At 43.6% G+C, this 144179-nt stretch overlaps 3 protein-coding genes across 4 annotated transcripts; 2 read left to right on the forward strand and 1 right to left on the reverse strand.

Moving 5' to 3' along the window:
• Positions 1 to 60924: 60924 nt before the first annotated feature.
• LOC126370191 (neuroligin-1-like) lies at positions 60925 to 109814 on the reverse strand. 2 transcript variants are annotated; one of them, XM_050014952.1, is made up of 15 exons: positions 109562 to 109814; positions 75269 to 75395; positions 74257 to 74449; positions 73048 to 73166; positions 71776 to 71928; positions 71319 to 71516; positions 71053 to 71188; positions 70715 to 70963; positions 70059 to 70320; positions 68354 to 68585; positions 67814 to 67951; positions 65794 to 66001; positions 63523 to 63644; positions 61996 to 62066; positions 60925 to 61707 (listed from the first exon to the last, which is right to left on the reverse strand). In XM_050014952.1, the coding sequence occupies exons 2-15, from the start codon at positions 75372 to 75374 to the stop codon at positions 61615 to 61617; spliced, it is 2280 nt and encodes a 759-aa protein (XP_049870909.1). In that variant the 5' UTR covers positions 75375 to 75395; positions 109562 to 109814; the 3' UTR covers positions 60925 to 61614. The 2 variants fall into 2 exon arrangements, with proteins under 2 accessions (XP_049870909.1, XP_049870918.1); XM_050014961.1 differs by having other exon boundaries at positions 60925 to 61712.
• A 6203-nt stretch (positions 109815 to 116017) lies between these two features.
• On the forward strand, positions 116018 to 120060 carry LOC126367564 (uncharacterized). The gene is made up of 7 exons (XM_050011148.1): positions 116018 to 116273; positions 116983 to 117296; positions 117673 to 118035; positions 118170 to 118243; positions 118317 to 118847; positions 119257 to 119407; positions 120046 to 120060. Exons 1-7 carry the CDS (start codon positions 116018 to 116020, stop codon positions 120058 to 120060), a joined length of 1704 nt encoding a protein of 567 aa, XP_049867105.1.
• An 805-nt stretch (positions 120061 to 120865) lies between these two features.
• Positions 120866 to 122770, forward strand: LOC126367572 (basic proline-rich protein-like). The gene is made up of 3 exons (XM_050011160.1): positions 120866 to 121068; positions 121113 to 121335; positions 121421 to 122770. The coding sequence occupies exons 1-3, from the start codon at positions 120866 to 120868 to the stop codon at positions 122768 to 122770; spliced, it is 1776 nt and encodes a 591-aa protein (XP_049867117.1).
• The last annotated feature ends 21409 nt before the right edge of the window (positions 122771 to 144179 follow it).

The raw sequence follows: 144179 nt of genomic DNA on the forward strand, positions 1-144179 counted from the left end.
TTTTCAGTAATTATTATGTTCGATCGCTAGAATCTACCAACAATCCAAATTTTCTGAATTATAAAATAAGAACCGACAAATACTTGTAGGTTTAGAACTTGCGAAGGCTATAATTCATATATATGTATGAAAACTAGCCAAGACAAACCTTAGGCTACAATACATTATCTTATGTTATAAGAAGATATATGATATGTTATACTGTTACTTATAAATAAATTTCAGGACTGACCATTGAACTTGGCACCCATTTAGATCTCACTTCTTTTACATTGTTTTAAGTTTACGCGGTTATTGTCATAATTAAAGCACATAGTAACGGGTTCTTACCGCGTTTAAATGGAGATATGAGGCTCCCGATATTTCGACACTGTTGCAAGTGCCATGATCATGGGATGACTGATGAGATTGGAGTGGAGTAGGTAGATCTATAAATTTCTACGGGCAGATATATCTGTTTACCCTCTTTCTTTGCCGCTTGTTTATGTTTTTGATATCGGAATGTTCGGAACCATCTGAACTCGCACCAAACTCACTACGACAAACCGCACTCACTGTGTCCTCACGTTTTTTCACCACATTAGGCCGTTTCACTTCTTTTGTCGTTGAAGTCAACAACCAAGGCATTTATCATAATATTTAACTTGGCTCTCATTTCACATTTATGTTTTAAGTGCATATGTTAAGTGCATATCTTCGTAACGCCGTGGGTCCTTTTAAAAGGACAATTTCAAAACCAAAAGTAGACTTTATAGCAGATAATTTATGAGTAGGTGCTGATTTTACACTATTGATGTGCGCTAAATATAAAAATAATAATTAATTTTGGTTAATAACGTAGGTACTCTAAGTAATAAATATGAAAACAGACTAAAAGTCTTAATTGTAAATAAGTAATCATACCTAGATACTTACCTACTATAACGGAAATACCTAAGTAGGTAGGTACCTAAATTAATGAAAAGAAAATGGGTGGTAGGTAGGTATTAAACTCGTTTGAGATTCACGTTAAGTTAAAAAATAAATAAAATACCAGTAAAATGGATGAGAGTTTTGTTGTATGGTGAGCGAAAAGCTGACAACCTATCACCGCTAAACATATTATTACGAGTATGTTCCAACTTGCTTACCTACCCTCACAGTACTTGTCGAATGTGGCATTAAGTGGTTGTAAGATCACTTAATGCTCTGGCTCCCCCAATATAGGTGTGATTATATGTAATGTTATGTGTTAAGTTAATCCACATACCTAACACATGAAGACCGGCTGTCATGAGGTTTGATTACTTACTGATTCTTACATCTACAGTTAGGTACAGGCACTAATTAGGAATTTATGTTAAGCGTTCATAATAGAATCTAATTATTTAAAAATTGCCAGCTTTTTATTTATTCCTTTGTATTCATATAATTACCTATCTGTATACCAAATTTTAACTCTCTAGGTCATCTGGAACTGGGTTAAAGTTTTGATCCATAGGTCAGTCAGTCAGTCAATGATAAAAATGAGGATATTTGGACATTAATATCTAAATAACCGTTTGATATAAGCTTATGAAATTTAGAACACATATGTACCTCGCAAGTCTAAATATATGAGCCATATGAGGGGGTCAAAAGTGACTCCAAATGGTTCGTGTAATATTACACACGGTGCGGCTCGCCAGTTCTGTTTCTTGAACTTGGCTTGACACGCTATCGCATGTCTAGATGGAATAGTATGTTTTTATTTGTAAGGCCGTTAGGGTTTGTATAGTTAGTCGGTGTAGAGTCAGAAGCTTGGCTCTAGATGAGATCTGATAACTTCCTGATATCTCGTCTTGACACATTTTACATGAAAATGTTTTTGTTGGGATTTTACTTCTTTTTAGACTAGCCACAGCAACCGCACCTTACCGAGGTTTTTGACCAATAGACGGAGCACATGCTATAGATGTATGTAGATAAATAAATGTCTCTACTTCAAGGAAAAGTACTTCACCATTTTTATTCACTCAGTAAGAAAAGTGGTTTACTAATCAGACAAAGTAAGCGACCCTGCACAAGGGACCACCCCACGTTCACCCTGTATCGCAGTGACTCAATGTGCCCACGATATTTTTATCATTTATAATTAATAATAAATAAATTGAACTTTAAAAAAAACATCATGTAGAACATCTAATATTAATGCCTAGTTGTTCATAAACACGGCCTATATAATATAATGTTCGAACATTATAGGCGATACGGCTCACCACCTATCTTGCGATGTATGTAAGTACCTCTGACTACCCCGTTGAGATATAGTCGTGAGTTTATACTGTGTGTGAAACATAAGACGTAACATAATTAGAAATTAATTCTACTTTACATAAAATAAGACTAACAAAAATATGATCCAATATAAATATATATATATTTTGATATAATATGATGTTTTATGAAATATGTTTCTTGTTTCTTGTTTCTTGATCCAACGTTTAATCAATGTGTAAGAAACACAAAACTAATTAAACGCTGACCTTAAGCTTATTTATTTTTATCATATATCTAATTATGCATTGAGAATGCATTATAATAATTAAGGTATTTGACTATAATTATATGTCCTTCGCGATCATTAATTCGCGACGATTCGCTCATTATTGGTTAAATATGTTCGTCGGCTGATGTTTGCACTATATATCAATTATCATAATTATCGAGTAAGTAAATTAAAAGAGGAAAAGCGCAAGTAATCGCTACTAGATAAACATACTTGAACTGTGCTAATTGGGCTCTATAATATTTAAAACCATCGTCAAAATCAATATTTACTTCATCAGTTTATGTCTTCCAAAGTGTGCCGCATAGTCACGTGATGTCACATAACCTGTACCCAGCGCACAGTCAAAATGCTTCTCTAGTGTCACTATCTACTACTACGGCTAAATTCTGAGAAGTAATTTGAGAGTCATACTTTCGTACGTACATACATAGTCCATACACGCCGGTCAAAAACATAACCCTCATATTTGCTTCGCCGTAGGCAGTTAAAATATGGCAGCTGCTTGACTTTTGACCAATGTGGCCAATTACCAACATAGATAAAGTATGGAGTGTTGAGGGTGGCATAATATGAGACCTCATGCCATGTGCACAGGAACGGGGCATGTGAACTCCGCTTTATACTTCAGTAGGACATCCTAATCATGGCCATCATTATATTTATAATACGCGTTAATATCTCAACACACATTAGTTACAGCAATGTTCACGGTAATGATCCGGGTGGCTGCAGGTGGGGTATATAGAGGGAGCGGCGCGCGGTTCGGTACTCATCTCACAACATGGCTCGCTGTCTGCTCGCCTGCAGCATGCTGGCTGCTCTGCTCGTGCTGGTACCGTTCACCACAGCACTAGTTACCAGCGTATATAAAGAAGGTATTTATAGTACTTAACTTTTAAATTTTACATCGAATTTATTTGTGATAGCATTAATGGATGAAGTGCTCCGAAGGCCGCCATTATACGATCTGGTATTTGCTCACTCTCTTCATGCACTTTGCTACATCAGTCCATACATTAGACAGATTTTGAAGACGGTTCATTATTTTTTTATGAACCACTCTTGTTAATATATATATCAAGAATTTTCCGACAGGAAATTCTACTTCATATCAATTCAGAATCATGGTCTGAATCATCCCCCTCAGTATTTGTTACGGTGTCACTGACAGTCTAAACCCATACTCACTTGTACCTACCTACCTGTACGTACTTTTACGGGGTGTAAGTGACATCGTAACGAATACTGAGAAGGAAGATTCAGACCATGATGCTCAGATAATAACAGTGGAATTTCCCATCGCAAAATTCATGTTTTTTTTCTGTTTACTTATTTTTAATTCTGTACTATTGCGATGAAAATTCCACTTAACTCAGAATAATAAGCTGAATTATCCTCCTCAGTATTCGTTACGTTGTCACTTACACCCCATACAAGTACGTACAGGTACCATACAAGTGCGTATGGGTGTTAGTGACAACTGAGAAAGATGATTCAGACCATGATTCTGTGTGATTAATTATCAAGTGAAATTTTCAGTCGCAAATCTAAAGAACTGAAAATATTTATAAATGCACTAAAACTTTCATCAATATTCTAAGAGGAAAATTCCGTATGATATCAACTCAAAATCATGGCCTGAATCATTCTTCAAAGTTTTAGTTACGATGTCACTAGCATCCTGTATATTGATTACTTATTTTTTTACATTAATGCTAGCGACAGTGACATAGAAATTGTCGAGAATAGCTCGAACATAAAATATATAGCTTAGGACTGACTCTTTATATATAGCTAATTTACATAAATAATGATATATACCTAATAATTGTTTCAGGCAATCAAAATAATAATTATCCTATTTTGAATCATACTCATTACATCAACGCAGGGCAATCAATTGGAGTCCTTCCAGCATATGAAGTAAGCAATTTATCATTCAGATTGTATTATGATAACATAGTAAACGTAGATAACTGAATAGACCTGCTGTGAGTGGGAGGTGCCCGTGGGACGTGAGGATACAGATCGATGCGCCTCTGCTGGTGAGCTGCTGAGCTAGCAGCTGTCATCGTAGCAGGTGGAGCCAGCAGTTGCACGCAATCACCGAAAACGGAACTACGAAAGTACTAGATAAGCTTTAAGTATTTAGGTTTAGTAACTTTTGATTGAAATAGTATTTTTTTGATTATACTTAACAGGTCAACTGCGCTCAGGGAAAACGACTACCGGATTACCTGTACGTCGCGGTGACGGACACCGTAGGAGATGATATTCGCCGCAATAAGCAAGGAGGTATCACCGTCACTCGCAAGGTGGCCGACATAACACCGCCAGTCCTCGTGCTGAAGCAGTGCTACACCAACCCGCCCTAGCCGCGCGGCTCTTTGCGGCACCCTGCGGGCCGCGGGCCTAGACACTCCTCAATAAACGCCAAGTGGCCACATTGAACATAGTCTCCTTATTCCTTCATAACCTGCACGAAATTACCTAAGAATCTACTTAATATCTAGAACACATTAAGTGCCCCCATCAAGGTGAGCAAAGCGAAGCGCAATGGCAGGGCACTACCTACCTTTTCTCTAAACGTTTCGCCGATTTTTTGTACCTTCATAACTTAGGTTTGGATTATACCAGATTATACCAGTAGATTTGTTAAACATAATAGTTAGTTTCACCTGCAAAGCTATTAATTAAAACACACGATAACGGGTTCTTACCGCGTTTAAAATGGGGATATGAGACTCCCGATATTTCGACACTGTTGCAATTGCCATGATAACGGGAAGACTGATGAGATTGGAGTGGAGCACTACTCGCTGACAATACCACATACAAGCAGGTCAATTAATCCCACGGCGAGAGTAACTAATCGAACAAAACGTTTGCTGCAGGAGTGTAAGCCTATCCTTCCTAATGACATATATCAGTGCTTGTCTCGTCCTAGAACAACCCAGCCCCCAAGATTATATGGACTGCCTAAGGTGCACAAAACTGGCGTACCGTTGCGGCTGATCGTGACTCAAATCAACTCACCTACTTATGATCTGGCTAAGCATGTGGCCAGGGTATTGCAGAATCTAGTGGGACATACATACTCGTTCGTAAGGGATTCCCGCCAATTTGTTGACTTTCTTAGTAGGATGAACGTGGGAAAGGAGGAGGTGATGATCAGTTTTGACGTAGTCTCTCTTTACCAATGTATCCGTTCAGGAATGCTTAGAAGTGGTTAAGAAGAAACTGCATGACAACAATATCCCGACGGAGTATGCTAAACTTGTGGAGCACTGTCTATTATCCAGTTATTTTGTATACAGGGAGGAATTCTTTTTGCAGATTGCTATGGGTAGTCCCGTAGCTCCTGTGATTGCCAATTTGTGGATGGAACATTTTGACGAACGTGCTATCTCCACCTTCCCAGTTCCATTGAAGTGTTGGATAGGATACCTAGACGATATCTTCTGTATATACAAAAGGAGGAAAACCACAGACAGATCAATGTTTACAGCATCTGAACGCCATCCACAAAAACATGCGGTTCACAGCAGAAATGGAGATGAATCGAGCTTTGGCCTTTTTGGATGTTAAAGTGTCAGTAAGAGCAGATGGCACTCTGAGTCACTATGTGCACACAAAGCCAACACACACTGATCGTTATCTGCACGCGACCTCTCATCATCACCCTCGCCATTTGAATGCGGTAGTAACATCTTTAACCAACCGAACATATGACATATGCGACAATGAGCACATAGACGCTGAAATTAGCCATGTACAGGAGGTGCTTCGCAACAATGGTTATAGGATAGATGTTGGAGCCTTGCGGCCAAAACCAAAGGTCAAGACGACCGTACCCAGGGTTGAACGTCAGCCAGCATTTCTTCCATATCTGAAGGGAGTTACCGATAAGATAGGAAATATTTTGAGTAAATATTTAATAAAAACTATATTTACCCCTTCAAAGAAAATCGCACAGAGTCTACGATCCCCGAAAGACTGTGTCCGTTTGAAAGCCCCGGCGTATACAAAATAGACTGTAGTTGTGGAAGTTCGTACATCGGACAAACAAAGCGGTCTATTTCTTGCCGGATTAAAGAACATATTAGTGCCATGAAGAAAAACGACGTGCAGAAATCTGCTATAGCTGAGCACGTACTGGAGTCGGGCCCTAACCACTGGATCGAGTTTAACAACCCACAAATATTATCGATAGAACGTCATTGCATCCCGAGACTCGAAAAAAAGGCTATTGAAATCAGAAAACATAAAAAATTCAATAGAGAAGACGGGTTCAAATTATCGAGCATATGGAATCCAGTGGTGAGTGTTGTAAAAAGCTTGAAACGGCCTAATGTGGTGACAAAACGTGAGGACACAGTGAGTGCGGTTTGCCGTAGTGAGTTTGGTGCGAGTTCAGATGTTTCCGAACATTTCGATATCAAAAACATAAACAAGCGGCAAAGAAAGACGGTAGACAGATATATCTGCCCGTAGAAAATTAAGAATAAGAATAAGAATAAAATAAATTTATTGCCAGTAACAATTTATGGATATATCTACCTACTCCACTCCAATCTCATCAGTCATCCCGTGATCATGGCACCTGCAACAGTGTCGAAATATCGGAGTCTCATATCTCCATTTAAACGCGGTAAGAACCCGTATTATGTGTTTTAATTATAATAATAACCGCGTAAACTTAAAACAATGCATAGCTATTATACTTTAGATTTTATTGACATGTAAAAAAGCCCCGATTTTGACACTCACTGACTGACTCACTCACTAACATCACCATCACCATCACCATCTATCTCCCTAGCATTTCCCGTCTTTTACAGGGTCCGCCTACCTAATCTGAAGACTTGACAGGTTCTGTTACTCACTCACTAACTAACAATCATCATAATTATAAGGTACTTCCAGGTGTCTTAGAAAGCTAAAATTTGGGATTGAAGCTGATATTAGAACACAAACAACACGAAAATTCTAAAACTTGGAACTTGTAGCTCCCAAACAATACAAAAAAAACGTCAAGCCACTCGCCGTAAACAGACTCGCCGTAGCGGGAATCGCCGTTCGGAAAGTCGCTGTCAACGCTACAATTCAACAAAAATAAATTGAATAATGTGGTCGAGCCATTGTATTGAACAAAGTGAAATGATAAGTATGTCGCGCCGTAGCTTGGTTGACAGCGCTTCGTTACTAGACGGTGCATTTACGAGCCTTCTTTTGGTGAATTCATGACTTACACGCCCAGGACGTTAAGAGCCTCGCACACGCTTTAGGCGTTTAGAGGGTGCGCAGTCGAACATTTGCGTGCTGGTCGGTCGCGTTTCTAAGATTTTGGGTGGTAGCAGGGAAACCGGCTATTTAGCCTATTTTAGCAGTACTTACTAATTTTGTTACTGAGTGAATATGGATTATGAAACAGTTTCACTTGTGAAACGGTTCATAATAATATTATGCCGGGAGGATTTCTTGCCTCTTCCATTGTTTGACATTACGTATTTGGCACGACATTATTTATCTGCGTAGATAAATGTGCTTCGTCTAGTGGTCAAAACCCTCGATATGTTTCACGCTGCCGCATCTAACAAAAAGAAGTGAAATCCCAACAAAGACATTTTCATGTAAAACAATGCCCAGAAGAGACCTGACCTTTATTCATTAATTATACTTTTTGTCTTGTACATCGTAATCACAACAATATGCCTCAGCACTGCGCACGAGTGCACCAGTCCGTAGCAACGACGACGCAACGGGGCGGCGCTCCTCGTGTGACATCTCGCTTGTACATTTATTATGGGACGTGTCCATTTATTGCCAACTGCGACGAAGCAAATATGAGGGTTACGTGTTTGACCGCTATGTGTGTATGTATGTATGTATATGTGTATGCACATGTTCTGTTCCAACCTAACTTCTTAACAACCTGCCAAAATTTAAGTAATAAAATAGGTGCTACTAGAAACCTCTTGATTATCCACTTGACACTTGACTGAAAATTCACTGATCTAATTTTTTGCAATCACATTATTTTTACCTTAAACACTTAGCTTGGGCTGAATTTTATTGCAAATTATTAGAATATTTTGAAAAATAAATATTTGCAGGCGCTACTTAGGCAATAAGTGTGAGATGAAATATATTCGAATAAGACGAAAGAATGTCGGCGCCCAATTTCAAAATTCGAACATAGTATAAAGTAAACTGATAAAATTCAAGACTAAAGTAGGACCGAGGGGAGGTGAGGTAAACCTAGGTCAGCCGCGGGTGGCATGTTGTCGTTCTATACATTATTCAGTTTTCTTCTCTTTTGTTTTCGCTTATTATTATCCTCTCTAGTTATAAGCAATTCATTTATAAACCTGGTTTATTACCAAATTATTATGATCTATAATAAACAAACTGTATATCAAAGCATTAACGATGCGTATCTTACAGCAATTGATTTGCTCGATTATTGCAGAGTAGATAATAGATGTATGGAGGTGCAAGAAACGTTATGTTAATCGATCTTTCAAACTGAAATAAATGCCAATTAATGAACTATTTTTTTCTGTAGCCTAATTAATGTCCCGCTGATGGACGGCGTCTAGCTCGTCCCTCCATCGTCGTCGAGGTCTGCCTCGACGTAGACGACCTTGTGTGGGCGCCACAAGGTCGATTATTATTATTAATTATATATAGATTATATTATTAATTATTATAGATAATGATTACTTGTGGCTCTGCCCACCCCATTTGGGATTACGGGCGTGAGTTTATGTATGTATGTAGTTATATCTTAGATTTGCAATGTTTGTGGACAGAGGGTTCTGGATCTATAGGCATGTTGAGGATGTTGTACGAGACGTCATGCCGTGTGCTGGCCGATGAGAAGCGCACACGGGGGGAGACGGGCGCATGTGGACTGCGCTTTATACTTCATTAGGACATCCTAATCATGGCCATCATTATAATTATAATACCCGTTAATATCTTAAAACGCATTAGTAACACCAATGTTCACGGTAACGGGTGGCTACAGATGGGATATATAGTGAGCGCGGCGCGAGGCTCGGTACTCATCTCACAACATGGCGCACTGTCTGCTCGCCAGCATGCTCGCTGCTCTGCTCATGCTGCTACCGTTTACCGCAGCAATGTTTACTACCAATTACAGCGAAGGTATATTCAGTATTTAACATTATTTTCGATTTGTGCAAATATGAATGGGTGAGTGTATGGGTGGTATAGGTGGGTATACCATCCTGGTGTTTGCTTAGTCCCTTCATACACCGCTGGCTGGTGATACACAGGTAAGTCATGGGAACAGTCCTCTTCTTCCTCGTAGATTATATAACTTACTTGAGTATTATAGTAAATACTCTGTTTAATTAAAACGGTGACGGACACCACAAAAGATTACATCAATCGCAATAATGTTAACGGTATCAGTATCTATCGTCCGGAGAGCTTTATTCCAGCTCCAGTGCTCGTGTTGAAGCAGTGCATCACCAACCCGCCGTAGCCGCGCGGGCCGCGGGCCGAGGCACTCCTCAATAAACACCAAGTGTCCACACTGAACATAGTCTCCTTATTTCTTCAAAACCTGCACGAAATTGCCCAAGAATCTCCTTTATTATTATACTTGCTGAACATTTCTTAGTGATCACCTACAAAAATAAATTCGATCAAGAGCGAGTTGGACTCGCGCACCAACAGGGCACCGTACCAGTATACTGTGGTTGATTCCAACCAATGTGACGCAGCGCACTGCGCCCTTATACAATATTTAGAAGACACTTCGCCTCATCGCACTGCACTTGACTTTTACTAACATACCTACATACAATGTATTTGTATAATACAAAAAATTCTGTCAATATTTTGGAACAATTAATCTATCTATACTTATAATAAATCTGTAGATTAAATATATTTGTTCTGTACATTAAATATATTTTCAAAATAACTATCAGGGGATGATTAGTGATCGATACTGATGCCAAAAAGCAATCAGTAAAATTTTTGTCTGTCTGTCTGTATGTTCCTTATAGAAACAAAAACTACTGGACGGATTTAAATGAAACTTGGTACAATTATTCTTCATACTCCTGGCAGGTTATAGTATACTTTTCATCACGCTACAATCAATAGGAGCAGAGTAGTGAAGGGAAATTTTGGGAAAACGGGAGAAGTTAATCCATTTTTTAAGCTTCCGTCGCGTGAGCAGCCTTAATGGTTAAAGTTACATAGAAATCATGTATGACGGAAATATCTAAACATATAAAAGGAGAAACTGACTGTATGAATGACTGACATATCAACGCACAGCCTAAACGGCTAAACGTAGGCACTTGAAATTAGGAAGGGACGTAGCTTAGGTACCGTAGAGGTGCACTAAGAAAGGAATTCTCGAAATTCCCACGGGAACAGGAATTAGCGGGAAAACCCTTTTGTATAAAAATTCTAAACCGCTTAAGTTAGACGCTTGAAATTTGGCATGCAGGTACCATAGTTAACTTAAAGCTTAGTTGCAGCTGGATATTGCAAAATTCCCACGGGAACGGGAGTTAGCGGGAAAAAACATGTGTATGATAAAATCTAAACCGCGTAAGATAGATGTTTTCAATCTAGCATGCATGCTACGAATAAAAGCATGCATGCATACCTTAGTAACTATAAATTTAAGTTATGGCTGTATTTTGAAAAATGGGAATTGGCGGGTAAAAAAAAATGTATGAAAAAATCTAAACTGCATAAGTTAGATGCTTGAAATTTGACATGCATATATTATATAAGTACCTACCTTAGTGAATGCAAAGTTAAAAATTTCCCTGGGAACGGGAAGCGAGTTAGAGGCTTGAAATTTATAGCTCGCGGTAGTGGCAACCAAGAAACGTCGCGGCCGCGGCGGCGTTTGTGGGGCGGCGACAGCGGTGGCGAGGCGCGGAGGGGGGGCAGATACCCGAGTGAGCAACCGGAACGCGGCAGACGCGTGAGGGCAGACGTCGTTGATGGTCGTGTCAAGTATTGAATTTTGCGGGCGAACTTTTCACTATTCTTGGATGGTTCAAATCTTTCGTAGGTAGTTTTCTGTTGAATTTTCCAGGCGGACGTTTCACGGCGTATTTCTGTTGTAATTTTTAAATTTTGTTTAAATTTTCGAAACTGATCGTATTTTCCTAAAATATCAAACCAAATCATAAACTAATAATCTAGAAATTAATAAAAATTCATTATTTAACTGAGCTACTTATACTGTAACCTCATTTAAAAATAATAAATTTAAGCATTTTTTAACCTTTCTCCCACACACACAAAGATCTTTCTTTTATAACACGCCACGCGGACGGAGTCGCGGGCAAAAGCTAGTGTACAAATAAGGTATTATTATAAATAACACTCACATAATTACAGGCTTATACAGAACTCTAATATCTGCCCACCCCAATGGGAAATTTAAGCGTGATCCTATATGTAAAGCACAATACTCTAAAACCAGAATAATTCGAACTCTTTCTATAAAATATTTCAAACAAACATCGCTTTACATTATTGCAATTATGCTACGAAAAAAAGTTTTTCTATGATCTTATGCGGCCATTTAATTGTACTACAAATCAAAATCTAGGGCTTCCATTGTACAATATTTCCCGACTTACATTTCCGATTTTTATTATGAGTTCAACCATACGCTCATGTACATTGCATTTTGTTTTATAAAAACAACCCTTAGCCCTTTAATGTTGGGACAGACGGACAGACTGCGTAGGCTTAGTAGAATTTAAAAATCTGTCTAATAAATTATTATTATTATTACCAGCCTTCACCATGCCACTGCAGATTAAAGAACTCTCTCCTTTCCTTCCACTCCTACCGACAGTGTGACGAGTTAAAGCGCAAGATCTATTAAGGTATACATAACATAAACTGCCTATATACGTCCCACTGCTGGGCACAGGCCTCCCCTCAATCAACCGGAGGGGGTATAATCATTTGTAAAAACCACTGTTGGAATCTATGTTCCGAAGACGGCGCAAGTAGAAAGACGTTCGAACAGCATGTTGCACCCTGCAACCACAGTAAGGTATAACTAGGAGGGTTTGCAGGTTGCCAGTTGCGTTGTTTTTGAGTTCCATACTTGAAAAGGAAAAACGGAACAATTATAGGACCATTAACATTATTTTTGTTAATTTTACAACAGTTTGTACGGAACCCTTGCTTAGTATGCGAGTCCGATTCTCTCCTGAACTTTATTAATTATACTTTTTGTCTGTTATGCATCGTAATCACAACAATATGCCTCAGCACTGCGCACGAGTGCGCCAGTCCGTTGCAACGACGACGCAACGGGGCGGCGCTCCTCGTGTGACATCTCGCTTGTACACGGGACGTGTCCATTTACATATTTTACCTGGCAGTGTAAGCAGCGTTATCTAAGTTGTACACAACACGTGCTTATTACATTACCTAATCACAACTGTGACCAATCCATTTGTATGCCCGGTCTATTACCAAATATGATCAATAATAACCAAACTTAAAGCATTAACGATGCTTATTATACGGCCATTGATTTGCTTAATTATTGCAGAGTAAATAATATATGTATGGGTGTGCACGCAGCATGATACAAAGGACAATGCTAAAAGAAACCACAAACATTATGTCAATCGATCAACCTGAAATAATTGTCAATCAAAAAATCATAAAAAATTGTCCTAATAAAACTAATTGAACTCCATGGGCTTTAAACTCGTTATGAGTACTGCCGTGGTCGACGATGATAATTTACTTCTGCCGCACAGGATAGGCAGGGATCTTATCAATCACATACATATGACATGTGTTCACAATCTATCTCTTATGTCTATTTTTCCCGCAATAGGGCCCTACGCTACGCACACTTTCATTCTGTTCCTCTATTACCATACCAGTTCTCGCTTTTATGCCTCTCGCACTTTCATTCATCGTCTTTCATTCTTTTCACACCTAATTCCCATCTCTACTTCTTATTACTAGGAGATGCGGACACTGGACACAGGGGTTTTCTTTATTTATTTTTACCAAATTTTTATTACACGATTCTATTTGTTGATTCGAATGTTTTCTTAATCTATTTCTTACATGCTAAACAGTTGTCACTATGTTTAACCTTAATTGTAATTGCTTATATCTATCTAGTTTAACATTTGACTATTAATGTATAGCACAGTATACAATATAAACAAGTTTACTTTAACTATTTTTCTTTTTAACTAATTTCACAATTTTTGTTACATAGGCGAATGACGAATGATACCGGGTACATATCATAGTCCGGCTTGCGTTTGGTCTTTAGGGCAGCCTCCTTTGCGAGCGAGTCGGCTCTCTCGTTACCCTCCAACCCCGCGTGAGCTTTTATCTAGAACAAGGAGACGCTCTTATTCTGGATGCTACAGCAGCGAATGGCGTCTCTTGTTTTTACGGCATGAGGGTGGAGGGCTCCGGGGTTCACGACTGTAAGGAGGGCTGCCATAGAATCACAGTAGATGGCATAGCTGGTCTCTCTACGCTTCAGGGCTTCCCGAGTGGCTTCGCAGAGAGCGAGAAGCTCAGCCTGGTAGACGGTACAGTAGGATGGTAACGCGAGTTTGCGAGATTTCGTCTCTGCCGCACCGATCCATATGGATAGTGCGGCTCCGACCTTTCCCTCAATCTTGCTGCCATCTGTGAAAATGCGGACAGCGTATTCGCAGTGATCCCGATATTGCTCCTCGTCTACCAGGTGCCTCAGCTGTATCGCTCTCTGTTCCGCCGGGTGCGGCATCTGGAGTGCCGATGCAACACGCTCAATCTCCCCACCCGCCAGCGCTGGATGGCCTACCCCCCTTCGAGCCTCGTACAGCGAGGCAGCCTCCTGTATTCGAAGATCCAAGGGGAGTACCCCAGCCAGCACCAGCGCCGAGTTCAGGGACACCGTGCGATATGCTCGACACATCTTCTGGGCGAAGCCACGTTGAACGCTGTTCAATTTAGCTTGCACTCCCAGTTTGTTGGACGCCGGCACCCACGCGCTCGCTGCGTACAGAACGACAGGCTCTACCACCGCAGTGTATATGATGTGTATTACTTCGGGATGGAGACCCCAGCTGACACTAGCAGTGTGCGTCAAGCTAGCGACCTCAAAAAAAAATGGGCACGAAAAAATAATTTTACCATACCAAAAATTAGTACTCTTATTGAAAAAAATAGTACCTGTACCTGAAGTCCTCTAGAGAGGTGCCAAATATTTTAAAATACGCCTTAAAAATAAGGACCAGACAGTAAGCATAGACCGACTAAAGCCAGCCTATCTACTGTCTGAATATGATACGCAGGCATATACCCCACCTTCTAGTCCACCTAAACTCCACAACCCCCCAGCCGAGACCCGTACGACACAATCGGGAAGAGATGTACGCTTCCCTGATTATTATCGCCCGTAGACACGGTCTCTGGATGGGAGTGATGTAGGTGACTTGTTATAATTTACATTTTAATATATACAATAATACACAGTCACACATAACACACACACCACACTTTCATTCATTCACCGTACAGAAACACAAAACGAAATAATTATAATTTATTTACAAGCAAAGCCGGGCGATATCCGCAGTATAGCAGTGAAGATGCGCGCCGTAGCGCGTAGGTACTCCATACTTATGCGGCGCGCGGGCGCGGAATAATTGCTTTGCTGCTTTGAACTGCTTTGAATCTTCTACTTTCCTCTCTGTGACTCTTGTGCTTTCTCCTTCTGTAACTTTGTGTCTGGTGTGGATTAAAGTGACGTTACAGTGTGTAAACCGGACTTTCTATTTTCTACCTCACAATTTGCCTATTGCTGAAGCCTATCGCCGTTACCACTGGCACTCAACGACAATACCCTCCCAAACCGACCAAATACCTGTTGTAAAAAAATTAGTACTATCACGGTTCTGGATTTATAGCCATGTTTTATTGCACTTGCTAGCTTGACGGTGAGCGAAATTTGGCGAGAGTTAACGACAAGGTCTTTCGCTTTGATTTAAACGCCAAAAATTAGTAAATTAGTAGTGTGTGTTAAACGCTAATGAGTCGTCTATTGTGAGGCCTAATAGCTTAATCTGTTTGGACATGCCAATGTCGATCCCTCCCATGCTCAGGCGTGGGGTGTCATGCTTCAGCTTCCGCGTTACCAGCATCGCGCTGGTCTTATGCGGTGCGTACTTGAGCTTGTTCATGACCCCCCACGTCCGAACACATTCGAGAGCGGCATTGGCTCGCCCTTGTATTTCTTGTGAAGTGTGGCCTTCAAACACCAGAACTACGTCGTCCGCAAAGGCCTGGAAATAGTGCCCGTGTCCCTCCAGTCCCTTTAGCAATGGGTCCAGCAGCAGGTTCCAGAGTATGGGACCACCGATTGACCCCTGAACGCATCCCTTTTCGGTTTGGGTCTTGTGCTCCGCACCCCCGTACCTAACACTCACTGTTCTTTCACTCAGATAGCTTTCAACGACCTTCCTCAAGTTTACCGGACACCTTTCCTCAGCCAGCCGTACTTTGATTTTAGGCCACCATGCACTGTCGAAGACTCCCTCTATATCTAGGGACACGAGGGTTATGATCTTCTTCTCCTCGAGCCCGGCTCTTATGCGCTTTATCAGCGTATAGAGGGAGTCTTCGGTGCTCCTTTGGTGTATAAAGCCGTACTGGCGAGTACTCATTCTGGGCAATAAATGGAACTTGAGTCGGGCCACGATCATCTTTTCAAAGATTTTACAGGCAATAGCCCAATCGGTCTGTAGGATTTGGGAAAATCATACCTTTCTTTCCCGGGTTTGCGAAGCACAATGAATATTGCCTCCTTCCACAAACGCGGGAAATAGTGATGCGTTAGGCATTTATTCAAAAAACACAAGATTAAATCTGGGTCGCTACTGAACAGGTGGTCCCATACGTCCGCTGTCAGTCCATCGGATCCTGGTGCTTTCTTCGGATTAAAGGACTTGACCGCTCTAAGGAGCTCATCGCTCGTAAATGGGGGGTCGCAAGATTCATCTTGTTGCCCCTTATTTGCTCTATCCGCTCTGCCCCTTATTTCTCTATGTGCTTCCAAGTCCCCCTCTTCGCTGTCTTTTGGGCAAGATACCTCGCCGAGCCCTCTGCGTCCAACACCTCGCCGCCCTTCAACATCGGCACGTCTTCCTCCCTCTTTGTCGTCCTTCCAATAACCCTATATATTCCCTCCCACATGCCCTCTCTATCTTGTTTACCGCAGAACTCCTTCCAGCTCCTGACCTGTGCTTTGACCACTTCTAACCCATACTTTTCTTTGTGTTTCAGGTACTCCTCAACAACCTTCGGCTTCCTGATTAGGGCTGCGCACCGGATCCTCCTCTTCATCGTCGCGACTTTCTTTTTCAGGCTGGCTAGTTCCTTGGACCACCACGGCACAATAAGTTTTTCTGCATACTTCTTTTTGGATATAGCGTGTGTGCAAGCTTCTATTGCAGCTAATGTGATCTTTTGGGCTGTGTTTTCGATTTCGCCGGTGCTATTTATTTGTTCTATTTCGTTTGTAGATAGGTTTTGTTCATGTATAATTTGGACCAGCTTCACAGGAAACGGGGTCCAATTAGCTTTCCTAGTATTAAATATTCTTGTTGTCCGGTTCCCGCTTATACCCTTCGACTTGTTCAGATTGATTCGGAACTTTATCCCGTTGTGGTCCGTGCTAGTCAAGTCCTCAACCACTCTCCAGCCATCTACAAGCGCCAGCACATCCGGTGTGCAGGTCGTGATGTCGACGCTACTAGTGTAGCGCGTCCCTCCTTAAAACTTTAAAACTTTTCTTTCTAACTTCTTAAGTTTTTTATTTAGATTTAAAGGTTTTTTTCCGTAGTATTTTTTTGTTCCGGCATTTTTTTACTATCGAAGGGACGGGGCATGTGAACTCCGCTTTATACTTCATTAGGACCTCCTAATCATGGCCATCATTATAATTATAATACGCGTTAATATCTTAACACACATTAGTTACAGCAATGTTCACGGTAATGATCCGGGTGGCTGCAGATGGGGTATATAGAGGGAGCGGCGCGCGGTTCGGTACTCATCTCACAACATGGCTCGCTGTCTGCTCGCCAGCATGCTCGCCGCTCTGCTCGTGCTGGCACCGTTCACCACAGCACTAGTTACTACCGTATATACAGAAGGTATTTATAGTACTTAAATTTTAAACTTTACATCGAATTTATTTGTGATAGTATTAATGGATGAAGTGCTTCGAAGGCCGCCATTATACGATCTGGTATTTGCTCACTCTCTTCATGCACTATGCTACATCAGTCCATACATTAGACAGATTTTGAAGACGGTTCATTATTTTTTTATGAACCACTCTTCTTAATATATATTTATTATAATTCTACTTCATATCAATTCAGAATCATGGTCTGAATCATCCCCCTCAGTATTTGTTACGGTGTCACTGACAGTCTAAACCCATACTCTGAATTTACCGTCGCAAAATTCATGTTTTTTTAATTATTTTTAATACTTTACTATTGCGATGGAAAATTCCACTTAACTCAGAATAATAAGCTGAATAATCCCTCAGTATTCGTTACGTTGTCACTTACGTATGTGTATCGGTGTAAGTGACAAATACTGAAGGAGATGATTCAGAACATGATTCTGTGTGATTATCAAGTGGAAGATAAAGATATCAATTCAGAATCATGGCCTGAATCATTCCTCAAAGTTTTAGTTACGATGTCACACACCCTGTATATTGATAAGGTACTTGTTTTTTTATACATTAATGCTAGCGACAGTCACATAGAAATTGTCGAGAATAGCCCGAACATAAAATATATAGCTTAGGAGTGACTCTTTATATATAGCTATTTTACTTAAATAATGATATACACCTAATAATTGTTTCAGGCAATCAAAATAATAATTATCCTATATTGAATCATACTCATTACATCAATGTGGGACAACGAATTGGATTCCTTTCAGCATTAGAAGTAAGCAATTTATCATTCAGATTGTATTATGATAACATAGCAAACGTAGATAACTGAATAGACCTGCTGTGAGTGGGAGGCGCCCGTGGGACGTGAGGATACAGATCGATGCGCCTCTGCTGGTGAGCTGCTGAGCTAGCAGCTTTCATCGTAGCAGGTGGAGCCAGCAATCACCGAAAATGAAACTACGAAAGTACTACCATAAGCTTTAAGTATTTAGATTTAAAAACTGTTGATTGACATAGTATTTTTTTGATTATACTTAACAGGTCAACTGCGCTCAGGGAACACAGCTGCCGGATTACCTGTACATCGCGGTGACGGACACCTTAGGAGATGAAATTCGCCGCAATGAGCAAGGAGGTATCACCATCACTCGCGCGGTGGCGGACATAACAGCGTCAGTCCTCGTGCTGAAGCAGTGCTACACCAACCCGCCCTAGCCGCGCGGCTCTTTGCGGCACCCTGCGGGCCGCGGGCCTAGACACTCTTCAATAAACGCCAAGTGGCCACATTGTACATAGTCTTCTTATTCCTTCATAACCTGCACGAAATTACCTAAGAATCTACTTTATATCTGGAGCACATTAGTGGCCCCGCCAAGGTGAGCAAAGCGCAGCGCAATGGCAGAGCACTACCTACCTTTTCTCTAAACGTTTCGCCGATTTTTTTGTACCTTCATAACTCAGGTTTGAATTATACCAGATCAGCAGTAGACTTATTAAACATAATACTTAGTTTCAACTGCATAGCTATTATACTGTAGATTTTATTGACATGTAAAAAAGCCCTATTCTGACACTCACTGACTGACTCACTCACTAACATCACCATCACCATCTCCCTAGCATTTCCCGTCTTTTACAGGATCCGCACCTAATTTGAAGACTTGACAGGTCCGGTTACTCACTCACTAACTAACGATCATCATAATTATAAGGTACTTCCAGGTGTCTTAGAAAGCCAAACTTTGATATTTAAGCTGATATTAGAACACAAACAAAACTAAATTAAATAATGGTGGTCGAGTTTCAAACATATTGTAGAGCCATTGAATTGAACAAAGTGAAAAGATAAGTTTGTCGCGCCGTAGCTTGATTGACAGCGCTTCGTTACTAGACGGTGCATTTACGAGCCTCCTTTTGGTGAATTCATGACTTACACGCCCAGGACGATAAGAGGCTCGCACACGCTTTAGGCGTTTAGAGGGTGCGCAGTCGAACATCTGCGTGCCGGCCGCTCGCGTTTCTAAGATTTTGGGTGGTTGCAGGGAAACCGGCTATGTTGTAGCCTATTTTAGCAGTACTTACTAATTTTGTTACTGAGTGAATATGGATTTTGAAATAGTTTCACTTGTGAAACGGTTCATAATAATATATGCCGGGAGGATTTCTTGCCTCTTCCATAGTTTGACATTACGTATTTAGCACGACATTTATCTGCGTAGATAAAATTAAATGTGCTTCGTCTAGTGGTCAAAACCCTTGATATGTTTCACGCTGCCGCATCTAACAAAAAGAAGTGAAATCCCAACAAAGACATTTTCATGTAAAACAATGCCCAGAAGAGACCTGACCTTTATTCATTAATTATACTTTTTGTCTTGTTATACATCGTAATCACAACAATATGCCTCAGCACTGCGCACGAGTGCGCCAGTCCGTTGCAACGACGACGCAACGGGGCGGCGCTCCTCGTGTGACATCTCGCTTGTACACGGGACGTGTCCATTTATTGCCAACTGCGACGAAGCAAATATGAGGGTTACGTGTTTGACCGCTATGTGTGTATGTATGTATGTATATTAGGGTGTCCCAAGATATAAGGGGAAAATTTTTTTTCGCGAAATCAAATACGCATACCCTCTATTTTTTTTTCGATTTGACCTCATTGACTCAAAGAATAAATTTTATTGCGATTGGACAGTGATAACCCGTGCCGACTTGATGTCAAACTTTTGACATGAAAATTTGTACTGACGTACTATAGGACGAATTAAGATCATTTTTTTTATTACTTAATTAATACTCCAATACATCAAATTAGTATTATTATTTACTCATTTATGTTAAAAAGTAATATTATTGTTAATTTTTTTTAAAGTTTGTGTTTTTTTTTTTAATATCAGGAAAGATACTTTTTTCGGTGTTCTTGTACGCAACGAAATAAAAATTGCTTTTGTTCCTCCTCAACTGTGATTAATCCATAAATCTTGCATTAACTTTATTGCTTTCTCGGTTACATCGTTTACTACCTTCAGTGCCGAAGTATTATTTGACCACAAGGTAGGACAATCGTATAGAAAACTATCTTCAATTTTAAGGCGATCAAACAAGGTCTTGCTTTTTATTGAAATGAAGGCAGAAATATGTTTTCCGGAAACCAAATAAGACAAGAGTGTTAAAATAAATACTTTTCCAGGAAACCATGGTAAATACCGTTCAAACTAATTACTTAATGCCAAAATTGACAATGTTCGATAGACTTACCATACAATGAACCGCAAAGTTCTTCTTTCGTTGGGATTTATCTTTCTCCATAAGTTATTTCCTCTTTAGTTGCAGCTTCCGAATACATCCCGCTTAGGGACGGTACTGAAAAGTATCGGCGTCCGAAGGACGCAATATACGATCCCGACGACCTGATTACTCTAGCCATAGAGGCAGCCAATCAGCTCGCGACACCAAACACTTCAGAACCCCGATACAGACCTCGCCAGAGTGGTCGACGATTTCCCTCAATCAGCGCTTATCGCTATCGACTCACTAGTGTCGATTAATTCTTTCAAATATTTTTCCTCTCAGACAACGCCCTGAGCCGAGTCCAACTGGACACCCTCAGGCCTGTTGTCTTAAACGTTGTGCCGGGTGAGAGCCTTCAGCGATCCCCATTTGTCCGGCCAAGTTGTTAATGCCATCTGCGGCAAATCTACAATAAGTCACGTCAAAAAAAATCTGAGTAATCATCTCTGACTATTTCTTTTGTCAGCTAAAACTCTAGCAAATTGTTAATTTTGGAGTCAGATAGGTGCTGCGTAAGTCTTTCTCTATAGTTCTGTATTTTATCAGGATTAATACTTTTCCAGTTTTCTCGGAACTTTTTAAAGAGCGGATTTGTAGTTACTTGTCTGATTTTTGTTTCAAATAATCCTTTTTTAAGACCAATTCATACGCATGATGGCGACTAGCAAAAATAAGCATTTCTCGGTTCAGTTTTTGTTCATGATTTTTTTACAAGTTTACAAGTTTCTTCACACAATTAGGCAAGGATTTTGTAGGAATACGCGCCTTTTCCCAATAGATAATAGACTCGCCAATAGTGAGATTCGCGCTTTCATTGACAGTTAAGTTCATTCACTTCACGAATATTGATAAATAAAACTTGTCCATTAGACGGAAGTTTTGAACCCGGTATTTTATGTTTTACGTCACCTATGAAAAATATACGCTTTTAGCACTGCATAACTTCACTGACATCTTGACTGATTGAAAACAATGCGTATTAAACTATGTAACGAGTAATAACCAGCACATCGACAAGTTAGGTCGCGTCAGCCTTAGGGAAAAAGTACTGACATGTATCGATGTAAGTCGGCACGGGTTACCGTGGTCCTATCATCTTAATTTTTTATATATAATTGTTTTAACTTAAAAGTAAAAAAATAAGAGGGTATGCGTTAGAAAAAAATGACTTTCATTTTTTTGGGACACCCTAATGTATATGTGTATGCACATGTTCTGTTCCAACCTAACTTCTTAACAACCTGCCAAAAAAGTAATAAAATAGGTGCTACTAGAAGCATCTTGATTATCCACTTGACACTTGACTTAAAATTCACTGATCTAATTTTTTGCAATCACATTATTTTATACCGACTTCAAAAAAGGAGGAGGTTCTCAATTCGACCGTATTATTATTTTTATTTTTTTTATGTTTGTTCGGACATAACTTCGTCGTATATGAACCGAATTTGATAATTCTTTTTTTGTTCGAAAGGAGATATACTCAAGATGGTCCCATGTCAAGGAAGTTAGGGTCTGATGATGGCAGATCAGAGAAATCGAGGGGAATTTTCAAAAATCGTAGGGGCGGCTAGTGCCATTGTAAGGTCAAATTAATCGGATTGGTCTCTAGGCTCCGGGAAAACTTCCAGACCTTCGAAAACTGGTCAGCATCAGGGAGACACCCTATGGCCTGGCAAAACTATAAAACCTGGAGCAATTTTTCTTTCACAAATAGTATTTAAATATTGATCAAATCCAATCGCCAGTAAAAAAAAACAAAATGGCGGAAAAGCAAGATGGCCGCCATACAAAATTTTGTTTATATCGGAAGAAGCCCCTTTGGTTAACAATAATGTATGGGGCGCTTGAAAACGTCATGTAGAGTAAGGAAATACTTTCTGGTCACCAAAAACTGCTCCGCATCAGAGAGACACCCTACGGCCTGGCAAAACTTCCGCACGTGAACCAATTTTTCTTTCACGACACCTATTAAAATCTTCGTCAAATTCCATCACGGGTAAAAAAACAAAATGGCGGGAAAACCAGATGGCCGCCCTACAAAATTTTGTTTTGCAGGAAACGTCTCGGGGGTATAAAATATATATCGGGGTTGTGATCGGAATGTCATGTAGAGTATGGAAATACTTCCCGTTTTTCGAAAACTGCTCCGCATCAGGGTGACACCCTACGGCCTGGCGAAACTATCGCACCTGAACCAATTTTTCTTAAACGAAACCTATTTAAATCTTGGTCGAATTTATTAGCCGGTGACAAAAAAAACAAAATGGCGAAAAAACAAGATGGCCGCCATACATTTTTTTTTTTCACGAAAATGTTTTGGGGGTAAAAATGATGTATAGGGGTGTGATCGGAACGTCATCTTTGAAACTGCTCCGCATCAGGGAGATATCCTACGGCCTGGCAAACCTATTGCACCTGGATTATTTTTGTTTCCACGACACCTATTTAAATCTTGGTCAAATTCTGTCGTCGGTGAAAAAAACAAAATGGCGGAAAAACAAGATGGCCGCCATACGAAGAGGGACAGTTTCCAATAAAAATTCTGAAGTCGGTGCCAAGTAAATGCTACAACAACCCTACTACAATATCAAATTACACACAATATTGTTTAATACCTATATCAAAGCAATTACAAAACAATGCCAAACAAAAAATCACAAAACAATCAGTATTTGAAAAATATATGAATCGGTACTTCGTTCTAGCATTTACTTGGCACCGACTTCAGAATTATAAAATTAATTGACTAATTGAAAATACGTACTTATAACTTTGTGCGAAGTAAATTTATTTATTGCATTTTAGTTTTGCGTTTGAAGTTGGTAATTTTTTGTTAAAAAAATTATTTACGTTAAATAAGCTTTGGCTAAATTTTTATAAATAAATGCCAATTAATAAACTATTTTTTTTCTGTAGCCTAATTAATGCCCCGCTGCTGGACGGCGTCTAGCTCGTCCCTCCATCGTCGTCGAGGTCTGCCTCGACGTAGACGACCTTGTGTGGGCGCCACAAGGTCGTCTACGTATCAGGGGGTCAAAAAAGCTACATCGAAGCAATTCATCTAAAAAAGCAATATTGCAATTTGACATTTGCGCATACAAAAGTAAGTGCGCAATGCAAACAAATTTTTGAGATGAATTGCTTCGATTTAGCCTTTTGAACCCCCCAGATGATATTTTAGCCCACTTTTCCGTATGCATACGGCAGACATGTCCCGCCCATTCCCACTTCAGTTTAGCGGATTTTTCACCAACCTAAGTAGTTGAGTTCTGGAGCACAGTGTCGTGTCTCCAACGTGATCGATCAGTTAAACTCTTAGCATGCAGTTCTCCATAGCAAAAAAAAATAGTCTTAGTAAAACTGATTGAATTCCATGTGATTTAAACTCGTTATATATAACTCGTCAATTGGCAGAAGTACTGCCGTGCTCGACAATGATTTGGTTTGGGGTGTTACTTTCACGGATAGAAAAACTCATTATAGCTCATTTGTTTGCATAAAGGTGGTGTCGTCCATACATTTTGGCCCGGCCATCTTTAAATTGAGCAATAACATGCCGGCGATTGTTTATGCGCCTAAAAACTTCCGTGATTCGTGAAGCTATTTTATATTATAGGAAAAAAGAAGGCCCAGTTATGTCTTAGATTTGCAATGTTTGTGGACAGAGGGTTCTGGATTTATAGGCCTGTTGAGGATGTTGTACGACACGTCATGCCGTGTGCTGGCCGATGAGGAGCGCACACGGGGGGGAGACGGGCGCATGTGGACTGCGCTTTATACTTCATTAGGACATCCTAATCATGGCCATCATTATAATTATAATACCCGTTAATATCTTAAAACGCATTAGTAACACCAATGTTCACGGTAACGGGTGGCTACAGATGGGATATATAGTGAGCGCGGCGCGAGGCTCGGTACTCATCTCACAACATGGCGCACTGTCTGCTCGCCAGCATGCTCGCTGCTCTGCTCATGCTGCTACCGTTTACCGCAGCAATGTTTACTACCAATTACAGCGAAGGTATATTCAGTATTTAACATTATTTTCGATTTGTGCAAATATGAATGGGTGAGTGTATGGGTGGTATAGGTGGGTATACCAACCTGGTGTTTGCTTAGTCCCTTCATACACCGCTGGCTGGTGATACACAGGTAAGTCATGGGGACAGTCCTCTTCTTCCTCGTAGATTACATAACTTGAGTTTTATAGTAAATACTCTGTTTAATTCTTTATCCATTTTTTTCCTATTTAAAATACTAACATTGAGTAAAAGCTTTCTCCTCTTTATATATCTTTACTAATATTATAAAGAGGAAAGATTTGTATGTTTGCATGGAATAAACTCAAAACCTGTTGAGTCGTTTTGAAAAATCAATAACTGAGATATAAAAAACTATAAGTTTAAAAACTAAAACCCATTTATGGTAAAATCACGTTCTATAAAGAGTGAATAATAATAGTTTGCTTACCGCGACCGCATACGACCACGGCTATCTTCTAAATATCACCACTCGGAAGAATTTCGGAGAAATAATTATGTTCTTGATATTACTCATAGTATTATCTACCTAGCTGCCCTACTATAGGGAGCGTATCCTACTACCAGTCACTCTAAAATCTCTCACCGCTGGCTCCAAGCAGTTACTGTGCCCGCAACGGCCCAGGTAAACCACGTCGGCTCGTGGGCTAAACCCGGTGAGGGGACTCGACCGCTTCAGAAGACGGTCTTCTTATGCGGATACCTCTTGCACTGCATTAAGTCTAACTCGGCGACGAAGGCAGTCCATGCTGATAAGCATCGGATACTGACGGATCCGGCGCGTTAGCAAGGCAATGTTGATGGCCTAGGGCAGTTGAGATACTGTATCTGAATCCTCCGCCAGTCATATCGGTTGCCGTTCCACTGGACTACGGAGGGTAAAGATGAGAGAGCATCTGCGGTTGCGCACCCGCCTATGCACTAAAAGTATTCCTGGGCAGATATCTGTTTCCGAAGATATGACTCCGAGTTTACTTATAAAGTCCCATGACGATGGGCTGAAGTACAGGGGTCTGGTTTGAGGCAGACCGGGCTTTTTCTGAGGCCTGCACATGGGCGCCTCCGGGGGTGTTCGTAGAACATCGTGGTCGCTTTCGCTCTGCACTATAGGGACGAAAAAGAATCGGCAGCACCTGGAGCGACAGAGCACTGCTCTCCTTGCAAAAGTGCCCTAAAAACTGCTCACCCCGACTTATAGGGCTGGTAGTAGCCGCAGCCGCCTCTGCATCTTCAATTCGTGGTCAGAAGAACAGTAAATATAAAAGAAATAATAATATTAAAACATCGGATTTGACATTCGGCGCATGGAACGTGAGAAACCCTTCTTGATCGTGATGACAACGTTTGCCCCGAACGGAAAACCGCTATTGTAGCTCGGGTACTCTCTCGCTATAATGTAGATATGGCTGCTATCAGTGAAACACTTCAAGCCCACTAAGAAGAGCTGGTGGGACACGGTGGCGGGTACTATTTCTTCTGGAAAGAACTCGCTTCCTCTGAACCGCGACGGTCAGGCGTAGGATAAGCGATCAAGAATCGGCTTGTAAATCTATCTAGTATAAGAGTATCCCATTTACTTCTCGGATCGCGTTACCACTCTGCGTCTTCACCTGGATAACGACAACTACCTCAATGTCATCAATGTCTATGCTCCTACGCTAGACCAATCTGATGACATTAAGGACCAGTTTTATGAGGAACTAACTCGCTGTATCGAGAGTGTACGACCAGAGAGCAGATCCTTCTTCTGGGCAAATGGGCTCTGAAAAGACCCAGTTTGGCTTTCGACCTGATCAAGTTACTTATAAGGCTGTATCTTCTCTACGCCAACTTCAAGAGAAATGCCGAGAACAAGGTTATCGTAAGTATCTCTGCTTTGTCGACCTTGAGAAGGCTTTTGACAGTGTACTTCGGGAAGATACGATGCACGAAGAAGTTTGTGAGACTGATGAGACTCCTGCAAGACGACATGGAGTGCTGTGTCGCTGTTGACAGCGAATAGTCAGAGTTTTTCCCCGTTACCTGTGGGGTGAAACAAGGGTGCGTACTCGCGCCCACATGGTTCGCGTTATACTTCGCGGTAGTAGTTCTGGAAGTCTTACGAGCTACTTCTGAAGGTCTTTGCATCCGTTTCCTCGCTGATGGTAATTAGCGGCTATTCATTTTAGCGAGGTTTAAATCTCGCACCAAAGTATCTTATGCAGTGGTCACTGAGATCTTGTATGCAGATGACTTGTGTATTGTGGCGGAATCCCCAGAGGGCCTGCAACAGCTAATGACCGATTTCAACGGGTCTTGCCGTAAATTCGGCCTAGAGATCAGGGTCAAGAAGACGGAGGTTATGTCTCTGGACATGGACATCACGAGGCGCTGACCATTTAACTTGGCGAAGACGAGCTTAAGCCGGTGAACCAGTTCCGATATGGGTAGCACATTGTCATCTAAGTGCGACCTTGATGCAGAGATTAACATCCTAATTGGTGCTGCATCCGCAGCGTTCGGTAAGTTGAATTCCAAGGTCTTCTGTTCACATGACTTAAGGCTGGCAACCAAGATATCAGTATATTTGGCTGATGTGCTCCCTAACATAACATATTCTGCTGAAAAATGGACCGCGTACCGCCGGCACTTCTGTATGCTAGATTGCTTCCACCTCAAATGTCTGCGGAAAATTCTAAGGATTCGTACGGAATATCGAAGTGTTGCGCAGAGCTAATGTAGGTGGCATTGAGTTGTATCTCATGAGGCGACAACTTCGGTGATGCGGACCCGTGTCAAGAATGACTGAGCAGCGAGTGGCGAAACACGTCTTTTATTGTGAACTCGAGGAAGGCAAGCGCAAGCATGGCGAACAACTCTTTAGGTAAGAAAACATGCTAAAGCGGCACATGAGAAAGTGCAGCATTGAGCCATTTCAGTGGGAAAAGCCACCACTAAACGTCCGGAATGGAGAACTTTGGTTCACACCAAAGTTCGTGACTGAACGTCAACGGCGCTTAGAGCTTGATGCCAAGCGCGATGAATTGTTTTTTATTTATTTCAAAAATTAAGTACAAACAGTGATTATGCTAACTAGCATCGTTAAAACATGGTTTGTGTCGATGCTAGGTATCTACGATGAATTGAAAGCCCAACCACCTGCGGCGATCACTTACACATATTTAAATGGTGTGCTCACATGCCTGCTATGTGCAAGGATCTTTTCGAACAAGACTGGCTTTGTAAACCACATGCGTGCACGTGAACGTCGGAGTTGAAGCAGTCGCCGTAGCCGACATCGGCAAGAACACATTATCAGTTTTTTACACCACAGGTCACGTTATTGGTAATTTAAACACATAATACCGGGTTCTCACCGCGTTAATCAGGTAAACCTCATACAACACATCACTGATGTTTTAGTAAGGATCCTTATTTTTTATGGTAATAAATGTAGCCCATGTTGTAGCATTCTAAAGGTGAAACAATTTTTGCTTCTATAGGTATACTTATATTTTTATACGGAACAGTTTGGGCAGTTATATTATCATCACCAGCCCATTAACGTCCCCACTGCTGGGGCACGGGCCTTCCCTATGGATGGATAGGGAGATCGGGCCTTAAACCACCACGCGGGCCCAGTGCGGATTGATGGTTATTAACGACTGCTAATGTAGCCGGGACCAACGGCTTAACGTGCCTTCCGAAGCACGGAGGAGCTCGAGATGAAAACTTTGTTTTTGTGGTCACCCATCCTATGACCGGCCTTTGTGAAAGTTGCTTAACTTCAACAATCGCAGACCGAGCGCGTTTACCGTTGCGCCACCGAGCTCCTCGTTATATTATTATCAACTCAACGTAATGAGGGAGTTTCCAGACTAAGTTCCCCAAAACGAATATAGATAGATGGCTCTGGCGAGATTTAACGTGATAATTACCTAAATGTTTTCTCGTTACTCGTGTACATAACTATTCAAAAATACAATGTAATGGCAGAAGCTTATATAAAAATAATTATAATATTACGTACGAGTGAGCTATGCTGGTCAGTACAGTCGAGGCTGGATTTCAGCCCGAGTCGTAGGCGGGGGTGCAATGGAGCCGAGAGTGTTATGACCAATGCTCACGCGTTTCATACGACGAAAATATCAATCGATAGTCAAATATTCGGGCGAATTGCGTTCTCTATTGCCTCTGGTTGAATTAGCAGTGCGCGCGCAGATAGAAAGAGAAAAAATGGCGCGGAGCGGCATTCAGCCAAATAAATATATAATTTATTTATTTATTTGTACACAATAAAACAGACACAAGAAACATACAATGAAAACAGATAGTACAGGCAAGCTTATCTCTAAACAAAGAGATTTCTTCCAGCTGACCTACGTGACAAGAGAGACTTTCAATTAATGTTAATTTATTAACAAAAAAAAAATGTTTTCAAGGAGTAAAATGTTTATTTATCGTTATTTAAATAATTACAGGTTATTTATTCATAGAAATATAGATTATTTCTGTAATTTATTTTCTGGATGTAAGAACTGTATGGTAGAATTTAAAATAAATTTTAATCAAAAAGCACTAGTGCGGTAATTTAACAATGTATCTAAAAGCGGTGCAATAGAAGCTACTTTACGAGCAAGTGTGTTGTAAAATAGATAAGTAGGATAAGACTGACTCTTTTCTTAGGTATTATACCTTGGTTATGGTACTTATTAATTTTAAAAAATATTTCAGGGAAAGCGGATCCTAATTATCCTATTATGAATTATACCCATAGCATCCCCCATGGGCCAGCATATACGGATATTTCACGATATGAAGTAAGCAATTTATTTATCATTCAGATTGTATTATGACAATAAAGTAAGCGTAGATAACTGAATAGACCTGCTGTGAGTGGGAGGCGCCTGTGGGACGTGCGTGTGCGCCACGCCGCTGCCGCTGAGCTGCTGAGCCAATGTCACTCTTTGCACGCAATTGCCGGGATATACGCGCAACTAGTGGAAAATTCTATCACTACTTACAACGTATATCTATGTTTTAAGAAGTTAGATTTAATTTCTGATTGAAACATTAACTCTGTAATCATACTTGACAGGTCAACTGCAAAAAGGGAACACGATGGCCGGACTTCCTGTTTGTATCGGTGACGGACACCGCAAAAGATTACATTTACCGCAATAATGTTAACGGTATCAGGGTCTACCGTCCGGAGAGCATGATTGCAATGCCAGTGCTCGTGTTGAAGCAGTGCATCACCAACCCGCCGTAGCCGCGCGGGCCGCGGGCCGAGGCACTCCTCAATAAACACCAAGTGTCCACACTGAACATAGTCTCCTTATTTCTTCAAAACCTGCACGAAATTGCCCAAGAATCTACTTTATTGTTATACTTGTTGAACATTTCTTAGTGATCACCTACAAAAATAAATTCGATCAAGAGCGAGTCGGACTCGCGCACCAACAGGGCACCGTACCAGTATACTGTGGTTGATTCCAACCAATGTGACGCAGCGCACTGCGCCCTTATACAATATTTAGAAGACACTTCGCCTCATCGCACTGCACTTGACTTTAACTAACATACATACATACAATGTATTTGTATAATACAAAAAAAATCTGTCAATATTTTGGAACAATTAATGTACAAATAAAGTATTATTATAAATAACACTCACATAATTACAGGCTTATACAGAACTCTAATGTCTGCCCACCCCAATGCGAAATTTAAGCGTGATCCTATATGTAAAGCACAGTACTCTAAAACCAGAATTCGAACTCTTTCCATAAAAAAATTCAAACAAACATCGCTTTACATTATTGCAATTGTTTGAGCCACTTGTTCTGTCTTTTTATATTTCTGCTAATACGCCCAGCTACTCAAGGGAAACACACCAAAAAGACTTCATAAATTAATTAAAAACTTTTTACTTCGTGTGTGAGAACCCCGACAGTGGTAGTGACGTTTTGTTCCTTGTATTATCGATATTAAAATATTTGCAGAAAAAAACGTATTATAGATAAAGCAAGAAAAAACAAGTTTTTTTCTGCAAATATTTTAATATAATCGTAAATAGAAAGAAAGAAAGAAACATTTATTATTTAGGACACCACAGACACGGCCCGCACCGCATAAATGCACCGCCGCCGCTGATCAATTGTGAATAGACTGCTGTGATTGTATTCTTGTGCTGTCAACAAAAACCAGGCCTGTTAAGAAGAACAGAGAAGCTGACCACGTGAGTGTTTCCCTTTTTCTTTGAGCTGGGCTATTTTCAGGTGTATGGGGACAGCGCAAGTGGTTAGGATTCTTCCTTTCCACCTTTTTCTTTTCCGCATTAATGTGTACCAAATAGCAATTATGCTAAGAAAAACAGTTTTTCTATGATCTTATGCGGCCATTTAATTGTACTACAAATCAAAATCTAGGGCTTCCATTGTACAATGTTTCCCGACTTACATTTCCGATTTTTATTATGAGTTCAACCATACGCTCATGTACATTGCATTTTGTTTTATAAAAACAACCCTTAGCCCTTTAATGTTGGGACAGACGGACAGACTGCGTAGGCTTAGTAGAATTTAAAAATCTGTCTAATAAATTATTATTATTATTACCAGCCTTCACCATGCCACTGCAGATTAAAGAACTCTCTCCTTTCCTTCCACTCCTACCGACGGTGTGACGAGTTAAAGCGCAAGATCTATTAAGGTATACATAACATTAACTGCCTATATACGTCCCACTGCTGGGCACAGGCCTCCCCTCAATCAACCGGAGGGGGTATAATCATTTGTAAAAACCACGTTGGAATCTATGTTCCGAAGACGGCGCAAGTAGAAAGACGTTCGAACAGCATGTTGCACCCTGCAACCACAGTAAGGCATAACTAGGAGGGTTTGCAGGTTGCCAGTTGCGTTGTTTTTGAGTTCCATACTTGAAAAGGAAAAACGGAACAATTATAGGACCATTAACATTATTTTTGTTAATTTTACAACAGTTTGTACGGAGCCCTTGCTTAGTATGCGAGTCCGATTCTCTCCTGAACTTTATTAATTATACTTTTTGTCTGTTATGCATCGTAATCACAACAATATGCCTCAGCACTGCGCACGAGTGCGCCAGTCCGTTGCAACGACGACGCAACGGGGCGGCGCTCCTCGTGTGACATCTCGCTTGTACACGGGACGTGTCCATTTATTTTACCTGGCAGTGTAAGCAGCGTTATCTAAGTTGTACACAACACGTGCTTATTACATTAACTAATCACAACTGTGACCAATCCATTTGTATGCCCGGCCTATTACCAAATATGATCAATAATAACCAAACTTAAAGCATTAACGATGCTTATTATACGGCCATTGATTTGCTTAATGATTGCAGAGTAAATAATATATGTATGGATGTGCACGCAGCATGATACAAAGGACAATGCTAAAAGAAACCAGAAACATTATGTCAATCGATCAACCTGAAATAATTGCCAATCAAAGAATCATAAAAAATTGTCCTAATAAAACTAATTGAACTCCATGGGCTTTAAACTCGTTATGAGTATTGCCGTGGTCGACGATGATTTGGTTTGGATAAGGCGACCATACACTGCGATTATAATTTGTGTTACTCTCACGAATTAAATAACGCATTATAACTAACACACAACACGGTGACGAAGCGCGTGATGAACACGACCCTCCCGTCGACGACGATGATGCACTTGAACATAATGAAAACTTTTCTTTCTAACTTCTTACGTTTTTTATTAAGATTTAAAAGTTTTTTTCCGTAGTATTTTTTTGTTCCGGCATTTTTTTACTATCGCAAGGGACGGGGCATGTGAACTCCGCTTTATACTTCATTAGGACATCCTAATCATGGCCATCATTATAATTATAATACGCGTTAATATCTTAACACACATTAGTTACAGCAATGTTCACGGTAATGATCCGGGTGGCTGCAGATGGGGTATATAGAGGGAGCGGCGCGCGGTTCGGTACTCATCTCACAACATGGCTCGCTGTCTGCTCGCCTGCAGCATGCTGGCTGCTCTGCTCGTGCTGGTACCGTTCACCACAGCACTAGTTACCAGCGTATATACAGAAGGTATTTATAGTACTTAACTTTTAAACTTTACATCGAATTTATTTGTGATAGTATTAATGGATGAAGTGCTTCAAAGGCCGTCATTATACGATCTGGTATTTGCTCACTCTCTTCATGCACTATGCTACATCAGTCCATACATTACACAGATTTTGAAGACGGTTCATTATTTTTTTATGAACCACTCTTCTTAATATATATATCAAGAATTTTCCGACAGGAAATTCTGCTTTATATCAATTCAGAATCATGGTCTGAATCATCCCCCTCAGTATTTGTTACGGTGTCACTGACAGTCTAAACCCATACTCACTTGTATCTACCTACCTGTACGTACTTGTATGGGGGTGTAACTGACATCGTAACGAATACTGAGGGAGTGTACTCCTTACAAGTACGTACAGGTACCATACAAGTGCGTATGGGTGTAAGTGACAAATACTGAGGGAGATGATTCAGACCATGATTCTGTGTGAGTAATTATCAAGTGGAATTTTCAGTCGCAAAACTATACAATTGAAAATAATTAAAAAAGTATATAAAGATATCAATTCAGAATCATGGCCTGAATCATTCTTCAAAGTTTTAGTTACGACGTCACTAACACCCTGTATATTGATAAGGTACTTGTTTTTTTTTACATTAATGCTAGCGACAGTCACATAGAAATTGTCGAGAATAGCCGGAACATAAAATGTATAGCTTAGGAGTGGCTCTTTATATATAGCTACTTTACTTAAATAATGATATAATAATTGTTTCAGGCAAATTCAATGATAATCAGCGTACGTATAATCAAAATTATTCCATCGACGCGGGGCAACCAACTGGAGTACTTTCAGCAATAGAAGTAAGCAATTTATCATTCAGATTGTATTATGATAACATAGTAAACGTAGATAACTGAATAGACCTGCTGTGAGTGGGAGGCGCCTGTAGGACGTGAGGATACAGATCGATGCGCCTCTGCTGGTGAGCTGCTGAGCTAGCAGCTGTCATCGTAGCAGGTGGAGCCAGCAGTTGCACGCCATCACCGAAAATGGAACTACGAAAGTACTAGATAAGCTTTAAGTATTTAGATTTAATAACTGTTGATTGACATAGTATTTTTTTGATTATACTTAACAGGTCAACTGCGCTCAGGGAACACAGCTGCCGGATTACCTGTACGTCGCGGTGACGGACACCGCAAAAGATGATATTCGCCGCAATGAGCAAGGAGGTATCACCATCACTCGCACGGTAGCCGACATAACAGCGCCAGTGCTCGTGCTGAAGCAGTGCTACACCAACCCGCCCTAGCCGCGCGGCTCTTTGCGGCACCCTGCGGGCCGCGGGCCTAGACACCCCTCAATAAACGCCAAGTGGCCACATTGAACATAGTCTCCTTATTCCTTCATAACCTGCACGAAATTACCTAAGAATCTACTTTATATCTGGAGCACATTAGTGCCCCCGCCAAGGTGAGCAAAGCGCAGCGCAATGGCAGGGCACTACCTACCTTTTCTCTAAACGTTTCGCCGATTTTTTGTACCTTCATAACTCAGGTTTAGATTATAGCAGATCAGCAGCAGACTTATTAAACATAATACATAGTTAAAGCACATAATAACGGGTTCTTACCAACAAAAACAACAAAAAAAAAACAAAAACAATGGTTCTTAAAACAATGTATAATACATAGTTTCAACAGCATAGCTATTATACTTTACATTTTATTGACATGTAAAAAGCCCGGATTTTGACACTCACTAACATCACCATCACCATCTCCCTAGCATTTCCCATCTTTTACAGGGTCCGCCTACCTAATCTGAAGACTTGACAGGTCCGGTTACTCACTCACTAACTAACGATCATCATAATTATAAGGTACTTCCAGGTGTCTTAGAAAGCTGAAATTTAGGATTTAAGCTGATATTAGAACACAAACGACAATAAAATTCTAAAACTTGGAACTTTCACCTCCCAAACAAAAATAAATTAAATAATGTGGTCGAGTTTCAAACATATTGTAGAGCCATTGAATTGAACAAAGTGAAAAGATAAGTTTGTCGCGCCGTAGCTTGATTGACAGCGCTTCGTTACTAGACGGTGCATTTACGAGCATTCTTTTGGTGAATTCATGACTTACACGCCCAGGACGTTAAGAGGCTCGCACACGCTTTAGGCGTTTAGAGGGTGCGCAGTCGAACATCTGCGTGCCGGCCGCTCGCGTTTCTAAGATTTTGGGTGGTAGCAGGGAAACCGGCTATGTAGCCTATTTTAGCAGTACTTACTAATTTTGTTACTGAGTGAATATGGATTTTGAAATAGTTTCACTTGTGAAACGGTTCATAATAATATTATGCCGGGAGGATTTCTTGCCTCTTCCATTGTTTGACATTACGTATTTGGCACGACATTTATCTGCGTAGATAAAATTAAATGTGCTTCGTCTAGTGGTCAAAACCCTCGATATGTTTCACGCTGCCGCATCTAACAAAAAGAAGTGAAATCCCAACAAAGACATTTTCATGTAAAACAATGCCCAGAAGAGACCTGACCTTTATTCATTAATTATACTTTTTGTCTGTTATGCATCGTAATCACAACAATATGCCTCAGCACTGCGCACGAGTGCGCCAGTCCATTGCAACGACGACGCAACGGGGCGGCGCTCCTCGTGTGACATCTCGCTTGTACACGGGATGTGTCTATTTATTTTACCTGGCAGTGTAAGCAGCGTTATCTAAGTTGTACACAACACGTGCTTATTACATTAACTAATCACAACTGTGACCAATCCATTTGTATGCCCGGTCTATTACCTAAATAATATAAAATACAACAACAGCATCAGACATGATAACAAAGAGCATTTTAACTTAATTAAATGAATTTGTGGATCAAAATAATTATTTCGATTCTAAAAACTCCTGCAGATTATAATATTTTTTATTAATTAGGTAAGTTTTCAATTTTTGCACGAAGTCATTATATTTACTAATATCCGATATTTCTTTTGGAAGCTTATTATATATTTTTATCGCCATAATAGTGCATTCTTACTGTATAACTTCATATTTACTCTGGGAAGTATCAGTTTATCTGTACGTCGAGTCGTGCGCATGAAGCGATCATTATTGGATGTATGGAATAAGTGTTCGTTTTGCCGGACAAATTTTGAAATTTCTAAAATGTATATACCCGTTAGTGTAAGAATTTTTAGTTTTTGAAAATAGGGTCTGCACGTATCAGTCTGTTTTATACTTATTAAAATTCTAATACATTTCTTTTGCAATATGAATAAGTCTTCCGTATCCGTGCTATTTCCCCAAAGGATGATAGCATACGACAACCAGGAATGTGCATACGCATAATAGGCCTGCAAGGCGGTTTTTAGGTCAGTGGTCCGCTTGAGTTCATAAAGGGCATACGTAAAGCTCGACAATTTACCCGCAATTTTGTTTACATGTTCCTTCCAATTTATACATTCGTCTATTTCTATTCCCAAAAAAGTACAACTATCAAAATTTTTTAATTTAGTGTTATCTATCTACTTTCATCTGACGGTATACCAAACATGGATCGTATGCATTTTTTTTGTCCTCGAAATGTTATCTCTCTATTTTTAGAATTTCTCCAGAATATTATACCGTAGCAAATAAAGGGTGCTACGATACCATGGTACGCCGTCAGTAGAGTATCTAAGTTTGAAATCGGTCTAAGTTTATGAAGTGCATATTATGCTGAGGTACTTAGTTTATTACATAGCCTCTCTACCTATAGTTTCCAATTAAGTTTAGAGTATATAGTTAGCCCAAAATATTGCGTGTTATTAACAAGATTGACACATTTATTTTCGTTACCAACATTTACATTATGTGGTCTTTTCAAGATTTATTTTTAAATTATTATTATTTAACCACTCTATTACTGATCTGAATGCATCCAGAATATCTGCTTCATACGTCGCAACGTTCTTTAAGTCAATTGTAATTTTTGCTATCATCAGCAAAAAGCGATATGTGCTGTTTCGTACTTTTCGGGAGGTCATTTATATAAATAATGAACAGAGGCGGCCCCAGCACACTGCCTTGTGGGACTCCGTAAGTATTCACTCTTGTATTTGATCTGTAGGTATTCATCCATTTTGTGTGTATATCAAGTTTCTTTATTTCTGTGAATTGTTTTCTCTGTTCTAAGTATGATGCAATTAGTCTAAGAATGTTGCCTCTAATGCCGTAAGTATTAAGCTTTTTTAATAAAAGTTGATGATTCACGTGATCAAAAACTTGGGTCATGTCACAGAAGATAGAGCAAAAAAGTAGTTACTTTATTCAACAAATCATAAATAGCCATAGTTATAGTTTTGTTTTCACTAAATCCTTTTTATTCCATTGCCAGTATGTCATATTTATTTATAAAATTGCAGATTTGTTTATGTGTAAACTTTTCAAATATTTTTGATATAATAGGTATTAATGCTATTGGCCTGTAACAATCCATTTGATCTTTACTTCCCTTTTTAAGTCATACGTTTATTTTATTTTCTTGTTTACTTAATTTTTAATTAAAATGTCATTATCTTCCTCTTACTCTTCCACTCATCTCTGCCAGTTGTCATCTCAATAGGTACCTACAGTACCTACCCACTTTTTTTCGCATACGTATCCGCCTTGACCTTTTTCACACAATCCATCACACTTTAAACAGAAACTTTGCAAAAAAGGTTATATAATAAAGTTAGTGATTATTTAGAAGATATGAATGCATGGGACTGTCTGAGAACTGATATTAGGCAGCTAAATTACTCAATTGTATAACAATATTTATTTTTATTTTTTTAAAGAACGTCTAGGGCCCTGTGCCGAGATTTTTCTTGCAGCTTCTTTTGCCCGGCTATACAGGTTGTGAGAAGCTGCAATAGTTTTAGGTCCACTTAAACGAACGTCTCATCCATGAGACGTTCGTTTAGGCCATCTGAGCCAACGCAGTGGCAGTTTATTGATGCCCTTCTTAAAGATCAATAAACAAATGACTACTTTTGGAAAAAGAATTCCATGATTTTATGTTTTTCTGTAATACCATTTTTATTGCGAATAAATGATTATGAATTATTATTAAAATAAAATAGAATTCTTAGCCAAACAAGAATGATTTTGATTTGAAATCGCCAGTACTGCAATTTCAAAGCAAATACCAATTAGAAAGACGGTCGAGCTGCATGCCCACTCGTTACATATAAATGTAAAGTTACCACGGTGGTGCACTTCCAGGGTGTGCAGGTAATGAAGGTTGCGGATTGCGCTGACTTCAGTATTTAGATTTTAACATTGGATTCAACAAAATACACCTCTACTGCAATACTCTAAATACTTATCTTCTTCCTACTCTTCTTTAATACAAAAGATACCGCCTATTCCCCTCTCTATCTGCCCCAATAGGAAATAAGAGGGAGGGATTTTATGTATCTCACTGATTTTAAAGTCGATTTTTTTATTACTCCTTTGCAACTTCACCCTACTTTGACTTTGTATAATTATCATTTTTGGCAATATATGTATAACAATAAATGTAATAACAAAAAATATACAATATATCAAAATTAAAGGCCCGATGCAACTTCGTTTTTTGGTTCTAGAGAGGTTCTCTATTTGTATGTCCAAGCATGGACGATGAGGGGTCTGAGAAGAGGCGCGCGGGCAATACGCAAGTTGATTGACGTCGCCCCCACCAAGGGTCATTCGCCACATTCCATTTGTCTTGGAGACCGCACGTCATACATATTTTTTTGTAAAATTAAAATAATAAAGTATAAGTACATTGAAGCTTAAAAGTATTTTCTTTCCAACACGAAGCCTGAACATGTACTTATAAAATTTTATGTAATAATTTAACATGGCATACTGTTACTTGTCATATTATTAGTTACGCATAGTATTAATTTGTCATAACTTTTTAAGCATAATTTTGAAACTCATAACTACTATAAGCATAATAATTAATGACAATATTGATATATAAGCAAAATTATTATAAGCATAAAAACTATACTCCGAATAAGAAAAGTTTTGGCACAACTTTGAACATTTTCAAAACTTATTTTTTCCTTGGCTGCATTTGGTTCATGATTGTGACTTTTTATATTTTTTGACACTATTTCATGCAGTTGGTCATCATTCAGTATACTTTTCGTGTGTAAGATAAACATGCTGGCGGCGTAGGGGTGGCCCTTGGGCCACCGCCGCCGCACCCTAACCTACTGTTATGCCTTGTAAAAATTATGACAAAACACTATTATTCTAAAAAAAAAATATGGATACCTAAATATATGCGAATCAAATTTATACAAACAAATATTAGTCCAAAAATAAGTTATACCTAACAAACCAGTATTCCTAGATGTTATTATGGGAAAGTACTATTATGCTAAAAAACGTTATGCAAAAAGGATTATGATAATTAAAATTATGACAAAAACATTTATGCATTTTAAGAGAATCCCTTCTAGAGATTATTCGGAACATAAAAAAGACTGACTTATTTTTATATAAATACGTAAGTACCTAAATAAAAAAATAAAAAAAATAAAAATAGTTTATTTTCCAAATCAACATAACAAATTGTGAATAAGTCTTCCCATTAAGTACTAAAAAGACTTGTGTCGGGAATGACTCGCTTGCTTCTATCCTTATTTATATAAATAAATGAATGATTTAGAAATTTACCCTAGTGAACTTCACCAGATGTATTAGACGTAATTTAATATAAAAATAAAAAAAATAGAAATAAAATAAAAACACATTAAGTAATAACGATGGGGTAAATTAGTAGTTACCTACTCAAGGTATTACTAATGTAAACTTATCCGTAGCTATAAACGCAGCAGTACTCAACCTATACTAATATTTAGGAGTAAGTAAACAAATAATTAGACAAGATAGTCACAATAATAGTAGATTTAGACGTGATTTTTACACAAATTACACAGATTTATAAATCTAGGTGGGCCAATCTCAGAGGCCGCAGGTTGAATATAGTACCTATACATAATAGTGACATGACGAATAATAATTGTTTCAGAGTCGAAGAGCATTGATCGTATCATCCCCGCGGGACAAGAGACTGTATATCTTCCGAAATATTATGTAAGCAATATTATAGTTTCATTACGAAAATAAAATTTACACTACACCTGCTCGGAAAATAACTTCTTCCTTAACAACCGTGTTTTTTTAAATAAATATCCATAACCGCCTTACTACTTTTTTGACAACACCGTTTGAACACGCATACATGAACTCACGCCTATTTGCTACCGGGGTAAGAAGAGACTATAAAATGTCATTTGCTTCAATCCTGACATACCTACTTCTCTTATATCGGTTGAAATTTTATTTAAAAATTAAGCAAAATTAAAAATTTTGAAAAAACCCACGACGGTAAAAATCTCATCGGAAAAGAATAAAATAACTCAAAAACCCCCGACTAAACTCAATTATTATGTAACGAAATATTATAATAGACTTAAAAATACTTTCCAAAAAAGAGTTGATATCTCGAGAAATCGGTAATAGATATACTTAAGTACCTAAACAATGAATATGGATGTTTACAGTTTTTTCCTAACGTGTCTGTTTCTCGAAGATATACTTAAATGTAGCGATAATAATTTTATAATTATTTTAGATTTTTTCATACAACATTTTTTCCCCGAAAACTACCATTTTCCAAAATACAGCCATAACTAAACTTTATATTTGCTAAGGTATATGCATGCATGTTAGATTGAAAACATCTACTCGTATCTTACGCGGTTTAGATTTTTTCATACAAATGTTTTTTCCCGGTAACTCCCGTTCCCGTGGGAATTTTGCAATATTGTGTTGCAGCTAAGCTTTAAGTTTACTAAAGCACCTGCATGCCAAATTTCACGCATCTAACTTAAGTGGTTTAGATTTTTCATTCAAAATGATTTTCCCGCTAATTCCCGTTCCCGTGGGAATTTCGAGAATTCCTTTCTTAGTGCACCTCTACGGTACCTAAGCTACGTCCCTTCCAAATTTCAAGTGCCTACGTTTAGCCGTTCAGTCAGTAAGTTAGTCAGTTTCTCCTTTTATATATTTAGAGAGATAAGTAACTATTACTTATATGTTAATTTCAACTTGACAACTCCACGCGTTCTTGAGAAAAATAGGCTTGGCAGACAGACGGACGGAGAACAAAATGATCCTACAAGAGTTCCTTTTGAGGTTCGGGACACTAAAAACAATAAATTTAAATAATTACATACGCGCGCTTCTCATTTGCACTGTTGTAACTATATAACTTTTCAGTATAATAATTGCTTGCCTTCACTGGCCGGCCGGAGTGGACCCCAGCGGGGGCCGCAGGTCTTTCACCTCTGGCTTGCCTTCATTGACCGGCCAGAGTGGGGCGTTAGAGCTATACGCTCGCAGGGTGGACGTGAAAGATTCATAAGTCCCGAGTTGGTGAGGCGGGTAAACCGCCTCGAAGAAAGCAGTGTACACCTCTCGACAACCTAAGCTACTTACAACCTTATTGCTGCCTTGCCGTCCAGTTACGTCGGGTACAAAGGTGGCCCATCCAGCGAGTGGCGGGTCACCACCACCTCATTGTACCTTTGTTATTAACATTGGTCTAGCAGGCTTCACAGTCCCCCATAGCACCAGTATTCAAGTCCACTAACCCCTAACCCAATAGCCCAGTTTCCTTTGGTTCCATAATCTGCAATACAATCAAAAAAGAAACCTGAAAAAATCTGATTGGAATCTGAATTAGGGATTGTCTTTGGTTGCACACCCATAGTGCATACAGGGATATTGGCCGGTTGGTGTCACACTACATTTAGGTTATTTTTTCTTAAGGGGCCTCCACGCGTTGGCTTCGGCCCAACGTATGTCTTCCAAAAGTCCGGGACTCCATAGGCCCGAGATATGAAAATGACATACATATTATACCTACCGCCGCCGCCGGCAGCAGCTGATTGCAGACGGAGCGAACCACACCCCGCGTACACTTATCACACAGCACTACCTACACATCGCCCCTTACCACAGTCAAACCCTAATTCGTAATAATAAAGACGTTAATATCGCACAAACCACGACACGACACACATAAAAATAATATTATGAAAATAATTTGGTATAAGTACAAAAATGATAGCTATTTTCCATGTAGGTGTAGTATAAAGCACTATGTATCACTCGGGGGAAATGACGATCCCTGCGCCCAGGCCTGCACTCTCGTTGGAAATCAGTCACTTCCCTTGGTGAACAATTTATTTATTTTTATTTATTTATTTATTTATTATTAGGGAGATCAACAGCATTCACTTACAGTCTAATCCTTAAATTAGTAACACAAAGCCAATTATAGATCCCCACAAATAGTTGATAGCATAGAAGTAATAGGTGAGACAAAAAAAAATATATATATATAAAACCAAGAAAAAAGAAATACACACGCATCGCTTACAGTGGAAGCCTAATCACTAGAACAACCTAAAAAATTAAAAAAAAAAAAAATAATAACAATAATAAAAAAAATAATAATAATAATAAAAAAAAAAAAAAACAAAAAAAACAAAAAAAAAACAAACTAATTTTACAAATAAAGTTGCACAACATTACTTATGAGACAAAGAATTGTCGGTTTATTAATCTTTTCGCCACTTCACAACCAGTATTAAATAAATCCAAGTCAAGTGTTTGACTAAGAGTATTAAAGCTGTTACTCGCTCGCCACATAAATGAATTTTGCCGGTAATAGGTGGAAGCCGGAGGGAGATGTATTAAGGCGTTATGACGCAAAGTCTTTTTCGGAGGTCTTATACATATTTTGGACAGCAGGCCAGGAGAATCAACAACACCCGATGCAATTTTCAAGAGATAAGTGAGATCAGCTACTTTCCTTCTCTCGACCAAAGGAAGCAAGTGGTGCTTTTTACAGATGCCAAGGTAGTTCCTAGAACTGTATATTTGCTTAATTTTAAAGCACAAATGCCGCACGAATTTGCGCTGGATGCTTTCAATCATATCAATGTACTTAGAATACCTAGGGTTCCATACTTGCGAAGCAAACTCCAGATTACTGCGCACATAGCTACAGTACAAAACTTTTAATGTCTTAGCTTTTACAAAGTCCTTGGAGGTGCGTAGGATAAATCCTAGAGATTTATAAGCCTTAGCAGTAATTATTTCTATGTGCTTATCGAATAGTAATTTCGAGTCATGGTAGACACCCAGATCACGAATTACAGAGTCACGTTGCAGACACTCGCCTTTCAGCATGTAAGGGTAAGTAATCGAAGAGCGTTTACGATGGTAGGATACAACGCTGCACTTTGACGCGTTCAGATCCAGTAGGTTAGCCTGACAATATTCCTCCAAGCGACCCAAGTCACGCTGCAAGGCTTCGGCATCAGCATAGCAAGTTATTCGTGCATATAACTTCATGTCATCTGCAAAACACAGGAGTTGAGAGGACTTAAGACAGAGATTGATGTCATTCACAAAAATAATGAATAATAGGGGGCCCAAAAGCGATCCCTGAGGAACCCCACTAGGTATTGACAGCCACCCGGAAATATAATTATTAACGGCAACGGCCTGTGAGCGATTGTCAATGTAGGACGAAAACCATCTCAAAAGATTACCTCTAATACCAATCATAGAAAGCTTTTGAAGTAATAAATCATGGTGTATTCTATCGAACGCCTTACTATAATCTGTATAAATGACATCAACCTGCGCTCCATCGTCCATGGCTTCTGTAACAGCGTCATTCAACAGAATCAGATTAGACACTGTAGAGCGCCCTTTTAAAAACCCGTGTTGAGAGTGACTTACAGACTGCTTTACAGCGGGGTATACCTGATTATAGACGATTTTCTCAAGGACTTTAGACACAATGCACAGCTTGGAAATAGGGCGATAATTCGCAACGTCAGTCTTTACACCTTTTTTGTGGACAGGAGTTACAAGAGCTCGTTTCCACAATAAAGGCACAACGCCATTATCAAGAGACCACTTGAATAAAATAGACAGAGGCACAGATAAAAGCTTCGCACAACTTATTAGAAATCGAGCAGGTAATTTGTCAGGTCCAGCGGACTTTTTCGGATCCAGGCTTAATAGAAGTTTAGTAACAGTCTCGGCGTCTACAGAAACAGAAGCTATATCTGAAGCAGCGCTCTGTACAAGTGAATCAGCTTCAAGCGAATTAAAGCGATAGCTCGTGAGAGTAGCAGGGTCATTTAAGAAGTTAGATTGAAAATAATCAGAAAAAGCAGTGGATATCTCGTCCCCGTCGCTGTAAGTAAGATCGTTATATGTAACACATTTCGGTACACCATGCCGTGACTTCAACTTAGAGTTCATATACGTCCAAAAATACTTCGGGTTACAAATTATAGAATCCTCAACAAGCCTAATATAATTTTTATAGCAATTAGCCTCAAGAGTGCGAACTCTGTCCCTCTGCGCAAGAAAAGAAAGCTGATCGGCTAGGTTACCGTATTTTTTGTATTTACGAAAATACTTGAACTTTTCTCTAATGGCTTTTATCAAGGCCTTGGTATACCACTTCGGGAAGTTATCACAGCGAGGTGTTTTTTGGGGTATGTATTTATCACGTAAATCTGCACAAATTTTATAGAATTCCGCAACCGCGTCATCCAGTGGCAGTCCCAAAAATAACCTCTCCCATTCGATTTTCGATAGATCTTCGTTAATTGCGTCATAGTTACCAAGGTCATACAAAAATATTGGTGCACACACTTTTTCAAGCGGGATAAAAGATTGAAAATCCAAGGTAAGTAAAAGTGCTCCATGGTTTTTATCAACAGGAACAAGTACGTTATCAGCACAATTAGTTACCTTTACAAAACTATCGCTGGCCAACACTAGGTCTAAAATCCTATTATGCTCATTCTTTATACAATTATATTGCCCTAGGTTAAGAAAATTCAGCATATCCACTAAAAGTCTTTCGTCTGGGAACGGTGACACTCTTAAAAAGATTGGATCACAATATGCATTGTCATTCATAGACCACGCTATTTTAGAAAGGTTAAAATCCCCTACTATAAGAAAACTATCCTCCGGGTTTAAACTAATTAATTTATCAAGATTGTCGAAAAAATTGGATAACTGTAATGAAAATGAATTACCTAGTTTCTGATCACATAAGTATAAAACGCAAATATGAACTGTTACGGGAATCTTACCATAACCTCTGACCTTTAGGCTGACCCACGCATCTTCAGCACTCGATTGAAATGATGGCTGAAATGTAACACTTAATTCTTTACGCACCGCAATCAAAACACCTCCACCAAATTTCTGCTGTGTCATTGCGTAGTCACGATCTCTCCGCAGTACTACGTAACGGTCATTAAATAACTCACTATCTCCAATACTGTCCAATAACCAGGTCTCAGTTAATAGTAAGATATCATAATTACATAGGCAAACATTGCGATAAAAAACTGAAGTTTTAGTTCTTAGACCCCTAGTGTTTTGGTAAAATATAGTTAAATCGTTGAGAGGATACATTATGTTACAATAATTTACTACAACGTAAATAACAGAATATACATAATATGAGTGGGAGGCGTCTATTGCATGTGAGTAGGTACAGAACAACCCGCCGCTGCTGCTGTTGAGCTTCTGAGCCAGTCACTTCTTCACTCGCTACACGCAGTTCCAGGTACATACGGGACTTGTGCCCCTCACGCCTCGCAATGTGTGTACATCCATATGCGTGCGAGCCGAGACGCGTACAACGCACGTATAATAATAACACATAGCGTGCGGCGTGCGGGGCACATGTCTATGTCATGTTTGTATCCGGTAAGTACACCGAAATCATAGGTAGGTTGACATACCAACCACTAGGAACTCTTATAAAGTGCTATCGCTATACATAATACCGTCGTCTATTGGTGCAACCACGGAATAGAAGGCAGAGGTTGGAAAGTTGAAGTAGGAGCAGTTTGAGCTCAGTTGTGGCGCGCGTGCCGCGCGTACTTGACCCTTCCAAACTCTTTCTTCCATTCCGTGGATGGAACCAATGAAAGGTTTCACTTCTTATTTGCCAGGGACAAATCTTTTTATATTATTATAGAGGAAATTTACTATCACGCCAAACGTCGACTGTTGACTTTTATTGGTTTAATTGGATTTAGGTTTTTCTTTATATACGATCGAAATAAAAAACTCACTCAAGATGTTTCTTAATGTATAAAAAAATACCCCTACAAAAGAAAAAGTCATCGGATTTGTCCCTGGGCAATAAGACGTTAGGAAGGTTCTGCTTTATTGACTTAATAGGGGAAAACACGTCAGCATAACAAAACAATCTCACGATTTCTCGATTGGAGTAGTCAGAGGTACATCTATCGCCAGATGAACTAAGTACCCACTCATCACCGATAGGTGCTGTACGCCGTCTGTAGTGCTGAACTGCACTTAGATGAATTCATTACTCATTGGTACAAGGCCGGTACCGGAGTACGTGTTTACGTAATAGTAGGGGAGCCCAAGCGGGGATTTCGTATGTGACTCGAGCTCAGCAGTTTAGTATTAGAAGAGAATCTTTGTGCTATGTTAAGTACTTTTACCAAGTATGGTCCCTAAATATAGTGACGCAGGGCTAGGGCAGTCGATCAGATTAGTAAAAAAAAATCGACCCTCTAAAAAACTTGAGCACATCAGATTTAAACAAAATAAGTTAATTACATACAGAAAACAATACCCCTTTCATAATCTGACGGTTTGAGCGTGACTTAAAAATTTGACGGAATCACTAAGCTGCAAAAAAAACCGTTACCTTGAAATACTCAAGCGCAAATTATTATTATTTTTTTTTCATTTTAAAGGAAATAGTCTAAAATTGATAGAAATCTATCAATCATAATCTGCCGATTTTCATAAGCTTAAGAATGTAAAATTATTAAAAGAGTGTAGTATGTACAATTATTAAGAACTATGTATTTCCCGCTCGATGCCTCTCTTCCCTTCTCACTCTTTCTCCACGTCTTACTCTCTCGCACTGCCCCACACTATTGTCTGCCGTAGTGTTGGGTTTTTACCCGGAAAATTCCCGCGTTTTGGGAAATTTCCCAATTCTGAGGGAAAAAACCCGAAAAATTCCCATTTCAAGGGAAAATATTTTTTATCGCATATATTTGTATTAAAGGTAAGGATGTCCAACAAAGACCATTTAAATATAATGTATGCCTACTTATGCCCAAGTTATTTTCTGTCGTAGTGTCGTATGAACTCTTAAAACTTAAATTCGTAATATCTTTTGAACGGAATGTTCGATTTTAATAAATCCGTGCAAAGATACCTACATAATTATAGGATATATAGGATGTTTTTGACCCGAGAAAATGTCATCTTCGAGGAGGAACTTACTCTGTTGCTTGGACACATGGACAAGAAATTGGAAGGCACGAATACCTACAGATATTATTCACTTGGACTATGAAAAAGCTTTTGATCGAGTTCCTCAAACGATTGATTGCTAAATTAGAGCACTTTGGAATCAGAGGCAATCTCTTGAAGTGGATTGAAGGCTTCCTGTCAAATCGCACCTTCTCTGTGCGCATCGGAGAATCAGACTCTGTTCTCAGAAAAGTCCTCAGCGGTCTGCCGCAGGGAGCGGTGTTAGGACCAATTTTATTCAGTATTTTGAATCGTCAGATTAAAAAAAATCCTTCACAAAATCATCAGATTAAGTATTCACACCCTCTAGAATGTCGAGCTGAACCACCTGTATAATATTCTGACGCGCTCGAGTATTTCGATGTCACGATTTTTTTTTGCATTTGCAAATATCTATATAAACTTTTGGTCACGTCCAAATCGTCAGTCTTTATAATAGTATACTTTTTATAGTGAATTTAACCTCTCTTATGAGTTTCTGACGAATCCGAGAAAAAACATTTTTTCCTTAATTTCTACGTGGTAGTACAGCTACGTGTCACCAGCGATTCGTCAGACTAATATTTTTCTGTAAACAGGAGTTCGTAGACCGTTCACGTTATTGAACACTGACGCGCTTGAAGTTTTTTTTGGAACTGTTTTTTTTTACATTTTTGAAAATTTATACACGCTTCCCCCACCACTAAACAGGTATACATCACATAAACTTTTTTTTCTTTAGCATATAATCTTTGCGATCCAATAGGTCTTCAAAGTGCTCGAGTAAAAACGCATTTAGCCCTCTGGGCTTCCCTACTATAAGCGTTTTTTGAAAATCGCATTCTGATTTGGTTTTCTTTAACAAAATCTCGATTTTTTAGGTAAAAATTGAGACCACAAATTGTTATTTAAACATGGATTTAAAGTAACTTGTCTTTTGCGTCCGAATGTGTTTTTCATAGGCTATTGATAGATTCGTTGAATTCTGAAGTAACAAACATTATCATTTTTTATAACAGATCACCTGCAATGGTCTGCCTCCAATAGACTTGAAGATTACAGTGACGCCGTGAGTACTCACTTACTGAGTAATTTTAACCGTTTTGTGACTTGTAATAAATACATATAAAAATATAAATATGATTGACAGCGGATACTGTGCAGTTGTAGTCCCTCCTATTGGTGATGTGATCATCATACGATATCCCTACGATGTGCCAGCGATACTCCGCATAGACATGAAGTGCCCTTACCATGCACCCCACCAGCGCTCCCCGCAGCTCGCCGCGGCCTAGACGAACCACAATAAACACGAAGTATATTGAACATTGTGTTCTTATTCATTATTTCTTCAAAAACTAGTTTTAGTGAGTCCCAATCATTTTTAATTGCATACAGTTGGATTATTATACGAAATACATACATATATACACAACACATATAAACTCACGCCTATTTCCCACGGGGTAAGCAGAGACTATGGAATTCCATTTGCTACCATCCTGACGCATTTCTCTAGCTTCTTCTACATTTAACAATCGTTTCATACACAAATGCCGGTTCACAATAGATGAAATAACGCCTAGATATTATTTGAGTACAGAAGAAATATAGAACGTTACCATCTGTTTACTGTCGGTGTTGATACCAAGTCCCAACGGATAAGACCTTTTTTTTGACATGACTTATTGTAGATTTGCCGCAGATGGCATTAACTACTTGGCCGGACAAATGGGGAGCACTGAAGGCTCTCACCCGTTACAACGTTTAAGACAACAGGCCTAAGAGTGCCCAGTTCGACGCGAACCTCGGCTTAGGGCGTCGCCAGGAAAAATATTTGAAAGAATTAATTGTCCATAGTGGGTCGATAGCGATAAGCGCTGATTGAGGGAAATCGTCGACCACGCCAGCGGAGTCGATATCGGGGTCCTGAAGTGTTTGGTGTCGCGAGCTGATTGGCTACCTACAGTAATCACTCTAGCCATAGACGACCCGATTGGGTCATCGGGATCGTATATTACGTCCTTCGGACGCCGATACTTTTCAGTACTGTCCCTAAGTAGGATGTATTCGGAAGCCGCAACTACCAGGGGATTTGGGTGGTGCGGAGCAGAATAAAAAAAAACGTTTTGAAGCCATTGGGCAATGGTTGGCAGGCCTAGGTCAATGTGCAGATTTTCATTGCGACGACGGAACCACGGAGCTCCCGTGGCTTTCCGCGTGAAACGATTTTGTATTACCTGTAGACGGGAATTGAGAGGGACTCGCGTGAGCGAAAACTACCCCTGCATAGGTCATTTGATTCCCAAAGGGACAATAGCGAAAACGCTTTGTGAGACTGTCCTTGGATTAGTAAAGATATTGCAGGCCGGAACCGCAAATTCTCTGAAAACGTAAAATAATTCCGTGATTCACAGGCCACGTGATTAGAGCAACGTGGTGGAGTACGCTCCACACTAAGGTTAGTTGGGGGAGGCGTGTGCCCAACAGGCTATTTACATTATGTTTTATAATAAACTATTTCTATTCTATTCTTTTATGTTTTTATGTTGGGCTATTTGTGAAAAAAGAAATATTATGCTGGTGCGCGTTTAGATCGACGAATTGGAAATATTGATGAAAGGGTTTTCAATTAATCTCTAAAATATAATCTAATCTAGCCTACAAGATCCCACTGCTGGGCAAAGGCATCCCCTTGCTCTTTAAATTTCTAAAATAACAAACCTTAAGAAAGTGATATTTAGTACGTCAATATATCGATTAGCGCCTATAAATTCACTGAATATAGACAACTTTGTGGAAGAATCTTACACAGCAATTAAATAAGCCAACGGAACGTGACCCCGCGATGCAACTGTCCGCGCTGCCTGTGACCTGCTTGAATGGCGCAGCTTTGAAACATGTCGCAGGCAGCAGTGCGGCCACGACGCCTACACGGCGCACGCGCCTCCATCTTTCTTATCTCCACCTGCGATATCCCCGCTACCGCTTCGCCCTGATTAATTAAATTCCCAACGAAAATAGAATTCATTAATAAAAAAGTTCCAACAGCGAAAAACCAGGACTGGATGGGAATTCCCGGTGTTATATTAGAATTATCCCGGATTATGCGGGATCGGACTTAATTACGGGATCCGCCAAAATTACAAGCCTCTTTAGTTTCTTTTTTTATCAAAGCTTCTGCGCGGTCGTTGCCGAGCAACCAGCAGGCACCGTCTCGGCTCCGGATGTATTTCTTGTTTATGGTTCACAGTTCTTCCTGTCGCCATGTCGTTCCGTTTGTTTGGCAACTGACGCACAGGATATTAGTCTTCACCTGTATTAATGTAAGTATTTGTTATTTCTGTAATATACCCCCTGGTAAGAGGAAATAACTCTTTTGAAGTTCTCGTTCAATATTGACAGCGCAAAAGATAAAATCCGTTCGTTCGTCATGAATGACGTAATGATATGACACGCTGAAAAGACAAGACGCCACAAGAAGAACATGTAGTCTTAGTTATGATTCGTACAAGGCCTTTGTTGTACAGCAATAAAAACATGGTTCGAGCATATATTACAAATATATAGGGTAAATTTTAAACTTTATAGTAACTCTGTTTAGTTTTTTTATTTATTTATTAAGCTACTTATATGTACTTATTTAAATCTGTTATAAAACACAGTTTGTCAGTTTGTTTGTTTGTTTCCCAAATACACTAAAATAAAATAATGGAACAAGTTCCTGAAATTTCATTCAAGTGTACTGTAAGTAAACTTAATGACTAAATCAACTAAGACACGAGCGCTATTCAGTGTGTAGTAGACGGGGTGTTCGTCAAGACGCGGGCGCGTGTCGCGTCGCGTGTAATGGCGCGCGCCGTGACGCGTCACTGCGCTCTAAACGCTTTTTATGTGCGGAAATAAATGCCACGTATCGGATTGTGCGCATATACTGCCGCCGACAGCCTCTCGCGACACATCTCAATGTTTTCCGATCCAAATATTTTATTATCTTAGTCCTTTCACATTCGTGTTTACTTTGACGTTATGTTTGAAGAAATAAAGGGTTTGAAAACTGGGAAGTGAGAAAACTTTAATATGTTCGCACCGACACTGCTGCCGGGCGGGCAGCCGAGCACGCTCCTCTTAGCTACTTATTTGTATTTCTTTCTTGTATTTGTCGGATAAGAACGACTATGGTGTGAATCAGCCAGGGCTCGAGTGGTCACAGTGGCTGGAACACGGAAGTCGTATATCTATAACCTCTAATATATGTAGTAATATAGTAAGTAATAAAGTACTTACACACGACATGGTATTCATAATTAACGCTCGCGCGATACTACCGACGCCGGCAATGCCCGTGTGCTCGCACAATACCGTGCCAGCGTTTCGGGTTCAAAGCTCTCATATCCGGAGCACCTTGGAGACATGGTGCGTGGCTCCGTGCTCATAGCACGCACCGGACGACCGTGGGTGCAAGGGGCGAGCTTGTTGCATGACGGCGACGTACTCTGTTACGTTTGCGACGTCGACGTACATATAGAAGCATATTATCATACTCAAATAAATATTCAACGTTGAATACGTCAAGTAGGATAGGAAGTTTAAACAACTATTTCAGAGGATGCGATGTATGTGTCTGTTATGACCAGTGGGGTTGGATGACGTGGTGCCCGCTGACTATTGCTCACGGGTACAGGAACAATATTTCATGAACAATATTTTATTGTAGTCAAAATGGCCGTTAAATTGTCTGTCTCTATCGCACTTGCGATATAGGGCGACACACGGTAACAATGTGATTTTTATATGGAGTGTCCTATGTGTGAGGTGAAAGTTCAAGTTTTGAATTGATAGTAATAGGTTTGTACTCAGAACTAGTTATATTAAATACATAGAATGTATACAACTGCTGTACTGTCATGTCTCGCACCACACGCGAGCGGCGCGGCGGAGGCGTCACAAAAACAGTACATATATCGCCACCTGGGTCGACAATGCCTTTGTGCGTCGCACAGCGCAGTGCGCGCGTCGGATCCACGCAACACGCGGCCTGTGGGCGCTGCGACGTCGCCTAACGCCTTTGTTATGTACAACTCACGCAGCATCGACAATACCACCACTAGAGTCACACATAAAACGTAAAACCAACCGGATATTTTAATACATCTGACTAATAAAATAAAATATCATAGTCACAAGCCGCTGGATGAGGGCAGCGCAGGACCGATCGTCGTGGAGATCCTTGGGGAAGGCCTATGCCCAGCAGTGGGCGTCGTACGGCTGTTGATGATGACTAATATCATCACCAATTTAAGAGCCACGTTCTTGTCGATGCAGCATTTTCCATGCTACTTTTTTAGGGAAAAATAGGGCAGTGTTTTCCCTCTTGCCTTCCGCCCCGCAGTACTCTGTCTGACGCAAGTGGAATGGCGCCCTGACTAATATATCAGACATAAAAACACGATTATTATTTTTAATAATTATTATTTTTAATAACAGTTTATTTTGTCCTAATATTTCCTTGATAAAATTGCTATTTAGCTATAAGGCCGCATATTGCACTTCTTCTGCCCTATTTGACACTGTTGTTACTTATTGTGTTTGTTGAATTGATCATTGTATAAATATGTCTCCCGACAAAACGACGAAATCCTATATGACATATCGATTATTAGGCGTCCACGCGGTGTACTGACGATGTGACGACGGTGACGTCACGCGGTGCGCTGTGACGTGTCGCGTACAGGTGATATGGGACGGTGTTTGTTTACCGCAGGAACAATCGACAAGGACAAAGGCTGGAAAGACTGATACATACAACACACTGAAGTGAGCAGAGACGCGTAAAAGAAGACATTTGTGTGATGTCAGCGGATAACACATAAAGTATAATTAAGAATGTTTAATTTCCTTGTGTAAGTGTTTACCAGAAGTGCATTGTAACGAGGAAACCCACAAAAGCTAATTAAAAGTTTAGTTGGTTGTGCGGCGGGCGCGGGCGAGGCCGCGCGGCATCGCTAGCGCACGCGCACGCCGCTGCGGCGTGACGGTCGTATAGCTGGACTGCATAGCCTTGCCTGCATAGTTAGGGATCGAAATTGCCACGATAACGATACCTCTACTTAGATCCGGTTAATTATCTGGAAATTTGTAGGACTGGTAATATGAATTCTCTATTGCACACATTTAAAAAGTTACAAAATATAAAGAAAGGTAGGCTTATTGCTAAACAGTTCTCTTCCAACCAACTCTGTATAGCCGGAGATATTATGACATAAGTAAACGGTCGCGCAGTGTATCTTACACAGAGTATGAACAAGGGAAATAAACTCATGATTGAATGTAATGAAACGTAAATTTTAATGATAATAATCATCAGTAAATTCAGCAGGTCACAGTAATCTGAATCAGTGGTCTTCAACCTTTTTGTGACTTCAAAGTATCCACGACTAGGGATGTTATGATTTTGGTTCGGTAACACCGGTAAACCGACGCACTTAGTGACGGGTTAAGGCTGTTTAGCCTTAACACACACCCACAAGATAAATATGTTGCTTTTAACAGACTGACTGTCTTCTGTTGAGACTGGAAACTTTAAAATTGAGTTAACTTCATAATGACTGTTTTCTAGTGTTGAGTCTAGTTTATTTGTCTGTACGTTCATATAGCAGCAATAGCGGCGGTGGGACACGACAAAGTGAAGGCAGTATAATGCAGCGCGGGGTATTAAGTTGTGGAATCACCTGCGAGTGACGCGGGTGTCTGGCTCGCTGCCAACCCTGCATCGCAGCGCGGCCGCCGCTGTGCTGCTGCGTGCTGGCTATTTATGGCCGGGCGGGGATTTGTGAAGACCGGGGACTGGCGGTGACGACCTAAGTATGAGACCTCACACACACATCACAGCTACTTAGTAACAGGTGTAGTGCAAGTGATCTACTTTCCATAATAGAAAAACTTCATAATATAATATATATTTTTTAAATTATCGTACTCGGAAGTTCTACCAAAAAAATTTCTCGCTTTCTCCCCTCAAAATTTATGCAAATACATAAAACAGCAGCCAAATTAAAATCCACCAAATCTGTGTGAAATAATCGAGCTCTCTTAATCCGGGTAAATCCGGACATTGACTGACAGCCCTGGCTCAGTCGAACCGATGGTGAGAATGGAAAATGGGAATTCCTCAGCAAACGTCTTTGAGGGGCGGAGGGGGGATGTTACATGTTAACGAGACAACCGATCGCCTTTTTCTGCGACCGATTACGATCTAATCTGTTTATCTGTGTTTGTACGATCGGAATGAGAATTTGCTTTTTTTCCGCTTCGCTACACTTTTCCGAGTTTAGTGCGCGTCGTAGCCTGATGCTACGGCGTAGCTTCGCAGCCCACTTTGTGAGATCGGCATAGTTGACATTTTATGAAAGAATAATGATCTTCTCATATTATTTAGTGTGTTATATGAAGACGATAATTAATTTGCGGCAGGTAATTTGTTTCAATTACAAGCTCATGTCGACATAACTTTTGTTCCGAAGTACGAAACTCGAGAGAATACAAAGTTGAGTAATATTTCACAGCAGTTTCAGGTAAATAAACCTCGGTTTTATTCTGAAAACGTAGCTTCAGGTTTCGCGAGTTGGCAGGGCGCCGCGACTAATTATATCGCGGGGGAGTGATATGGGCCGAACAGTGCCGGCAGTGTCTCCAACGCGATCACGAGTAAATTACGCTATTATTAAGTTATAATTATGATTTCATTGGCGCCAATAAGACACTCAATTATTTAAATTCCCGTAGATGACTTCGTTTCTAGAATACAATAAGTAAGTTGTTGAACAACTTGTTGGAGAATGAAGTCAATAAAAGTGAGCAGTGTGGTGCCGGTAAGTGGCTGCTGTTGCATTATTCAGGTGTAGGCGCGGCCCATCGGAGACGACTGGTACTGGTTGAATTACGCAACGTTATATAGTCAATGTAGCTATATGCTTCGCTGCCAACCGAGTTAGTGCAGTGTTAGTCACAAGAGTTCATAATATGAATCACAAATGTGCTTTTAGTGGACGATAGTGCACGACTCGTCATGAGGAATTCCACGTGCGAGAAAAATAATTCAGAGGCTGTGCCTGTACCTGTAAATTGCCTGTATCTCGTTGAGGCCACTAGGTCAGGTGTCACTCGTTCCTGTGAAATCCAATGCCTATCTGTTCCTTTAGGTTGTCTTAAGAGAAGTAACGAGATTTATTCTTTGGGAAATACAGGCAATTTATTATATCGGTTATTGTTTATCGATGTCACCATCAAGCAAACAGAACTGGGCGAGCGACACTCCCAAGGTAAAGTTTGAGCCAAAGTTAATCCGATTACCGACGTATGGAGATATAAGAGAAAAAAACGAACAAAATAGAAGCGACTCAACTTCAAAATAATAAAAACTGTTCGTGAAAAGTGTAAACAAGAAACGGATGAAATATAAATGAGTTACAAATTGAATTTGAAAACAATTGTACTGATCCGCGGGCGGCGGGGTGGCGTGGCGTGGCGTGGCGTGGCGTGGCGGTACAGCGGCGGCAGATGAATAAGACATGAACACCGAGTGGAGTCGCAGATATTATGCTAATTTGTTTTATGAAAATATTGCCAAGTTTATAAATCGAGGTTGACTCGAATAAAATATTATAATGTTCCGCTCCGTCCAGACAAAGCCGCGAAACTCCATTAGTTCGCGCGGCGTGACCCGCGGAGGCTGCGCAGACTAAAGCAAATTGAGATAATGAAGTCCTCTTTATAATACATACATACTTACGCTCGAAAATGATTGGTGGGAACTGAGCCACTATACGTCAAGATACAAACTTGTGGCCTCTTGATGGTAGTTAAGTTCTCAATCTCAATTCTACACGAATTATATCTAATCATCAACGTAGCATAACTCCTCCGGCCCCCCCCCCCCCCCCCCCCCCACCTCGCCCACTCCCCGGCCGCTCAGCGGCAGTTATTCCACCTCAGGATGGGATTACTCCGACCAAGTTTTGACAACTCGATTGATCGTCAATGACTTGGACTCGAGGAAACAATCCAACCGTCGCCTGCGCGACACGTGGATTCTTTACCCTTTCGCTCCAATATACGTTCTCCTGGCAAAGTGAAACTTAAACGCGTCGTTACGTGGTTATTATCTCGACGCTTATAAATGAGGCGACCGTTGAACGTTACAGCGCGGCGGCGGCAACATTATTCTTTCTACTCCTCCGTGTTATCTTTGACGTCAACTTGTACGGAGCACGGAGTGTGTATTTCTCGCTGGAAGCTCCACGGTTTCACCTCCCTTGGAACCCCCCCGGGAAAAATCGCTTGTAACGCATTACATCGCCGAGTTTGTTTAGAGCTATTATAGAAAACACCATTCAAAACGCGTAATGGAACGGTGGTTTGGCTGCCGATAGCTTATAAATTACGTTCAGGGATAAGGAACAACTTCCGCTCAACCTTTTTGACTTAACGCAGAGCTATAGTAGATGTTTATGTTGTTTAAAAAGATTATGGGTTTGTTGGTCAGCTGCAGATATTTAGAGACGATAAAGTCCTTTTCCTTTCCCACAAAATTATTCGCAAACAGCTTAGTCGACCTTTTTGTTCATACGCAAATTCATAAATCTTTTAAGATTTGTGTTAAACACTCGTGAATATTTTAATTCTGACTCTATGAATGATACTATTATAAATGACCTAACTTGAGTATACGTACTAGTTTATTTTATTAAGACTAGTGGGAGTACAACATCAGTGAATGAGAATGAATTAATGTCCCGCAACCGCGGGGGCGCGGGGGCGATTATGTACGCCCTCTGCAGCGAGATGTGTGTCGCTAATAAATTAATACGTCGCTTAATTAGAGGCAATGTATCGCGGCCGCAACGATTATATCCGTCCCGTAGATAATTGATTCATAACCGGTGCCGATTACTGAACGCTCCGGCGAGGATGAACCGGGCCTGTGTTGCTGTGTTATACAAGCGATGCAGTGATATTTCTATCGCCTCACGCTTACTACAAGTATTATGTCTGTCTGTTACCTTTTCACGCTTATACGGCTGAACCGATTTAGATGAAATTCAGTATGGAGATATTTTAAGATCTAGAAAAGGACATAGCATAGCTTTCATCATTGAAATCACCCTTAAAGGGGACAAAAAAGATTACGAGAAAAAAATTACGTTCCGCCAGCGACCACCGAAGTCCACTCGGACGCAGTCGCGGGTGGATTGCTAGTAGATATATGCTCGTTAGTTAATAAAATGACTTATATTTCCCAGTACAGTAAGCAGAGACCTTGACCTATAGTAGGTCCATAATAACTCTGACACCGAGGTTGTTGAAGTCGGTCATTCACCTCACATTCACACAGTACGTGACTCGCGGGTTAAATAAGCTGTAGAGCGATATTTTAACAGAACAAAAAGCAATAGCAGATGTCGCGTGGTGTGGCACGCGGTACTGCGGGTCGCATACATACCGCGGTTAGATAAATAGAAACTGACCAAGTTATTGACGCCGGTTGCTACCCTGAGATGTTATGAACACAGCTGTGCACAAAATCGTTAATCCGTTAACCATTAATCAACGCATTAACTTTAAGTCCGTTAATGAAACACTCTTCTTTCATTAATTATTCAAGTCCTTCCAAAACTTTATAACTCAATTACTAATATAACGACACATTTAAAATGCAATTTCTATCGCGAGTTAACTATTAATGTTAACTTGCTTTAAATCTTCCAAATTGTAACGAAAATACTATTTTTTTATTGTGGATTAGCGTGTTTATTTTATTTACTTATTGAGAACACATACACAACAAATATCTAAATTATAATAGATATTCAGTGTACAGCGGGTTAGCAATTCATCTAAAAACCCATACAAATAAAGTAAGTGCGCAATGCAAAACAAATGTCAAATAGAAATATTGCTTTTTGTAATGGATTGCTTAGATGTGGCCTTTTTAACCGCGCAGATCTAGTCCAACATTTTATTTTATTTATTTACAAAGTACAAGGACAACCTACAAGCTACACTCTGCACATGCAAAGTTACAGACAATAAAAAGAGATTAAGAGCTTACTCAATTACAAGTAGTCCCAGCATGCACAATCAAGTGAACAAGATATAAACTATATTAGAAAATTAATGGAAATAATTCAACAAAAAGTAGCCAGTGCAATGTTTTTATATGCATTTAAGGGCATAGTAATGTCAAGATCATGATATCTGGCCAACACATTATACAATCTACACAACCTGGAAATAGTAGCATTAGTAGCACCCAAATTAGTTCTAGATGGTGGAGTTACAAAGAAGGAGTAGGCTTTTTCCCTACGAAGTCTCAGCGGAGTACTTATTTTAAACTTGACAATAGTGCGCCAATCTTCCTTGTACTCCATTTCGTATGGTTTCCCAAGATAAAGGATCCGCCTAGTTTAGCCTCCGTTCATTTGTTCAATGTATAATGTACCAATATCACTCGTTTGCCTTCTTTTTTGCTTTATTTCTGATAATAAACACATTTTTGATTTCATTTGATATGACATAAATAAATGAGTAACGATTTTAGTGACCGACAACTAATTCAACACTATTATGAAAAATTAACGAATTTAACATTGACTAAGCTAACTATTTGAGGTGCCCACAAGTGTTTATGAGACATTAATGTCGTAGTATGTGTGTGCGTGTGAGTGTGTGCACACATTTTTGAACGGTATTTAATGATAGCTTCCTTGTTGAATTTTTTTAATTCTACCTTTTATTGCTCTCTCCCAGACACGCTTGCCCATCCTACTGAAGTGTTCCTGCGCACAGGCAAGATAGTCACTATTGATTGTACTGTCCATGCGACACTGGCTGCTCTGTTTGTGATAGCGGCCGCTGGTCGGTTTGACTGTCACACGGTACCGATATACGGTCGCGAAACTATGGGAGCATGAACACAATTTAACAATAGCACTGCAAAAAATAAACTATTTGGCTCATCGCTTAATATTAAATTACGAATTTTTGACTCACGCAATGCTTAATATGCATTATCAAGTTCTATCCTATTGCTTCTCTTCTTGGGCAAATAGTACACAGTACTGCAGGCGAGAAAGTATCTGCTGAAAATTTATATGTTATATGAACTTATATGTATGTGAGTTCAATTAAATTAATCCATTGAATATACGTAGTCTGATGACGTGTTACCTAAATATGAAACTCGTAGTACAATGGCGGAAGCTGCAAGCGATCTTCTTACAGATGGCCGCGCCCGCTCGCCGCGCGGCCGCGCTCTGATTGATGATACAACCCCCCCGCGGGTCCCCCTCGCCCGGCCCGCGGGCGCAGGTTCACTATTCATCCGCGGCCATAAATTAACTGCAGTCTCATAATAAAACGCTCGGAAGGAGCGTTCAATGGCGATTGTTCCACGGCGCAGCTTGCCCGCCCCGCACCCCGCGCCGCCGCCGCCACCGGCGCAAGAAACCTCTTAAGCTGGCAAGAATTCTATCGAATTTTCAAAATGATATATGTATCGGTAAATTATTATTTACCTAATTACTTATGAAGGAGTTTGAATCTTGAATATTTTTTTTGTTTGATTATTAAATCGACTATTTACGGCAGCGAAATACATACTAGCTGATACACTTACATTTTCTGTCTTTACTAAGAATAACATACGTTCTTATATAGTTAATTTAAATAAAGTTATAGTACTAATTTCTGACGCACAATAGGAAGCCAATCCCCCACTAAAGAGCATTATCATCTCTAAGAGGATTCCCTCCCGGATCGGTAATGTCAGAATCGCTGAGCAATCGGAACTTTTTGCAATTTTCTTATTAATTTCCGGGGAGGCTGTCCGGCCGTATCATCCATTAAAAGTTCCCGTCTAATTCTGCTTTACAACCTTCCGCAATGATTTATCAAAACCTTAAAGGATACATTTATCTTGAAAACTTCTACTGGGAAAAAAGTTGAAGAATTAAAGATAACAAAGAGGCGCCCGCGGCGAGGCTTTCAAAGTATTTCCTTAAAAATATAGGACAATAAAGATGAGTATAATTTTGTTGGTGAGGCGCGGCGCAGCCGACTAGTCAGCTACGGGTGTTGCGCGCGCCGCCCGCTGCGCCTGGGCCGCCGGCGCCACCTCGCCACGCCAGCTGCACTCTATGTGACCACTTCTAATTTACCCTGGCAGAGATCAGTTAAAGGGTATCGTAATAAGACTACAGCTTCAGGAAAATGGTCTTTATTAAAACCTCTTTTCATCGATGAGAAAACCATCGGAGTCACAGATATCGACGACGACCGCTAATATTTACAGTATTACCTCTAAAACCGTTATATACAGAGTATCCAATCTATACAATAGTATTGATTTCAAAACGTGAGAATGTACATCAAGTATCGTATGATCGATCTATCTATATTATAATATAACTTAATTAACAAATCTCTGGAGTGTCGAAACAATTATTCCAATATAATATGTGGAGTATACTCCGAACGTAACGCGTGAAATTGTTCACTATCACAATACTTTACATCTTGTAAATATACGAACGGAAAGATATTCAACATTATCTATAGTAAATTCGAGAGTGATCAACGTAGATAGACTGAGTACAACAGAAGTGAACAGAACGCGAGTACCGTATTGGTCAGAGCAGACGGCGGTCCCGGCAGGACACGCCACACGCGACACGCGATGACGTAACGCGCGCCACGCGCCCACACGTTACACCGCACCATAGTACACAGTATAGCGCCCCGCAGTGCACCCACTATATGCTAGTTCAGTCTCCGTGATGACTCGCGCCGTATATCTCGCAACACTTCGCACCCGAGCGTCAACTAAACCACTTATATCTCTCCCCGCACTACACGCGTCACGGCACCGCTGACCAACTCGACCGCGCCAGCTCAGAACTCGTCTACACCGAAATCTCTTGGATCTGGACGCGTTTCTTTGGCGGCGCGACGTTGCCCGGCCTCTCCTTTAGTTCTGACTCGCTGCTGCGCTGTGGAAACCGAATACCCTGTTATTTCAGAACTATGTCATTTACACGCCTTTAGTTATATTACGTGATTTCACTACGAAGTAAGAACTTGCCATAGTAAAAAGAGAACAGTGTGTCTTTCAAGCGGTTAACGAACGCTCTTCTCTTTTGAACAGGTAAAATGCTAAAAGTAAAGACTATCTAACACAAGTATACCATTGTCGCATGAAGATACCCAACTTCATCATTGTGTTGTGATTATCACTGTAGTTATTGTGTATAGCAGATGTGAGAAAGACATTACCTTGAGCGTGCTCTTGCGCGGCGAGGCGGCGCCGCACTCGGCCGGCGTCGCGGCGCGCGAGGCTGTGCTGCCTGCAACACGCACCTCCGTCACACGCAATACACAGGGCGTTAGTGACATCGTACCCAATACTGAAGGGGATAATTCAGATCGTGATTCTGACGATGTTACGATGTCACTTACACCATGTCCAAGTACTTACAGGTAGCCATACGAGTACGTATGTGTGTTAGTGACACCGTAACAAACACTTTGGGGGATGATTTAGACTATTTCAGACCATGATTCCGAGTTGATATCAAGCGAATTTTCCGTCGCGAAAGTATAGAACTGAAAATAATTTAAAAAACAACGACATTCTCGCGATTTTTCCGACAGGAGATTTCAGAATCGAGATGTGAATCATTCCTCAAAGTTTTCAGTACGATGTCATTAACACACATACACACAATTTATAATGTTATTACTTTTACATACAAGGAGAGGTCATGCTTGTGTAGACTTTACGAATTCACTTACGATCCTGACACATCACATTTGCGTCATCTATATATCAGTTCCTACTTCCCATATACGCCGTTTATATTAGAGTAGTTTTCACCTAACCTTTCGTTAATGTTACTGTATACGTGTGCCGCGCAGGCACTTATAATATGGCGACGTGTTGTTTGTTCAACTTGCATAAACATGTTCTTGTTTTGTTTTGTTTGCAATGTTCCTATTCAGGTTTCACTTTACAAATTCATTCCAAACCGATGGTACTAGAAAATTGAAGCAATACACAATTCATGCGATACACAATTAACAATTCTCGCCTGTATTCCTAACCGAGCAGACAGGCCCGTAAATTATCAATTAGCGAATCCACAGCCACTCTTGATATTTGTCTTAAGACGGATATGAGGAACCCAATGGTAACAGTCCCTGCAGACAGTACACCACGTCAGACCCTCAGCCGTTTATTGTCCTAAAGACTGTACCACTACTTCAATCAAATATTCGTTGATCGTTCATCAATAGAACAATGTAATGTTTATTCGACGAGCATGTCGCATTAGCATAGAAACGAGGCGCACACGCCGCCGTTGTTTGTAGACCCCCCCGCGGCGGTGGTGGCGTGTTGATGCACATTCTCTCGCTTCCACTATAAATCGTAGTCATTGCGGGAATCTAATTAATAACTGAAGAATTAACATGTAATCGATGGTGTTATAAGGTTTGTGAATCTCGGAATTAAAAGGGACAAACGTTAGAGCAGAGACAGACAATATTCCATTGGTAATCTCTGTGCATTCTGATATCGTAAATTCGTAAGTCAGGAATGTACTTATAAAATTATCTGATTTTATTAGTCCCGTATATCTAATCCATTATAATGGAGTGCATTTATCATTGGTGTCAGTGTACAATAAGTGTATAGCAAACCATTTTCCATAACCGCGCAGCTGTTACTCAATATGCCGGGCACACAAAAAAGTTTAGTATTATACAAGTAACACAAACAGTATGTCGGTGTCATTGTCGTACCGTGCCTGCGCGGGCGGCGCCGCGTGCGCGCGCGCTGCAGGTAGATGCCGGCGAACACGAGCACGTTGAGCGCCAGCAGGAAGCAGCCCGCGCCCACCGTCACGCCCAGCGCCACCGTGTAACTACACACACACACACATATATATACATGGCACGCCATACAAGACACGGCGGGGTCAGCTTCCTAGAGAGGAAGCAAGAAAGACCGATTTACACGGTTTACAGCCTCAGTAACAATCTGCTCGCATATCGCGCACGATTAATGAACCAACTATAAAAGCCTATAACAAGGTAAAGCTCTAACATATATCCTCGCATGCGACAAGCGGGCAGCACGTCGGGAGCTACTGTCAAAAATCTTGTCTCATAAAGTTTATTTTTAGAAATCTCGAGCATGTCGCGTATGTACGTGACGCTATATAGGACGTGTCTTGAAGCAACATTACCGTCGTCGCGTGCATAAGAAATAAGTACTACTTCAAACAAATGTGCGTTGAAATTATAAAATATTATTCTTACGTAAATATCTTGTATAGCTTTTTTATTTTTCTCTTGACGATAAATATTATCCTCGCAGTTATTTATGGTGGTTGAGGATAACAAATTCTCGCGCGGAGCCATCCGTTACCGTGTATCAGCGGCGTGACGCGAGCGTTAGGACGTTATTTGTTTTACGAGACAAAAAGGGACGCAGGTAAACACATTAGTGAAATTACCGGAGTGTCGCCCGCGGGACGTCTTGGGACGTCTCACTAATAGGAATGGGTCTATTTATAGTAACAATTTGGAAATCATGATAATGACGCCACAATAACCATATCTGTGATGCTCTCTGTGTTTAAAATTAATCACCTGTAATACTGATAGATGTAATTCTAGCAATACGTAGCAGAGCGTTACGTAACCGTAGCACGATCGAGCAGCAACGACATTCGGAACCATTTTGGTTCGGTTGTAGTTATTTCTGCTCCACGGAGCGGGTCTAAACGAGCGCGGTCATCCATCTTGTTTATAGACCGCGCGGTGCAAGTGACGCGGGCGAAGCGAGCGAAGCGAGCGAAGCCACTAGATCCTGCGACCAAACGCAGACGGCGGTCGAAATATTTTTATCGGAGTTATTAATTAAGTTAATGCGAATTAAGTTCAAACGAGACGTAGGTATTAATCTTTCGAACGCCGGAACGCGGATCTCGACCAGACACTATGTAAAATCTATTGTGTCTGGTATCTCGGCATATGAGAGGTTAAGACCGACAGTAATATTTACCTACATACATAAAATTTCGTATGGGAATACTTTGTCACTCAGGTATAATACATCGAAGGCTTTTATTCCCAAAATTACCCCGTAAGGAGATAAAAATGGGGGTTGACAAAAAAGTGCCGCGCGCGGTAACTGAAGTCTATTTATACATTTATTTTATTTTTTATAAACTCGAGTTTCCACTAGACCAAATTCACCTTTTATGTAGAGCAAACTGCAACGTAACTAGTTAATGATAATGATGACAACACTTGGATCCGAAGCTAATAATAATAATTGACAGTTGCTGTCTTAACAGATAATCATCACTACCCTAGCATTATCCCGCTTACCTAACTGAAGATTTGACAGGTCCGGTTTTTTACAGAAGCGACTGCCTGACACCAACATAAAGATATTTGTATCCTTAGCTAAAGTTCTATTTAAAGATATAAGTAAACAAAGTGATAAGCGAACATCACTATTCATACCATTAGCTTTCCACGCGCGCGTGACATCGTCCGCGTGGACTTCAGTTACCGCGCGCGGCACTTTTTTGTCAACCCCCATTTTCATCCCCTTACGGGGTAATTTTGGGGATAAAAAGCCTTCGATGTATTATACCTGAGTGACAAAGTATTCCCATATGAAATTTTATCTTTATTTACCGGTTTATGTATGAAAATGTAACACACAGAGAGGTACTTTCGCGTTTATAATATCAGTACGGATGTCTGGGGCCACAGTTGGGGCGCTGTGTGGCTCCGTTGTTTACCTCGCGCGAGCAATACGTCGCCTATTCAGGTCAAGTGCCGCTCGAAGGCAGTTTACTATTTATACGATTACATTTGTCTGGTGACAAATGAAGATAGATCGTTCAATAAGCCAGATAGTTTACTGTACACGTTCAAGCGGAATCACTTCAATATGCATATTACTCGAGTGCCTTGCGAGATAACGGGATTGAATGTTTTTTTTTTTTTTGCTGGGAATGGTTGAAGGCAATTTTCTTTATTGTTGATATTTACCTGTAGTAGTGTGAGTCAAGACTAGCGAGTTCTTCGTCTGAGGGTGTGGGAGTCACAGGTGCGGGGGCGGCGGGCGCGGGGTGCGGCGACGGTGAGCACTCGTCCTCCTCCGCCCCCGCGTCCGCCTCCGCCTCCGCTTCCTCCTCCGCGTCCGCGTCCGGCTCGCCCAGCACCGCCGCCGTCGTGTACAGCTCCGGGAACACCTCGCCTGTACACCACACCACATTATAAACTTGTGGCCACGTTCAGCGACTATTGAGCTATATTCATAAGTAAAGTCTGAAGGGGTGTTGTCTTATGTAAATATGGACGAAGTTTACAAAAGTAGACGAGGCGAGCCAAGACAACTATCGCTAAAGTACTGCTCCGACACGGAGAGTCCGGAATTCCTGAACCCTTATAAACTTCTAAATGGATATAAAAGTTGGATAAAGATAATGAAATAGATTTAGGGGCGATACGGTGACGTGTTTCAGTTCATTTCCGGCGGGCCATTAAACGAGCAAACTGTGACGGAAGGAAGCCGGTAATGAACGCCGAACAAAGAGGCAGCAAACGGGCGGCGCCATTGTTGCCGCGGGTAACAATGCCCGATGGATACACACAAGTTGTATCGAAAAGTTTCCAGTGAGTGTATCGCGACTGGGGTGAACAGATTGCTTCCCGCACGCAGCGAGACGCGCGTGTCGGCTGCATGCTGTCATGAACAACCACCTCCCCCCCCACCCCCCCCAATCACCTGCTCGCACCCCTTCGTTGCGCAGGAAGACAATTAGCGCCAGGAACCACCTCTAAACCGCGCCTACTCTGATTATTATATTTTTCATACCCTCCACCTTTCCTATCAGTTTCATTAATCATTTTCCTTCTCAAATAAACTCGAGCCTTTTTGTCGTACTTTCCCTTGTCGTTTTCCCGGATTTAGTGAGCAGAAGTTGAGGAAAATTAGTAAAATATACTGTGTTTACAGCTAGTATGTCGAGTAACGTATACAAGTACTACAATTAGAGTTGGTGCTCGTGTTACGGGTGATGTTGTTGTTTGGGCCGATAGTTCCAAGCGGGGAGTTCTAATGAGATCCCCGGCCCTAAGACTTTCAGCGCCCGTGCTAATGGCCGCGGTTAACAAGACGCCTGCGACTAGTTCCACTTTGATCCGTGAACCACAAATGTAGTGTAAACACTCGCCCGCCGCGACCCTCCAGATTGTTGCCCTGCAGCTGCTATATTTAACGTCTCGTGTTCTCGTGTTCAAGATAAATTGGATCAAATCGGATCAAATCTGTACTAACGCTACAGTGGGATGTTAACATACAGTAGTGTAAATAGAACAAATCAAACATATCAATGTTGTTAGCAGGTTTAGTAAAGGAAATGTGTGTTTTGAATGTCGACCCGACCCGACCCGAGTTGTTTCTTCTACCCGTTAAAAATAAAATAGTTAACTATGTTTTGGATGAGCGCGTTCACACGTTTCCGAGAAAATGGTCTTGACAGTAAGACGGACGGACAACAAAGTGATCCTATAAGGGTTCCGTTTTTCCTTTTGAGGTTCGGAATTCTAAAAACAACAATCTGTCATTGATGTTTTAAATAATGGAAATTAAAACTCTGCAATCGAAAAATAGAATCGAAGGGAGAACGAACAAAAGAGAGATTATTGTGCTATTCTTTATTATGTCTCTTTACATTTCGTTTTATTTTATCTGTTGTACAGAATTTCTTCTAATCGGCGTTTTGTTACGAGTGTCGCTTGTCGCATTATTTATTTTTTATATTAACAATAGGTTTGCGTTTGACCACAATCTCACCTGATAGTAAGTGATGATGTAGTACATGCTTATTATTCAATCTAGATTAGAAGAGTGAATAAGCAGGTAGAAAGCAGTGGGGCGAGGTACTATGGGGTACTATACTGTCGGTCTAGCAGTATAGCATTGAGTAGGGCACACATGAAATAAAAAGAATACTAGAGAGTAAGAATAGTGAGTGAGTCGCTACGAGTGCGGCGCAGCACGTACCGGCGAACATGTCGGGGTTGAGCTGTCGGAACTGGTGGTGGCGCGGCGCGGCGCCGGGGCGGTGCAGCTGCGGCACCAGGTGCAGCCACAGCGCCAGCTTGTGCCCGCGGTAGTGGCTCTTCACGCGCAGCTTCGTGCCTGCCGGAGGGAATACATGTTGGGCACATAGGTTGGTACTGCAGTATGACTACAGGCTGACCAAACAAACTAAAACTGATAAGACTATTCTGAATAGCCTTTTGTATTTCTGTTATAAGTAAACTATTGATTTAGCTCGTATCTTACACTATAATTACGTCGTCAAAATGTTTGTATGTCATTTTGCATATCGTGTATATATTCAAACCTAAAATCTAAAGCAATATTTTATCAAAATTACTTTCAAAACACTTCAGCCAGGACTCCCCCAGTACTGAGCTGTGTATAAGTAAACAAAGAATTTCGTTATTGACACACGCGTGACGTACATCAATCAATGTGTCAATAGCGAAATTGGCTGCGCACGTCCGCGATCTTGGATGTCACACAGAACAGACGAACCTATACTAAGATACTGCTGCGTGTTGAGGTCGTATCGCGGCCAGGAGTCATGGCGGCCGGGCTCGGGCCGCGCCGGGTCGCCGGTCTTGGCCAGCGCCGCCAGCAGGCCCACGGCGGCGTCGGCCACGGCCGCGTCCGCGCGCGAGTAGTTGCGCGCCCCGGCCGCGCCACCGCCCACCAGCGGCAGCCCCAGGAAGTACGGCAGCGACTCGCCTGTCACGCTGCCTAGACGCTACAACGAGGGATAGGAAAATGAAAGTGAACGACCACCAATGAGGGCGTAGTTTGAGCTCTTAATGCACTCAAGACGGGAATCTCACTTTCTCCCGATAAATCGAGCCCTCTCACTTTCATAGTCACAATGTTGGTCAATCTAGACTCTCAACCGCTCGTAAACTACGATTTGTAATGAGTTGCGTTGATGAGCCGAAACAAAAATACATCCATGGATTATCATTATGACTACTTATAACCTCCGGGTGTACTGGACAAGGGAAATACAATGACATTTTTTTTAATAAATTCCGATTAATAATATCTGCAAAGTAGAGTCTAGGCAATGGAACAAATTAAGCAGAAAGATATTGCAATTTGTTTTAAATCAGTGAACAATGAAATCAGATAAATGGGAACCGGTTTAAACGAACAACTTTTATATTTCCACAAAAGGTCGACAATAACTTTTAAAACACTAAAACATTAGCATGAAAAGTATTTTTTGTTCAACAATGCTTTTGCCTCAAAAAGGAAGTATCATATTTGAGCATTCAGGTGATAAGTAGGTAACTGAAAACAAAAACGGTGATTACTAATACAAAACTATACTGTGCACGTTTTGTTAAGGGTGTCGGTTAAGGGGGTCGCTACATACGTATCGGCGTCAATACATGGAGTAAGTGTAGCCAGACCATTCAGTGATCGAAATTATTATTTTTGTCATAGATAAACTGAGCCAATGAGCTCTACAAATTTTTGCCACTACTTGAGGGTCCAAAGAACCTACAAACAATAAAAAATATTATAAATTCTTCCTATTTTCTTCAGGTTTAGTTTGTGACTCTTCAGTCACAAACTAAACTATTGACAACTTTTGTAACATATTTTTTATTTAACGGAAGAATTATGTATGACATAATTCAATTTACCTATTTTAATGGCTAGGGTCATAACACCCTTAGTACAAAACCCGAAATTACTAATCACGCTACACAATTGTATTCGCCACGACGCCGGAGCATGAAAATTGTGGAACAACTATGATTACCTATAAAATGACTTGTTACTGAGTACATAATATTAAATCATGTACCGGGTGAGAACCCTCAGCGCTTCGGTCAAGTTAATGCCATCTGCGACAAATCTACAATAAGAACAGTTGATATACAGGTACCTAATAGTGTCCGGGCAGCGCACGCGCGCTCGACTAAACGCAATATAATTCATTATATAAGTACGAAAATTTATGTAAGTAGTTGAGGATTCTGATAGCGCATCCTCACATCCTATATTAAGAGGATTATGTTTATTATTAAAGTACTGCGGAGTTTGCATTTATCGGTTACTCCATATTCGTTTCGATCAGTGGACGTAACAAATTCCGGTTACGTAGAACGTTAGTATTATATAATATGTGGCGAAGATAAGGTCTCAGGGCTATTGGTCGAAGCCCGCTATATACTTAGCGTAAACGTGAGACGCTTGTTACCTGGGGATAGTCGGCGTCTCTGGTCTGGTGCGCGAAGTGCGCGACGTATGTGCTGGCGCCGCGGCGCGCGTGTATCTGCGCGACACGCAGCGCGGGCGCGGCGCCGGCCGCGTCCGACAGCGCCTCCAGCGTGGCGTCGCGGATGTTGATGGGGTGCTGGATGGGCTTCTCCCAGTCCGTGTACTCGTTGCGGATCGCCGCAAAGATCTCGTTGCGGTGGTAGCGATACACGTTGCGGACGTACGTGCGCAGGATGCGGTTGCTACGTCACCAATGTTACGACATATCATCTCATCATTAGTGTATATTGTTAATAAGCTAAAGTCATAATTAAATTAGGCTTCACAGGACCCATCGTCGGGAGAGACCGCGTAATTGTACAGTCAATAGACTCCATTGAGAGGTAACAAAGCGGAAGGCGTACAGTCGAACGCCCCAATAATCGTTTGTGCGAGAACCGTGATAATGAACTATCGATAACAACCCTTTACCCTACCCTATCGAGACAGTTGCTGCAACTCAAGAAGGTAGGCGGCTCTTCGTCGGGCTAGACGTGTATCTGTCCGAGCACGAGGGTGACCGCGTGCGAGGCTGGCAAGCCGCGCGTCTCCACAATCGAAGGCCGACTCATTTCGTTAGTTATAAGAGTAACTGACCGGTGTTCCTCTTCGAAGCCGTGCCGTATGTCATCCTCGCTGAAGTAGTGGTAGCTCTCGGTGGTGGTGAGCACGACGGCGAGCGCGCAGTCCAGGAAGGCGTCGGAGGCGTGCAGCGCCCGCGCCGGCGCGGGGTCGGCGCGCGGCGGCCGCGGCGGCGCCGGCGCCCAGCCCGCCAGGAAGCGGGCGCGCGGCGCCTGCAGCGCCCGCAGCGCCGACAGCGGCCGCGACTGCACGCACGCTACCAACCTGCGCACGACCACGTAAATAGCGCTGGCTCCAGCCGGCCAGGACCCGCGCGCGCGACTCTGACACGCATGTACCCTGCAGCTGCTCACCAGTGCTCCTCCCCGGGCGTGTCCCTGTGGCAGCGCAGCGCCTGCGCCGCGTGCTCGCGGGCCAGCGCCGCGTCGGGCGCCAGCGCCGCCGGGGACAGCGCCGACCCGCTCAGCAGCAGCACGCGGGACACCAGCCCTGCACGGTGATATGACGACATAGTCAAATAGGATACGAAACGTCAAATACTTTATAACGTCCCAGTAACTCTTAATGGGATTGTTTTTGATAAGACTGCGCACGCAAAGACAGCAAATATGAAACTTACCCTTGGCAGTGTTCTGCATCAGCAGGGTATTGGCGAGGCTGGCGCCGGCGTTGTGCCCGGCGAGCGTGACGCGGCGCGGGTCCCCGCCGAAGGCCGCGATGTTGCGCCGCAGCCACGCCAGCGCGGCCGCCACGTCCAGCAGCGCCGCGCCGCCCGCGGCCGACGCCGCGTCGCCCGCCTCGCCCGATGTTAAGTAACCTGCCAGCACAATGGCGTCACCTCTACTCCGTGATACTCGAGCGTGAGTCCCGTGCAACGTAACGCAGGTATGTCGTCACTGACGGATAGCTCGATTAGCGTCTAGAGCTAGTAGTACCCTGACTTTTAAAGCTAAGACCAAACCATGCCACATTCAAACAATAATGACCAAAATAATTTTAGAACAACAAATAGTATAGAATACATAATAGTACAATAGTAGTAAGAAATCTATAGTTAAAGCTATGTTATAACGGACCTAATAACCCTAGCCTATAGTTGATGGTGACGACGAGCAGGTGCGCCCGCGCCGCCAGCACGGCGCCGTCCAGCGCGTTGCCGGAGCCCCACTCGTGCGCCGCCGCGCCCAGCCACGCCACCACCGCGTACGGCGCCTCCACGCCGCGCGCGCCTGCACCACAACACCGATATACATAGTAACAACTCTCAGCTACATCGTATATTTTTGATGGTATTTAATATCGACTAGAAGAGGGGTTAAGGTTAAGGAAGCTAAGAAGCTTCAAGAATGTTAGTCAACATGCTTATTAACTTTTAACTAAATGCTTTTTACTAGATAACGTCAGAGACAATATCTTCTTAGAAACACCATCTTGCGTTCAAAGATTCGCATAGCAGACGTAAAAGGCTGAAAAGTTAAAGTGGGACAACTTGATAGGTGGGCAAAGTTATCACGGAGTGGACACCTCTTGGACGCAGAGGCACAGGCAGAGGTAGAGATAGATGATGCGTTTCAGACAGATTGGAGAGGGCAGGGAGAAGCTCAGAGGGGAGGCCTTTGCCTAGCAGGGACACCAGGCTAAAAAAAATTGTAGCCACATTTTGAATAGGTTTATACGGCGAAGATAGTAAAGTTTTACTATTTACTTAAACTTAAATTCCGTTTATGTAAAACCAATGCAATTCTATTCTAACAGAGCAGGCGGCGGTGGAATTGAAATCAGCACTCGCTGAGTAATTGTGGACTCGTGACCAGCGGCCGTCCAGGTGCTGATAATAACACACGTACCAACACACGCACGACTCTATTATGTCTAACATAACATGATGTTATCTATTGTGTACAACACAAAGGATTATTTCATTAGTGAGTTTAGTATGCAGTAACAGTTGCCCCGAACTTAACAGGGGTGAGTTATGTAGTATAATGTACTATAAACAGATATGTTCAGTTTCAATCATTTACATATGTACAATTAAAGGTAATCCAATAGTTTGGTACTGTTTTGAAGTCGCCCAAATTGGATTAAAATATGAATATAGAAACCAAAATAAAACTTGAATTGAATCTTCATTTTGTTACGCATACGCACAGGATGTGCCATGTACCGTGGACGTTTTCTATCAACATATCGAAATTGCATCCCTTAAGGGACGCAACACACACACACACCCTTTAAAGTGTCAAATTAGTTATGTGTTGAGGGTAACTAGTGTAGGTATATCAGCGCAACCGTCACCGCTGCCCCATACAGTCTGCCGTCCTGGTACCGTACAACATGTCACTCACCGCTACCGGGCACGTAGATGTTCAGGTAGAGGCAGTCTTCGCTCTGGTTGGCGAGCAGCGGCGCCGCGGCCACCAGCTCGTGGTACACGCCCAGCGGCATCCGTGTCAGCGCTGCGCTCCTGGTACGACACCATCCGTGACACTACATTCTACGTATATCACACAGGGAGCATACTAAGACTTCAGTTACGTCGGGAGAACCTGTGACTAAACAGACGGCATTGAACACCTTCATATGAAAACAATTCCGCTTTGATATTGCTTGACATAACGCCATTCCTCTATTCAAGTAATTTTATGACTGTTCAAGAGAACACTGTCATAACAAAGAAATTCATTATTTTGAATCACGACGAGGATTTGCAGATGATTCACTAAAACTGTCCTCTTTAGGCCTCCTTAGTCAATCTGCGTAAATAATCCGTGCAGATTGACGATCCTTTTTCCCACAACGGCTAAGTAAATGATCGACACGAAGAAGACTGTAGCGCCTCAGTATCCCCACGGACGAGTTCGCACGCCGAGCACGTCGGACGAGAATTTATAGAGAGATGTAACCTCGGGGGAGAACTTTTCAACGGATATAAAAGTGAGCCAAGTCCAAGCTCGTGACAAATGTATTCGGTGAGTGAACCGTCCGTCAGGTGAGCCCTGGAGCCCTGCAGCCGGATTACACGCGGGCATTCCGTGCCGGGATTAACTAAACCTAAGGTATGACCGTGTATCGTGTCTATACACTGAACAATTTTGAACGAAAGTATCTTACTTACATTTTACGAGCGGTTTTATCACCAATTTAGTTTTTTTATCTGATACGTGAAAGTTTCTTCAATAACTTTATCGATTCATTATCAGTCTCTTCCCTAGCGGAGTTGAATTTTACGTTATGTACGACAATTTTGTATTAATCACAACGTTTTTGAAAGAAGGAGAACCTTTCTTGGAAAGACCTTACCCTGCAATGGATTTGGTGACTCATTATAATAATCCATATTTTAAAGAAGATTTTGATTGAGGATAATGTTCAGAAACCGTGAACATTATCCTAAAACATGAATTCCTTTGCAAGTGATGCATCCCACTGTAACTACTGATGCTCTGGGGATCTGTATTATACCCAGGGAGAATGATCGTTGGACAGGCGATCATCTGTCAATATAGAGTCATAATAAAAGAGGAGGTGGGATGGATATAATATGGTGGTCATACTTGTTGGATATGTCGGGGTGCTGCTGCGGGCAGACGGGCGCGAAGGCGTCGGCGAGGCGCGTGCCGGGCCAGGTGGGCGCAGACGGCGGCGCGCGCAGCCTCGCCGGCGGGCCCGCGTACGGCACGCCCAGGAACGCCTCCACCGGCTCCAGCCGCCGCGACGCTGGCTCCACTATCACGCCGCGGATGGCTCCTGCGCCGTCACACATACACAATAACACATACCGCATTTTGGACACAGGCACGCTTTGGAGCAGAGCGCTTGCTCTCTTGTTTCCCTCTATAGGCAGGCAATAACAAATCTCGATCGGAAGTTATCCAAATAACGTTGAATCATTTCCCTTACAAATGAATTCGGCAAGCAATTGAAGCAATCCTCCAGTAACACAACGGCGCAGACGAACGCTGGAGCTCACTAACGACTCGGTCCAATTTCTTAACCTCGAGCGCAAACAATAATTAATTCGATCCTCGCTGATGGTTCGGAACCTTTATACGAAATGAACGACGTCATTTGTGCGCGATGGTCCGGGATCGCCCGGCTCCGGCAGCTGATTGGATTGTTTAGGTCCCGGCGGATTTAAACCGGACGCGGCCGGCCCGGCGCCGTCGCCGGCGGACGTCGCCGCGCCCGCCTGCTCACCAAGCAAGACCTAAGGATTATGTTGAGTGCGGTTTTGAGGTTTGTATTACATTTCCATACTTATGATGTTGTAATGGAACGGATATTTATGTAAATACGGACTAAAGCTATTTAGGATCCTTCCTGCGGAGTGAGTGGAGGTCGGGAAGACATCTACATAGATACGCACAAATGATGGGGTCAGGGGTTGGAAATCAATAACGAGCTACGGACTTCATAGTCGGCAGAGGTCGGTGGTGAATACATTAAAAACAAAGGGATAGGAGCTCCTATATTATTTGGAAACTGCAACGTGGGTTGTGTGGGTATTGGGAATCCAGTGGGTTTGCGTGTAGCGGTATGGTCCCCGGGTGGGGCGCGGGCACGTGCCTGCATGCGTGTGCACGATGCGCGAGCTGTAGCGCGGGCCGGCCGCCGCGAGCGCCGCCAGCGCCAGCCACGCGCACCAGCACCACGCCCGCCGCGACCACTCCATGCGCCATCACGCGACCGAGGGCTGCAACAACAACACAATAACGAAATTAATTCTGCGTATCTGCAAGAATCACGGCCAGTGGAATTGTGAGATAGACCACGTTTATTTTGTCTGTCTGACCTAACAAATATAGCTATTTTTGATAAACCGACTATCTCGAAAACATTAGTAATACGTGGTTCATCGAGACAAACGCGAATCCGTCTAAAACTTCAGTTCATCATATTACTCTGAGCAAGGATCATAGTTCTGTAATGAATGCAAATTACTTATGCGGAATTTCTCCATCAGGAACTCTCCTCTACCCGACAACTTAATAGGTGACTTTGAGTTAAGAGAGTAACCGCACTATTTGCGGTTGTATTTACATCACAACATCCAGAGGTAGGCAAGATGAAATCATACAAATTAGTTAGTTGCCCACTAAGCTGTTACAATAAGTAGATACACGGGCGGCGGGTCGCACAGTACTTACAAGTTACTTGACAGTTCACAGAGTGCAAATATAGGGAAAGTTTCGGTGGAACGTCAGCTGTGATGAAACCTACACGCGGCGACGCCGTGCGTGGACAGGTTACGTGGAATGAGGGATTTTCCAGGCTACGTCCCCAAAACATAATATAGATGGCGCTGTTCAGATTTACCGCGATTATTATATATTTTCCCATTACTCGGGTACATCATTATTCAAAAAAATAATGTAATGGCAGAAGCATAATACATATAAATTACTGTTGCTTGATATTTGGATCAGCTTATGTAAGAATTATGTTGCTAACTATACTGCTCCTCTTTATTTTGATCAGAATAATAATGGACGTAAGATATGTTGTGCCTGGGTGTAGTAACAACGATGAGATAAAACACGCATATGTCTGTTATCCATGAAACAAAAAGGTTAAACGAAGAAATATTCCACAGCGCCAACTTCGATGTTATTTTGGGGAACGTAGTCTGAAAACTCCCTCATTGCAAACACTTACACGACTTGATATACGAAAAATAATTTCATAACTTTTAAAATTATGGTAATTAATGCATATAAAAAACATTGGCCGTATAACGCTGGCTAAAATAAATGTATCTGAAAAGAAATAAATGTGTAAATCTGTTAGCAGAAGTGGCCGACTGTAGACGAGGCAGATAAGTAAATATTATGGAAATAAATGAACCTCTCCTCAAATCGGATTATGATTGATTGGGAAGTCTAATGGACTGCCTGCTTAACCGAGGATAACGTTTTTCATTGCTTTCACAAATTGAGCGGCGAGATGATCGTAAAATATAAAACTGGATGCCAACACAACGCTAATACTTGTTTTGTGCAACGAAATGCAGCGACGCGACACCGGTTATATCGCTGAGTTAATTGTGTACCATTTATCGCGCTCATTGCGACATACCGGCAGCCGGCGCCGGCGGCCGTCAGCGCGACCGCGAGGGCGTACATTGCTCCGCGGAACACAACCACATAATTAACTTTTGCGCACCTTTCACATACTCTTAATTTGCCTCCACGATTAAAACGTTCCGTTCAGTAAATTGGTTTCGGTTAACTCAAGTTTGATCGACAAAAAGCCAAGTAGTTTTTGTGGTGGCGCAAGACAAATCGTCTCCTTATGTCAGGAGCAGGCCGGCTGAATGGGCTGAGAGGGCCGCCGAGGGCCGCGGGAGGGTCCGCGGCTTGTTACGCGTCCACAACACCACATATCTCCTACCGCGGGCCTCACAACACACCGCTCCCCACATTAAATGCCACTTCAACAATAGCTCTTTGTTAAATATAACAATGATATCATCTGCTACCAACAGCGGCCGATTTACTAGCGCCCGCTCTTCAGATATGAAGTTAGTTTCAACCATTCGATATCCCGACAGCATCTGGAATTACAGTTTGAACTCATCCGCCAGAAGCTATTATACGAGATCGGATCAAAGATTCGTATTAGATCCGCGCCCAACTTGCCGCACCCACTGAGATACGATATACCGCAAATGTATTCTTATAACTTCGACCTCGATAAGCACTAAATTGTTGTGTTGTGATAGTTCGCAGCAATCGACCTAGCATTTGTGTAGTGGGAATGTTACTCAGCAATTAGTCGACTGATTCAAACATATCCGAGTGAGGTTGTGCAGGTGGTGGTGCATACAATGTCGTCCGTGTGGTGGTGGTCGGAGGTGGCCCTCAGCTGGCGGCAAGCTGCCAAGGCACAAAGCAACACGCGGCGCCCTCGCAGCCACAAACGGTGCTATATGTTTATATGCTCACTTCAAACCCGCCTCGCTGTATTAAACCAAGAGCTTATTGGACTTCAAGTGACTTTAGTTCCTCAGATCGTGATCTCGATGGAAAATGATATCATTATTGCTTTTCAACGAGTGCTTACAGTCGATTCACTCAGCTCGCAGACAAGGAGAGCTTCGGGAAATAATATGATGTAGTAAATTAAACCCACAAGATGTTTTAGAAGTGGCATCAATAAAATGTGATACAATAAATGGATTTATACAATACGATGCCGACCTTGGCTGTGTAGGTAGCGATTGGACCGCACCAACGTCGCGCTATGGGCGGCCGTCACACAACGACGTCGCCGCGTCCAGCCATATGACACACGGCGTATTCCACCACACATGTAGCTATTTTCATTAAAAGAAAATCTTTTACTAAATCTTTTGTAGTAAAAGTAATATCAAGATAAAAGAAGGAAAATCAATACTATCCATTTAAGCAGGTATTTCCGAAGAAAGGAGAAAAGTGTAGCGAGGATTGTAAGAAAGTTTGACGTGATAACATCGGAAGATAACAGAAGTAAAAGTGACCAACTCGTGGCGAGTGTGTGAGTGGTATCGCTCGTCCAATCAGTGCGGCCCACAGATAATAAAATGTTATTAGTTTTGCTGGCGATTTGGAGTCACGGCGCGGCTTGCTGCCTCGTTAGGATATTACGTGTGGTATTCCTGTAGCACATTTATATTCTGGTTATTTATTATATTAATAATTACGCAGTGCAGCTCTCAAACAAAAAAATAAAATAAGATGAGGCACTTCAATAACTACATAACAGTTCAGGTCTTTAGTAAAACAAATCCATCCAGAAGCGTTAAAACTCAATTCGCGTTTTAAGCATTCAATGAATGTTGCAGCCATTTGATTCACTGTATCCATACATTATACATGTAAAGCGACAGTTACGCCGCTCGTGCGCCCTGAATTTACATTCACATGCATAGGATGGATGTGTGCGTGTGTGTATGCTGGTGACTACATGCAGACTACTGCATGCGAGCGGGGCCGCGCGCCGGCGGTTGTTTGTTCAGCGGCGGCGCTGATCCTCCTGGTGAACTGCACAGGTTGATTCCGTGCTCCGTGCACTCGCTCATCCGTCGACGACAACTGACATCGGCGCACCATCTCGTCCATCCATTACAACACACCTCTCCAAACTCACGAATCTCAAACTCATAAATTACTAATCGCAATAAGCCCTCAGACACGTCCGCCGTTTGTTATATTATATTACACAACCATATTATTTCAAGATAAATGCCAGAACAACAATAAAACCCGTTTTATTCGTATCGTGGGAGCGGAACTTTTGTTTATTGAAACAAACTTCAAGAGAACACATAAAATGAATTTTAAACTCGCGTATAATTTTACGATTAGACAGCTTGTTGTAGCGAGGCGGCGGCGGCCGCGCCGGGGATGGGCGCCGGAGTCGGGAGATCCGAAACCGGGCGCAGATCATAATGGAACGACTGTTGCTATGTCTTGCCAAGTTTTAGACAATCGGCTAAGCTGGTTAGGTGTGTAGTTTTAGTGTAAGTATATAATAGACTGAGCCCTTTTATAAACTATAGGTCAGAAGCCATGGACGCCAAGCTAGTAGTAAAGGTAGATAAATCTACCAAAACTGGAAAGTGCACTTACAAAAATAATATTTAGATAAAACTTGGCTTAAACCATCTCAAAACTTTTAATTGGCAATATTTCAGGTTTATTTGCATCCATTACAATACAGAAAATATTAGGATAACAAGTCCAAATATTGGGTAACGTTTGAAGCTCGAGTCACGAATACACTCCGCATTGTGAGGACTATTCAAACAACATAAATTGGGGCATTAAATTATGGATAAGCGGAATTCTGCGAGATTTCTCCGCTCTGTGTACACAGAGAGTTGTGTGCACGCTCCCCCCGCCCACACAGACGTGGCCCTCTTAGATGGGAATTTATCACAACAAAAGATATAACGCCAAGAAGGAAATATAACACGAAATCCGCACAGTACTTTTAGTTCCCATATTTTATTGACAGCGAGCGGTTACCTGGCTCTTATTCCATAAAACACCAGTTGTGTCGAGGGCACTTCCGCTGTTTGCACCCCATTTTACTGCACAGCTTCCGCTGCCAACATAAACAAATTAGAACGGAGACTGTCGTGATTCAGACGCCTGCGACGGCGGCCGGCGAGCGTCCAGCCAGCAGCGGGGCCCGGCTCGGTCCGGCGGCGGCTGTGCCCCGCAACACGCGCAGCTGGACCCAACACGCGCGCGTTATCAGGTTTAAACCCTGCACTGCGACAAACTGTAATCCGAGCTGCGTAATGGCCCGTCCGCACGACTAATATTGGCATGTCGCTACACTGGCCTGTTCAAACACGTCACACTTTATGTAGCAAGTAAACTGCCGACGAGAAAAGACAACATGGCGTGGTGCCTCGCTCAATTTGCCGCGCGGCGTGGGCCCGCTGTATCGCAGATTGATAGCGGCTGGTTACGACGCCCGTATGTCTGCCGTGGGCATCTACGAGAGGCCATAAAATGAAATCAGAGACGCGATAGCAATCCTCCAATGTGACGGTAGATAAAGTTCGCTACAAACCGTTTAGTTTGAGTTATGTTCCTCGTTAATCAAAGTGACTTTGTCTTGATCACGAGAGAGAAACACGGGCTCAGCATTCGGCCGGCGCAGCCGACGTCACACGCTCCAGGTAACGTCACACGCCGGGAGCCACTCGCACGCATCAGCGTGTTCCCTCGCACCCCGCCCACGGGCCGGCTAGTCGTGCATAAATCAATTACCGATATGCCTTGACGCACTAAATTCTGTGTACAAATAGGTAAAACAGGAAATATAAATGGAAATTGTAGGTAAATATTTGGTAAAGTAACTTTGTCTCTTGTCGTGTAAGAAAGTTTTTCCATTTCTGTGCGATGGTCAACCATGCGATTTCTGGCAACACACACACACACAAACTATTTCCCTTGTTCATTCCAATCCGCTAAGAAAATAGTGGTGGATTTTTTTTCACTTGAATTTTATTTAAGCGCGTCCTAATCCGCTTTCGTGCCAAAATAGCGAACCCTTAAAAACCTTATTTCCTAAACTACCGAGCGCGGCGAAAGGAAAATGTAGTTTTCCCTTTCCGGCATTACCCTCGGCACCCGCCTTCCACCGGCGACCACATACGCTGCTATTTATAGAGGCTCCACGTTGAAGCTCCGCACGCGCGTGTGCCGTGTCGCGGCGGTTTAGAGAAAACTAACTCTAGCGAGCGCCAGCCTTCACAAGTCAACAACGAAAGCAACAGACGCCTTCATACGAGGTAAAAACCAATTGTAATTGTGAAAAATAAAACCCGTCCGTCACTTATAAGAAGAGTTTGCAGTTTCTACCTTATTCATGGGGCTTTGCAGATATATATATGACAATTTATAAGTATGTAATAAATACTTTACGCTTACTTACAGTTAGGTCTATTTGTAAATAGTACCCAGATAACAAAAACCTAATAGCTAGTGTACCTACCTACTCCTACTCCCCTGGTCTATCATACTACGTCGACGGATTAAGGTATGTAACTCAAGCCAAACTAGTTGCTTGGAAGATATTCATAGCTCTCTACATGGTCCTAACTCGAACGTTGCCAATGAAAACGAGCATCGACCGCCAGAGAACTTCCACTCATGCATTATTTACTCTTCCAATTAGCTTGCATACATTACCGGCGTGGTCGGTGGCGTCATTACACGCAATTACGCATATTGCGTGAACTTGCGTGACTTGTGAGTGACTGCTTTAAACACGCGTCGTGTCGGGTTCAGGCAATTCACATTATACAACATACTATTGACCTTTGTACAGGTTGCGTATGCGTGACAAATGTTATATTTTTAATTATTCCAAATTACAATGTAATGGCAGAATCATATATAAAAATAATTGTTGCTTGATAATTATATTTGGATCACTTTATGTATAGAATTATGTCGCTACCTACATTACTTCTTCTTATTTTGATCAGAATATGGAAAATGTAATTGTGGCTGGGTGTAATAAAAAGGGTCATCATTTATACCCAAAAACAGATAAAAAATGCCTGACTGTTATACATGAAATTACAAGGTTAAACGAAGAACAATCTGTACGGTGCCATCTATAGTGCTTTGGAGGAACGTAGCCTCATTAACTACGCGTTACCATAATCACGCTTGACTGGCAAGTAACAATGGAATATGTTTATTTAGTAAATGTATTTAAAGCAAACGTTTTGTTGTATAATTTGAAATTGCTATGCAATCCGGATATTTTTCATAATATTATATATTATATTCGATTAATTTCAAAGTACTGCTTTCTCGCTCAACTGGGCGTGACCCTACGCCATTATCATGGTGCATACCGTGATCTCCCATCATGCCAGAACTTAATAATTATCGTTTCTTGTAATCACACGACTCCTGATAGTTCTCGTTACAGACCTTCCCGAGCAGATCGCACGTACTGTGTACAACACGAGAGCAAACTAAATACTGAAGCTACTCCACAACCATAAATAATTTCCCCGTAAATATTTAGTTTCACAAAAAGTTGAATGTAAATCGAACTCGTCGTCCCAAAGTACACTTCAGAAAGTTGAAGCTAACTAAAACTTGCAGGCGCGGAGTTGCCAACTCGGCGCTGACAACCCTTGATAAAGGATTCCGTGTTGTTGGTGCTTTCTCCAGCGCGGTGCAGGTGCCTATGAGCCCCAACGTGCCCCGATGTGTCCCGGAACAGATAAAACAGCCGAAGTCGTAAAATCATTGCCGCGTCACATTACTCAGCCGCTGAGCCCCGCGCCTGTGCTGGTGAAATATTAGCGGCGTCGATACCGCGCCGCGGCGTCCGCTCGGTTACACCACGCGTCGCTGCGTGCAAGGATTACGCCAACAATTCAATTATATTTTCCACGGCAGTATAAATAAGTATAAAGACGAACAAGTACAGCCCAATTAGCGTGTATAATGAGATCCGCTCATTAGCAGCGTGGCGCCGGCGGCGGGGGCGGGGGCGGGCCCCCCTGCTGTACACTACAGATACGCACGACGTAAATCATTACTTACATAAATAATAAAAATGCAGTCAAACTCACGTTGTATACTGGAACCCTAATGTGATCGATTTCCCGATGAATCCAGTAAAGTAGTCTAGGTAGCTATTACAAGAGCACGTATCTCCATTACGGAACTAGATTGATGAATATTACTAATACACTATCAAAAATGTTGATCGTTTATTTTTAATGTTGTGTAACTGCGTGAACTCTGTGATGTAGGATGCTTAAAGAACAAAAGGATTGATGTAGTTTATGCTGTAAAGTTATGAATTAGCAATGAAGGCGGAGCGGCGCCGGTGAGCTGTCGGGGCCAGTTATGTTGTCCTCAGCGGTGCGAGGGTCGAGGCTCAAGGGTCGGCCACTAAGTGGGCAGCATACGTATATTTATGAAATTATAAAGTTTGCGGGCCGCACCCGCGGCAGTGCTGCATCGCCCAACCTCGCCCGCGGGCCGCAAGCTCGAACTTGATTCAAGTAGTCAGCTTCTCTCTTTTAATGTTACTCCAACAGTTGTTACCAAACCGAGAATATTAACAAACTTGTTGCAGTAACCTGTAAAATTCTTTGCAGTTGTAGTCTGTTAATTTCATTTCAGTTAAAGATATCACAAACCATTACATTTTTGGTTGGCGTTTGTAACGATGTTTACGTTTTGAAGCAAATGGCAAACGCCGGTGATTCCCCGCGTTATGGAGTGGCCGCGTGACGTCACCTGCGGCGAAGGATCCCAGTGACAAGTGGAAGCAATCAAGGGCCTTTGTATCGGCACAAGCCGACGGTAATTGGGAGCGGCGCGGCGCGAGCGCGGCGTGTTCGCTTAATTGATACAAGGAAACTCGCCGGCCGCCGCTACAACGACGTGGCGCACTGAACCACCAGCCACGCCGCTACCAGCTGCGATGCTCGTTTTTCCACTCTGTACTCCGCTCAGCGTACATACAACTTCTTGTGCTTTTGTTCCGACTCTACACGCATTGTTGGTTGACAGTTCCTCAGAGTAGAGCTTGCCTGTTTTTCTAGTGTTGCGCACATGATTGTATTATTTAAGCAGTAACCTTGTTTCTCTAACAGGAGATTAATAATGTATTAGCCGCGAGCGCAGCGTGAGTTATCAGGCTGTAACGCGACACGGCGCGCTACATTATGCAGGCGACGCCCGCGCCGTGGGCGGGGGGGCGTTGCTTAGGTATACCACTGAGCTGATAATTTTGCTAACTAAGTCACTCGACACGTATTTGTTGACAAAATAGAGATTGCAACTGTCCATTTTATTCTTATTAGCTTGGGTGATAGTTCACAAAAAACCTTTTACCAAATGAAACAAAGTCGTCAGTTGGAAGGGTATGCGAATAAAGTTGAGTGACACATTCGAGCGAAACTGTCAAAAATTTTAGAATGTAAATGTTCAAAAAACTTTTTGGTTTTGGTTTGCGGCGGAGTACCAAGTTTCCTGTTCATGTCGAAGGATGTATACTTAATAAGAAAGTTGGTCTCCTGAACAATTTGTGCGCTTCCCGCGGCTCGACCGCAGCCGCCCGCGCCCGCCGCCCGCCGCCCGCCGGCGACACGCGCCTCGCTTGTTGGCACACTTTTATTACCTTCAAAACAGATTCTACCGAAACACTCAAGTAGCAGTAGACAATCATTATATTTTCTAACAGCACTCCCGCAACTCCAGGTTATAAACTCGATGCAAAACATTATAATTTCCTTTTCTCTCAAAAGTTAATGGGGTTTAAATAAACGAAACATCGTCACGGCGGAAATTCGATGGAAACAAGCACACAGCTGACTGTGAATAAGAATTTAACGAGTTGTTATCAGAGTAACGACGGTGAGACGTCAGAGATAACTGGATCCTGGCGATGGTTCACGGATAATTAAGAGACGGCTTGTTGGATTTAATAGATTAATATTATGTAAATGTGGAGGGAGGGACGTCCCCAAACTCGCGTCACGCGTTCAGAAACATAATAACAAGATTAACAAAACTGACTCAGCGACATTAACTCGTAAAGATATTCACGTTCTCCGTTTTTGGACGAACTTTTTGAACAAATGAGGGAAATGGAAACTAAATATTTAAACGCTTAAATGAAGTTGCTCTTTGGTTATTAAAAATGTATTGTACGAAATTATTATAATTTGCAGAAGCACACAGCACACTTTCGCTGGAGGCCAACTCCGATTTTATAAGATACATTGTACATTGTATACCCGTTTCCGTTATAAAAAGCAAGCATCACTTGTGAATACTCACTGTGACTAGCGTCACGCCTGTGATTCGCCATTAAGTTACTAGTTAGTGATCATTTTGTACCGCGGAGGCGGCGGAGCTTGACAAAATATTCTTATAAGAGGGTATCGGAGGAGGCGCAATTTGACCGCGCGGAGTAATTGCCTAACCTAACCTAGACGCGCAAAGAATACCAACGGACAGGCGATCACCTCACAGACAGACAGCTGTGCGGGAGTTTAATGCACTTTATATTTTGCTAAAAATGACAGTCACAGTTATTTGAGAATATAAGTACAAAATTCACGCCGGCAACATCCATATGGATGTCCGGTGCTTCGTTCGAACTCGTTGGAAAACCAGTACGACGCTCCCTACGTACACTACGCTAACTGAAAAATCGTCACTTTACAGGAGAGCCAGAAAACCGTAAAACAGTCATTACTTTTTTCGTAATCGAGCTACAACCATAAAACTCATACAGTGTATACTTTTAACAATTTCCTGATGAATAGTTAAGTTATATTTTACTAAAATTTATTATTTTTGGATTTTTTGTAGATAGAATATTTTAAGGGACAATAAATTGCGTGTATACCATTCTAACTACCACATAGCATACTATACGTGGATGGTTTTTGTGGCCCTTTTTTACGTAAACTATTCTATCTACCACAAAGAATAGTATTCTTTGAATAATTTTACTATTTTATTAACCAAACTATTCAATGTGACACGTAGACTGATATACATAGGACTGAACAACTCATTTATTTTTACATGATGTGATTAATTAATTGTGACGAAATTGTGAGTTTCTGTGTATTTTTTACTTTTTACTACTAAATATAAATTAGAATGAAATAATTACTCAGATATCTAATATTTTCTGTAAATAGAATGGTATACATTGTAAAAATAAAAATAAGGCTTAAGATGCTAACAATTCTATTTGTATAAAAACGCAGTTGGTGAAGGGGAAATTTTATAAATTAAAACAATTTTAATAATCACGAAGCTTTTGTTATATTTTTTATTCTTAGAAACAGAAGTAACATTGAAAAAAGATACCAACAGTCTTTTTACGAAAGTTATTCTTAAGTATAGAGTATTTTTTTTGACATCACATAATTCTTACCCATCATAACGTTTAAAATAGAGTAAGTAGAAAACATAAACATTATCAAAAATAACATGAAATTACAGGTGTTTATTTTTTTATTTACTTATTTAAGTATAAAGTACTTGAGACAAGAAAAATGTTTACAAATATTTGTCAATTTTTACTTTAAATTTTAATTTGCAATATTAATGTAACATAATTTGTACTTCTCTCTCTTCTTTTGTTAGGTATTTTATAATCAAATCTAACATATTATAGTTATAGGTTGTTAGGATAGACAAAAAACGTAAAAAACGTTTTTTTTCTATTTAACTTATATATGAATTTTGATAAAGTAAAAATAAGTGGTGTGAGTAGATGAGGGGCTCTTAAATTGATGATGATTAATACTAAATATACAATTTATCAATAAAATAATTAAAAAATCTTAGTCCATAAATAACCCGCCCCTGACCGTTCCCGGTGCAAAGGTACCCATAACGCTCGCCGCATTACCGCGCTGAATAGCAATGGCGAACCTTTGCTCCAAGAACGAACCGGAGCGGGAGTCACCCGTTTTTTCCCTGAGCCTGCGCCCTAACTCTGAAATGAGGATTCTGGTGTCTGCTCCCCAGCAGCCAAAGGTCTCCACAGCAACGGGCACAAAATCGTACAGTGGCGCCAGTGCTTCGTATTTTTCTCTTTTCTTCTCAGCGGCGTCCTCAGCTGCTGCTGAAGGAGAGTGGACGGTGCGACTAAGGTGACTGGAAGCGACAGTATTGACGCAGGTAGCATCCCAAACTAGGCACTTGCCATTTTTCCAAGGCACCAAAGTCAGCCCATCCGGCCTTTCCCGTCGGACCTACATAGGTCCGGAGGCTCAAGCCCGCAGGGAACACTCGCTGATACTAAGGATTTCCGCGCAATATCATTGAGTGCATGGTGACGTGAAAACCTCCCCGCGCAACGTCGACAACTCAGTGCGTGATGGCCATCAGCCTCCACCATGGAACCGCAGGTGCATATATATGTGGGGTTCACACACCTTGCAACCCAGGCGGAAAGCGACCGCCACACGCAACGAATCATCGTCTAATAAAGTGCCTAAGTGAGGGGAGGGTAATGCGTGCAACCATGCCCCAGATTCAGGTTGTGAAACCGCCCGGAGTCTAGCCAAATATAGACTAACACTAGCATGTGCCAGGAGCTGACGCTCGATCCGCTTTGCCCCAACATCATCCCACGCACGCTGAATAGGGCAGATAACAGGGGCCGATACACCCGGATTCAGGCCACCCCAAACTGTCAAGGCATCGGACACATAAGGCAAAATTTCCCCGCCGCCATTAGAATAAAGGATAGTAGCGACAAGGTCCGCAACCCCATGCGCCGACGCCAAAAAAAGCCGGCAAACCCACATCCCGTGCACACCGCACTCCTAAACCGCCATAACGAATCGGAAGAGCCTCCTGTACCCATTGATCTCATCAAAGGATACGTTGAGGACGGACTCAACCGCCGTTTTTAGGACTGCATCAAACGAAGATACCTCTACTGGACACTTTAACGTGGGGGAGGTCCTTATTTAAAAACTACAATTTTACCAAGAAATAAATAACATTTTATTAACGACTACAAATTAAGAAAGTCATGAAACCCTAAAAATGTATCCGTCTCAAATAAATGCATTATCTCTCGAAAACTACCCTACGTATTTTGATAGTGCATGTTATTTATCACTTGTTCCGTTACATACACCGTGTTTTGTATGAAGTGCATTGAAACAGATTTGTTTACGGTACTTACCTATAGTACTTACTGAACTGTTTCTACTATGGGACAAATATATACATTTAATTTACTTAACGTAGCAAATATTGTTCAGTACCACGGTCTAAATAGCTAGCTAGCGTTTTTTTGTCCTTCGTTTCAAAGTAACGAATTGTTCAATGCGGTAACCTGAGTATGCAATGAGTCTAATTGAAATACACTTCCTGTATACTAATCCTACTAACCTGGTGTGTACTAATCTATTTGTCACTTAGAATAACTTATGTGGCTCTATAAATATGAACCTATAAGGCACAGAATTCAATTTACTTACCAGAAATAATAATGCTCCTCGCTCGTCTGTGAAATCTCAAAAACGTAAACTATTCGCTCTACCAGATAGAATACTATTTTTTATACATTTACTACAAACATATTATAACACATACTATTCTATCTACCGGATCGAATAGTGTAGTTTGGCAATTAACTTAGACCCAAAAACGCATATTATTCTATCTACCAGGTAGAATAATGTACGTTGTTTTAGTAAAAAATATAACATTAAAAGCAGTTACAGATTACCTAAAGCTAAAATGAATTAAATTTATCTTAATTTGGTACTTACCATTACTTTTATCCTTGTGACGGTTTCTTAAAAAGCGATCTTGCTCTGTTTTCGAAACTTGAGACTTCTTTTTCGAGTCGTCCATAAAGCCTTCTTTTTCCCGCCATTTTTATTCCACGTAGACACTAATCATACGTAAATTTTAACTGAATTTTACACTTTAGCCATAAAAACAACCTATACAAAATATTTTTCTCGTAAGCTAACCTGTAACGACGTGTTCCCGCCAAAAGTGTTCGAAGTGTCAAATGTCGTAGTGTGCGTGTGAGTGAAAGGGATGGCATACGCGGTACTCCATTCTAAGCGGCAATTTGAATACTCTTTAAATTCCTTGATGCACTTAGAATGCACTTAGAATTATTTACGGGCTATTTAAAATCTAAACTATAATGAATTACGAAAAAATAAAAATGCCAGGAGATGTGATTTAATGTGTACATTGTAATGCAGTTGCCAGTGCAGTTCGAATTTTCTTTCACTTTGACTAGTATACGTAGGGAACGTCGAGTAGTCATTCCTAGTGTTAGCCTCATTGCACAGCGGAGTATTTTTTTTTAGTATTGAATTTCGTATTACGTTTATAATTTTCATATAACTTGCGTAGGTCAGGGCCGCCACGTCATGCGACTGATGTGTGGCGTGTGTGGCGTGGGACGTGTGGCGTGTGTGGCGTGGGACGTGTGGCGTGTGTGGCGTGGGACGTGTGGCGGCTGACGGATGACGGTGTTTTTGCTGCGCCGGTACCCCGCGGATTAGCGCCCCCTCATGTACCCGCCGCTCTAACCCGGCGCGGCAAGAAATCACACAAAAACTCCGCCTCTAATGAAAAAGTAAAAAAGGCTTGCGGAAAAGCCACTTTCACGTCGATTCCGACGAGTTACGCAGGAAATTAATAATGAACGAGGCCAACATGCTCAAACACACAAATTAAGTCACGCAATTTACTGCACCTTAGAAATGTTTTTACGTCCTTCAGGTAACGCTCCACAAAATTACTGCCAAGATTTTATTTTATTTCGTAAAAAGAAACATCCTCCATGCGTTAAATGACCCGAATGATACAAACATGACGTAAGTACAGCCTGAAATGTAAATAACATGATAACTGTAAGTCCTCTTCTTTTCAGCTTGAGGGTAATGTTACTTTTATGCTCTATGAACAAAAACCGTAATAAAATGTAAAAGCTTTTATTACAAGCAAGTACAAAAGCTGCTTATCAAGGGAGAGCCGCGTAAATCCCGGGAGATGCCGATGAAACGAGCCAAAGCGCTCGATGACACGACACGACGCGACGCGACACGACGCGACGCGACACTACGCGACGCGACACTACGCGACGCGACATAGGCGTCATAACGACGCGACACGGCGTGCCACCAGTAGCTGCAGGTATTTGTGTGTGACAAGACGAGGGCAATCTCCCTTTGTGAGCCGACCCTAACTAATATTAGTTTGTCATTTCCCAAGGCGACGTATCATTGAATAGCCGAAGGTAAAAGCGGACCTGAATAAGTTGGGAAAAACGGATAGTTATGAGGTCGCAGGTACGTGAACCCCCCCGCCCCGTCCCACCGCGGCCGTCTCGTACTTTGTCCCCTCCGAATACTTTTTCAATTTGATATGACGACCGACAAAAGATTGCCAAAATTCCTGGAGAAGCTCCTTCCAGTTTAGTGGTCGGTCAGCTTCGAAACACTTTCCGCAAAAAGTTGGACATCGGGAACGAAATACTTCCTCGCTTCACTAGGAGATGTTCCCGTGACTGTATCCCGCCCCGCGCCGCCCCGCGCCGCCCCGCGCCGCCCCGCGCCGCCCCGCGGCAACTTTACAGCCGGAACATGTTTCGCTTTGGGTTTTACAGCGCCCCGCTCCAAGCCCGGCCGGTTCGAGTCATGCAATTTTTATTTTACTGCAACTTAATTTTAAAGGATAATTTTATTCGCTTGTAAAGTTTTCGACAAAGAGCTCCAAAACCCACAAATTAATACACAGCTCAATTTCAAATTAGATATGAGAGTACAAACAATGCACGCACATATCTACGGACCTACGGGTAATTTAATTACTGTTTACATTATCATTGTTCAGTATTATGTGTGCGACGTCATTGGGCCTACGTCATTATTTCCATATTGAGACTCGTATTGAAACAATAACATTATTTGTTTGATCATATCATTTACTTTATGCACCTCGACATTGTTACACTCGTGAATATACAAATATTCGTGAATAATTATGTAGATACAAAGCTTGCCAATCAAAAGGGGATCTTCTTCTATCATGTGGATTGTGAGGTGAATAAAATTACCAACCCCATCGACCCTGGTGTCAAGGTTAATAATGAACCGCCATAGGCCCCTGACATAACTCATGTAACGACTACGTACTTACATCAGTAAGTAATAACCGGGACCAACGGCTTAACATGCCTTTCGAAGCACGGATCTTTTTACTTTTTGGACAATCAGGTGATCAGCCTGTAATGTCCTAACCAAACTAGAGATCACAAAGTGATTTTTGTGATTTGTCCCCACCGGGATTCAAACCCGGGACCTCCGGATCGTGAGCACAACGCTTAACCACTGGACCACGGAGGCCGTTAAAAGGGGATAAACATTACTCATGTGATATTTATCTCTGAAAAGAAATGAATGGAGTGATCAGGAACAGGAACAAGATGAAACAACCGCCCCGGTGAAGCGTGAAGTGAGCGGGGCTGGGCGGGGTCGGGGCTTCGCGGGGGGGGGGGGGGGTCTATACGCAGGGAGCAATGTAGGCAAACGTAATACTAAGCACCCTCACCCGTATCCTCTATAAACACGCGATGTTTAGCCACAAGTCGTCACAAGTTGACTTGCCGACACTCTTGATCATTACCAGGACACCGCGCTGCTTTTGTTCACGTTACGACGAACACGTAATGCATTATGATTTAGTTACCGGGCACGAGCCCTCTGCGCTCCCCACTTGTCCGGCCAGTAGCAAATGCAGCATGTCACGTCATAACACCGTCAACTAGTGTGAGGCATGAACTATTGCGATTGTTGGCCTTTGCATATTATGTACCTACCTCCAAGTGAATGCCGGTAAATGTTAAGATTACTCGGAACAATAAAAGGAACCCTTTGAGTGACGTAATAAAATATAAACAGAGCTTGTGATTGTGCACTTTTCCTTAGAATCCAAATCCCGGCGGGGCTGACGGGGGCTCCGCGCGTTGTTTGCTTTCAATTTATTCCCTTTTATAACATCATCGCGATTGTTTATGTCGTCTCGTCTATATATTCGGAACTCGTTTACTTCACTCCCTAAAAGTTTCAAGATTAAAATGAATTGGGTAACCTGTTATACCTACACAAACTCAATAATAAATATAATACGCGTGGTCTAGTCGTTAGAGCGTTGGGCTCACCAACTGGAGGTTTGGGCCCGATTCCAGGTGGGGACATTGTGGTAACCACTTTGTGAGACTGGCCTCCGTTTGGTAAGAACATTTCTGGCTGTTGCTGCGCTGGGTGCGGTGACCCGCCGCCTCACATCCCGCACTCTTGATACCTACACATAATAACGACGTATCTGGGTCACGGCATATTTATCTCCGTAAGATACTCCATAATTACTACAAAGTTATTCTGAATGTATCCGTACACGACAGAAATATTATAATTTAAAATATAATCCATTTGAGATATATTATAAATTAACTCCATGAGTTTGCGAACATCCGATCATGTAATTCGATAGCAGTAATGAGGAGCCGCGTCATATCTCACGTTCGGTAAATAAATTACTCCGATCTTCGGTCGGTTTCAATTAATTATTCCCTTACATTGTTACGGGAATCACGTCCTCAGGGATCCACTGCGTTTATAATTTCGAGACAAATTTAATTTAATTTAACATTCAAGCTCCGACCGGAATGTTACGAGTGTTCCCTACTTGATGAGTGCAGGGGGGGGGGGGATGTCTCACCGGCCAGGACCACATCCGGACGAACAAAACGCAGTTTTAAACTAATTTGGTTTTCATATAAATATAATACAAACATAACGTTCGGTAAGACGGGATCGCTTTCAGATCCCCGCGGACGCCCGTCGAAGTTGAGGCCTATAATAGATTAATATGCAAATGTGCGGGCATCCGCCCCCGCCGCCGTGCCCGGCACATCTCATTAATTCAATCGCCGGCGAATGGGTCATCGACCAACTGGAAACTGCTCTTTGTCAAACATTTAACGAGCCGCTCCCGGCCGCGCTAAGCCGGGCTCGAGACGCTCCAACTCCAGACGTGTGAACCGCGGCCGGATATTTGGAAACTTGCGAGTTGTGGCAGTGAGGGCGTGAACCACTCGGCGGGCACTGTTCGGGGCTGTTTGAACAAGGGAGGCGCGGGCGCGTGTACCGCGCGCGGCGGCGGCGTGGCTCCATGTATATTCATGCCGCGAAATGGAGCGCCGCCGCCGCCGCCGCCCGCAGCCGACACTTCATAAAAAATATATTTGATGGCTTCAAGAACACTCAACACTTGTGTATGTAAAGTCAACGAAAGGCTGGCACAGTCAGAGAACAATGCGCATGGCAGCGGCACCGTGCCGGGGGCCACAGTCACGGTGACAGCCACGTGACTGCTTCCCCTTCACGCAGCCATGGCTTGCCTTAAATAACAGTTATTCAATTAACGGGCGATCGATACACCGGAGCGGGAACTGACAGGGCGCTGTACCGGCTGATTGCAGACGGAGCGGACCACACCCCGCGTACAAAGCTACATACTGTTCATGCCAACACTTATCACACAGCACAACCTACACATCGCCCCTTACCACAATCAAACCCTAATTCGGGGCTAGAACAAAGGATATTGCAGTAACGAAGCGAGGCGGCGAGCTGAAACAGCTTCAGACCTATTTTTATGCAAAGTTTGTGCAGCCTCGCGCCTCGAGCATATTCACGCCGAGCACAATGTGACATCGCAGCCGACAGCCCGCGCTACTGAATATACACCACGCCGCCCGCCGGACCACCGCCATTTTGTTTTAATAAATCTTTGTAAATGTAACAACACAACACCTGCACGGAATGCCGCTCGCACGTATCGCCCCGGGCGTAATAACTTTTCGCTCGCAATAACAGGAACATACAAAACCTCATTTTATTTATCCGCACATATTTTGACGTGCGCGGTTATCATCAAAAATAAAAGGCGATACGTCGCGGGAAGTATCAATCACTCGACAAAACATCGGTGGCGCCCGCGCCGGCCGCGTCGCCCCACTCGCCGGCGGTCGGACGCGGTCGGTCGCTAAAAACAGCTCTCAATAAATCATCCCATTTATCATCCCGCCGATTCCGAAACAGAAAAACGAAAGCTAAGTACGATTAAAACTGAGCGGTTTCGAAGCTAACGAGGCTTACCGTGATGGATGTAGTGGCTCGCGGGCCGCGCCGAGCGGCGCGCCGAGCGGCGCGGCCGCGTCACACGCCGCCCCCTGGAGTAAAGGCGATTAGCAGCAGATCCGTTCCAATGTTTTCATTCCTCTCGTCTCGACTGTAACATCCCCGTAGACAGTCGCCGGTCGCCGCGCTTTGATCACAAAAGAGAAATTGTATTTATATGTTCAGTAAAGACGTATTATTATTAGGCCATGATCGTTTCGTTTCCTTTGATCGCTCCATCTTGTGTGTGACACTTTTATTACATATTGCCGGCACTCAGTCCCCGCGCACCCCCCACACCTCACCCCCCAATATTCTGTAACTCTCTACATTCTTTGATTGCTATAGTTATGATCCTTAAATCTTTCATTAATTCACAAACTTAGGACCCAAATTTAGGCTTTGTAATCCCTGACGGAATTTCCAGAGCCACGAGTCTTTCTAAGTTATTCAATCATGTCATAAAGAAATATTTAATTAAAGATCCATGAAAGAAATATGGTCGGAATATACACGCTCATGCGTGCAGGCGAGCGAATAAAACACTATCAGTAAAGTACCAGGAACACGCGGAAAAATGTGTTGAGATCCGCTAGATTGAGCAGAATAATGGCGCGACTCCATTACTGGCCGGTCCGGTCCGGGCCAGTCCGGACCGGGCGGCGCCGGGCCGGCCGCTACCTGCCCAAAGGTAATGCTCGCGGCGAATAATGGACGGAATAATTTAGCGCCGGATACAGGCCGTGTGCTGGTAATATACGTCGTCAGCGCCACAGGCCGCGCGCACTCTTCTTGTTAAAGGCCGTATTACATTACGCGATCCAGCGGGCACAATGTGGTGGCATCGAGCGCTGCCATAATACATCGGGTGGGCGGGGCCACGATTTCGTCATACATTAAATACTATCGAGCGCGATCAATCGCATATTGTAATAAGGCCTTAACTTATATTCACTACATCAGCTGTAAGTTAGAAGAAATGGCATTGTATCTGATATCTTTACTTATGTTACTGCTGCCGCTACGTCAGGCAAGCTGGTGGTTGCGTCTCCTCGCCGCGTCACGTTCACACACTCGGCCCCCCGTGCGACTCACTTGTTCTGCAATCACACACTCGCTGCGAGCTCGCCCGGGTGAACGCCGGCATTCAAATGAATTAATTAAAATTAAATAACTCTAATGAATATATCATGCAGATACGATTTACATACTAACGGGGTGAGAGTATTGCAGACGGGTGCGTGCTTAGATTATAATAAAAATCTTTTTGCATTGTTTATGACGTACACACTACTAACTTATGACCATGTTGTAGACAAAACTACATGTAGATTCATACGTGACTGCATATTCCGATAGGTTCAGTGTTTTACATTTATATAAATCGATATATCCAGTAAGTTTTACTTGAACGCAGCCTGCCCGACCACTCTACAGGCAAGGCCTGCCACTAACCTGATATCGCATCATCTCGCACAGGAGTCACGCAGTCAGGTCTTCTCTTCTTCTATCGTATAGATTGTAAGGTGGATTACCAACCTCATCAACCCTGGTGTCAGGGTTACTATTGAGCCGCCAAAAGCCCCTGACATGACTTATTTACATCAGTAAGTAGCAACCGGGACTAACGGCTTAACGTGCCTTCCGAAGCACGAGCACGAAAGAAATCATCTTACTTTTGGACAATCAGGCGATCAACGTGCAATATCCTGACCAAACTAGGGACCACAATGTGACTTTTGCGATTTGTCCCCACCGGAACTCGAGCCCGGGACCTGCGGAACGTGAGCAAATCGCTCAGCCACTGGACCACGCAGTCCAGTAATAGAGCTACTTTCATTAACCCTCATTCGCTTAATAGAACCTCATTCAAACTGATCTCGGTTCAAATAAACACACACAGCTATCTACTTCACTGAAGTTACTCAATATATCAATTTAGTTAACTTCATCGCCGAAGAAACGTATTCTTATGAGAAAACTTTACTGTATTCGCAACATTTTATGACATTCATTCGTTTCGGTTTATACAAGCTCCATAAAATAAACGGATACCGAAGGGCAACGACTAATACACAGAGCTGTGCATTATGTTACATTAACATTTGAGAAATCTGTTACACTGAACACGATACACGTCCTCCGGGCGGCAGCACGAGTGGACGAGGCGCCACCAACTGCGAGGTCCATGTAACGCCGCAATATGATTACATTGCAAAGATCAACTACTGGCCAGCGTACACAGATTATTATAGTAATAGTTAATTGTACCTGCATTAAGCAACTACCAAGGTGCGACTTCTTCGTGTCGAATATATATTATACTTATACATTCTTGCCGACAATGTTGTTTTATAAGTTAAAATAAATTCAAACTACATCAAACTACACTTAACACCGCCGCGTTCAGATATCCAGCGTTGATTGAAACTCAATAACAGCTCGTCAATGCTCAACTCATGCAAATTGTGATTGTCATTGTTCACAGAATATTAATATTCCCACAACCGTTGAGGAATTACTTCCTTTGTCTGATGTGATTCGAGCCAACTCGGCATCAAAGCCAGCGTCGCGGGCCCATGCGCTGCAGTGGAAAGGCAAATCATGACAAAATATTTCCTCTTCACTTTTATCTCACTGATATTGGATTTTGATAGCGTCTTGTCTCTAAACTGCGAGTCTATCAACCGGCGGGCCCGCGGGGGTAGCGGGGGGCAGCGAGGGGTGTCACTCGTCACCCACACAGCGTACATCTCTTTGTATAAGTGTACAATCCGCACCCGCAAACATGTTACTTGTAATCTCCAGTAATTACATTATAATCTCTACATAATAATACATACATACCTAGTTGTACATCTAACTGTCAAAGAGCATCGAGTGGGTAATGTTTGCGACACTAAAGTGATTAGTTTTCCAACTTCAATAAATTATAGCTAAGTAAATAAGAATAAATAAACTTTATTACCCAGTGATAAATACGGTTTGTGTTACTGAGACAGAAAAATCTTTCTTTTCTTGTTACTTATGATTATGGTTTTCGTTTGTATAGTCGAGGAGATGTAATCTGACGCAAGATTTACTTCTTCTAGCTGAATCATGATGAGTCGTCGCCGTTGTGGGGTGAGTTGGGGGTAAACGTACCACTATTCAACGAGGTGTAACATTCAACACGTCCACGACAATTGATGGTAATGTTCTAACAGAGTAACTTCACTGGTATACTTTAAAACTTCTTGGCAATGAATCCCGATGGCGGTTGGAGACTAACGACGTCCAGCGCACCACCCCCCTCTCTAATAATACTACGTAAGTATAGACGGAAAGTTTACGTTTCGCCCCGCACCGATACCAGCTTGATTACCTCACCCCCTTCACGGGCCACTTTAGTCTTTTTGAGTCGTAAGAAATAAGGAGCGCGCGCGGTCTATATCGCTCGCACGCAAAGGTTAAGCCGGTACACACTGCATCTATGTAGTGTCTGTGTATGGCTATGAGACGTTTGTATGGAGTGCCCCTACCGACCATCAATCACGCGTCCCGCCGACCACGATCACTTATAGAATACCTTTTTTTGGCTTCATTATTATCACGAGATAACTGTCCGTAATTCAGCCCATCACTCGTGTTAATAAATACAACTTCGTGACTTTTACATTTTCCACCTAATAGCTTCGGAACGTCAGAACAAATTTGTTCACTGTTAAGGATAACGAGGTTAAATAAAAGCTTGAACTTTGATTTGTTAACAAATACTGGGAAAGTGTCGTCGCTTTGAATTAGCGTAGATTCAAATACCTACTTCTTGTGTATCTTTCTCCTTCCGAGAAACTATGAAAGGCATACTTGCAATACAAGGAATCAAAATTAAATAGCTATTCAAAATTTTAAATTAAGTAAATTAAATTCATCTTTTATGGTTACGTATACTTTTTTATAATAAAATACCAGATAATTTTTGAATTTGACAGAAAATAAATGTAAAGCTCATGTGAAGCTTACTTTATGTAAAAAAACTTATTACAAGATTAATGATTACCTAAATTATAAAAATGCCTGTTTCTATCAGGGGGCGGCGGATCAAAGCCGGCATCACCCACCATCGCTGCCTGCGCGCAGCAGCCAGCTGACACCTTGGGTTTGCAATGCAAAACCGCCGGTTGCCTATTGTAATATTGTTCAGGCTTACATCGGCTAATTAATGAATAACCTGTTCCAGTGTCCGATGCCGGCACTCGATCGGAGCGCACAATTTATTACTGTACATCCAGATACAGCTCGGGGCGACACGGGCTGGTGGCGGGCGCGGCCGTCGCCGCCGGCGGGGCATTCCTGGTGTCGAGGGGGCGCCAGCTGCGCCATGCGATAGACAATAAGTGACACACGATATGATGCCTTTGTTGTATAAATACTACATGGAGACAACCAAAGGATGTCTGGAAAAGATGGCTAAGTAGCCATAGGACCGCCTATTGTACTTTTCTATTTCTCTTTTGTTTGTAGTTTTGTACATCATGTGTGTACAATAAGAGAGAGAGGTTAGATAAGATGTCATTTTAGGATTAAACAGATGTCTCGCTACTTACTATTATGGAGTGGAACGGTGAGAGATTTCCCAAGTGACTTCAGTACCTACATTGGAAACTATAAGACATCCCACGCAAATCCTTTCACAACGACGGAACCCGTCGTTATAATCATCAAAAACAACGTGGAGGGCACGTGCATTCAGAACATATTTTTCCTTTACATATTTTCCTTCAATGAGCCCACTTCAACAGTCCGTGCGTACTCGCATTATTCCAGCTACTCGTGCGAGTCAGTACTAGTGTTGTCCACAAACCAATGAAAAGTGATGTCATGTGCCAGTGACGTCACGCGGGCCGGGTGTGTGGTGCCCGCGACAACGTGTGCCCGCGGCACACACGATTCAATACACATTTACATACATGCGCTTGTATACACTACGTGCGCTTTATGTCGGCACGGCCTATTAAACTAGCTCAATCCTTGGCTTACGCTCCGGGATACTTAGTACGTTCTCAGCAGGTAATTACAAAGATGGATGCGAGGCGGGGCTGCCCGACGTGAATTAATTTTATAGTCGGCCTTCATATCCCCCGTAAATAATGGACCCTGTATGAATACCGGAGCGAGGAGTCGTGTGTGTACGTGTGTGTGTGTGTGTGTGTTGGCGCGTATCAATCAATGTAATGTGATCACACTCACACTGCCCAATCCTCGCCTGTGTCACACACTATAACTACTATATACCATCGACTGACTTATTGTTTTCAACCAAATACCTACATAAAATGTCCCTCGTCCTTTCTCCTGTTACATAACCACGAATATTTATTATAATTTCACGTCTATACATATTTGAGGGATGTTATTGTTAACCTACCTATACACGTAAATGAGTCGAGTATTACTTGGAGCAAATGGATAACTTTGTTCGCCCCTTGTTCACTTAACCGTGCTACGGCGTAGCGCGCAGCTACGCCAGTTGCTATTTTTATCGTAGCCGCTACGTGGTGTCGTATAGAGGCGTGTTCACAACAAGCTGCACGTTTGCATGCAACATCTCGTTACGATCTGATCTCGTTGCCCCTGGCAACCACCAACGAACCCTAAACATAAACAGGAAACTTAACAGTTTATTTTTTAACATTGTTTTTGTTATCTCAGTTCAATATCTCATTAAACTTTTCCTGCTAAGTACGTTTACTATAACAAAAAGTTGAAAATTCTCGATACAAACAAAGGCGAACGCGCAAATAGTTAAACTCTGGTTTTAATTAAGACGAGAAGAAAGCGAGGCGACTTTTCGTTTAATTTTTAACTTTTTTATTCGCCATCATTAAAAGTTGAAGTGTTTTCAATTAAAAATTCGCAACTACCACGTGCGTAGGCGGCGCCGCCCGGCGGCCGCAATTAACTGCTGACGGATGATGTCGAGCAACAATAATTATTACCTACATCACATCAAATAGAAGATGCCTGGTTTATTCCCTATTTTCAAAAAGTATTTTAGCGATAAGTGGCTTGTAGTCTCCGACAGAATGTCTGTCGAATGAATGTCGTAGCTGCTGGCGTATTGCAGGTACACGTACAGTTGCAGTGGCGTTACCACCGGACGATACAATCTGGACAACACACCTGCGGGGGATGCGGGGGATACGGGGGTGGGGGGGGACTATATAACCGGATTAGTAGTGTGTGGTGCACCGCGGGGACATTACGGCACCAGCTTGTCCCCGGGTGTACTATACACGATGACCTGCAATCGTCGCACACGAACACGACGCCATTGCTCACTAGTCAATTTGATTATATCACCTTTGTAATAAGATTGTAACAAGATAATTTTGGAAGCCAAAGGAAGGTAAAAGAAAGCAAAGGGAAAGCTTTAAGTAGTTAGTTACGATTGTGAAGCAATGTATGCGCCAAGGACACCCACACCATACCAACATACAGTCACACAGTCCATTCACTTCGATCCTGGTTAACTTATTATCAATCACACTACATAATAAAAACACAAAATAATTAGACTTTATCATGGATATGATAGTTACTTAGTAGATAATATAATAATCAGATAGCACGCAGCAGAAAAAGCTGAAATAGGTACTGATTTCAGCGAAGTCATCAGAATAAACAGTGCAATGGCTGGTATATAAGGACGTGCCCTCCGTATACATACGTCTTGCTTATAACCGGCATGATACCCGACTACGGCGAAGCAAAAAGGACGGTTATAAACACTTATCCAGTATTGAGGGAAAATCTAGTTTCATACATTTTTATACATTGTCAAAAGCGTTGCTATCTACACTTGTGGCAGCACCGGTACCTCGCCGGCGGCCATGTTGTTCACTGTCACGGTACGCAACAAATTGCAATTTCATTCGCAGCCGCACGTAATATTGTTATAGCGAACACGTTACTCCATCGATTCATACAGAGCACACTGGGCGTATCGGCTGGCTACATCATTGCGTAGCTATTGCTACGCGGAGTATTGGATGTTGGGCGGGTACATCTAGTGCAAGAAGAATAAAATTCTAATTTGAAGAATAACGATATTTATTAGTTACCTCATAAACTGTAATTCGTCAAACTTTGAGATGAGTAATTTATCCTAGAGACAAGAGTCGACATAAAACATCAGAATTTCCTATAAACTGTTACCTTTCAATAAAATTTTCATTACGCCACTATAACTTACACTTAAATAGCATTATGTTACGAGTAGTTTGTAAACATAATCAGATAGTCCGGCGGAAGTAATAAAATGTCCAGATAAACAATAAGTACAGCGATAATTTGAACAATTAATGCGGATAATGAGAGGTTGAATACATATTATAATCACAGTGTACCTGCTCCGCGTCATACTACATGTATAATCAACAAATGAAACATATCAAACCCCAGCTCCCTCTGTATGAGTTCCATACATATTGTTACTTAAAGGTTGCCTGGAAGAGATTGCTACTTAGCAATAAGGCCGCCTATTGTACTAATTCTATTTCTCTTTTGTTTTGTATTTTGTTTTTTCCTGTTTGTGCAATAAAGTATTTGTTATGTTATGTTATGTTATGTTATATTGCGCGCCCGCACACCGTCATGGCCGATGTAAACAATCCGCGTTATTACTCGTCAAATACTCGTATCAATGGTTAAGGGTTGATGAACTCGTACTGATTGTATTTAACTAGTGATTGGTTATTTCGTAGATTACATTTTCGGATATTTTACGAATAACAGACATAATGGCGTATTGAATCAGTATCCCTATTGGAGAGTGAAGTCACTTCTAGTATTTCCGACCTTCGATAGATAAATTATTATGAAATAACGAAGGTACCATGTTAGTGGACGTTATTACCAGTCCATCCCCTTTAATTTGTTTGTCACTTTAGACAGGGTTGGGCCAAGAGATTAACTTCACAGCCATTTAGGAGATAGTAGATAAAGTTAAGTCATTAACGAGCCCTAGGTAAACACTGTCTCAATTACTGAGGTGTGAGTCGCGCCGCTGCCTCGCGCGGCGCCTCGCCCAGGCTTGCGGAGGCTCGACATCATTACATACTGGCAGGAGGTGATTGCATATGAAGGAGAAGTAATCAATATCCATAATTAAACACACATACCCGCTGATATTAGTCGACTAGATGAACCGAGTGTGGCCGTGCGGGGGGCGCGCGGCCCTTACTCGGTGTGATTGTGTTTAAAGGGACGATAGTACTGGGATTAGTGGAACCTTTTATACCTAGAAACTCGAATCACGGTACCATAGAAGGAAATTCTATCGTAATATTTTTTACCTACAGTTACTTTCGCAAAGTACTTAATATTAATGACTATAAATTAATTTAATATTAACGTCGAGAGCTAACTAGTCCTTACATGTTATATATATATATATATATATATATATATTTAGACCTCCATAGGGCGCGGTGCAGTATGTGAGGGTGCTCGCGTCGCTCCCGCCGCCCCGAGTAGTCCCAACATTTACATACAAGCGCGCGTGAAGCCATCAACTCCATCTACTTACTAAAACCCGCCCGCTCGCTTTCAAACGCTTTCAGAAAGGCCTGTCTCTGAATAATCGAATCCCTTTACAAACGGCATGGGAAGTGACTGCTGATTGATAAACATCACCCTCCCCGCGCCCCGCGCGTTCGCCACCGAGCCAGCGAGCACATGTACGTAACTATTAAAACATGTTTATATTTTTATTTTTTAATAGAAATTAAAACATTATTCTGTGTAAGTTGGGTACGCCGAAACTGTAATGTACATTAGAACTACCTATATAATATAATAAGAGTTAACTAGTTAAGAGAATGTGCAAAATGTGAACCATTTGGCAGTACTAATAAATAATAATAACAAAAATAATAGAACACATATAAATAGGGACATCCACGACTGAAAATGTTAAAAGTCGTCACATCTTTCACATCATTTAGTATAACGAACGTAAAAAATGCAGACTGATAACCCAGTTAATTAGTTCGTCATATTATACAATACATGTTCCCTGGGTCGCATTATAACGTAATTGCCGGGATAAGACAGAATAGTACACCCACCTACTCATAAGTAACACTCCTATCGTCCCTCACTATGAAGCGTTTAATTTATTTTTCTACTCCTCTACTTTAATCTGGCATTTAAATAACCAAAAAGTCTAATATAAGTACATACATAATTAAACTCTTTGAAAAAGTGTACGCTCTATGGCCTATAAAAGCATTGTTTACAAAGTGTAACTGTACTATAATGTCGCCAAAAAAGCATTGTTGTTGTTTTTTTTTTTTTTTTTTTTTTGACCTGGAAACTGGCACCTTTACTTTGTTTGGTGCCATAGATATACTATAAAAAAAAAGTATACATTTGCCGCCATTTTCCCGCGCGTTGGAAAATAATTTTTGTTTCATTTAAAATTACGTCGTCGTAGAAAAAGTATTGTATGCAACGTTGTATAACTAGGTCAAAAAATGCTCGTGGCGTCTCTTATTGCGATGTTCGCCAAGGCTCACATCGCAACTCACGCCACTCGCATTTTTTGACCCTTCTTATACAACTGTTGCATAAAATACTATAGTAGGTTAGTCGCCTTACTCTAATGTTCCATACTAAAACAGATGACTTATATCTGTGTGCGTGTGTGTGTATGTGTGTAACTGTGGTATATAGCTGTATAGAATGGTGGCAGTAGTCGGCGCTAGCAGTGCTTCTTGATATTGTGTCGCTGCTGATATTATCACTGATCCGTGACGTCATCTGATACATGCATATTTAGTCCTGCGACTACCTACTACTCCTAGAACAGCTTCATGACTACTTATACTGATATCAATCGCAACAGTATTACTACTTATGAACATATTTGTTATACTTCAATTGGATAAGTTAGGATTACACATCTTTTGTTAAGTTAGTGTTGGTAATGAAAAAACTAGACGTGCAAGGTAAAGCTCTTCGTACGCGAGCTAATAGCTTGTTACAACTACACGTATCGAAGTCTATTTATATCAAATAATCCTTAGCTCTGCAGCCGCGACCTCCAGCGAGATCTTTTAATGTTGTTTGTTGGTACTGTGTGTGTGTGTGTGTGTGTCGGTGCATTAGTTGCAGCCGGATAATTCCCCGACACACCGTGACAGCCCGATTGGCCCATTACTAATTCCGCTGTTTGAAAAGCTGCTTCAATCCAACCGTAGGGATCAGCCGCGGTCAGCCGTGTGATAAAAGTTGGTCATTCACTCCACCGCGTGTGGTGTGTGAGCCGTGATGTGCTCGGGGTCAACAACCGTCGGCGGCTGGAACCTCGCCAGCCGGTGTTTGTTTCCTACACTACATCCGAATCTCTTCCGTGAGGGTACGAGCATGTTATTGCCTTAACTCCGGTCTGAGAGCCAATCGTTTAAGCTGGCAGTCCCCCCCGCGCCCCGCGCCCCTCTCTCTGCGGCCGGCATGGTGGCAACGTGCGCAGAATACCGCCGGCAGGGTCGCGGCTACACTGTGCATTCACTCCCCGAGCGATCGCAGAACACGCGCGCGCGACGATTTATAATCGTTTCCAATGAACGATGAATAATGATACTTCTTTCACAAATAAATCTTGCGTCACAAGTAAATCTATGAATGGAACGTTGCACGTGTCTGACGGAACTTAGTGCAGCAAGTTCATCGTTATTCATTTTGATGTATGCATCGCGATGCGACTTGAATCAGAATTACAACGGCATCCATGGTCTAGTAGTTAAACCGTTAGTCTCTCTAAAATCTGTTTGTTCCTAGTTTGTTTAGGACGTTACTGCTCGCTGATGGCCCGATTGCCTGAAAGTACGAAAGTAAGATGATTCGTGCTTCGGAGGGCACGTGGAGCAGTCGGTCCAGGCGACTATTTACTTCAATAATTATGTAGTCGTACATGAGTCATATCAGCATATTAACCAGGACATCATGGTTAATGAGGTCGAACTTGGCCTCACAACCCATGGGGAAGAAGAATGCTGGATTAAAACGAGCAGTGTGTAGTGTGCCCGCGCGGGGTGCGTGGCGGGGTGCGGGGAGGCGGCGGGCGTGAGCTCGTGGCACGGACGTGAGCGGGCCCGCGCGCCCGCCCCGCTCGACGCCGCCTGCGTGTCCCCGCGGCCGTCACCGGCTCATTTCCGCCGCGCGCGGTTTATTACCGATTTATATTTCCCAAGCTGCCAGTTAAATACCTCGTTATTATTAGCAACCCTCAATTAGGTCGAAGGTCAAACCCATGAACACCGAGTCGACACTACATGATATTTCGACTGTATCACTGAAAACGTATTTTCTAATGAGAAATGAGCTACAACGAATGACACGGAACGTAACAAAGATAAACGTACACGTTTTACGACGATCCCTGCACCGAGGACATCGCCGGGACCAGGTCACCTACACACACACACACACAGCCACTATCAGTACAGCAGCATGTAAGCCCCGGCAGTCGTATCGTGCTCTAATTGTGACGGCGGCGGTGTCATAAAAAATGTAGCGGTGTTGGAGTCCTGCTGAGATTTTACGAGTGCGGCTCTGATGGCGGATGTTGTCCCACAGTACAGGCTGTGACCGCTGGTCTACGCCGAGATGACTACTGGAGCGGTCGAGGCTTTGTGCTGTGATGCAGTGGATTGATTTATATTGATACTTGATGATATTTTTATGTGGAAATGTCAAAACAGAAACTTGACGACTTATAGTTATTGGTTCACCAATAGATATTATAAATTAACGTTATAATAGAGAAAAGAAATAAGTAACTAGGTAATTATTAACATTACTACTGGAGCACATTACTATTATTTCATAAAAAGAAACCAATAGCCCACTTGGTTGCTGCGATATATTATTTTATGTGACGTAATGTTGACGGATGCGGCAAAATGAGGCGAAAATTACCGTTGTCACCACCGCGAGAAAACGATAGAAAACTTTTAAATTGAACGACGGTCAAAACGTGATTAAGATCAAAAACCTATTCAAATTCAGTAGAATAGATAAAAGTTGGACCCTCTAGATTGCATGTCCGCCACTTGGTGGTCAAAGCTCAAAACTAAAGCTTTGTAATATACGTACAGTATTCTACTAAATCGCATTTAAAATCCGTCTAATGCAATTAAGCAATTAGCTGTTGTTATTAGTTTTAACGACGTTTTTTTTTGTTTTTTTTTTTTGACGTGACTTATTGTAGATTTGCCGCAGATGGCATTAACTACTTGGCCGGACAAATGGGGAGCGCTGAAGGCTCTCACCCGGTACAACGTTTAAGACAACAGGCCTGAGGGTGCCCAGTTGGGCGCGAACCTCGGCTCAGGGCGTCGTCTGAGAGGAAAAATATTTGAAAGAATTAATCGACCCTAGTGGGTCGATAGCGATAAGCGCTGAATGAGGGAAATCGTCGACCACGCCGGCGGGGTCGGTATCGGGGACCTGAAGTGTTTGGTGTCGCGAGCTGATTGGCTGCCTCTATGGCTAGAGTTTTAACGACGGCCGTCATGTAGGACAAAGGATACGTAAGTGTTTGTTTCTATGAGAAATTAGATTAGCATGGGACAAGCCGCCGCGTGGAGTGAGGAGGGGGGCTGCAGGGGTCTGATGCTGAGCTTGACGTGGCATTGGGTTGTAGCTAAAATTTGAATTATTCTCTTAAAACATTATCAACTTTTTGCCTCTTTATTTCGTTAACCTCTCATCTGCCGGAACGCGGATCTCGACCAGATACAATGTAAAATCTATTGTGTCTGGTATCTCGGCAGATGAGAGGTTAAATCTGAATCTCTACCTCGCGATGTGGGAGTAACACTAATTACATCAACAGGGATCGAGAGTAGAGTTGCTCAGTGCATGCAATCAACATCAATATAATGACGCACGTGTCTGTTGAGATCACTTGCTGCGAACAATGGAGCCGCGTGAGAGCCGCGAGGCGTTGCATAATGTTGCATACAATGCACACCGACTGAACCTCGCCCGACACATACACTTGCGTTAACTTGCATTGTAATAGACAGAGGCAGAAGTAAACATAAATGATTTTAAACTCTACATCTATGACACGTCAGGGGTGAAAGTCAGGTAATTGTTGGATTTCCTTTTCACTTTTTCAACATTTCTGGCGAAGAGTATATACTACCTACCAAAAACATTTTGTAAAAAACTAGCCAAGTCTCGATGGAGCTGCTTTTTATCTTTAAAAATTAATGAAATCTAGATAAAAAAATTGTGCCAAGTCTGTTTCCTTACTGCGATTTATTTATTATTATAGTTAATGTTGTGTGACTTGGCCGTTGAAGGGTGTACAAAACCAGGAGCTCCATAACACCATTGCACCAACTTTCTTTTGCGCTTAACTTCAGAACTAAATGACCTACAAACTTTAAATTTTGGATTTTAAGTATGTGATTATAGCTTACTGGATGACGAAACTTTCTGCGTTTTGACCTTATACAGAGGTGCTCAAATAGGGGCCTGAAAATGCGCGAAATGGTTCCAATAAAAGATGGTACGACGTGTTTGCTTCGTGCTCGACTTGGCGGGGGCACTGCCGTGCCCCCCGATAACACACCTATGCCTACCACTTCAGGGATGTAGACATGATGCTATTTTATATGATACTATCCGTTTTTTCCGACGCCCTGTGGAGATGCTTGGTAACAGGAATATCATTTCGAAACGTTTGATAAAATAAACATAATAAGAATAAAATAAATCCCCTGCAAGTTTGGTCTATTCTCAAGAATCACTTTACATGAGGGTTTTAATGTTACGATCAGTTTAATAGAGTATACGGTGAACATTGTAGTGTGACCAAACTGTGTGGGATGCCAGTTACATGTGTGAAACGCTACAATGTGTAGCTCTCAGGCGAGCCATGGCCGCGCTGTCGACTATCATATAAAAGACATCAACGAATACTATTATTTACTATTTATTCAGCTATTTTTTCGGACTCATTCAACTTTGGAATGAATAACAATTTCTTGACTGCATCGTTAATATCAGGTGAAGTGGTTGCCAAAATAAAACAATTCAGTGCAAACCGTAAGTTTTTTTACATTGAATGCCATAGTCAACAGTTGTTTTTTACACTTTGCTTGAAATTGTCAACAAAGATAAGAAATATATTTAGTCAAAGTATCGATTGCAGATACATAATCAGAGGAAATGTTTATTACTTTGATTCTAAAACGGTTCATGAATGCAAAGAAATAGCCATAGGTTGGCTATTACATTTAACTATGACGAAACTGAAAATTTATTACACCCTGTTAGATAATAAGATTTGTTTAAATCCGTACTTCACACACATACATACGTGCACACAAATACTCTCACACGCACATGCACACCTTCACACGCTCATACTTACATACGTAGTAGCTTGAACAATTTAAATTTATTATAATAATGTCCATAATTTTTTATTTTCTTTTTTTCACCTCATTGTTAAATTATATTTATTTAAAAAATATATAGATAATAATTGTGTTAGAACTCCGCACAAGTTAAGAATAATTGTACCTATTGTAAGTGCCAGCAGTGTTTTAAAATTGTTAATCTTCTAGCATTATCATATAATTGTACCAATTAGTTTTTAAGTTGTTTGGAACAATAAATACATTTTTATATTATTTTTTAAAAGAAGATACTTGAAATAAATAAATAAAAATAATTTACTGCAGACGATATTCATCGATATTGTGTTAGTTACATTTATTTTTTTACTTTTATTATCTTCAAATTTGAGTACAAGCTTCATTAATGAGCTCATAATAATTCCTCCGCAAGTTTGGTTACCGCTATGAGACATTCGTATTAATTACACATCTGTCCTGGTGGAGCCGTCACGTCGTGACGTCACGCGTGCCGCTGCTAATTGTTATTAATGACGTCGCGATCATGGAGCCATTAACATCTCGTTGATATCTGATTGCGATCAATCATACGTAGTTTCCCTCGCGGGCCTCGAACCCGGACCCGCGCCTGTCATCAATAACGTCGCGTCCAGCCTCCGACGCGACGCCACCCCACGTCCGCACACCGCTACCATACCTCGTTGTAACATTATACTACATTCAACCAATTGTGCCAATTACACTATCCATCAAATAATCGTGTGTCAGGACACTCCCTCGCGAATATTCAAGGAACAAAACCTACTTCTATTTCCTTATTACTATTGTTATAATCAAATCTTGTAATTACTTCGACCAGGAGTCTCTTCTAAATGTGTCCAATCTCTAAGTTTGTATTAGCAATACGCGCGGCGAGTTATGTCACTGTGAGAGCAATGCGAGCGAGCGGCGATTGACTTACACCGCGCGCTCACTGCCGCCCGCCGCCACACTGGCCTATGATCATTTGTTATTGTTATAATGTACTTGTCCATAATATTTTTTTCAATATCACTAATCAACATAGATATTTTCATCTACCTAGCTCTTCAACCGTGACTGCTTTAAAGGTTTCACTCATATCTAAATTAATTGTACTGTAATTTATTTAATTTTAGGTACGATAAAAGCCGTCCGCAGACAATAAATATTACATGCACCCACCTCGAGCGGTGCCGGCTCTCCAGCTAGCCCGATATATTATTCACTCGACGACACTATCGTACATTTCCCAAAATTCACCATATCACAGTATCGAGAGCACTTCACGTCACACCTGTCTCGCTGCACAAAACGGTAATGTCGACGAGGACAAATTGAATTCTATCGAGAGGCAAACTCTAACGCGACGAGCGAAGCGAGCGCAGCGAAGGGCGCGGGGCGGAGCGGGCGCAGCGACGCGAGCTCCGGGCGCCTGCAGCCGCGCGACTGCCGCCGCCGCCGCCGCGCGACGTCGGCCGGGGCCCGCCGTGCGTCGCGCTTGCTAATTGATAACGTGTTTAGAGACACCTCGCGAGATGTTCGCTTTGTCAAGTATTTATCTACTGCCTTACTTCGTATGACCTACCGGCAGAGAGCGACCTCCCCCAGTCCATGCATCAGGGCACCCCGCCGCCGGGCCAGTGGCGGGGACGGGGGCGGGGCGGTGTACCGCGGCCGCTGCGGCCGGAACTCATGCGGTCGAAGTGTTTTATTGCACTCGGGACCTCGTGACTGAGGTGGCGAGCGTGACACCGACTTTTATGCGGTCTCTCCAGGACGGCCCGTTGTCACGTAGGTGACGCGGCCGCGCCGGCCGGGCGGTGGCCCGCCCTGTCCACCGTCGTCGCAACCACTTTTATTTAGAACGAGTTGGTTCCACAAACGGTTATATTAGCCGCGCGGGTGGAGCCGGGCGAGGCGGGTGGAACTGCGCCATTTGATTTTCTCGAGACGGAGATCATATTACCGGCCTTTGTCCGACTCGAGAATTCGAGATCAAAAGGAATATTATGCATCGCAGGCTCCGGTGGACTGGAAAGTCTAGAATAATGTCCCATTATGCAAATTTGCCATTTTGCGCACACAAAGGATATAAATAGTAAAAGGACGGAGCTTTCATTACAGAAATCCCTGAGTTGGCGGGTCGCGCGGTAAATTATAAAACAACACAGGGCCCGCCCGCGCCCACGGCGCAGCCGCGTGTACAGCCGCGCGGCGAGCGGCGCGGCGAACACACGCGAATATTACCACTTGGAATAAAATTACCTATCAAGGCAAATACATTTCTTTAAATGTTTTATTTCCCGTGTGGTACTGAGGCTAGCTCTAGAGGCGCCCCTCGTAACACTCAAGTTGTCAACCAAGTGACTTCCGGCTTATTTCAATTTTGATCCGATACACTCCACAGGTAGCCCCTCCCCCTCGCAGAGGGCCGGAGGGAGAGGGAGGTATTGACAGATTACTCGCTGTCAAAATACAAAACATACAACATCGTTCCGATCACCCGGAAATGGACGACATAAATAAAATGTTTTCCGCATTTCATACATACTTTACTTAGAATACAAACGATGATTTATCACTTCACACAACGCGTGTCTGTACAACATCAGTGTAATTCATGACGTGCCTCATCTGTTTCATTCAAATTGTTTTATAAAGGCGTGTACATAGTGATGGGTTCAAAGCGTTCAAAGTATCACAATGTTACATAAAAATATGTCACTGCGCATAACCAAGCATCCCAACATACGACACGCGGCATAATGACTTTGTAGTGTCATTAATATTACTCACAGATCACTAACGAGGCTCCAGGTTAGGGGTACCACGTATGGTAAAAATAGTACGTAATGTATCGTCTACGCACCTGTCTCGCGTAGCGAGTCGTAGCCAGCACACGGCTACGCAACGCTACAGCGTTCACAAAGTAACATACCAACATAATATAACCTCACAACTATATTCCAACTGTGGTAGTCAGTGGTACATCCATCGGAACACGAGCTCAATATCCACACGTCAATTACGAACTTACAATGTATTTAAGATTTATAACGACAGTTCTTAGTTCCGAATGTAATATAGATGTAACCTCTTCGTGTATTTTTTCTCTTAATGGTTTGACATTTATACAGCATCTTCAGCAAACTCAAATAGGAATTAAATAATTCAATATTATACTTGTATTAACTATCGCCAACCGCTTACTACTAACGCCATCTATCATTTCTTTAAGAAACTAAAAACTAGGAATTAACTTGTGACTCTAAAAAACATATATTTATTTGTGGATTTTAAATGATTTCTACATAGGTATATAAACTCACGCCCGTAGTCTCTACCGAGGTGGGCAGGGACACAACTTAGCTGAAAACATTATTCACTTAGTCACTTGTGGTACGAAGTGAGCCTATGAGCCATTATTTAATTATAATCAGTTGGTATTACCAGAGCTGATGAGGTCGGTCATTGATCTCACAACCTAAACTAGAGAAGAATACCCTTTAGTATCACCACGCCCCCTATTCCAATACGTTCAAGTGTTGCGGCGTCAGAGCCGCTGGCACAGGTGCTTGGCTGCCTCTATGGTGATACACTGACATGAGTTATGGGCTTACCTCTTTATTGAAAATACAAAAAATGAGTATGTTCCATTTTTCCCCTCCCTACATATGTGCATCAATATGCGACATACACTCACAAATATATACGAGGAAACATGTCCGCTTACAGTTTGCTGGCTTGTGTTATGTTGCGCACATAACGTAATAATATTATGAACATGTTGGAACAATGAGGCCTATTTGAAGACACCTGAAGTATTTTAACATTTTGACAGTTCCAATATTTATTCCCTAAAGGTCGCAAAAAAAGAAAACTTAGAAAAACTTATTTTCATTCAGTACTACCTTTAGCTGGCCAGTATAGAGAACTTTCAAAATTAAGGAACACTCAACTGTGCCGCCGCCTACATTTGAGCTTCTAGTTTTTATTCCCATTGTGATATTAATGCTTTTAAAGAAACAGTATTGTTACTTGTATTTTTACTACGCGCACACGCGCCTCGTTATAACTATGTAAACTCCATGAAATTATACATATTAGCTCAGGTGATCAATTACACATCACACTGAGTTTACTAATCATTCGTAAACAATATTATAATTCTTATAACATAATTTTATTACTTATTCTACCAAAAGTGTTCATAGAAAACCAAAAAAACCTAATTAGCTGTTAGCGGCCATGACAGGAGTGGTGCGGCCACACGGGGCGCCGCGCGTGTTTTAAGCCGACAGCGATACCGGTAGAAAAGTTATTATGATCGTACCATATCGACAGCACGCGGGCCTGGTGACCGGCTCGCTGCGGCGTGGTCGCGGGGGCGGGGGGAGTGCTCATAAGTATATTATAATATACGGCAAAATCTACTTTTGAAGCACACACGGTGCCTATTAACCCTACTGTTTAATAAATAATTTACAACACATATACGTCGTATGATTTTGTGTTATTTACTAAATATTATTTTATATTTTTTTCTTCCAACGTGATTGTTCCTTAGTCCTAGACGCAGCTTGCTGCTCCCGTTGACAGATACCAGCCTCGCTCTGTCCACAATATCACAAACGCCTCCAACTTTTGACATAGCAATGTGACACATAGAATGAATCAATTGTATAATTTCAAACACCAACTATTATCTAAAGATACGGTTAATAAGCTTTATTGAATAAAAAATACCAAGAAATACACTGATAAAATCATTTAATATAAGAACTGATTCAACTGTCTGTCCGACCTTTATATCGTCTTTTCCCCGCTAGACGAGCACACGTCGGCAGTCACTCTCTATTCTTCTAACGTGCACCAGTCTGCCCATGATTGTCCATGGGCTGTGATAATACGGGAACACCCACCTCAGTCTGTATCCATGATGGTTTGTATTCGCTGCGTGCGTCCCCGCGCCACGTACGTCAGGCTGCTCACACGCTACCTGCGCAACAACAATTCTATGTTGCGTGTGTGTCTGAAAGCTGTCGTTTATTTCGAAATAAAATAAAGATAAAGTAACGGTATGCTACAAAAGGCAGCTAAGTTTGTTCATCTTTAAGAAGGGCAAGTAAGTACGCACCTTGCAACGGCTGGTCCGTACCTACTTGCAACGTGTCACGGAGTGGTAAATATGAAGAGATTCTCAACTTTGTTCCCGTGTGGTCGTCAGAGCAGCGGCGGCATCGCCTGCGCCGGCGTCACCGGGGGGAGGCGGGGGTAAAGGGGCCGCGGGGGCGGCGAGTGGGACGGGAGGACGGCGCAGGACGGGGGCGGGGGCGGCGGGGCGCGCGCTGGCGTCGCGGTCAGCTCCGTGGTGGTTCTCGTCGTCGTCTTCGTCATCTTCGTCGTCGTCGTCGCGTAGCAGGCGGTCGACGAGAGCGCGCAGCCGCGTGATGTCCTGCTGCTGCATCTCCAGCTGTCGTCGGATGTCCTCCAGCTGCTGCAGTAGCGCCAGCCACGCCTCGCGCTCCTTCGCTTCCTGCACATTCACACGTGGACGTGGGGTCGTCAACGGACCGACGTCGCACCTACCTATCGGATGACCTCACCTTAAGTTCTTGTTTCTCTTGTTGTCGATTCATTTCGAAAATGACGATCGCCGAACCCAACGTGAAAATGATGACTTCGCCTGATGGAAAATAATAAACTTTACATTCGATGGACGTTTTCCAAGGTAGCCTTTCATCGTGAAAAATAAAAACCGATCTATCAGATTAGGTCCAGTGGTACCAAAGATACAAAGCCGTGTGCCTTGTACCGTCGTTCCCGGTACTCGCTAACGTGTAGGCCAATAAGATCGTGCAGGTACGTGACCGAGGATGTCTGCGCCCATGTCGCGCGCCTCGCGCGGCGTGAGCGGCGCGGGCGGGCGCTGCAGCCAGGCGGCGCCCGCGCCGCGCACGGCCAGGACGCGCACGCGCCGCTCCCAGCTGCGGTACAGCTCGGCCGTGCGGCCGCACACCGAGCGGCTGAAGCGCGGGTGCCGCCGCGCGTACTCCTGCGGGCGCGGCCTTCACTGAATTCATGTTGCCCACAATTTATCAAAGTCCGTAGAATTCTACGCTGTACGCGATCCCGATACGTGACATGAGAAGTACTTTTAATAAAGCTTGTAGATTTCTCGCTACTATGAGTTTGCATTACTTCCTTATCTGCCTTCATTTAGGTATACAAATAATATTTCAAACGATCGACGTTTCACGATAAAATATGGTACCTACTAGTTAGGAGTAGGTAGTATTTGTTGATTCCGTAATCTGTCCACACATTAGACTGTAGGTGTTGTGTGGCTTGTCTGTGTATACCTCTGATTTGAGTGTCGCTATCGCGCTTCTGGGATGTCATGAGATGGACGTCGGCGTCATTATCGCTGTACCTCAATCAGTGAGTCAATCAAGTAAGTGACGGAACACTACACAGTTGTACCGAGTTTCTATTGCGTTGTATAAGACTGATCATTTCCATTGTACTCGTGTAGCTGCCCCGTGTGCCGCGCACCTTGATGCGATGCGAGATGGGCGCGCTCAGCTGCCGCGCCAGCAGCGTCACCAGCTTGAACGCGGGGAACTGGTGGTGGGACATCCCCGCGCCCGCACCCCGCGCACCACCCTCCACCAACACCGGACCTCGGCTTACTGACAGCTTCCAATCACAAGTTTTGAATCCAGTTTCAAAGAAGAATGTATGACATCGCGAACAGTACTGCAATTGCTGATTTCTTTGCTTTTAGAGGGACAGTCATACTCTGCCATATTGACACTGTCATAATAACAGGAAGGAGTTGGGAAGGAAATATACATTTTATTTCATTACGTTACGTTTTACGCTAAAGAGAATCCATACTTTTAAGGTACCTATATTGTAAACATTTCTTTTTTATTTACTTGCACAACATAAAAAGAAAACAGATATAGCACAGGTAAGCTAGAGACACTAAACAAAGACCAGCTGACCTACGTGACGAGAGAGATCTATATTCAACGTATAATTATATACACAGACATACATACACGTATAAATTATTACTATTTGTATAAAATACCAAAATTACGTTTTAAGTATGTTACTTGCTTCGTCAAAAGAAACTTCGGGATTATTTTGAACTTGAGGCACAAGAATTCCTTACAGGAACATCACATCTGCAGTCGTTTACATTCGGCACACACATACACACACACCTCGGCGCCACACGCACTGGTCGCGCAGCTGCTCCGCTCCAGGGTTCACTTGTACCTCGTGATAGTCGAAGGAGACTAATCCATCAAACTGTATCTTTTAAACAATAATAATATTTTAAACAAAGTACCCAAATAGGAATAAATAATTAGTACGTTGTCTCTCGTGTAGGTACATATTTCTACCAACGAGACGATCGTAAGCACCCGTGGGCAGCGACGACGAATACCGCACGTGTGAGAATAGGAACACAAAAAATAACGTGAGTACGCTCCGTGCGGCAGTATTTATAGACGCGAGACGCGTGCGCAACGGTCGCGGCGCGCCCAGCCGAGATATAGTGGCGCCGCCGCACACGATCGAGCCGGTGTAGTGGTGGACACGAGAGACTAGTGGATAGAGGCGATGCGGGAGTCAGAGGGGGAGGCGGAGGGGGCGAGTAGTGAGTGGGGCAGCGACAGCGGGCGCGCGGCCGAGGTGCTGCGGCTCGTGCTGTGCTGGCTGGACGGGCGCAGCCTGAGCCGCGCCGGCGCCGTGTGCCGCGCGTGGCGCCGCGCCGCCGCCGCGCCCGCCGCCTGGCGCCGCCTGCTGGGCGCCAGCCGCGCCGCGCCCCACGCCGCGCTGCGGGCGCTGCAGGTGCGGCTGGCGCGCGCCCACGCCGGTACGAATACACGTGTGACGTCACTCGGACGGCCGGCCACAGCCGATACCATAGTAACAAATACACTTTGACAATTCGTACAACAACGCTGAGAACGCTGTACATGTACTATAGTACCTACGCAGAGCAACACGGCCATCCGCGGACTGGAGGCGAGTGCCACATTTTTTACATCTTTTCGCAGGGCGGGAAGGTGTGAGACGTCACATTGTGGTTGTACCAGTTGTCGATAAAAAGCTATCGATAAATTGAAAAATCGTTAAGGGAAATCAGGTACCTATATAAACTATGATAATAAAGATAGTTATAAAATTGGCAAAAATGGAGTGGAGTAAATATTATTGATGAAATGACAGGTAAAATTGAGGAAGTAATTGTAATTGGCATATATAATCCAAGTAAAAATTGGGACTGGAAATTTTGACTTGGATTGAAACGAGCTTGCCTATTGCGAGGTTTTATTCAAAAAGTCACCTATCCAAATATAATTTTAATAAGTGGCGCTTGCGTGGTTTTACTATAAGGCAACGATATGTAGACTTCTTTATCGTTGAGTTTAATTATTCATCATCACCAGGGGATGTGTGCGCGTGCTGCGCACAACATGTATCCTTCTTCCATTCATCTCTACCTAACGAAGATAACTATTAAGAAGTTATTAAAATATTACCAATTAATTATGCACCAACTCAACATTAAAAACGAACAGATGGAGAGGATTCTGACCTAAGCGACGATGATGATGACATCGATGCGGAGTGGTCGTGGCGCGACGAGTACGTGCGCGCCGTCGCCGGCTGGCGGCTCGTGCGCGTCATGCGTCCGTGCGACGGGGAGCCCGCGCCCGCTGCTGGCGGCACGAGCGGGGGCGGGGCCGCAGCCGGGGACCGGGGGCCGGCCGGGGCCACGGCGGGGGAGCCCCACCACACGGCGGCGCCGCCGGAGGCGCCGACGCTGCTGCACGCGGCACTCACCGACGCCGGAGACGCGCTTGTCACCTGCGCCGACGACGCCACCGTTACGGTCAGTCTCCTTCCTGCACGTAGCTTGGAATAACCGTGGGACAATCTGTCAAGACTTACAACATTAGAAAGTAAGAGAAGAAAACAAATCAAAGAGGTATACATTTATTTATTTAATATTTAGAGATCAAGAACATTCACTTACTGACTAATAATTAAACAAGTAACGCAAAGCCAATTATAGATCCCCACAAATAGCGACAATATAGAAGTAATAGGTGAAACAGAAAAGCAAAAATATAAAGAGAAAGAAACACACGCATCACTTACAGTGGAAACCTAATCACCATCCAGAACAAGAAACAAAAACATAAAATAAACAAATAACCAAAGTTGCACATCACTGCTCATGAAAGAAATTCATAATGTGTTGGCAGGTGTGGGTGCGCGCGAACGAGGCGGCGACCATGTGGCGGCCCACGTGGCGCGCCGGGCTGCGGCGCCGCGGCTGGCGGGCCGTGGCGCGGGGGCAGTGGGCGCCGGGGGCCGGGGGCGGCGGGGGGGACGGGGCGGGAGGACGCCTGCTGCTGGCCGGCCCGCTGCTGCTTAGCGACCGCTGGGAGCTGTGCGTGCTGCAGCTGGAGGCCGGCTACGGCTCCGCGACCGTGCTGGCGCGGGCCGGCTGCAGCGCGGGCGCCGCGGGCTGCTGGGCCGGCCGCGGCGCCTTCCTGTCGCTCGAGCTGCGGCTGTTGGCGCCTCGCCGCGCCGTCACCACCGTCTGGCTCAACGCCGCCACGCAGGTCGGCGCGATCCGCCATTCATCATCTCATAATTTCGTTAATCGAATACATCAATCGAATATAATTATTATGTGAGTACGATAAGTAAAATTATCTGTAACCGGTGAACGTTTGCGACCCTGTCGCGTTCCCAGGAAGCGCAGTCGGAGTTCGCCGGCGTCGCGACGCCCGTTCTGCGCGTGTACAACGAGGCCCAGACGCACCTGTCGTAAGTCCGCTAATAATTCGTCGACCGTCGTCGCGGAGCTCGGCCCGACCCACCGTCGCCGCCTCGTCCACAGGCACGTGATCGTGGTGGAGGTGCCGGAGGACGGGCGCGCGAGCGCCGAGGGCGACGCGGAGGCGCAGTACCTGCGGGCGTGGCGCGGGCGCGCGGCGGGCGGCGGCGCGGGGCGCGTGCTGGTGGCGGGCTGCGGGCTGGAGGGCGGCGGCGCGGGGCTGGCGGGCTGGCGGCTGGCGGCGCGCCACGTGCCGCCGCTGTGCGCCGCGGCGGCGGGCGGGCTGGCGGAGCGCGTGGCGCGGCGCCGCCACGCGGCCGCGCGGCCGCCGCGCGCCTCGCCGCCGCCCGCCGAGGCCGAGCTGCGCGCGCTGTGCGAGGCGCCCGCCGCGCGCTGCGAGCTGGCGGCGCGCGTGGTGGGGCTGGCGCCGCACGCGCGCGGCCGCTGCGTGTGGGCGCTGGACGCGGCGGGGCGCGCCACGTGCGCCGCGCTGCCCGGCCTGCGCGCGCTGCGCGTGCTGCAGCCGCGCGCGCCGCCGCCCGCCGCGCACGCGCACTACGTGCAGCCCGCCGTCTCGCAGGACTTCTTAGTGAGGTTGGTCGCCCTTCTACTCCGGTTATGTATTTGTCGGAGCTAATTATGAATTAAGAAGAGACGGTCGATCGAATCAGAATATAAAATGCAACACTACACGATACGACACTTCCGTCGTGAAGTTGCGACGCTCCGCCGACAGGTGGCGTCCGGGGTACGGTATCCGATCGTGACACAAAAGCTATGTGGAAGTGAACGAAGCGATTGTGATACTGATGATGGCCATTATTGTCTTCTAACGCCCACGCTGAGATGGGAAAGCATACGATAATTGATAGAGTTTCGTTCGACCATCTTGCTCAGTATAAAATCCCTCCTCCTTCCTCGTGATGACCCGACATATTAAAGAGTTTATAAAAAATATGTCAATATGATATTATCACAACGCCGCGCGCGGCGTGTCACCCAGCCCCGTGGGCGGGTACTCGGGCCGGCTGTCCGTGTGGTCCGCCCGCAGCGGCGCGAGGTGCGAGCCCCCCGCCCCCGCGCCTGCGCCCGCCGCCGCCGTGCTGCTGCCGCGGCCGCGCACGCTGCTGCTGCTGGCCGGGAACCTCGTGCAGGTCACCACACTCCACATACTTCATACCTCACAACCCGCAATTCGATCGGCATTCGATCCTGTTAACCACTCATTACTAATAAATAAATTGAAAAGTCTGGGTGTTTCTGGCTCCATGATAAATTGGCTTCATTCCTACCTTCAAGACAGAAGTTCGACGGTTGACATTAATGGATATATGTCCTTTGCTTATGTTAACATATCGGGAGTTCCTCAAGGTTCACATCTAGGTCCCTTGTTATTTAACTTTGTAAACTATCAATGTTTCCTTTATGCTGACGATCTTAAATTTTTGACGCCCATTAAATCTGATATTGACCCACAATAATTGCAGCAAGACTTAAATAGGTTAGCGGTCTGGTGTGTTGAAAATGATATGACCTTGAACACATCTATGTGCTTTATAATTTAGTTTACGCGTAATAAATCTCCTACAGCCAACAAATACAAGATTAATTCAGAAGTTTCGCTACATGTTAAGGAATTTCAATATCTAGACGTTTTATTTGACAATCAATTTAAATTTAATAAACACATAGATAATATTATTACAAAGGCTTTTAAAATACTTGGATTTGTAATAAGAAATCCTGAAATTTTAATCTCACTCTCCTAAAATTATACTTTTTAACACGCTAGGCCGTCCCAGTCTAGAATACTGAAGCGTTGTTTGGAATCCGCATTATGATATACATATACTTACACGAAGAGAATAGAGAAAGTGTACAGAGGCGTTTTATGTACCATATATTATCATACAGTGATTTCTTGGCTAAGAAGCTACCAAACTTACGGGATATACTGAAACATTATGTCGTGCGGCCTCTAGCTGATAGAAGGAAGCAACTGGACCTCGTGTCCTTGCACAAACTATTTCACGGTTCTATTGATTCCCCAAATCTTTTATCTAAATTTAAAATAAGTATTCCGCTGAGACTTCGTAAGGAAAAAGCCTACTCCTTCTTTGTAACTCCACCATCTAGAACTAATTTGGATGCTACTAATGCTACTATTTCCAGGTTGTGTAGATTGTATAACGTGTTGGCCAGATATCATGATTTTGACATTACTATGCCCTTAAATGCATATAAAAACATTGCACTGGCTGCTTTTTGTTGAATTATTTCCATTATGTTTTTAATATAGTTTATATCTTGTTCACCTGATTGTGCATGCTGTGACTACTTGTAATTGAGCTAGCTCTTAATCTTTTTTGTATTGTCTGTAACTTTCCATGTACTTTAAAAAAATATTCCGGCAATTTTCTAAAAAAATGTATCGGTGTTCATAACTTTAACGATGTCGTTTAATAATCTACGTTAAGCAGTAGTTTCTGTCAACTTATTAATATTGCGCAGCTACAGAAAAAATTTCGTCACTCAGTGTAATGTCGACGTCACTTCTCTCCGTTTTCGGTCGAGGACCGTCGCAATAAACAAATTTCATCCACTTCGTAGATATGGGAGAGTCGCGCGCCGTCGCAACGAGAGTCGTGAGGCCGCATCTAGAGGGCTGCGGGCGCGGCCCTCGGGACGCGACGCGGCCCACTGGAGGGCCCAGTGAACATTCTGCACACACACCGGCATGGCGCTGCCCCGCTCGCTGCGCGGCCTGGCGCGCCTGGCGCTGCCCCGCGCCGCCCCCACCGCCCGCGCCGCCCCCGCCGCCCCCGCCGCCCCCGACGCCCCCGCCGCCCGCGCCTGCAGCGGCCGCCCGCGCAGCTCGTGCACGCCCTCGCCGCGCCCGGCGTGCGCCCCGTGCGAGCCCGCGCCGCGCCCCGCGTGCCGCGCGCGGCCGCCCGAGCGCGTGCGCGCGCTGCGCGTCACGTGCTGCCCGCCGCCGCGCGGCCTGCGCCCGCCCTGCGCCGCGCCGCAGCCGGCCTGCTCGCGCTCCTGCCAGCACGCCAGACCGCCCAGTGCCGCTCCGCCCGTGAGTGTGCCCCGCCGCTTCTACGGTAGATTCCCCTTTTGCAGTCGGAGGCGTTCTGTAACTTTTTGCATTTCCGCCTTTCCAGCGAGTCGACGCGACCCCAGACGACGCGTTCTGTGGCGACGGACAGGATCGCGTCGCCCGACGGCTGCTCGAAGCGGAGAACCTGCGGCGAATGAACTACCTGCTCGAGGTGGCGGAGACCGAACCGGCGCCGCCGCCGTCGCCGCCCCGCTACCGGCTGCCCGGCGAGCGCGAGTGCATGTGCGCCACGGACGGCCGCCAGTACACGCTGGCGCCGGCGCCGAAGCCGACCGCGTCGCGCGCCTGCGGCCCGTGCCGCGAGCCGCCGCCGCCGCGCTGCGTCGAGGTGCTGCCCGACAACGAGTGCCAGGTGCGCAAGGGCCGCGCGCTCGACCCCTGCGCGCACCGCCCGCGCGTCATCGTCGACGTCGAACGGCCGAAGGCCCGCGAGCCGCCCGGCCGGTCGCAGTGCGCGCCCCCCGGCCAGAAGAAGGCGGGCGACCCGAGCGCGCCGCGGCCGTGCCCGCCGCCGGCGCCGGGCGCGGCGCGCCGCGTGGGCGACTCGTCGTGGTGCACCACACTGCGCCCGCCCGCCGCCGCGGCGCCGCGCTGCCGCCCGCCCGACGCCGCCGAGCGCCTCAAGCGCCGCGCCTGCCGCCCGCCGCCGCACGCGCGCTCGCTGCACACGACGCCGGCGCCGGCCGCCCGCTCGGGCCCGGACTGCGCACCCCGGGACCTCGCGACGGTCGCCGCCGAGACGAAAGCTAACGCGGAAAAATTGAGCGGCGTCCTGAAGGAGCGCTCCCGGTTGAAGGAGGCGGCCCACGGGCGGGAGGTGCCCCCCGAAGCGGGCGGCGGCGCGTCGTCCGTGTCGGGCGCGCTGCGGCTGCACTCGCCGGGCGGCGGCAGCAGCGTCCGCGTGCACGTCACGCTGGACGGCGCGCAGCCCGCCGCGCCGCCGCCGCGGGGCCCCGAGCCGCGCCCGGCGCCCCGCCCGGGGCCCCACCCGGGGCTCCGCTCGGCGCCGCTCGACGTGCCAGACCCGGCGCCGAAGGCCACGTGTAAAGACGTGAAACCTCCGCCGAAACTTCGCTCGCCGTGCGTCAATCGAGCGGTTTCCCCCTTTTCTCTCGAGCGGCACGAGTCGTGGTTGTCTCTAAAGAATATTCAGGAGAAGATCGCCATCACCTGCGGAAAGATAGCCCTGGCGAAGAAGTGCACGCCGGACAAGGCCGGCGGCGGCGGCAAGCCGGCGGGCCCGCCGCGGCCCCGCGCCCCTCCGCCGCGGCCGTGCGCGGCCCCGTGCGGCCCGCGGCCGACGCCGTGCACGCCTCGGCCGGCGCCGCCTCAGCCCGACAAGAAGAAGCCTACCTGCAACACGTCTATTTCCACTCCGATCCCAATCATTTAGTAGATGAACATACTTAAACATTATATTCTCAGCGTTCAAAATAATTAGCGCCATCTATTGTCATGCCTGTGTGTGTCCTGATTTGTTTTTTATAAAGTCGTACCTATAGAACAAAATACGTTTTTATTTCTAATTAAATAAGTACTAAACTTTAATTAATATCTCCAGTTCCGAGGTCATAGGACCTCTTCACAATGGGAGCCCCTTTGTTCACATAATTTTTTTATTCATAACATTGAAGTTCATAAAATGTTTCTCATAAAATTTTTCTTCATATATTTCTATATCATACATTGTGCTCTTCATAAATATTATATTATTCATATATACAATATTTGGTACTCAAAAAAATAAAAATAATATAACTAATCCGATTTCAAAAATGCTTTCAACTATTCTAGAATAAAAATGCGACTTCACTGACTATTAAATTGCAGCTAGAAATGAGACGCTACCAGACAGAGACAAGTGTAGGTTAGGTTAGATCTGTGACCAGAAAGTAGGTCCATATTGGCTCGCATAAAATTGTTCTTCCTACATGTTTTCTTCATAGCATTTTTTCTTCATAATCACCACTATTCATAAAAATTTTCATAGTTTTTTTTCATAAAATTTTTATTCCTAATTTTGTTATTCCTAGCCTACATTGTTTATAAAATTACTCGTCATAAAGTTTTTACTCAGAATACTCTTAAAACATTTTTATTTTTACTGAAAAGTATCGGCGTCCGAAGGACGTAATATACATTACCTACAACTACAAATAAACGAGGACGAGATATTTGAACATAACAAAGAAGCTCGGGCGAGGACCGCGTTGGTCACAGACCTATACGGCGACCTGCTGGGTGAGCAGGGAGGAGACTCTGACTGTGAAACCAAAGTGTGACCCGAAATATTATCATGTTTTCATCAGGAAGTTCAATATTAGGCAAAGAATTATTAGATGGGAACAACGCCATCTCTGGTCCACAAGCGGAACTAAATTTATTAACAATGATTTTATAAAAATATAACTTTATGATAAATCACACTCTACATATTAGTATGCAACTAGATACGATATCTCAGAAAGATAGATTTGGAGATGAAACTTATTCGCAATTCCCTATACATAACTTTTACCCCAATAAATACATATTATAAATACGTTTCGTGAAAAAAAATTGGTTCACGTGCGATAGTTTTACCAGGCCGTAGGGATCTCCCTGATACTAACCAGTTTCCGAAGGTCTGGAAGTTTTCCCGGGGCCTAGAGACCAGTCCGAATAATTTGATCTTATAAACGTACTAGTCGCCCCTACGATTCTTGAAAATTGCCCTCGATTTCTCTGGTCTGCCATCACCAGACCCTGACTTCCTTATCAAGGGACCACCTTGGGAATATCTCCTTTCGAACAAAAGAAGACATATCAAAATCGGTTCATAAACAACGAAGTTATCCCCGAACAAACATACAAAATATATAAACGGTCGAATTGAGAACCTCCTTCTTTTTTGAAGTCGGTAAAAAGAAAAAAAACGAAATAAAAGAAAGAAAGAAAAGAACGAAGGAATGAAGGAGGGAAGGAGTCTCAGGAGACTCCTTCTGAAATACAAAGTTTTATATGGCTGCCATCTTAATTTTCGCCATTTAGTATTTTTTTTAATAAATAAGTAAAAAGGTAAATAAGTGAATAAGCAAACAATATTTAAAGTAGTATTAAAAGAAGTAAATTAGAAATCCAATAATTGATAACATTGTAAGGGTTTTTTTCTATGCAGATATGTGAGCGTGGCTTCCTAATAAATCGCAACAGGGAGGGTGGGGGGGCGATTTTTTGCGTTCCCGGCGTCCTAGACACGCGAGAGAGGCCTTAAAATTTTCGTAAAGACAAGGGCTACCATATAACGCAATAAAATAGAGAGACATCTATAACATTTTGTTGCAGTAGACTGATATTTCGAAATTTCTTTGCTAATAACAAGAAAAATACATGAATACTCAAAAAAAATTATTTAAAACTATTAAACTGCAAAAAATATAACGGCCAGAACAAAAACCAAACACTACCCACACCCGAAACAAAGAAAATTGAAACGTAATTATACCCTAACCTAAAACCATGTAAACCAAAATAACCCAAATATACCAAAACTAAACCCAAACCTAAGAAAACCCAAAACTAACAAAATCCAAACCTAACATAATTCAAACCTAACACCCAAACCTAACAAAACACATACCTATTAAAACCCAAACCTAACAAAACACATACCTAACAAAACACAAACCTAAACAAACCCAAACCTAACAAAATTAAAACCAAACCCAAGCCTAACCCAAACCCAAACCAAGCCCAAACCTAACAAAACCCATACCTAACAAAACACAAACCTAACCCAAACGTAAACAAACCCAAACCTAACAAAATTAAAACCAAACCCAAGCCTAACGCAAACCAAACCAAAACCTAACCCAAACCCAAACCTAACAAAACTCAAACCTAACAAAACCCAAAACTAAACAAACCCAAACATAACAAAATTCAAAGCAAACCCAAACCTAACCCAAACCCAAACCTAACAAAACTCAAACCTAACAAAACCCAAAACTAAACAAACCCAAACATAACAAAATTCAAACCAAACCCAAACCTAACACAAACCAAACCCAAACCTAACACAAACCCAAACCTAACAAAACTCAAACCTAACAAAACCCAAAACTAAACAAACCCAAACATAACAAAATTCAAACCAAACCCAAACCTAACCAAAACCCAAACCAAACACAAACCAAACCCAAACCAAACACAAACCTAACAAAACACAAGCCTAACCCAAACATAACAAAATTCAAACCAAATCCAAACGAAACAAAAACCTAACCAAAACCTAACCCAAACCTAACCCAAACCTAACCCAAATCTAACCCAAACCAAACCCAAACCTAACCCAAACTTAACCCAAACCTAACCCAAACCGAACCCAAACCTAACCCAAACTTAACCCAAACCCAAACCTAACAAAACCCAAACCTAACAAAACCCAAAACTAAAAAAAAATTCAAACCAAACCCAAACCTAACCCAAACCCAAACCTAACCCAAACCCAAACCAAACCCAAACCTAACCCAAACCCAAACTTAACAAAACCCAAACCTAACCCAAACCAAACTTAACAAAAACCAAACCTAACAAAAACCAAACCTAAAAAAACCCAAACCTATCAAAATCCAAAACTAAAAACCAAACCTAACAAAACCCAAACCTAACGAAACCCAAACCTAACAAAACCCAAACCTAAGAAACCCAAACCTAACAAAACCCAAACTGAACAAAACCCAACCCAAAAAATCCCAAACCTAACAAAATTAAAAAGAAACCCAAGCCTAAACCAAACCCAACCCAAACCTAACCCAAACCTAACCCAAACCCAAACCTAACAAAACTCAAACCTAACAAAACCCAAAACTAAACAAACCCAAACATAACAAAATTCAAACCAAACCCAAACCTAACCCAAACCCAAACCTAACCCAAACCTAACCCAAACCTAACCCAAACCTAACCCAAACCTAACCCAAACCTAACACAAACCTAACCCAAACCTAACCCAAACCTAATCCAAACCTAACCCAAACTTAACCCAAACCTAACCCAAACCTAACCCAAACCTAACCCAAACCGAACCCAAACCTAACCCAAACTTAACCCAAACCCAAACCAAACAAAACTCAAACCTAACAAAACCCAAAACTAAAAAAACCCAAACATAACAAAATTCAAACCAAACCCAAACCTAACCCAAACCCAAACCTAACCCAAACCTAACCCAAACCTAACCCAAACCTAACCCAAACCCAACCCAAACCCAAACCCAAACCTAACAAAACCCAAGCCTAACACAAACCTGACAAAATTCAGACCAAATCCAAACGAAACACAAACCTAACCCAAACCTAACTCAAACCTAACCCAAACCTAATCCAAACCTAACCCAAACCTAACCCAAACCTAACCCAAACCTAACCCAAACCTAACCCGAACCTAACCCAAACCTAACCCAAACCGAACCCAAACCTAACCCAAACTTAACCCAAACCCAAACCAAACAAAACTCAAACCTAACAAAACCCAAAACTAAAAAAACCCAAACATAACAAAATTCAAACCAAACCCAAACCTAACCCAAACCCAAACCTAACCCAAACCTAAACAAACCCAACCTAACAAAATTAAAACCAAACGCAAGCAAGCAAGCAAGCAAGCAAGCAAGCAAGCAAGCAAGCAAGCAAGCAAGCAAGCAAGCAAGCAAGCAAGCAAGCAAGCAAGCAAGCAAGCAAGCAAGCAAGCAAGCAAGCAAGCAAGCAAGCAAGCAAGCAAGCAAGCAAGCAAGCAAGCAAGCAAGCAAGCAAGCAAGCAAGCAAGCAAGCAAGCAAGCAAGCAAGCAAGCAAGCAAGCAAGCAAGCAAGCAAGCAAGCAAGCAAGCAAGCAAGCAAGCAAGCAAGCAAGCAAGCAAGCAAGCAAGCAAGCAAGCAAGCAAGCAAGCAAGCAAGCAAGCAAGCAAGCAAGCAAGCAAGCAAGCAAGCAAGCAAGCAAGCAAGCAAGCAAGCAAGCAAGCAAGCAAGCAAGCAAGCAAGCAAGCAAGCAAGCAAGCAAGCAAGCAAGCAAGCAAGCAAGCAAGCAAGCAAGCAAGCAAGCAAGCAAGCAAGCAAGCAAGCAAGCAAGCAAGCAAGCAAGCAAGCAAGCAAGCAAGCAAGCAAGCAAGCAAGCAAGCAAGCAAGCAAGCAAGCAAGCAAGCAAGCAAGCAAGCAAGCAAGCAAGCAAGCAAGCAAGCAAGCAAGCAAGCAAGCAAGCAAGCAAGCAAGCAAGCAAGCAAGCAAGCAAGCAAGCAAGCAAGCAAGCAAGCAAGCAAGCAAGCAAGCAAGCAAGCAAGCAAGCAAGCAAGCAAGCAAGCAAGCAAGCAAGCAAGCAAGCAAGCAAGCAAGCAAGCAAGCAAGCAAGCAAGCAAGCAAGCAAGCAAGCAAGCAAGCAAGCAAGCAAGCAAGCAAGCAAGCAAGCAAGCAAGCAAGCAAGCAAGCAAGCAAGCAAGCAAGCAAGCAAGCAAGCAAGCAAGCAAGCAAGCAAGCAAGCAAGCAAGCAAGCAAGCAAGCAAGCAAGCAAGCAAGCAAGCAAGCAAGCAAGCAAGCAAGCAAGCAAGCAAGCAAGCAAGCAAGCAAGCAAGCAAGCAAGCAAGCAAGCAAGCAAGCAAGCAAGCAAGCAAGCAAGCAAGCAAGCAAGCAAGCAAGCAAGCAAGCAAGCAAGCAAGCAAGCAAGCAAGCAAGCAAGCAAGCAAGCAAGCAAGCAAGCAAGCAAGCAAGCAAGCAAGCAAGCAAGCAAGCAAGCAAGCAAGCAAGCAAGCAAGCAAGCAAGCAACCAAGCAAGCAAGCAAGCAAGCAAGCAAGCAAGCAAGCAAGCAAGCAAGCAAGCAAGCAAGCAAGCAAGCAAGCAAGCAAGCAAGCAAGCAAGCAAGCAAGCAAGCAAGCAAGCAAGCAAGCAAGCAAGCAAGCAAGCAAGCAAGCAAGCAAGCAAGCAAGCAAGCAAGCAAGCAAGCAAGCAAGCAAGCAAGCAAGCAAGCAAGCAAGCAAGCAAGCAAGCAAGCAAGCAAGCAAGCAAGCAAGCAAGCAAGCAAGCAAGCAAGCAAGCAAGCAAGCAAGCAAGCAAGCAAGCAAGCAAGCAAGCAAGCAAGCAAGCAAGCAAGCAAGCAAGCAAGCAAGCAAGCAAGCAAGCAAGCAAGCAAGCAAGCAAGCAAGCAAGCAAGCAAGCAAGCAAGCAAGCAAGCAAGCAAGCAAGCAAGCAAGCAAGCAAGCAAGCAAGCAAGCAAGCAAGCAAGCAAGCAAGCAAGCAAGCAAGCAAGCAAGCAAGCAAGCAAGCAAGCAAGCAAGCAAGCAAGCAAGCAAGCAAGCAAGCAAGCAAGCAAGCAAGCAAGCAAGCAAGCAAGCAAGCAAGCAAGCAAGCAAGCAAGCAAGCAAGCAAGCAAGCAAGCAAGCAAGCAAGCAAGCAAGCAAGCAAGCAAGCAAGCAAGCAAGCAAGCAAGCAAGCAAGCAAGCAAGCAAGCAAGCAAGCAAGCAAGCAAGCAAGCAAGCAAGCAAGCAAGCAAGCAAGCAAGCAAGCAAGCAAGCAAGCAAGCAAGCAAGCAAGCAAGCAAGCAAGCAAGCAAGCAAGCAAGCAAGCAAGCAAGCAAGCAAGCAAGCAAGCAAGCAAGCAAGCAAGCAAGCAAGCAAGCAAGCAAGCAAGCAAGCAAGCAAGCAAGCAAGCAAGCAAGCAAGCAAGCAAGCAAGCAAGCAAGCAAGCAAGCAAGCAAGCAAGCAAGCAAGCAAGCAAGCAAGCAAGCAAGCAAGCAAGCAAGCAAGCAAGCAAGCAAGCAAGCAAGCAAGCAAGCAAGCAAGCAAGCAAGCAAGCAAGCAAGCAAGCAAGCAAGCAAGCAAGCAAGCAAGCAAGCAAGCAAGCAAGCAAGCAAGCAAGCAAGCAAGCAAGCAAGCAAGCAAGCAAGCAAGCAAGCAAGCAAGCAAGCAAGCAAGCAAGCAAGCAAGCAAGCAAGCAAGCAAGCAAGCAAGCAAGCAAGCAAGCAAGCAAGCAAGCAAGCAAGCAAGCAAGCAAGCAAGCAAGCAAGCAAGCAAGCAAGCAAGCAAGCAAGCAAGCAAGCAAGCAAGCAAGCAAGCAAGCAAGCAAGCAAGCAAGCAAGCAAGCAAGCAAGCAAGCAAGCAAGCAAGCAAGCAAGCAAGCAAGCAAGCAAGCAAGCAAGCAAGCAAGCAAGCAAGCAAGCAAGCAAGCAAGCAAGCAAGCAAGCAAGCAAGCAAGCAAGCAAGCAAGCAAGCAAGCAAGCAAGCAAGCAAGCAAGCAAGCAAGCAAGCAAGCAAGCAAGCAAGCAAGCAAGCAAGCAAGCAAGCAAGCAAGCAAGCAAGCAAGCAAGCAAGCAAGCAAGCAAGCAAGCAAGCAAGCAAGCAAGCAAGCAAGCATTAGGTTTAGGTTTAGGTTTAGGTTTAGGTTTAGGTTTAGGTTTAGGTTTAGGTTTAGGTTTAGGTTTAGGTTTAGGTTTAGGTTTAGGTTTAGGTTTAGGTTTAGGTTTAGGTTTAGGTTTAGGTTTAGGTTTAGGTTTAGGTTTAGGTTTAGGTTTAGGTTTAGGTTTAGGTTTAGGTTTAGGTTTAGGTTTAGGTTTAGGTTTAGGTTTAGGTTTAGGTTTAGGTTTAGGTTTAGGTTTAGGTTTAGGTTTAGGTTTAGGTTTAGGTTTAGGTTTAGGTTTAGGTTTAGGTTTAGGTTTAGGTTTAGGTTTAGGTTTAGGTTTAGGTTTAGGTTTAGGTTTAGGTTTAGGTTTAGGTTTAGGTTTAGGTTTAGGTTTAGGTTTAGGTTTAGGTTTAGGTTTAGGTTTAGGTTTAGGTTTAGGTTTAGGTTTAGGTTTAGGTTTAGGTTTAGGTTTAGGTTTAGGTTTAGGTTTAGGTTTAGGTTTAGGTTTAGGTTTAGGTTTAGGTTTAGGTTTAGGTTTAGGTTTAGGTTTAGGTTTAGGTTTAGGTTTAGGTTTAGGTTTAGGTTTAGGTTTAGGTTTAGGTTTAGGTTTAGGTTTAGGTTTAGGTTTAGGTTTAGGTTTAGGTTTAGGTTTAGGTTTAGGTTTAGGTTTAGGTTTAGGTTTAGGTTTAGGTTTAGGTTTAGGTTTAGGTTTAGGTTTAGGTTTAGGTTTAGGTTTAGGTTTAGGTTTAGGTTTAGGTTTAGGTTTAGGTTTAGGTTTAGGTTTAGGTTTAGGTTTAGGTTTAGGTTTAGGTTTAGGTTTAGGTTTAGGTTTAGGTTTAGGTTTAGGTTTAGGTTTAGGTTTAGGTTTAGGTTTAGGTTTAGGTTTAGGTTTAGGTTTAGGTTTAGGTTTAGGTTTAGGTTTAGGTTTAGGTTTAGGTTTAGGTTTAGGTTTAGGTTTAGGTTTAGGTTTAGGTTTAGGTTTAGGTTTAGGTTTAGGTTTAGGTTTAGGTTTAGGTTTAGGTTTAGGTTTAGGTTTAGGTTTAGGTTTAGGTTTAGGTTTAGGTTTAGGTTTAGGTTTAGGTTTAGGTTTAGGTTTAGGTTTAGGTTTAGGTTTAGGTTTAGGTTTAGGTTTAGGTTTAGGTTTAGGTTTAGGTTTAGGTTTAGGTTTAGGTTTAGGTTTAGGTTTAGGTTTAGGTTTAGGTTTAGGTTTAGGTTTAGGTTTAGGTTTAGGTTTAGGTTTAGGTTTAGGTTTAGGTTTAGGTTTAGGTTTAGGTTTAGGTTTAGGTTTAGGTTTAGGTTTAGGTTTAGGTTTAGGTTTAGGTTTAGGTTTAGGTTTAGGTTTAGGTTTAGGTTTAGGTTAGGTTAGGTTTAGGTTAGGTTTAGGTTTAGGTTAGGTTAGGTTTAGGTTAGGTTAGGTTTAGGTTAGGTTTAGGTTAGGTTTAGGTTAGGTTTAGGTTAGGTTAGGTTTAGGTTTAGGTTTAGGTTAGGTTTAGGTTTAGGTTTAGGTTTAGGTTTAGGTTTAGGTTTAGGTTTAGGTTTAGGTTTAGGTTTAGGTTTAGGTTTAGGTTTAGGTTTAGGTTTAGGTTTAGGTTTAGGTTTAGGTTTAGGTTTAGGTTTAGGTTTAGGTTTAGGTTTAGGTTTAGGTTTAGGTTAGGTTAGGTTAGGTTAGGTTAGGTTAGGTTAGGTTAGGTTAGGTTAGGTTAGGTTAGGTTAGGTTAGGTTAGGTTAGGTTAGGTTCCCCCCCAATGGATTCTCGCCTTGTCGTGGCGGGGGGGCTCAGTAGCTGCATCGGCGGGTGCCGCTTTAGCCCAATGATGCAGTGAAGCTAAGAAGAATCCAGCGCGGCGGTGGCAAAGTCCACCGCTGCGCAACCCGTAACCCTTAGCGCTTTGTGGTGGGGCGCCAAAGGGTCGGGGGCCGCTTCCACATGAGTGGAGGGGGCCGCGAGGAGACAACCTCTGTAAAAAACCGCCGGGAGGAGGCGTTTCGCCTTGCGCGCGGCGGTCGTTCGTATTGCACGGCGGCCGTCGGGCCACCCGCAACCCTCGGTATTCCGAGGCGTGGGGGCCGCTCCCACACAAGTGGGGGGGGCCGCGAGGAGACAACCTCTTTAAAAAATCCAACCCGGAGGAGGAGGCGCGTGGCGCCGTCGGTGACGGGTTCGGCGGCCATGAATACATGCCCGTCGGACAGGCTTCGGCCACCGTCGCCAAACTTGTTATCCTGGTCAGGTGTCGTGGACATGTCTCGCGGCCTACCAGGACCAAGGGGCTTGCCTTGGTCGGCCGGCCCAAGAGGAGCCAACCTCAATAAAAAACCCCCAAAGTCCCGGCGTTGAGGTGCCTTCGGGCCTTCGCGCGGCGTCGGGGCGCCGGAAGGTGGCGGAGGGGGTATTCTCCGCCAGCTAGCGACCAACCCTGGGGCACCTCCCGCACCCCAGCGGTATTAGGGTTATCCGGGTACAGGGGGCACTGCCCGGATGGACCACCCTTTCCCCCATACTCGTGGGACTCAATATGGAAATTTCAAATAGCAAAGCCGAGATTTCGGAGCTGAACGTTGGGCGTGAAGGAGAGAGGAAGGGAGAGAAAGGAGAAAAGAAGCGTGCTCAGGCACAGTCAGTTACTGGCCTCTATGCGGACACCAAGTCCGCGGGGCAACTTGTGTCGCAACCGGGATCCACCACCCCGGAAGCGGCACAGTGCCCTGGCCTAGGCGCTCGCGCCACTCGTCTCCGCAAGGGGACTGCGGAGGAGGAACTCAACTCCGGACGGCCGATCCTAAGCGGCAAGGATCTGCTGTCCGTAGTTGAGAAGGACAGAAGACTCAGCGTGGTTCTTTCACGCTGCGACACACCTGTCACCACGACGCCCGCTGGCCGGGAGGATGAGTCAATGCTAGACTCGGACGACTCCTCTTGCGCCAGCATGGTGACGGTGGGGTCGGAGTTGTCGGGCCCGAGAAAACGGTTCCTAAAAAGGAATCGGTCGGACCCCGAGGCCGAAGAATCGGACTCGCCTGCGTCGCCCTACGAGGGGACAGGCCACCGGTCCAAGAGGGGAAGAGGTCGCCCCTCCTCCACCGGCAAGTATGTCGGCCTGGCCGCAGCCAGGGCGGCATACAACCAGGAGTTGGCCGAGAGCCTCCGGCTTGAGGCTGAAGCGGAGGTGGCGGGAATGGCCCGGAACCTGAGGGAGGCTAGGGCCTCTTTACAGCCCAGCCCCCTCATGGTTACCCAAGAGGAGGAAGAGCAGACCAGCGCCGCTCTAGCCAACGTCGTGAAGACTTCGCTGGATACCATTACAATGGTCGCCACGAAGTCTTCACAATTGAAAGGGACTTACGTTCGGGCCCTGAAGGATGCCGTAAAGGGCATCCAAGAGGCTGTGTCCCAAATCAGGGAGCGAACGATGACGGAGGAAGTCATGCGGCTGGAGGCCGCCAACTCCAAGCTCACAAAGGAGGTCGCCGACCTGCGCCGCGACTTGCAAGAGTTGCGGCAGCGACCATCCCAGCCCGTGAGCTCGGAGCCAAGCCTCCGGCAACTTCTGGAGGAGACAGCCCGTGCCAACGCCGAGATGTTCGGCAACATGCTGAACGCGCGGTTGGCCGGGATCGAAGATCGTCTCCTCCCAGAGCCACGACGGAGACCTCCGCTTGCGGTGGACACCAGAAGCGCCAGGGCAGACCCTGCTCAGTCTGCGCCAGCAGGGGCCCCGGTCGCTTCTACGAGAAGTAGTGGCCAGCCTGTGACAAAGCCCGACAAAAAGGCCACCAAAGAGGCTCCCGCAAACAGCCAGGCCTCTTCTGCTCCCGCTTCTTCGGGAAAGAAGGGGAAGAGCAAGAAGAAGAGCCTGGCTGCACAGGAGGCAGCAGAGGCTCGGCGCCAGCCTGCCCCTGCACCAACGGCGGAGCCATGGACCGCTGTTGTTGGCCGAAAGGCCAAGAACAAGGCGGCCAAAGCGGCCAAAGAGCCGCCAAAGCCTCGGCCCACGGCCCAGAAAAGGGCGAAACTCCGGACGCCTAGTACGGCAGCGGTATCGCTGACCTTGGTGCCCGGAGTCGAGGAGAGAGGCGTAACATACGCCTCGATCCTCTCCGACGCCAAGCGGCGCATCTCCCTCGCTGACCTCGGAATCAGCAACATGCGGTTCCGCAGGGCGGCGACGGGTGCGCGCCTGCTTGAGATCGGAGGGGAAGGCTCGGCGGCGAAGGCGGACTCTCTCGCCAAGAAGCTGAGGGAGGTCCTCAGCCCGGACGCGGTCAAGGTCGTCCGCCCAGTGAAGCGCGCGGAAATCCGCGTCACTGGGCTGGACGACTCAGCCGACGCCATTGAGGTGGCCGACGCTGTGGCCAAGGAAGGAGGCTGCGCGGTCGACGACGTGAAGCATGGTCGGATCGTCGTCGGACCGAGAGGTGACGGGTCCCTCTGGATCAGCTGTCCGGTCGCGGCCGCCAAGAGGCTGTCCGACTCTGGCCGACTACTGGTCGGGTGGACGTCGGCCAGAGTAAGGCTTCTCGACTCCAGACCGGCACGGTGCTACCGTTGCCTGGAGCCCGGGCACCTCGGAGTGAAGTGCTCCTGCGAGGTTGACCGCAGCCGACTGTGCTTCCGCTGCGGTCAACCCGACCATCAGGCGAGGGACTGCACGGCTGAGCCCCATTGCCCCGTCTGTGCGACGGCAGGCAAACCAGCGGCTCATTCCATCGGTGGCAGCGGATGCATTTCTGCTGCCAAGCCGGCAGCCAAAAGCCCGCAGGAGAGTGCGCCGAAGCCAAAGCGGCCAAAGCGCAAGGCCAAGAGGGCCGGGGCGGAGCAGATGGACACCGTTCCTTGAATGGACAGAGCTCCGCCCTAACGGGGACCCGTGGACGGTGGTCGGGGGACCGCCGTCCACAACATGGGTCCCGTGCTGTAGGGCTGCCCAAGTGTTCCGGGCAGCCCTCGGCGGTGGGGGAGGCGCTTGATGCGCCCCCATAGGCGCAGGGCCCAAGAGGGCATCCGCCGGCGGGGACGCGGTTGTGTGCAGTTGCGTTCCCGTGTCCCCGCCACACGGCGGCGAGGAGGAACACCGTTGGGTTTTAGTGGGTATACCGGCTTTTCCGGGGAGTCCCACATAACCATGTCGTCCCCCCGGGCGGCGTGGTATGCGTAACGCATTTCCCAACGTTAAAAAAAAAAAAAAAAAAAAAGGTTAGGTTAGGTTAGGTTAGGTTAGGTTAGGTTAGGTTAGGTTAGGTTTTTTTTTTTTTTTTTTTTTTTTTTTTTTTTTTTTTTTTTTTTTATCTCATGCCCCTGCCGCACAAGATAGGCAGGGTCCTTATATATACTACATACATTTCTTACTATCGTTACTAATTCTAGTCTGCCCGCAATAGGGCCCTACGCTTTGCACACATTCATTCCGAGCCTCTATTAACATTCCAGTTCTATCTCTTATCCCTCTCGTACTTTTATTCATCGTCTTTCATTCTTTGCATACCTACGGCCCTATTCTTCTTCTTATTTTCTAGGAGTCGTACACATGGGGTTTTCTTTATTTAAGAAAAGTTACACAGCGCCGTTTTATTATTAATTTTACAAACACAATTTACATTCTAACAAAATCTTAACTCTAACAATTTGTATTTTATGCTAATCTTAGGTCTAATTGCTTATATCTACTGTATTTTACGACTATCATTGGTATATATATCTAAACATATACAATGTAATCATTTTTACTTTAGCTATTTCGAGTATTAACATGTCTGACAATTTTTACAACATAATCCACAAATATGTCACGGTATTTTTTACAGCTTAGTAATATTTCCAGGTTTCCGGCTTCCATTTTGAGGCCGGTACGCTGCTCTACATCAAATCGGTCTTGGCCGTGAACAGGACAGTCTAACAGTAAGTGGGAAACATTTTCAGCTACGCTAGGGTCGCAGGCGCACGCTGGGTTGTCCTTGCATTTGAAGCGAGTCAAATACTCGGAGAACCCACCGTGCCCCGTTAGAGCCTGGGTCAACTCCTTGGTGATACTCAGCTTGCGTACCGTCCTGTACGCCTCAACCGCACTCGGGAAAAACAGCTTGGTGGTAGACGCTGTGTGCCCCGTGCTGTATCTCCGGTTCCATTCGTCAAGCGTATCCATGCGGATAAAGCGTTTGACGAATGATACCGGGTACATATCGTAGTCCGGCTTGCGTTTCGACTTTAGGGCAGCCTCCTTTGCGAGCGAGTCGGCTCTCTCGTTACCCTCCAACCCCGCGTGAGCTTTAATCCAGAACAAGGAGACGCTCTTGTTCTGGATGCTACTGCGGTAAATGGCGTCTCTAGATTCCACGGCAAGAGGGTGGAGGGCTTCGGGGTTCACGACTGTGAGGAGGGCTGCCATAGAGTCGCTATATATGGCACAGCTGGTCTCTCTACGTTTCAGGGCCTCCCGAGTGGCTTCGCAGAGAGCGAGAAGCTCGGCCTGGTAGACGGTGCAATAGGATGGCAGAGCAAGCTTTCGGGTTTTCGTCTCCGCCGCACCAGTCCAGATGGATAGTGCGGCTCCGACCTTTCCCTCAATCTTGCTGCCATCCGTGAAGATGCGGACTTCGAAGTCGCAATTTTCGCGATAGTGTTCCTCGTCCACCAGGTGACGCAGCTCTATCGCTCTCCGTTCTGCCGGGTGCGGCATCTGGAGTGCCGATGCAACACGCTCGATCTCCCCGCCCGCCAGCGCTGGGTGGCATACTCCCCTTCGGGCCTCATACAACGATGCAGCCTCCTGTATACGCAGGTCCAAGGGGAGTATCCCAGCCAGCACCAGTGCCGAGTTTAGGGATACCGTGCGATATGCACGACACATCTTCTGGGCGAAGCTTCGCTGAACACTGTTCAGCTTAGACCTCACTCCCAGTTTGTTGGACGCCGGCACCCAAGCGCTTGCCGCGTACAAGACGATAGGCTCTACCACCGCGGTGTATATGCTGCGTATCACTTCCGGATGGAGACCCCAACTCACCCTTGCGGCCCTAGATAACTGTTTGTATATTGCCACAGCTTTGGAACAGACGTTGGCGACGTGTGTGTTGAATGTGAGTTTATTGTCAATGGTGAGACCTAACAACTTAATTTGTTTTGACATGCCGATGTCGACCCCGCCCATGGTCAGACGTGGGGTGTCATGCTTCAGCTTCCGCGTCACCAGCATTGCGTTGGTCTTCTGCGGTGCGAATCTGAGCTTGTTCATGACCCCCCACGCCCGAACATACTCGAGGGCGGCATTGGCCTGTCCTTCGATCTCCCGTGCTGTGCAGCCGTCAAACGTCAGTACCACGTCATCGGCGAAGGCCTGGCAGTAGTGTCCTCTATCCTCTAACCCTTTTAATAGTGGGTCTAACAGCAGGTTCCACAGTATGGGACCACCGATTGACCCCTGGACACATCCTTTTTCGGTTTCAGCTTTGTGCTCCGCGCCCCCATACCTCACACTCACAGTTCTCTCACTCAAATAACTTTCAAGGACCTTTCTCAAGTTTGCCGGACACCTTTCCTCAGCCAGTCGTACTTTTATTTTAGGCCACCAGGCACTATCGAAGGCTCCCTCTATATCCAGAGACACGAGGGTTATAAGTTTCTTCTCCTCGAGCTTGGATCTAATGTGCTTTAATAGCGTATAGAGGGAGTCTTCTGTACTTTTCTGGGGCATAAAGCCGTACTGGCGAGTACTCATTCTCGGCAGTAAGTGAAACTTGAGTCGAGCCACGATCATCTTCTCATAGATTTTCCCCATCACAGGCAAAAGCCCAATCGGCCTATAAGATTTGGGGGAATCGTACCTTTCTTTCCCAGGTTTGCGGAGCACAATAACTGTCGCCTCCTTCCATGATCTCGGGAAGTAATGATGTGCCAGGCATTTATTCAATAAATGCAGAATAGTGTCTGGATCGTGATCTATCAGGTGGCCCCATATGTCTGCCGTTAACCCGTCGGACCCCGGCGCTTTTTTGGGGTTGAAGGAACCTACGGCTCTGTTCATCTCAGCTATAGTGAATGGAGGGTCACAAAGTTCATTTTGGTCCCCTTCATTCAGCCTTTCCGCCTTGTCCCTCGTTACCCTATGTTCCTCCGTATCGTCCTCCTTGTTGTCTTTGGGGTAGAAGGTATCAGCCAGGTACCTGGCGGAGTCTTCCGCATCCAAGGCCCTGCCTTCTTTGACCATTGGCACATCTTCCTCTCTCTTTGTGGTCCTTCCTATCACCCTGTAGATTCCCTCCCACATCCCTTCCTTGTCCTGTTTTCCGCAGAACTCCTTCCAGCTGTCGACCTGTGCTTTGACTGCTTCAATCTCATACTTTTCTTTATGTTTCAGGTACTCCTCAACAACCTTCGGTCTCCTGATTGGCGCTGCACACCGGATTCTCCTCTTCTTCGTGGCGACTTCCCTTTTCAGGTTGGCTAGTTCCTCGGACCACCACGGCACGGTAAGTTTTTCTGCGTTCTTCTTTTTGGGTATTGTGTGCGTTGCGGCTTCTATTGTTGCAGCTGTTAATTTATCTATTGTTTTATCGATTTCTTCAATGGTATAAATTTTTTCTATTTCCGGTATGGTGATTTTTTGTTGGAGCATAATTTGGCCCAATTTCACACGAAATTGGTTCCAATTAGCCTTTTTAGTATTGAAAATTCTGGTAGTCCTTTCAACACGCACACCCTTGGACCTTTGCAGATTAATGTGGAACTCCATGCCGTTGTGGTCCGACCCCGTCAGACCTTCAACCACTCTCCAACCGTCTGTGACCGCCAACATGTCCGCTGTGCAGGCCGTGATATCAACGCTGCTCGTGTAGCGCCTCTCTCCTCTGATTACGTCGAAGGTTGGAGTTTCCCCTGTGTTGAGTATCTGCAGTCCAAGCTGGTCGAGAGCTCCCAACATCTCGTCCCCTCTGTCATTTGTTTCTCTACTCCCCCACCAGACACTCCAGGCGTTAGCGTCTCCTCCCAGAATGAGCCTGTTAGGTCCCATCTTGCTTTCTACCTTTCTGAGGACATCCAGGTATGGCCCTAGTGGCTGGTCTGGCTCGAAGTAGAACGAGACTAGCGTGAGTTCCCAGGCACTGGTTTGGATCCCCACCACGACGATGTTTTCCGTGGTGAGTTTTGGGTACTGTGTTACGTTAAGGTCTGGATCGAAAATGGCTATTGCCGCCTTAACAGTCCCGCTTCCTGGCCTAGTACTCTGGTAGACTCTAACGCCTCTAAACCCGTTCATCTTCGTTGCTCCGCCCACATAGGGTTCCTGGATTAGCGCTGCGGTTGCCTTGCGCTTTCCGGCCTCAATCATAAGCTCCTGGGTCGCCAGCTTCTTCCTTTGGAGGTTCGCCTGGAGTATCTTGTACGGAGTGTTCTTTGGAACCACCTTAGCAGTACGCTATTGACGCTCGTGCTAGCCTGTCCCACTTCACTCTGACAGGGCATTCATTGCTGAATGCGTTGTGGGCCGTATTCTCAAACTCTGCTTTGCAGCAGTTCCTACACTCTGGCGTTGCGCCCAATATGCGCTGAGGACAGTCTGCCCTGAGGTGTGGTCCCGCACAGTGGCTGCATAAGTCTGCGGGTTCTTTACAGAACCGTCGGCCGTGCCCATACCCCAGGCAGCGCGTGCACTGCACCAGCGGAGATTGGTCCTCAACGTATATTGTTTGCAGGTCAATTTTCACTCTACCTTTCGCCAGCGCTCGGTTCCAAATCGTGGGGGAGGTGGTGACGATCACATTATTTGTATTTGGGTTCCTTGCGTTCCTGCGGAACTTAACGGTGATGCGGTCTTCCTCCTCGTCGAGGCCCTGAAAGATACCCCGGTTCTGTCTCCTTAGCGCCCCCAGCAGCTCCTCGTCTGAGTGACTGCGGAGGACGCCTCGGAGCACCAGTAACGGGTCTTTATTTTTCACCTCCTCGACGCTGAGGTGCTGTCCTGCTCTCTCAATCCGGTCTTTCACCCTCCTTCTCTCCTCTTTTGTCCGACATCCTAGTATAATCTTCCGGTCTTTCGCTTTCCTTACCCTCTCTATCTCTATGTCTCCTTCCTTGGCATTTACCGCCTTTCTTACCCTATCCAGAACTTCTTCTCCTGTTTCTTCCTTGTTTTCGGAAGTGATTACGATCGAGTGTACCGCGGTCCTCTCCGAGGTCGCTCTTCCCGGTGGCCTCGCCGCCACACTCGCGTAAGAACTTCTTTCTACTTCGTTCCTTTTTGTCTCCTCAATTATTATTTTCAGTTCTTCTATCTTTTTTCCATTTTCTTCAAGGAGCCTTGTCTGGTTGGAAATCTTTTCCATTATTCTGTCCTCTGCCTCCTTGTCAAATCTTGCTGTTCCCATCTGGTCGGGTTTCTCATTTCCTGTTCCTTCCCTCGGTTTTTCCCTCTCCGCTTCTATCCTTCCCCACGTGGCCGTTTTATCTGCCTCTGCCTCCTTGTAACACCTGTAAAGGTTGTCTAGGGCAGCAATGAGACCGGTCTTCAGCTCCGTTTTCATATTGCGTGATTCGTTTAAATATGATTTACCTTTGGTCACCCATGTCCTGGCTTTCGCCGCCCTGGTCACCGGTGTAGACGGTAGTACCGGTGAGGCGCTTGATGTCCCTGCCAACGTACTCTGCGAGGAGGCCTTTCTACATGTGGCAGACTTGGGGGGAATCGTATCGATTTGCTTGGGTTGCGGGGGGGGTGTGACCTGTGTCAAGTTAACAATTTCCCCGGCTTCCCAGGCGTCTATGCTCAGTCTCACGTTGGGCTGCGGGTTAGGCTTACCGGGAGCCTTGGGGGATTCAGGCTTAGGCATGTTCCTTTTTGCGGGAGTTCGATAGCCGAAACTCATCTTTATCAGGGGCACGCGTCAAGGTCAAGTATAATAATAATTTATCTCTAAAAAGTAGAGATCGTTACGTAAATGTAAAAATTGTATAAAAGGTAAGAATATGATATTGCCTCTAAAAAGTAGAGATTGTTATGTAAAATAAATTGTATAAAATAAGAGTAAGATATAGAGTGTAAATAGTTAATTAATAAATTAGTTTTATTTAGTAATATGGTTCCAGTCTATGTTTAACCTTTGTCTTTTTTGTTTCAGGTACGTCGCTGCACAGCAACGAGTCAGTCCTACAGTTCCAGATATGCTGTCAGATGGGTGAGTGGGCGTCAACGCCGGGTCAAGTCAACTGCAGGTAAGTGTTTACTGTGTGTGTGTGTGTGTGTGCGTGTATGTGTGTGTGTATGTGTGTGTGTATTTGTATATGTGTGTATGTGTATATGTGTGTATGTGCGCGTGTGTACGTAAGAGGGGTTGTGTGTGTGTATGTGTGTGTGTGTGTGTGTGTGTGTATGTGTGTATGTATGTATGTGTGCGTATATGTGTATGTGTATGTGGAGTCGCCAACGAGTTCCAGCGGTGGTCAGGTACCGTAGGTTACTATTTTGTACACATAAGCATAACAAATATAAATAATACAGATGGAACGATCAATAGTAAAAGTTTAGGCTTAAAGTAAAAACAAATCAGGAAATAAAAGTAAAATTTTTGGACTCTATGTAGAGCCCGTCGGTGCACAGTAGAGCACAATTTTTCACAGTCGAAAACAAGTATAGACTTAAATTAAAACTAATAAATAAAATTAAGAGACGGAGTAAATTTTTGGACTCTGTGTAGAGTTCCGAATTGTACCACAGACACGTTTAAAAACACAGATTAGGAAAGTGAAGGTACAGACAAATAGAATTAAAATAAAATAAAGACAAGTTTTATACACTGTTGAGACTCTATGTAGAGCGGTGTCGCTTGTCCCGCTTTCGGGAAGTCGATTTAGTCAGTACAGCAAAAAGAAAGAGAATTTGTCACAATTTTAAGACTATAAAATTAAAAGGTGCTCTGCACCCTCTCTACGTAGAGTCGGCACCTTGTGTCTGAAAAATAGCTCCACCAGTGCCCTGGCCGAAACAGGAAGCCGCACTAAAATAGCTCTAATAATGGCCGAGTTATGATTTATTAACTATATTATATAATAGGGGTTGATGGGGGTTGTTTCTATGCCAAATATATTTTAGTTAATTATAAAGAGTACAGATGTTGAATTTTGAAAAGAAAAAGACAGATTTTACTATTATTTAAATTTAACAGGGGGGGGGGGGGGCAGGGGGGGGGGCAGTGGGGAGGGTGTAGGGGAGGGTTGTGAGGTTAGGTGGTGTAAATATGGGATCAATGTGAGGGGTAATTACTGTACAAACTCCAACTTTGTAGGGCTGCCCAACCCGTTTGGGTTTGGAGTACAACTCACGCTGGCAGTCCTACAGAGCTAGGGGTAGGGGGTGGCGATATGGTTAATTATGAAAGGTGCAGGTGTTAATTTTAAAAGAAACAGATTTACTAATATCACAAATTTTAAGAGGGGGGGGGGGGGGGGGGGTAGAGGGGTGGGGGGGAGGGTATAGGGGAAGGTGCAGGGAGGGGTTGTGGGTTAGGTGATGTAAGTTTGGGATCAAGGTGAGGGATGGTTACTGTGGAAACTCCAACTTTGTAGGGCTGCCCAACCCGTTTGGGATGAGAGTACAGCTCACACTGGCCGTCCTACAAAGTTAGGGGTAGGGGGTTGGGGTTTTGTTTTTGGTTATAAAGGGTAGGTATTAATTTTGAGAAGAGGCAAATTTACTGATAACACAAATATGGGGGGGGGGGGGGGGGGGGGTAGGGGGTAGGGGGAGGGTTTTTAGGGGGAGGGTATAGGGGAGGGTTATAGGGTTGAGTGGTGTAAGTATGGGATCAGGGTGCTGGATGTTTTCCGTAAAAACTCCAACTTTGTGAGACTGCCCAACCCGTATGGTTTGGCCTCTGGTGTCAGGGTTCGACCTACGCTGGCCGTCTCACAAAGTTAGGGGTAGGGGGCTGGGATTTTGGGGATTTGTTCGGAAGGGTTGGTTTCAGATTGGACTCTGTCCAATCGCGGGGGGGGTTCGGGGGGGGAGTCAAAATTTTGTTATTTTTGACCTGGGACGCACCGTTCCCGAGCTACAAGGGTTGGAAGTTTATTTCCTTATCTAAACTATCTTATTTTTTGCCGTTGGGGTTGTAAGACGGAGTTTTTTGTAACCGCTATAGCTCGCAAACGGCGCGCGCCAGGGGGATGATAAAAACTGTTTCGGACAGGTCACGAGCAGGGCTATATGTACAAAAATAACTGCTGGGGGTTGCTTGCCCAGGGCGGTTCCGGGGGGGCCCGAAGTCTAGGGGGTGGTTCTTTGCCAGCTTCAGTAGGTTGGCTTTGTGCTCCCTTTTGCAATTTCAGTTTCGAAAACAATTTTCGGTGCTTCACTGGGGTCCAAATTTACAAACAAGCCCAAAAAATCCCGTCCCGGAAATTCGGAAGTCCCGAATTTTTGAAGATTTTTCGAAAAATCTCACAGGGGGTGGTTTTTGGGGGTGTCCACTGGTTGGTTGCCCAAAAGATCGCTTCAGGATGACTGAACGAGAATTTCGTTATTTTTTCGAAAAACCCACCCCTTTCCGAGTTACAAGCAAAACCAACTTACTCGGTAATGCCGGTTTTGGCAGACCTTTCGGAATAAATTCGGGAAAAATCGAAGCTGTGGTTGCGGGCGGTTTCGGTTGGTGTCGTCTGGTTCCCAAGGATGTGCTTCAAGCTTCCCGGGGGTAAAAGCAATAGGTCACCGATCGCTTTCACGCTCCAGAATTTTTCGAAGTTTGGGGTGGTCGACAAAAAACCGCAAAAAGCGTTTAGTAGGGGAACTGTCCTACCTAAAATTCCCTGGTAAGCGGCGATCGTCTGTGCTGGGTCCCGGCTGTCGATTTCCAGTGTTGAGGTCCCGGTACTCCTGGTTTTCAGATTTTCAGCCGCCACGTGAGGAATAGTTTATATGGAATATCTCCCTATTCCTTGGCGCTAAAAATCCGGTTTTTGGCTGGAACGTGGAGCACCGAAATCCTGACAGGTTGAACACTGAAAATCACTGGGTCACCGATCACTTTCAGGCGCCGCACGCTGAAATGTGTTTTGACACGTTTTTACCACGTGTCGGTGGGTGTTTTTTGCTCACTATTTCACTGTTTATAATCCGATTTTCAAAATTTTTTCACCACTGTGTAGATATTCACTTACCGCATCCGATGATATATCGCTTGTTGGTATTCGCGCACTTTTAACTATTTTTAACGAATTTCTTAGCGCGGAGCGGTTATAAATTGATGTTGCCGTGACGGTGGGAGGCAAGCAACTGGTTAGGTTAGGTTAGGTTAGGTTAGGTTAGGTTAGGTTAGGTTAGGTTAGGTTAGGTTAGGTTAGGTTAGGTTAGGTTAGGTTAGGTTAGGTTAGGTTAGGTTAGGTTAGGTTAGGTTAGGTTAGGTTAGGTTAGGTTAGGTTAGGTTAGGTTAGGTTAGGTTAGGTTAGGTTAGGT

The sequence above is a fragment of the Pectinophora gossypiella genome, chromosome 1 (genome assembly GCF_024362695.1).
Source record: "Pectinophora gossypiella chromosome 1, ilPecGoss1.1, whole genome shotgun sequence".
NCBI lineage: Eukaryota > Metazoa > Arthropoda > Insecta > Lepidoptera > Gelechiidae > Pectinophora > Pectinophora gossypiella.

Coding starts and splice junctions, on each gene's coding strand:
- LOC126367564 (XM_050011148.1), top strand. CDS start 116,018: ATGCGGGAGTCAGAGGGGGAGGCGGAGGGGGCGAGTAGTGAGTGGGGC. Junction 118,036..118,169: donor GGCTCAACGCCGCCACGCAG/GTCGGCGCGATC, acceptor TCGCGTTCCCAG/GAAGCGCAGTCGGAGTTCGC. Junction 118,244..118,316: donor GAGGCCCAGACGCACCTGTC/GTAAGTCCGCTA, acceptor CCTCGTCCACAG/GCACGTGATCGTGGTGGAGG.
- LOC126370191 (XM_050014952.1), bottom strand. CDS start 75,374: ATGGAGTGGTCGCGGCGGGCGTGGTGCTGGTGCGCGTGGCTGGCGCTG. Junction 71,189..71,318: donor GATGCAGAACACTGCCAAGG/GTAAGTTTCATA, acceptor ATCACCGTGCAG/GGCTGGTGTCCCGCGTGCTG. Junction 70,964..71,052: donor ACGCCCGGGGAGGAGCACTG/GTGAGCAGCTGC, acceptor GGTCGTGCGCAG/GTTGGTAGCGTGCGTGCAGT.
- LOC126367572 (XM_050011160.1), top strand. CDS start 120,866: ATGGGAGAGTCGCGCGCCGTCGCAACGAGAGTCGTGAGGCCGCATCTA. Junction 121,069..121,112: donor CCACCGCCCGCGCCGCCCCC/GCCGCCCCCGCC, acceptor CCGCGCCTGCAG/CGGCCGCCCGCGCAGCTCGT. Junction 121,336..121,420: donor CGCCCAGTGCCGCTCCGCCC/GTGAGTGTGCCC, acceptor CCGCCTTTCCAG/CGAGTCGACGCGACCCCAGA.